Source organism: Marmota flaviventris, chromosome 1, assembly GCF_047511675.1.
Source record: "Marmota flaviventris isolate mMarFla1 chromosome 1, mMarFla1.hap1, whole genome shotgun sequence".
Taxonomy (NCBI): Eukaryota; Metazoa; Chordata; class Mammalia; order Rodentia; family Sciuridae; genus Marmota; species Marmota flaviventris.
The window spans coordinates 74,409,131-74,553,309 of record NC_092498.1 but is presented as its reverse complement, the minus strand read 5'-3'; the positions used below and the strand labels follow the sequence as shown (position 1 = coordinate 74,553,309).

Genomic DNA, 144,179 nt, shown 5'->3' with positions numbered 1-144,179 from the left:
TGTAGCAGAGGGAAACAGCCTACGTGATGATCAGAAAGCAGAGAGAGAGGTCTCCACTTGCCAGATACAAATATGTACCCCAAAGCCATGCCCCCAATGCCACACTTCCTCTAGCCACACCCCACCTGTCTTCAGTCACCATTCAATTAATCCCATCAGGTGATTAATTCACTGATCGGCTTTCATAACCCAATCATTTCTTCTCTGAACCTTCTTGCATTGCCTCACATGTAAGCTTTGAAGGGACACCTTATATCCAAACCATAGCAAATGAAAAGTATGGGGACATTTGTGTCATATTGACAAGGTAGATGACTTACATAAATAAAAACACCAGAAAATGAGCCATACTTAAAACTTGTGAAAACAGACACTTAAGTGTGAATTTGTACATCATTGCCAGGTACAAAGGGACAGAACACAAGGAATTTGTCAACATCCATTTTGGGAAGAACTGTGTTAGAAACAAAATATTAGACAGTGATTGTCTTCAAAGAGTTTACAGTTTAGAGAGACAACTCTACACCTATCTTATAATTCACTGAGTGCTAGAAGAGAGCAATGGTTATTGCTGAAAACTTAGGAAAGGAACACAGTCTATTCTAAGGCAATAGTTAGGAGATCTCTGGGGAAGTTGGTGCCTGGGCTCAACATAAAAAGGGTTGTTCAGAATGAAGGCAAAGTTGGGGTGAAATTTAGACAGAAAGTTTGCAAAGGCATTGAGGTGTGTGCTGCATAAAAAGAAATGAAACTAAGAAATTTGAACTAACAGATGAGGAAAGCCAGGACCAAATCAAGCACAGGACTCTTCTGCAAAGCCTAGTAGTTTAAAGTTTATCATGAATGCTCCAAGAGGTCAGGTAACTGTGGAACTTTGGACCAGACTTGGCTGCCTACAATCATACTTGCTTTAAACAGCACAGAGGAAACTGGAGCTAACATTTAAACAAATCAGAAAAAAAAATCATAAAATCCAGTTTCTTTCCTGAAAATGAAAAAAAAAAAATTGATGCATAGAGTACTTAGGTTGGCATAATAGCTTAGGAGGCACAGACAGAATTTCAACATAGACATACTGGCTACAGAGTTCCTAGATATATGATCATGACTTTATGATCAAGATAATGTAGGATTTAGAATGTGAGTGTAGATCAGTGGTAGAGAATGTCAAGGGCCTGGGTTTGAACTCTAGCATCACAAGAAGGAAAGAAAGAAGAAAGGAAGGAAGGAAGGAAGGAAGGAAGGAAGGAAGGAAGGAAGGAAGGAAGGAAGGAAGGAAGGAAGGAAGGAAGGAAGGAAGGAGAAAAGGAGAGAAGAAAAAAGAAAAGGCAATCTAGGATTTGAAGCACATGGCATGGGATGTCTAAGTGACAGCCTGTCAAAGAGAAGTTAATGTCTATGATGTGACAAATATCAGAAAAATTTACACTTGCCTTTTTGTTCTGTGAGTTATGACCAGATACAATTAAATTTGGAAGAGGTAGGAAAGGATATTGTATGCTAAGGGGTTTTTTAAAAGATTTTTGAACACAACTTCTGTTTGTCTTGTGCAAAGATACTGCCTAATTCTCATCACAAAATAGATGTCATAATGTCAATAGAATGGATGTAAGGTGTTCTAATCAAATGCACCTCCTCTCTGTGTGTTACCCTCACATACCAAATGGTCTATAAAGACCAACTTAGTGAATGAATGATGATACTGATATCTTTGGAATAAAATTCTACAAGGATGATGTAGGTAGCAAGTCCATCAGAGTGGCAATAAAACTTTGGAATGCCTTGGAAAATAATCTATTTCCTTAATTTTTGTTTATGTCATTTTTCAAGATTCAGGAAATCATACTTCTTGTTCCCTTTTCATTTTAAAAACACACCATATTTATATTTGAAGATAAGAAAATTCATATATGCAGAACTTTTAAAAGGAAAAATTATTACTCTTCTTACAATCAAGGGATAACCACTATTAAAATTTCTATGTATTTCCTTCAAGATATGTGTGTTTGTGAACATTTTAAAATTATATTCACATGCACATGAAAATGTTGGCAAGTTGAATAAACAGAATTGAGTCACAATTGCTATCATCATTCTAAATGGTTGCAGAACATTCTATTAGATGATTCTGCCATAACTGATCATATATATCCTCAACGGTTACCGGTTTAGTCAGGCCTAATTTTTCTGTGTTCGAAAATATGCTAAATTTCTACACATCCATGTCTTCACATTTCTCCATTGCTTTTCAAGATATGAATTCTCACAACTTTTTCTTTCATTCCTGCTGCAGTTAGAATCTGGAATGTCCCCCCAAGGCCCACGAGTTAAAAGATTTCTCCACAGAGTGGTGCTACTTGGAGGTTGTGGAACCTTTAAGCGGTAAAGCCTAGTGATAGTCATTAGGTCACTGGAGGCATTTCCTAGAAGCAGAGAGTGGAGTGATAGCCCCATCTTCTTCCATCTCTTTTGGCTCCTTGAGGTGAGAAGCTTTGCTCCAGCACATAATCTTGCCACAAAGCATGTGCTGACACAGGCCTTGAGCAACAGGACCAATTGACTGTGGACGGAAGCTTCCCAAGCTGTGAGCCAAAATAAACCTTTCTTATTTTAAAATTGATTTACTTCAGGTTATTTGTGACAATAATGGGAAACTAACACAAGTCTCTTTATGTGCATTTTCACTTTTTTGATACATGCTGTCAAAATCTTTGATCAAATTTTCAACCAGATGATATTCAATATCATCATATTTAGTCTATTCAAACCTATTTTTTAAAAGGTAATATGATAAAGGAACTATTGATGTATGATTTCCCAAATACCAAATATTTAATTATGTTCCCTATTAATCAGCAGCTACATCATCACATTCTAGTTATTATGTACATATTAAATTCTATTTTTATATTTACTTTTTCTTTCCAATTATGTGTTTATTAATCTTATGCATATACAACATTTTATTCATTAATAGTGATATAAAATATATTTCAAATTATATCTCAAATACTCTTCTTTTGATGAAACTTTGGGACATTTTCTTATTTGCTCATTTATCTGAGAAAATTTTAATTGGGCAAGGTGCAGTGGCCCACGTCACTAATCCTAGAAACTCAGGAAGCTAAGGTAGGAGGATCACAATATTGAGGCCAGCCTTGGCAACTTAGTGAGACCTTGCCTCAAAATTTAAAGTAAATGTATCTCAGTGATAAAGCTCTCCTGGATTCAATTTCCAGTACAAAAATATTTTTTAAAAAAAGAAAAGAATAAAAGAAAAGCCTAAAAATTTGAATGGGATGTTTAGAGAAATCGTGGTAAATTTATAGAGACACTTGGAATAACTTGACATCACTTCAGTATTGATATTCTCATGTTTTCCCTTCAAATATGCAAAGTTATTTTATAAAAGACACCAATTTTATAGTTTTTTGATATATGTTCCATCCATTTGTATTTGGTATTGTATTGTTATTAGAAATATAGTCCTTTTATATTCAAACTATTTTTTGATTATATGTAAAACTGTTACTGATTTAGATGTATCATTGTCTACTTACATTTACACATTCTTTTAATCTATTTCAGTGGACTTTTGCTTTGATTTTCCAATAAATTAACATATTTTGGCATTCTGTCCTTAGTCTTCCATTATTATAAAAATCAACTACCAAGCTGTTCTTACATTATTAGGCAATCAAAAAGTATGCACTACTGGGCATGGTGGTGCACAACTGTAATCCCAGCTGCTAAGAAGGCTGAGGCAGGAGGATCAAAAGTTCAAAGCCAACTTCAGCAACTTAGCTAGGCCCTGTCTCAAAAAGGGGGATGGGGGTGGGTGGAGATGTGTTGAAATGCCCCTGGGTTCAATGCCTGTTTAAAAAGAAAAATAATAATAATAATAATTCTACCAAAATGTAAATCAGAGAACATATGTGGATAGGACCTGATGGGTTAAATGTATCTTCTGAAAGCAAAAAATTTTAACACTACAATGAGCAAGAATTTAAATAATTTTTTTTAACTCTTTTTTTTTTATTTATTTTTTATTGGTTGTTCAAAACATTATAAAGCTCTTGACATATCATATTTCATACATTAGATTCAAGTTGGTTATGAACTCCCAATTTTACCCCAAATACAGATTGCAGAATCACATCGGTTACACATCCACATTTTTACATAATGCAATTTTCAAACATCTGTTCTTTGTCATGTCCCAAACTTTCTGCTCATGGTAGCAAGTAGGCTTTTTATTTTTCTCTAGTTCTTTCTGACTTACTAAGTTCCTTGAAGATATAAAATACACAGCAAGCTGGATATAAATGGAAAGAAAAGCAGAGAAATCAGTGCTCACTGATCAGTGCCCACACAGAGTTTAGCATGGTATCTGGGAAATATTTGATTCTGAATAAACTTCAAATAAAAGTTTAACTGTGAATAAACTCCAAAGGCCTGGAAAAAGAATAAGAACTTAACATTGACTTGAACTACTAACTACAATATTAAAAGAAACTTTTCCAAACACTGTGATCTCACTTCTGGGAGCAAAGGGAAAATGTGACTACATGAAAGAACACTGCTTATAAGAAAGTAACTAAAAACGCAGTATCCACTTAATGTGATGACACACTGCCACCACTTTTTCCTCAGTTGTCATATTCAAGAATAAAGGAAATCATAATGAATAGCTGTTGGATTCAAAACTGGAGAATTATAAGTGATCTCAAATGTTACTCCAACTCATGGAAATCTTGTGTATTTTTTCCTTAAGATTGGAGTGTGATATCTATTAATTTTCTGTTTTTAAGCCTGTTTCTCAATGGAATAGATGTTAATTCTGACTGAACTTTGACTATAACCCATAAATATATTTTACCTCATTTTTTTCTGAAGGAAACATAAACTACTACTGTTTCCTGTATCATAAGTAATGTAGGTAAATGAGTGCCTTTTGATACAAAAAAAAATTGCACTAGTTTGAGGCAAGAGACAGTTGAAAAGAATAAAATTAAATCTGACTTTTATCATGTTTTATTGTGGGCCATTCCTTAGACAATTAATGCTTAGGCTTCAAGATCACAATTTTATTTTGAGATGTCAATTTTGAGACAGGGAGAAAAAAAAAAATGTTCAAGGCAATGATAATGTCCCACTTTAAAGTTCTTATGTTTTTGCTTAAATGGTTATAATAACACATGCTGTAGAAATTTTCTATATTTATTTTGGAATTACTGCTATGTGCATATGTATTATTCTTGGTAGGATGGGCATCTTCATATCTAGGGCATCCCACTATGATGTCTGATTATGTTCCAGCTGGTCTTTCTCTACTTAGGAATGAAATTTTTACTGGAGTAAATTTAATCAGGCAATCTTGTTAAATGTGGCACTGATCCCAATCAGTTGAAACTTTTGAAAAGGGAAAGAACAAGAGGAGAGACAAAAGTTAGTTTTTAATATCATGAATTTCTCCAATGTGCGTTCTGAAGTTGGATAATCTTTGGTTCATATCCTGAATTTGTCCCTTCCTAGTTCTATGATTTCAAAGTTTTGCTTCATCCTTCCAATTCTTGATTTTCAGTAAGTTGGAAAATAATACTAATAGACACATCTTAGGCTTACTATGAGGACAAAATGAGAAAATGTGTGTATGCATACATTTAACCAATTATCTGGCAAAAGGGAAGTGGGCAACAAATATTTTCTTTTATTATTACTTTTATGTTCCCTAACAAGTGTTGAAGAGTGATTTGCAGACTTTTACTTGAGGTTCATATTAATATATAGATTCATGGATCTCTCATAATACCTATTGCTTCAAGATTTGTAAGGTTGCACCCCAGAAATCTGTATTTCATGAGAAAATTCTTATGCATATAAAAATTGCAAGACTGTTACCCAAATACTTATTTTTAAAAAATTATTTGGTACTGGGGATTTAAACACAGGGTGCTTTACCACTGAGCTACACTCCTGGTCTTTCTAATTATTTGAGACAAGTCCTCACTAAATTTTGTGATCCTCCTGTCTCAGCCTCCTAAATTACTGGGATTACAAGTGTGCATCATGGCACCTGGCTTGAATTTCATTTTTACAATGCTGTGTTTCTTATAATATAGGAATAGTATAAAGCTTCTTTTGTAAAGGTTTCATATTATCTTATCAAAATGCTATCTTTCTGAAGAAAATAAATGTACATTGCTGTGGTTTCTGTTTAAAATGCCCAGGGCCTGCTGGGGAAATGCTGGGGAGTGATATGAGCCAAATTATATTGTTATATTGTGTGCATGTCATTATATACAAGTATAATGCACTAATAAAAAAATGTGGAAAATAAATTAAATGTCCAGGGCCACTTTCAGGCAAATCTGCTTCCATTCTAGAATTGTCTTCTCTGGAATTTCACTTTCCTCCCCATTTCCCCACCAGCAACCCCCAACACTACCAATTAGAGCTTTCTAAAACATTCATTGGATACTCTTCTTTGGAATCATTCTGTACATGAAAAGTTCTGTACTCCTGAAAATAAAAACCAAAATCCTCAACAAATATGATACGTAACCTCTCTTTTCAGCCATATCTACATCTGATCCTGATGTAGAGTACTATACTACAACAGAAAAGCTCAACATTGTAAGTAATCCACTGTGCCATGTTTCCATGCCCTTCCTGTCAACAAATGACCTTAAACTTCTTCCTGTTGAAATCATGTTCACTAAAATCCAACTCATAAGCCATGTCCTCCCAAGAGCATTTCTTAATCTCTGCAGCTGAAGGAGATTATCCTTTCAAAGTTCTTAGTTTGTAATATTCTAATGACAATTTTTCTTTTTCTGTATTGAGATGCCCCCTTTTAGATATTTAATTTCATATAGCAAAGAACACATCTCCTCTGCCTTTTATGATCCCCACAGTGGCATAATTCTGGATTCAAGATGTCTTAAAATAACCACTCAATGAATAATGGTAGTAATATGTAATTTACCATAATGGTTCTCTAAAGACACTCAACTTATACTTATCTTCTTGTACTTTCAGTTATTTTTGAAATTAAAAAGGCATTTTTGCATTATTGAATGTATATGTATTTTAAAATTCACCCTACCTAATACTATCAATATAGTTGAAAACCTGAGAACCACAGTGACTTGACCAGATCAAACAATTAAGACTGGCACTGAAGCCGGTGCCATGGCACACACCAGAAGCTGGTGAGGCTGAGGCAGGAGGATCAAGAGCTCAAAGCCAGGCTCAGCAACTCAGTGGGGCTCTAAGCAACTTAGCAATACCTTATCTCTAAATAAATTATAAAAAGGACTGGGGATGTGGCTCTGTAGTTAAGTACTCCTGGATTTAATCCCCAGTAACAAAAAATAAATAAAAATAAAAATAAAAAAGACTGGCATTGAGTTCAGAAGTATGTTGGATTAATTCCCTGTTGAAATGATTTATACATTTATTTCATCATCAATTAGTGTACTTATTTTTTCTTTTGTGAAAGTTTGCAACAATGCTATGTAATCAACAATCACAGTTACAGTGGTGTGCAAGAAGCATCTACCCTAAAGCTTAGGAGACAGGTTAACTGTGGTTCATCTGAACAATGTTGGGTTCTTCTTCAGGTTGCGGCTCAGAGGACTTAGCTACAGACAAAGGCAAAGTTAGGTTTTATTCACATGTGTTGCTTCTAGGGGCCAAAATAAAATTGTACTAACTACCTTAGGCCTGCTTTTCTCTTAGCCTACCATTAGACATTCTAAGAATAGAATGAACTGTTTCATTACCCTCTATGTCCAATTTCATTGGCCAAAGGAAATAATTGCAAAACCTCCATTATTACTTCTAGTGGAAGGAGTTCCAAAGTTGGCACAGTCTGGCTGGGCACAAATGCAGCAGTCTGGCTGGGCACACAATCACGAGCCACCACACAGCTTGTAGATTCAAACAGCAACTCTTTATTCCAGAAATCACACCAGCCGTCTACAATCACGTTCTGGGGAAATCCACGTTCTCTGCCCAAATTCACCTCCACTGGGCTTCTATCTCCCAAAATATACTGTCTGAATCCCGTGAGAACTCAAGGGGAACTCAGGCAGCAGGATACGCCCTATTCCCAGGAGGAATAATCTTAAACCTGGAACGCCCTAAACCCAATTATCCTAAACCGGGAACACCCTAATCCGCCCTGGTCCTTGAGCAAGGTCACCTACATTCAATGTCACTGCAAAATGTCCTATTTCCACGAGTCCTTCCACTAAGCAACATGGGGTATGCTGGCAAGGAAATTGTCATACCTACTTGGCTAATGGCTCCCAGCACAAAGTCTCACAGCAAAGCACATGGAAGCATCAGAAAGATGTGATGACTTGAGAATAAGATCTACCTACCTCATGTGTATCTACAGTTACTTTCTACTCTGCATATATCTATATAATATCTGAAAATGAACATAATATTTCAAAACAGTTTATTTTTAAAATTAAAATCATAAGTATTCCTCATTATAACAAGTGCAATTTATAAGAGAGTAAGGGAAATTAAACCTATAGAAATATATATTCCAATGTACCCATTATAAAAGTGACAAATACATACAGACAGTTTTGATTTCATATTTGACAAAATGTATGTATAACTGGTTATACTAACTATTCTTTACTACCCATAGTTGTCATAGTGTGAGACATTACAAAAATTTCTTTCACAGCAGAAATTGAAATGAGTAAAATTATGTTTAAAATATTAATGATTTGGGTTTTGTTTCCTGCTTGTACCAAACAGAAGAATGAAAAGTTGTGATTTTTAGTCTAGTGATAGAATTCACAAGAAAATTGCTTAAGTTTTAAATTTTTAAGTCACCTTGTTTGACTCCAATAAATGTTACCAAAAATTTTAGACTCAAATACATCCTTCCTTAGAGAAGACTTCACAGAGCACATTTATATAAATACATTCAAATATATTTTGCACATTTCCATGTGAAAATGACCATTAAACAAAATACTCAACATTTAATAATTTTAGCAAATCATTGCCTTCTTGCAGGATTGCTTTTAACCTAAGCAAAGGCTTATATAAAAATACATTGATGGGCCATATTGTAAAGGAGATTTTACTTTAGAAAGCTTGCCATTTTTATCATGATACTTAACATAATCTATAATTATGCAGTTAGCCATACTTTTTGTTGATAATACTGAAATAGTCGAATTCTTAAATTTCTTTCAAGCCCTTTTGATAAAAAACATGAAACAGCATTAAAACAAAGTAATGTGGAGAACTTAGAGCTCTAGTAACTGTTTCATAAGTCCTCCCCACCTTGGAGATTAACATGAAATTGAGCCAGAAACAGTGGCACAAGCCTGTAATCACAGCAACTCTGGAGGCTGAGACAGGAGGATGGCAAGTTTGAGGCAAACATGAATTAATTAGAGAGGCCCTCAGCAATTTAGTGAGACCCTGTTTCAAAATGAAAAGTATGAAAGCATGCCTGTAGTCTCAGCTAATGGGAAGGCTAAGGCAAAAGGCTAACTTGAGTCCAGGAGTTCAAACCAGCCTAGATGACATCACAAGACCCAGTACCAAAAAATGAACAAAAGAAAACAAATATTCATGATGTATATGAAGGGATGATTGATTGAGATATTTATTTGTGTTTTGTTTTTCCTGCTATGAAAGGCTAAGAAAGAAATAAAACTCTATTCTTACATCTATCTTTTCTTCCTTTCTCATTCTAAAAAGCAGCCAGCATTTCTGCTCCTTTTTTTTTAACCTGAAGATGAATACCCTTTCCTGGTTTTGTTTTCAAAAGCCTCAGCTTATTAAGAGGTTATGCTGGAGTTTGAAAAGAGAAGCAGAGAAATGAGAAAAGTGCAGGGGGAGGAAAGCATCAAAGAAGAAAGAGAAGACTAACTAGGGAGAAGACGGATATCTCCTGGGCCATCGAGGCCCCATTCTTATTGAAACATCAAAGTATGGAAGAACTTGGGGAGGTTGGTTCACTACATGGACCTTTTAGGAAGACCAATCTTGAAAGACTTAGCAAACATTCTTTTGACTGACATTTTCTTCCTTCTAGAGGAAAAGGATTTGTATATTGAGCATGTCACTACAGTCCCAATTGACTGAGGCACAGAGAGCTTCTCGAGTTTTCCAGTCATCCTGTGGAATTACTGAGTTCTTATGCACAAATCCCTAGACAGGTGAATGGATGTTGCCAAAATGACCCAAATTGGCTGTCTTACCAGCCAAGGAAGATGAAGCTTAGTGCCAGTTTTAGATTTGATTTAATGACATAAAGATAAAATGAATTTTTGTGTGTGTGTTTGTGTGTTCCAATAAAATTTTACTTGGGAACTGTGAAATTTAAATTTCATGTATTTTTGTTTTTTAAATTTTTTTCTTTCCACATTTTATTGATGCATTATAATTGTACATGATCGAATCATAATTGCTGCATATTCATACATGTACACAATATAACAATATAATTTCACCATTGTCACTCTCCAACACTTCCTCTCTCCCTCCCCTTCTCACATCCCCTGAGTCCTTTCCTCTAAAATACTGAGATAAATTGAAGATATTTCTTGTTTTGAATTTAGGAAATAAAAATTATAATGGCCGAGAGTATTGAGAAAAAAAATAATATCCTTCTAAAATGCACTAAGACTGAAAGTAGCTCAGTAGTAGAGCACATGTTAACAGATAAGAGGTCCTGGGTTCAATTCTCAACACAACACAGATTTAAAAAAAAAAAGAATCACTATAAATGTAATAGTCGTCTTTCCTCTGGAAAACAAAAGGCAAAGTTCCAACTATATGTAGTATGTCAAATAAACATGTTTCAATAAAATTGAAATAAAGTTGTAGTTTGTTAGAATGGCTTGTTCTATAGGTTAAAATCCTCCATAATACTTCAAAGCATAGAAAAAATGTGAAGCTCTCAAATTTATTTGTAAAAAACCAAGAATGAAACCTGAAATTTAAAAAGAATGGAATATTCTTTAGGACTTGTTGGTGTATCTCACCTCTACCCAATTTAGTGAACTAACAAAAAAAAAAAAAAAATGGGACAAAGGAAACATTATCATCTTGTTTTATGTGTGAGTTGCCCTCCATATGGTTTGTTTCAAAGAAAATCCACACTCAAATACTCTTTTATATAAACATTTTCAACAAGAATGTAACATCAAAAATACAAATAGTAAAAAATGCAGGAGAGGTCAGGTGCAATGGTACATGCCTGCAATCCCAGCGACTAAGGGGATGATGCAGGAGAATAACAACTTCCGAGACCAGCCTCAACAATTTAATGAGACCCTCAGCAATTTAAGAAGACCCTGTCCTAAAATTTAAAAAATTAAAAAGCACTGGGGATGTAATTCAGTTGTAAACCATCCCTGGCTCAATCCCGGGCACCAAATAAATAAATGCTAGCGAGAATGCAGAGAAGAGAACACTTATACACTGCTGGTGGGTTTGGAAGTTAGTACAACCACTATCAAAATCAATATGGAGGTTCCTCAAAAGACTAGAAATGGAACCATCATGTGACCCAGCTGAACCACTCCTTGGTATTTATCCTAATGAATTAAAATCAACATACTATAGTGATATGTGTGTACCCATGTTTATGGCAGCACAATTCACAACAGCCAAATTAAGAAACCAGTCTAGGTGACTATTAACAAATGAATGGATAAAAATAATGTGGTGTATTTATGCAATGGAATTTTATTCAGTCATAAAGAAGAATGAAATTATGTCATTTGCAGGAAAATGGATGGAACTTGAAAACATTGCATTAAACAAAATAAGCCAAAGTCAGAAAATCAATATGTTTTCTCTCATATGTGGAAGTTAAAGAGAAAAAAGGAAGAAAAAAAGGGGGACTCACATGGAAATAGAATGGAAACCAGTAGAGAAAGTGAATAAGGGGGAGGGTAAAGGAAAAGGAAAGGGAAGGTACTTGGGAATGAAATTGACTAAATAGTATTTTTTTCTATTGTGTGCATGTACAAGTATGAAGCAGGGAACTCCACTATTATGCAAAATTAAAATGCATGAATTTAAGAAATGAAAAATAGAAAATATTTTTCTGTTTAAACTAACAAGCATGGATGTCCAATGATGATGGAATATGGAACTATAAAGGGTGAGATTTGAAAATGTTTTAGGCAATAACAGTGTCATTTTTGAAATAAGTATCCTCCTTTAGCATATGTATTGTATTTAATTCACTAAAGGTAAGAAAAGTGTATTTGTTTTATTTATGATTTTCTTAAATAAATGCCCTGTTCTAGAGGCATGTACTAGACACATGCCAACTGCTAAGCAAGACCCAGAATGTCAAAATGCCAGCATCTTTTCAATTTAAGTTCAGAAACATTGCTGGAAATCAGTCTAATCAATGGAAAGTCAAAATATGCATACATATTTTTTTCACATTTGCTTTGATCAATAGGAATCATTTGTAATACTTTAATAAGATTAAAATGAAGTTATTCACTTAAACTCCAAGTATGTGGACTTAATCACATGGTTTTAGGACAGAAACAAAAATAGAGATGAGTAGAAATTTCTTTTTTATAGTTAAGCAAACTCAAGCGTAGTCATGATAGAAATTTTGAAAAGTTTTGGAGTGGGCTATGTCAAGTCCAGAACACAGAGAATCTTATGCCATTCATCTTCATTTGAAAAAAATAGAGACAGACATATTAATTAATTCTCTCAGTATATTTCTGACTACACTTTGTATTAACTGAAAGGGCAAAAATATTTGGTCAATAAAGCAAGTTTTCTCCCACTTCCCAAAGAAAAATTACAAATAACTAACACAAACTAGATAATATCTATTATGATACTTATTTCACTGTCTTTTTGAAGTGTCTAGGAAATTTTTACATCTAAACACTAAAAAAAAATTATATCTTTGCTTTCCTTGACTGCCAGAAAATATGCCAGTCAAACTTTTAATGAGAACACAGATTATTTTATGAATATATTTTCTGTCTCCCCCTTTATGTGTTTAAAAGATGTACTTATATTATATAGACATGGACTTACCCTAAAGTGCTCTCCCTTTTAATTCTTGTCTTAAAATTTCAACTCTTTCCTTTATAGACTCCCTGTGCCCAGAAATTATGCCCATATATATGACTTTAGTCAGGAAGCAAATTCTTTGTTATAGTTGAAAGCTGCCTCCTGGTAATATCAACACCTATTTATTAAATTCTACATATTGTATCCATTTTACCAAACAGGAAGGGAACATTCCTTTTCTTCATAATTCTTCCATTAAATATATGCCATTTCATTAAATGAGAGACTTTTTGAACCCAAGCTAACCATGAGAATGAGATTATGAATATGAAATATATATATATATATACATATACATATATATACATATATATATATATATATATATATATATGTATATATATACATTCTCTCTTTTCATTCTTAAAAGTGGGAGACAATAGAAGGGAATAGGAAAGAATCTGGATGCATCCAGTGGTTCTGCCCTTAGAAAGAGACATATGGGACTCCGTACTTCATGGGCTCCACATATCATACCCACAGAAATACAAAGACACAACGTTTTAATGCTTACTGGGTTTTGCATTTTATTTTTTTCAGTGTTGTTGTTTTGTAAAAAGTTTGGATACATAAGGTTTCTGGAAAATCTGATTCCCTGTTGGGTACATGAGGATTACAAGAGGGAGAGTTAGAAGAGGTTGGATGTCATCAGGCCAGAGGACCAGAGTGGCAGTATGGATTGTGGGGAGGACAGGAACAAAATTTCTGCCCTGTAAAACAGAATGGCAGGGTATGTTGGAACTAGACAATACTCAATCTCCCAAGGGAGAGAATCCTGACTGGCTTCCTGGGATAACTACTGTGCTCCTTCCCTGCTTTTTCCTAGGTGGGTCTACTTTCAGTAAGTGATTTATCTGTCTGAAGATCCAAAGAGGGGAGAGAAATAAAGTGAGAGGAGGGAAATGGGAATCTGCACACCCCACAGCTTGAGAACCTGGACTGAGACAGTCACTGTCCTGGGTCGAACCTCAGCCACCCCCTGCCCTTCTCTGAGTGGCAAAGGCTCCAGCTCACAGGCCACAGTACCCAACTTCTCTAATCGCTTGCACTTGGATCTGGTTTGGGATGAACACTTTTGCCAGGCTATGGGCTTTTGCTTAAATTTACAATTTTTGTGTTCACTAGAAGTACTGTCTATGGGTCTTCACTTGTACTTTTGCCTCAGGCCATGAAAATATTAAGAATTTGGGGGCTAGGGATGTGGCTCAAGTGGTGGTGCGCTCGCCTGGCATGCGCAGGGCCCTGGGTTTGATCCTCAATGCCACATAAAGAATAAATAAATAAATAAATAAATAAATAAATAAATAAATAAAGATATTGTGTCCACATAAAACTAAAAAATAAATATTTTTTTTTAAAAAAGAATTTGGCTTATTTTTAAAAGTCATTTTAGCCATTCTGGGTAATAGTTGTTCATCTAAGATTCTCCTTGATTCAAAGGGACATTTGCATAAAGGCTCTCATAAATGCAAGAGTGCTATTTTTTTTTAAATTGGTTTAATTATTTTCAACCAAGGGTTCCTTAAACTTTCAAATTTTTTGGCAACTTTTTATTTTGTTTGTATTTTCCAGATAAATCCCCTAATGTCCTTCCCTCAAGACACACTTTGGGAAAGTGTCCTGTTTATTGTGTAAGCAGAGTTGTTCAGAAAACACATTGGAAAGTGTTTGAAATCACTACGCCATTATCCATCAGTGTTTCCCTTTGCTGGCTCTTCACTTTGAATCCTCTTTTTAGCATCTCCTCTGCTGCAAAACAGGTCACTAGTGCTGCTATGGCAGTTTTGTTCCAAAGATTCAGTGAGAAGGTTTGTGCAGTGTATGATTTACCAACTACACAGTCTATCACAAACCAGAACTTTAGTAAGTGTCTTTTTCCAGTTTTCCCTCTACTCCCCATATTTTGCAAATGAACAATTAAAAGTCAAGACAGAAAATTCTTTTTTAAAAAAAGAAGTTTCTCCTATCCAAACTTTTATGAATTCCTAATGGTCCACTTTACTTGTCATGGGCTAGTGGGCTACTTGTTAATTCCATGACTACTGAAATATAATTTTATATGAAGCTAATTGAAAGCAGATCAATTTTTAGAACAAATGTCCTTGAAAATGTCCTTTAATTTTCATTTAATTTGAACAGATTCGTTTGCAGTCCTTACTTATTCATGCAAAATTCACATTGACATCACTTAGTTCTAAACCAAATTAGGTAATATAAGTTATGAAAGCAGAATCACTGAAGAATAAGAATATTGTGTTTATATCATCTTTCTACAACCTAAATGTAAAACTGAAGAGAGACTAGAGGTGTGGCTGAATGGTAAAATGCTTAGCATATCAAACCCCATGCCCTAGGTTTTATCGCTAGCACCACAAAAATAAATTTAAAAAATAAAAAATAAATAAATAAATAAATGATAGAACTGGAGGAGATGGAGTGGTCTCAATGTAAAACCAAATGGGATCAAAAGGTTGCAATGAGCTGGGCATGGTGGTGCATGCTTGTCATCCCAGTGGCTGGGGAGGCTAAGGCAGCCTCAGCAACTTAGTGAGGCCCTAAGCAATTCAGAGAGACCCTGTCTCTAAATAAAATATTTTTTAAAGGGGAGGGAGATGTGACTCTATTGTTAAGCTCTCCTGGGATCAGTCTCTGGTACCAAAAAAAAAAAAAAAAAAAAAGTCTTGCCATGAACTTAAGCGAAAGCACAAATGAAGCAAAACAAATTGTATGCTTTTTTCATGGATAGTCTGTAACAGGACTTATAGGGTAAAGTAATATTTTCCATCTTACCTTGAGCAAGCTAAATCCTATGATGAAAATAAAACAGATTAATATGCTAGAGAGTGTCTGATTTAGGATTGTTAAGGAACAAAATTTTACCAAATTGAGTTTTAAAAATTTAACTATTTTTTTAATTGTTGATTTATGAACCAGGCTCAATCCAGACTATAAAGTAGAAAGGAGTTCCAATGAGATAAAGCAAATGGGTGAATTTTACTGGCAGAAACAATAAAAGAGAGATGAAGAAAGGAATAACTGGCAGATGTAAGAAATATAGGAATGTAAGGAATATTTTGTTGAATTAGTGGCATTTGGTTATCTTTTATCTCCCAGTTTCTTGGAAGGTCAGATCTTACAAATAAACAATTGAATTTTCTTTGCTGATGTGGAATCTTAGTGCAAATGACACCATTTTGCTTCTGTTGCATTTTCTTTTTCAGGGGAACCTGAGCCGGGTCATGGAAGAGCCCTCTGAAGAGGTGTTTTGCTGTTTTGTGTCTCTACTCTTAGTTTATGATCTTGCCTTGGTGGGGAATGCTCTTTAACTATGCATTCCTAATTTAACAATATCTGCATGTGGATAATGATGAATGCCCAATGAAATTTCAGATGAGGAAATAAGTTTAAACATCAGCATAACGAATTTAGTTTTAACTGAACAAGTCTTCAGCTTAAGATGTCAAATCCTTACATGATCCTGTACCTTAAAGTTCTGGATTACCTTTGCTTTAGCAGATTTAAAAATAAAGTTTGTATTAATTCTATCAACAAATAGTCATTGGATGGCTTCTACTAGGCAACCATTCTATTATGTGATGGGAATATAATTACTAACAAGATAGAGTCCCTCTGTCTTGGAATTTTAGGTCTAATAGTAGAAGTAGTTTTGTATAAATAAAGACAGCAAATATATTTATTCAATCTGTGATGGATTAGACATGTTGAAAAGAATAAAAGGTCTTGCAGCCAGTTCCCAAGATGGCTACCTATGATCTAGTCCCCTAGTCTTCATCCCTTCTGTTACCCTACTCTTATGATGTAGAAAGGTCGATCTGTGTCATCAATAGCATATGACAGAAGCTATGTAGGTCCTTTCCAAGAGAAGATTGTGAAAGGCTGTGGCCTCCATCTTCGACTTTCTCTTTGGACTTACACTGGGGAGGCCATGTGGTTAGCAACATTATAGAGGAACCCACATGTCAAGAACCTGAGGTATATGGCCAAGGGTCAACAAGAAACTGAGACCTGACAAATACCACAAGTGCACTTGGAAGCAGATATTCCAGCTGCAGATGGCTCACCCCCTTCTCAATAGCTTGATGCTTAGCTCAAGAGAAACTGTAAGCCAGAAACACCAAACTTCTGGTGTTCCAGGATTAAGGTGTTCCAGGATTCTTCAGTCACATAAACTAGTAAGTGCAGATTGATTTAAGCTGCTAAATTTTGGGATACTTTGTAATTCAGTGATAGATGACTAACAAAGGTCTTTCAATGCAGATATAACCTAGAGTGTTTTGACCAGTGACCAGATATTGAAGGCTTAAGTAAGAATTGGCAAGATCAAGAATTGGCAAGATCTTTTAAAGTATGGCTCTGTGTGTTGGAAAATAAAAGTAGTTATGTCATTGATAACGAACTAGATGAGCTATTGATGTGTCTTCCTGTTAGAAGGTTGAATTATCTGAATCCGAGCACTCTTATTACCCATTATGTCAGGAATGAGTCAAATGACAAGAGCTATTTATAATAAATGTCATGGCCTTTTCCTCTATTTTAACTGATAACACTTATTAGTTTAAGAATTCTGAGTAGATTTCAGTAGGAATGGGTGTGACAACTAGTGCCTGTATAGAAAAGAATATCTTTGTTTTGGCTCTAAATGCAAAGATTATTTTTAGGTCCCATCAATACACATACTGCAAGCAGTGAAATTCTGCGTTTTGGATGCCTTTTTGATAATGCTGCCTTTCTTATTGACTCAAATGATGTCAAAAGTGTCACATGCGAACCTTTCCTAAGAACGTTTAGACCCCCATTGATAAATAATTGATAAAAAATTACTTCTGGGTGGACCATATTGCTCCCGAATATATTTGACAAACCAATGAGGATTGATGTTATTTGACACATTGAAGGAGGGAATAATTTCAGTTTACAATCTAGTGGATCAAGAACAAAATGCTGGGTTTTATTTAGAATGTGTCAAACAGATATAAAGGAGATTTGTAGCTTTCTTTGATGTGCTCACATGAAATGCCTGTAGTCAAACGGCTATTTTTAAACTTGAGAAGAAATTCAGGACAAAAGGAACATTTTAAATATAAAAGGGAATTCAAGAAGATCACAAAGAAGTGAAATCACTATTACAAAGTTCAAAGACACATTGTTCTTCAAATACCAAGAAGCTGACTTAAATATCATTGGTGACCCTTATTCAGAGGAGACTTTCTAGGGTTTAAGGAAGTGATGGACACAAGGCCATTCTTTTTGCCCCCTTTTAGAAACTGCTTGGTTTTGGACTACTATTATGTTTTACTTTCTTGAGACGAAGTTTCCTGTTGTGCTAGACTTTTGAACTCAGTAAGGAGATCTTAACTGCAAGATAATGGGTATGCTGTGACAGGCATCAAGTCAGCTGACCACCATAGAATAGGGAGAGGACTCTGATGTGTCAACCTCATGTCTGAGCAGCAGACAATCCCTTGTCTGCATTGGCACCTATATGGATAGGAAGCCAGGAAATTGTTTTAATCGTGGGCAGGGCATCAGGCCTGTGTCAAGAACAGTCCTGAAAGCCATATAAAATGTTGCATGGATAGATCTCAATGGCTTCAGACAAATGCAGGCTGACCTAGAAAGGAGATATCTACTGTCATATGCTATAGAGAAGTTCTAAATGCATAAGAGTGGCAACTTTTATGGAGTACCAACTCGGCTAGACAGTTCACATTAATTAGTTCATTTCTTCCTGGCAGCAATTTTGGAAAAAAGGCTTTATATCCATTATACAGGTATGGAAATTGACACTCAAAGAGATGAAATAATCTGACCTGTGTGAGAGCCAGAATACAAACCCATGATTGTCCTATGCCATTTCTCATTCCACCACCACACAATGTTGTTTTTTTTTTTCAACACAATCATCGATTAAAAATATGAAAATTGGGGGATTTATTTTATAAGGAGTTGCAAGAACATGTAGTATAAAAACTGCATTTAATAAATAAAAAAGAAAGAGATTACATTAATACAAGCTATGATTCTGAATTACATACTTCAGATATTTTGCTGTGATATGTAAATATCACAGCCTCAGAAATCACAAAGAATATGTTTCTGTGCCAAAAAAGGAAGAAAATTCAGAAATTAATAAACCTATACATTACAGAAATATATTTAGTTCCATGTAACTTTTTAACATTTTTTCAATAATAATTTAAACAGAAAAATATTTTCTTTTAATTTTCTAGCTTTATTGAAGTATGAATAACAAATAAAATTGTTTAATTATAATGAAATGATTCGATATATATGTACATTGTGAAATAATCATTACAATTAAACTAACATTCACCACTTAGTTACCTTTTATGTGTTGGGGTGGGCAGTGAGAGCACTTACCTGTTCTCAGGAACAAGAACAGATTTTTATCTAAAAGTTGTTTGTACTCAGATTTTTCTAGTCTTTTTATTTCAGTAATTGTGTGTGTGTGTGTGTGTGTTTTGTTTGCTTTCAGAGCAATCTCTGCCACACAGTGCTTAGGTTGATAGTTAAAATTTGTTTATATTTTAAAGGAAGACAGTTTATAAGCTTCCTGTCCATTCATTTATTAATTCATCTGACAACATACACAAACACCTTCTATGTGCTTGTGACTAAAAACACAGGATTCCATGGAATTTATTAAATGGAAAGAAATAATAAACATCTACACAGAATACAGAGCAATGAACAAATACCAGCTTTGAGATCCCATAGTGAGTTTCCCTAAGTCTAATTTGGGGTTGAGAACTGGGAAAACATATTTATTCCAGGAGGAACTCACAGGGCAGGTACTTTGAGGAGTCAGTCTGAAAATATTATTCCTCCTAATGTTTAATATACATAAAATGTTAACTTTATTCTTAGTGTTTTAAATCATTCTAAATCAAATTATAATTCAAGAAGATAAAATTATTTTTCTATAATGGACTTTTGCAATTATTTTTTTTGTCTTATTACTAACCTGCCTTTTACATTTGAAAAAACATTGTAAACACATTGCCATTTCTCATTGATGTCCATAGAACAAGAAGTGGTGATTGGTGAAAGTCTATTGATATTTTACTGTTTAAAGTTACCAATTTAGCATAACCAATTAGAAAAAAAACATACGAATATATATATCGTTTATATAAATTGACACACACCCATGTTTATATATACTATTTGTTTTTTTAAGAACAGTTGTATGATACTGAATATTCCCTTTTCAAAGGATTCATGCTTTTGTCCTTATTAGTTATTTCAAACTTTATCTTTCAAAGATAATACCCACTGCCACCTATTCTGTAAGAATTTCTGTTGCTTTGCAACTCGAACTCTAATTTAAACTATTAATTTGTTCTTCCATTAGGTGGATTTTTTTAAAGTATGCCTATGATACTTGCATTGTAACAATCCATTTCAAGTACTAGAAGAAATATTTATTTATCTTTTATTTCCTACCTCCAACCAGACCTACTAGTGGTAACTATAACTTTTAATGAAAGATGGATGGATATCTTTCCATGTCATTCTTTTTGGTGATAAAATTAAATAAAAAACATTTATAGGTAAATATAGTATCCATAAAAAGAAATTCAGTGTAGGTGTAATCATTCTTAGTGATGATATTGTCCCGGAATGCTGAATATTGGTTCTTAGAGGGATGGATCTTAGGTATCACAGTGGTCTTCGACTCTCCAAGAATATAAGATATAAACAGGTGCACATTATAATTGCATTATTAAAATGTAATGGGAAGAAAGCAAATAGGAATAAAAGTAAATGTTGAAACAAATTTCTTAGGGGACAGTAAAGAAAAAAGTTTGAGAATATATATATCGTTTATATAAATTGACACACACCCATGTTTATATATACTATTTGTTTTTTTTTTCTTTTTTAAGAACAGTTGTATGATACTGAATATTCTTTTTCCTGCTTTTTTTTTCCCAGTTAATATGATACACCAAATGTAAGTTGTGGATGGCACATGTAGATCATTACAGAAGTCAGATAGTAGCATAAACAAGACAAGCAAACATTGAGGAAGAGTGAGGACCATGGTAAAATTGAGGAGTGCATATTTCTTTAAATGAATCATCAGCTCTTCTAAATCAACTCCTGCAGATGGTTGCCATGTGAGAATTGGGGCCCAGTGTTATATTCCCTGATTTCCCCAGCAATACTGGAAGGCTGGATTTTTTTGTGTAATCTGAATTTTAAACTTTAAATATGAATTCTCCATGAATATCAACAGTATATGGGTCAAGCAAAACATGTTTGTACTAGTAAACATTGCAGGCCTCTCAAGATTCTCCAAGGAATCTCTGCTGAGAGATCAATTGCAGAAAAATTTGCATCAGAAATTCAGTGTGACTTGTTTTTTGCACCCCAGGTCAATCCTGCTGAGTTAGAAATCCTCTGCATCCACTTAGGAATTTGTTTTTTGTTTGTTTTTTTTTTTTTGTTGTTGTTGTTGTTGTTTGTACTAGTGATTGAACCCATGGGCACTTTACCACTGAGCTGCATTCCCAGCTCTTTTTATTATTTAGTTTGAGGAATCTAATTTTTTAAATATAGTGTTTCTTATGTTATCTCAAGTTTGTGAACCAAAGAACTAGCATACCATAATTGGCACATAACCATAATTGAATTCCAAAGATTGAGAATACCAACCTTTGTTAAAATATTTTTTTCATTGATGGATATTAAATTGCTTCTAGATTTTTCTTTCTATAAATACTTCATTATATCCTAATGTATCACTGTTTGAATATTTGTGGTACAACAAATCAGGATTATTGGATCTAATTATAGGGTCTAATAGATATTATACATTTCAGGATCTAGTACATATTATAAACTTACTTTTGAAAGATAGAAAAAATAAAAACATTCACATTTCAACCAGAATATATGTGAGAACCTTCATCCTAATATTCATACTTCTGTATATTTGAAACACTCCCAACTTGAGATGATAAAAATGTTCTTTATTTTTAAAATATCTGTTGTCCTCACTTCCAATGAAGAATTTTTTTTTTATCATATGTTCATAAGTTACTTATATTTTCTCTACTTGAGGGAGTTTACAGATAGAATGGGAAAATGAATATCTTCTACAATGACTTTCTTTGATACTTTTACCTTCTTCCTAGGCTCCACCCTCCTCCCAAATTCCTGCTTCCTTTCCCACAGAGAGCCTATTAAAGCCACTGATAATCTGTCACCATTCTGTTAGAACTCTTTTTCCATTGGAATTATTTTTAAGTGTTCATTTCTTTGCCAGTTTTGCTACTTAGTAGTCTATTTTTTTTCCCTTATCTGTTTGATATAGCCCTGTGTAAACTAGGCTATCAAAAATTTGCATATACTATATATAGTATTTTATAAAACAAATTATTAAAGTACTAGTTTACTTAATCTAATTTTGAGAAAATTCCATTTTAATCATATTAACCCTTTTAAACAGCACTATTTTAGTTTGCTTCTTAAACTGCTTTAAGTAATTCACTTTAACTACACGCATTTTCAGTATAATGCCATAAGTTAACTGCAGAAAAGCCACTAATGAATATTACTTTACTTCACGAAATAACAGCAAAGGAACTATAAAGACTTAAATAACTTTATACACAAACTATTTAAAAGTTTTAGAACTTTCTAAACTAAAAAATGGACTTTTTTGAGGGGGAGGTACTTTCAAGAGTTCTTATTTTAAAACCCAAATGGGATTTCAAAATACAAGTAAATAAATGTCAAAGCTTCTTGGCCTCTGCTCTGCCATTCTATGTCTGAAACCCTGCCAAAATGAAATTTTCCATTCAAGAAGGACTGGCATTTACTAAGCTGATTTTTAAAAGACATTCTCAAAAGTAGTGGAAACTTTGTGCAACTTTTGACATTCTTCTCTTGTGGATAGAACAGCTGCCTCTGTGGACATTTTCCACCACTGTAACATTTTCTAAAAAAGTTTCAGTCTTTCCAATGTCTGGCCATTAGGTCTGTTGTTCCACCCCTCCACCCAACCCCTGGTCGGGTACCCAGCATAGAAGATAAACAGCCCCCAGGCCAGAAAGTAGTGTTTCACTGTTTCAAGGCGCAGAAATGATGACAGAATATATCTCACTAAGTATCAAAGTAGAAAAAGAGAAAAGAAAGTGGGAGAGAGAACCGGCAGGGTTCAACCTTTCTCTCTGAAGGGGAGGACATTTATCTCAACAGGCTCTACTGTTTAAAACAGAGCTGTAGAGAGATGGTTGCTTATTCACATGAGAACTTCATTTTTCAGTTATTGGAAAGTCATATAGTTAACAGATATGAGTCCTTTAAAAAAAAATTCAAAAGGGAAAATATGGAGTCTCTGCAAAACGTAGTAAAATTAGAGGCTCAGTGCGCCGCTCCAACTGCCCCCCCACCCTAGGGATGGAGAAGGGGCGCGGGAGCGCCCGGCCTGTGAAAGAGTGATGAAGTTACCCCGGCCTGGGAAGGAGTGATGGAGTTTGGAAATGGAAACTAGAACTATCATGAAAACCTCCAATATTCCTAAAACAAGCTTTAAAAAATTGTCACTGTGAAATAAATCAAAGGTAGAAATGAAAATTACGGGGCGTTAAGTGAGCAAACGGAAATCTTTCTGTAACCGATCTGTTGGCACTTTTAACACACCTTTTGAAGCAACAAGCTAGTTACTAGTCATTCCTTAAAGCTTTCTCCCCATTCTCAATTCTCTTCCTTCTCTTTTGCAGCGCACCTCGGAATTATTCCCGTGTGAGCATTCCTTTAATTTCGAACCTTTTTTTTTCTGTTCTTATTGCTCCCAGATCCAAAGCGCCTCTTCCTGATCTAGTATTTGATTCACTGATGCGACTTAGAGGAGGTGGCAAGGCATTAAAAAAAAAAAAAAAAAGTTTTGCGGTTTGGGAAACTTAGGCCTTTGTTGTGTCATTTCCCCTGCCCCTCCACGCCCCCAACCACGTGACCCAGAAAGGCCGGAATTTTGTGAATGAAGCCGAAAGGTGGCTGAGGGGGCGGGATGGACTCCGCCCCCTTCCCTATGTCGGCCAATCTCCGAACGGAGCGCTGCGGGGTCAGCAACAAACAACAATGGGCTGGGAATTTACGGTTCGTTATTGGCTGCAGGAGAAGCTCGCGGGGGCTCTGAACTAAAGCTCCACCCTCTCCCGGTTACCCTGGATACCCGTCTGGGTCCGGCGGCAGAGGTCTTCAGAAACTTGCTCTGCTTACAAGGTCTTGCTTATCCTGGGAATGCATAGTGGCAGGACACCCTTCTTATCGTCCCTTCTAGTAGTTGCACCCTGAGAAAGCACCCGAGAGCCTCGCTATTCCAACCTCCGGGCCCAGGCTGTTCCCGGGATCCCTTCTTTGCAGGGGTTAAAATACAGTTCCCGCTCAAAATGCTTCTAGATAACAGCGCTGTGAACTCTATTTTCAGCGAGTGCACGGTGTGTATCCTTGCTGTTCATCGCTATTAGTTATTTCCCCAGCAATAAGTGCTGAGTTTTGTTTGTTGGTTTTGACATAGATATTGTCCCTCCTCCATGGGTCCTTGGTTGAGTCTTCGGCGCTCACACTCCATTTTAATACGTCTCCAAAGGTTCTATTTAAGGAAGGGAACTTTCAAATAGAAATTGAGAACCGCAGCACGTTTCCTAGTAGGCAAAACGGCTGCAGGAAACTTCTTTTGGTCACTAGCTCTGGCCGCTACCAGATTCACAAATGAATTTCGTCACCATTCAGTTCCCGGTTCTTTCCCCTTGGCCTCCTACTTCCCCTGTTGGACCAGGGCTTCCAAAGAGACATTTCAGTCCTTCAAGTCCTATAGGAGAGTCAGGGAAAGTGACTTCAGAGATGCAGTTCTCACTTAACGTCCTAGTTATTGTCCTTGTAACTCGAGCTCTCTCACCACTCGCCCCCAACTCCCGGCTCTGTCTGTTTAAAAGCTGGAGAGGAAGTGAAAGCGTCAAGTACAGTAAGTGACACCCTCCGCCTCCATGTATACATAACAAAAGCTCAGGAAACAAGCAAGTCCTTAGGATATCCAAACCACCCCATCCCCTCCCAGTTCCTCCCCACCCCCACAGTGGACTTGAAGTGCCTTTTCCCAAAGTACACGTAGGAACAAATGTTATATTTATGTATTTCCTCACCCAGATTTGCAATGTAGTTCTCCCTCCCAGAATTACAACCTCTCCTAATAAACAATTCCTCGATTTTATACCCAGATGTTTTCCTCAAAGATTCTTTATTTTTTTCTGTCCCATGAGCTTATTTTAGTTAGATTGGGTCTTTTAAAAAAAATGGTTCGATAAGCAATGATGAAGGTTAGTGTTGAAAAACGAGAACAGAACTTGGGCCAAAAGCTTGGTGGGAATGAGGCTAGACTGCGAGGTGGGATCCTTGTCAGGTCAAGAGTAGAAGGGTTGGAGATCTTGGAGGGGAGTGCGAGGAGGAAGCAGGGGCTTTGTGGATCGCTTTTCTGAGTATATACCTGAACCTCAACAACAATGTTTAAGGAAATCAGCCCAACAGTAGACCAAACACACCAGTATAGAGAACTGGCGATTCGGTACACATGGTTTCAGTATCCCCGGGCGCCTTAACAATAAGCAGCGAGTTAGGAAGGAAGTCGATTTTCTCCATGGCTTTTCCAGGGTGCGGACCCTGCGCCTGCGGACATAGAACTCGTTTGGGCAGAGGGGCACCAGAGACCCGCGGGAAGGGGCAGCAAGTCTCCTGATTGACAGCCCGAAATCTGATCTTGTGAAAGAGACGTGGAGCCAATGGGAGGCAGCGATCCATCAGTTTGGATTGGAGGCCCCTGGAGGAGAAGTAGAGGAAAAACCACCGAATTGAGCTCTGTCAGAGTCGCTTTCGGCTTGCAAGGGGAAGTGCTGGGCAATAATTAATGTTTTTATTAAATTTGGAGGGAATTTTTTGCAGCCGTTCGCCCAGCGTGGCCTTCAGGTGGGTCTTTCCAACAACTTTTTATGTCTCTCCAGATAATTGCATGGTTGTGGGTTGCAAAAACTATCCTTATGAAAGAGGTGTCTCCGTCTCTTTAGTCCCGTTAGGTGCAAAGCAAGTCTCGCTGATCGCCATTGCTAGTTTTGCACACGTTTGCGAATCAGAGCTGCCCGGGGTACACCGACCGCGCAGGGAAACATCGAGAGTGTAAATAAATACATCGCCTCTTGTTCGGATTTTTGCTACTACCGAAAATATGTAAATTGTGAACTCTCTGGGCTCTCTTTGGATCCAGGTGAAGGAGGCGGTGTAGGGGAGGGTTATTTTTGTGAATGGGACTGTCGGAGGGTAATTAGCTATGCAAATTCAAAAGCTTCATTCATGAATTTTTTTTTTTTAAGCCTAAAAGCCATCTTGTTCCCCTCTAGGTTGATAGAAGTCCAGATCCCGAGGAAATCTCCAGCTAAATGCTCAAAATATAAAATACTGGGCTAATATTTGCGAAGAGCAGCAGAATGGATGGATTTTATGACCAGCAAGTGCCTTACATGGTCACCAATGTGAGTGATCAGTTCGAAAGTTGCTGTTTATAAACTTGACTCCGACGGGGGGTGGGGAGAGAGAGAATGAGAAGGGAGGGGGCAGGGGGTTGGGATTGCAGATACTTTATCTGCTTTGTTGCCACTGTAGGGCGACTGTGCTTCTAGAAGCCCAATCTTCAAAATGAGCTTACCTTTCAGTGATTTGGATAAGGCATATTTTTATTTTTAAGACTCCTTTTTCTGATTAAAGTGCCCAAGATGAGTGGAAGAGGAGATGGAGGGCAGCAGCAGCTGCTGCACTCAAAGTTTGTGGCTGGGTTTGTCTGCCACATTGAAAAGAATGAAGTTGAGACAAATGCTGACACTTTTTGTTTACATGGGTTTTTGTTTTTTTGTTATTTTTTCTCATTTTTTTTCTTTCTTTTCACTTCTCCACTCTTTTTGCTTTTTGGGGGGAGGGACTATGTGAGAGAGAGGATATAATTCACTGTATTTTAATCTAGTATTGATCCAGCCTAGAAACAATGTTAAGTGTTATAATTTAGTGTTCGATGCTGAGATACCCAGAATATGTATGACTGATAAACAGTGTTAGGATCGGCGGTGGGAAGCAACTCTCCATGCCTATTGAATCCTCAGCATAAGCTTTCACTGTCAAATAAAGGCAGAAACTGAATGTTAGAATTGATCCTGTGAACTTTTATTTTTTTCTATTCAAAGAGAGGATCCAATAGACTTATGTTATATATGCATGAATTTTTTTGTGTGACATTTGAGGTTTACATTCTTTTAAAGGATTTTATCTTTCCCTTTGTAGAGTCAGCGTGGGAGAAATTGTAACGAGAAACCAACAAATGTCAGGAAAAGAAAATTCATTAACAGAGATCTGGCTCATGATTCAGAAGGTGAGGTTTGATTTTGAGCTGAATCCTCCCTCTTTACCTACACTCCACTCTCATAAACAAGGGGAGCACTTCATTCTTACCTTAAAAATAATAAACTTTGAAATTACTGAATTTAACTAAGACCTTACTTGGAAGAGTTTACATTATATGATGGTTTGCCCAGGGAAATATTTTATGGTCCTGTCACAAACTAGTAAAAGAAGGAAATAAAAACTTAACAATGACATTTTTCTTTTAATCATTGTTTTGTGTTTGCTTTTGTCCATATGGCATATAACTAATTCCATACTCTAAGATAACAGTTTAAATATATCCAACACAGTAGGAAAAAGTAAGCAGTTATAATACTGCTTATGTTTTTCTTTCAGCTTTATTATAAGTTAAACAATAAAAAGATTGTTTGATTTCCCATCTACTTTAAACTAAACTAATACACCATTATCAAAAATCTTCATGGGTGAGTTTGATGACTACATTGTGAAGTCATCACATCTTGTTAATAGGCCTTAAAGTGTTCACTGAATCATACTTAAGGCCTAATTAATAATTACAATACTATTTAGGAAATTAGGTTGCAGATTCTTTTTATGAACTGTTGGTAGGAGGTCAACGTATTATAAATTATTTTAGCCATATGTATGCATTCATATTGAACTGAAGATACTTAGATTTATTTAACAGAGTACAGACTGCAACTTAATTAGGTATTAAGTTGAATTCTGAAACTTCCTCAAATCTTCATACTTATTGAGTATCCCTTTCTCTCCCCAATATGACAGGATATGCAGTTTTGAACTTGATAATAAACTGGTTCTAGGGGATTATCAGTCTCTGACTTTTATAAACCTATTAATGTAGAAATTTTTCTTTAAAAACTAGTACGTAAAGTTGTACCTTTTACTTTTGAGGCACTAAACCTGTAAACTGTACTTTGAGAATTACCACAAGTTCTGTTAACATCTTGTATAAAAGATTCAGAAGACAGACAAAAAATGCCAGTCTTTCCAATCTTTTCCCTACTCCTGTTTTAGCCAGAGTTGAGTATATTTAAGGAAGGTTTTTGTGACTAGAACACCTTCACCTCAGTCTTTTTGTGAATTCTAACATGTGATTTTTGGTTTCGCTGAGCTACTTACTTATTAAGCTATTTGTTAAATTAAATGGTGGGGGGGGGAGGGAGAGGAGATTGACTATTATTTAGTAGATTAAAGAATTTCTTAAAGTGTTGTTTAATAGGCATCAAAAGTAGGCAGGGTGATTGAGATAGTTAAGCTAAATAAATCCTATTTTCTTCTATCCATTCCTTTTCCCTCAATTAAATTCATATTTAATGCCAATTTCATGACAAACATTTTTATTTAACGAAGTCTAAAGATTTGCAAATCTTATTTTTATGTCTTTGACTTGTTTTTTAGAACTCTTTCAAGATCTAAGTCAATTACAGGAAACATGGCTTGCAGAAGGTAAGGCAAAAAAAAAAAAAAAATTGCTTAAAAGGGGAGAAAAGCAACTCTAGAAGGGGGAAAAAAAGTCCTGAACTTGCTGTCTTAATGTTCAGCCCAATTAATTGAGCTCTAAAAGAGCCACCTCATGTGTCATGCATACATTAGAGCCTCTGATGAGTTTGTCTTTGGGGACTCTGGGGCTGTGCTACCCAGTGTCATCACAAATTACCAGGAGAAATTGCTTCCAGCTCACAATCACATCTGCTTTTGGCAAGAACTAATGCACCAAGACTTCAAGTTCTAAGCCTCTGTTCAGATTTTAATTGCAATTGATCAGGTTTATATTATTGTACCTCGAGAGACCTCCTAGAGCCAGAACCCGGCTGGCTTGCTGTTTCCTTTAGAGCAGCGCATATCATTATTTGGTGTTCTGGTGGAGGACTTTTCTGATGGCAGAAATTAGTTTCTCTGGGTTCATCAGGACGGGATGCTTCAAGATTTAAGTGCAAGTGTCTTCTTTCCACCTTGCTCACAACACAGAACATTAGGTGTGTATCCAATACTTAGGAAATCTTGGGGTTTAAAATCAACCATTGGGAGATATGAGATTTTAAAAATGTTTTGTGTGTATTACTGTGTATGTGATATTTATTGAAATTGACCTTTGCTATTTTGTCACTTTTATTAGGATTTACTTAATATTTAGCAAGGAGATATTTAAAGGCATTTTGGATTATTTTTTGATAAAGTTTAATGGTGTAATCTATTATATATTTATTGTGTGCAACTTTATTTAAAGAAACAATGAGGCATTGCATTAGTAGCTTTATACTTCTTCAGAAATGTCTGATATTGAGGGATTTTTGTTGGCAACTATGATTTGAAATTTTCTTTTTGGATTTGATATGATCAAGGTGAAATATTAATTTTGTGATTTGTTTTGTGGGAAACAGAAAATTATAGATATTTAAATGCTGAGTATAAACTGTGTTCTGTGTTCACATTCTATGGGAAATATGTCATTTTTGGAAAAGATTTTTAAGATGGTTAACCGGAAAGAGGGTCTCTGAATGGAACCCAAGTGCTCTTGTGGCTATTTTAAGGCAGACTGATGTGTTTCATCCGGTGGTCTTGTATGCATTTGACCAAGTTGCTGTTAGCATGTAAAATAAGTTTCTTTGTTTTGCTGATATTCTAGTTTTCCAAAGAGCTTTTGCAGTCTTTATGAATCTTTTAAGTTAAATGGCTTTCCTAGTAGTCCTTTGAAAGAATGATTGTATTTGTATGTTAATGAAAGGTAAGTATTAATGAAAGTTTCCGTTATACTTAAAGGTCATTTTGCTTGTCCCTCTAAATGAAACTTATTGTAATACATTACTTATTATTGCAATGTAAGACATACATTCTAACATTACTTTTTATGAAAAATTTGCAGAGATTCTTGTGTTAACTTTCAGCTATTAGTTTTGAAAAGTTGAAGACTGAAAGGACATTATATATATGAGGGAATTTATTCACTTATCCAAAATAACTTAAAGTATTTCTTTTAATTGTTGTGGAAGGTTTATTGGTTTTTAAGATGTTTAAATCTGATTGATTCCAAGTCAGTGCACTTGCTGGCAGATTTTGAATGTGCATAGCAACTCTGTTCCTGGAATTTTAAAATGTGGAACTGACAGACTCTTAGCATTTTATAATCAGTTTCAGTACATTTTTTTTTACTTTTGACTTGTTTGTGTCTTATAGCTCAGATAAGTGATTTGAATAATTTATTTGAACTTACTTTTAAAAACTGTACAAAATATTCTTATTCATGATTGTTAACATACCTATAAAAGATTTAGCTTATATTAAATAAATCTAGAAAATTACTAATGTATTGGTTGGAACATAGATTTTTTTTCTTAGAAAAAACTCATAAGCTTAATTAAATTCAGGAATTACTCAGGTGTGCTACAATTTACAAACTGGATAAGATTGCATTTTAGAATAATTTAAACATTTTCAAAATAATTTATATTAATTTAACAAGCCATGATGTAAGCAAAAAGTTGATAATGTAATTTAAAAAAAATCTAATAGTGAAAAAGTTTTTACTATTACTTTCTCTTCTTAGTAATTAAATATATTATTTTGCATTAATATTTTAACTGTACTAACCCAGATCTTGAACAATATTAGCTAAGAAGTGATGGCCAAATTACCTTGGTTTATTTATAGCTAGATTTATCCATTTAATCTCTTTCTGGATATCTAGAAATTAACATTGCTCCACTGGTACACTACAAACGATTTATATATTTCTTTTCAAAATGCTCCATAGCCAAGAAAATGACCATGAATTTTAAGGCATCTTGACCCTAAAAAAAAAAAAAAAAAAAAAAAAAAAAAAAAATTGGCAACTAATCAAATTTTTCCCATGAGTTAGAATCCCACTGGGAAGTTAAACAGTCTAAAAATCTTATTAGACATGAGAATCAAGTTAGTTGTAATGTGTCATATGATTATCACGTTTTTAAAAAATTATCAAAGTCCCTAAATCTTTGAGAAATAATATATATATAACTTGCTTAATTTTTTTTCTGTAAAAATTTTTACATATTAGACCAAGTGCAATACATGGATTAGACATGAGTAAATTATTATGAATTATAAAATGTGTTTTATCTCTAAGAGGAAACTGGGAAAGGTAAGGCAGTTCTATTGAGGATTTTAATGCAACTAGTATTTTCAATTCAAAATATTCTTTCATTTACCCCCATATTTGATTCCAATGAAGTGATGTAAAATATGTTTTTTTTAAGAATACTAATATCAATATCACTTTCTAAGCACTAGCAATGCAGTTTAAAGTTTTTTAATATGTATATCACAAGTTAAAATATTCATCTTATTCTGAAGAAAATTAAAATGCTAGTGTTTTCAATGACCATAGCAGCAGTTAAAACAAAAACAAAAACAAAAAAGAAAACTCAGAGATTATGCCTATTTTAAATTTTGCTACAGATGCTTCATGTTGTACTTTCACCATGTACAATCCTTTATTGATTCTTTGTCTTTTGAATTAGATTGATATCGACAAGAAGGCAATTGCCATTATTTGATCCCATGAAATAATGAGTTCAAATATCAATCCTGTCAACATCATGGATAACATCTTGTACTTAACCTATTTGGAGTGCTGTAGTGTCTAGTGTCCTAAAAAGTCCTACTTAAAATGGAACCTCTTGTGTATGAGGGACAGAAATAGAAGGATGGAAAAACTGAGTGAAGAAAGGGTTATATTCTTCTAAACTGAAGTTTATCACAGCTTATCTACTAAAACAAATTAAAGAAAAATAATAAATTTCAGTAAATATCTGATGTAAATGCATAGCTGCTTTTGACTTATTTTGTGTGAGTCTAAGAGTCTTGAGGTTCCATTTCATCAGTAATATTGAGGAAGAAGTCAACAGGGGTTCACCGCTTTCCGGGTAAAATGTTTTTCAATGGTGTAGTAAGTCAAGTTTCATGCAGCTGTCATACTTTCAAAGTTTTGTTTCCAAGAACAACCTTTCTATTCCAAAGTTTATTGTTACTTCATGAAAATAAGTTTTTTTTTTTTTTTTTCTTTTGCCTTGATGTGACCTTCCAGTAATTGTCAGGCTATCTTAAAAGTAGAGATGTCATTACTTTCCCCTCAATTGCTTTTAAGACTGAAGCTAAATTTATATTCAAAGTCATTTTATGATGTTTCTTAGTTAAATAATATGTGCTATTTTTATTGTTTAAATATTCTACTTTTTAAAAACACGATATTAGATATGTGCTTTTTTCTTTTTTGCCTGTGTTGCAAAGAAAGGAATAAAACTTCAAAAATGACATTATTTTATGTGATTCACACAAAACAGGAATCAAGAACTATGCATTAAAAATATTCATACAATTTCTTAGAAATTGATGTGGAGGTGTTGTTAGGGTGGCTGTCACCCCTTTATTTGTTGTAACAGGATATACTATAATATAGAAAAGACTTCTCATTTAGACTTGATTTAAAGATAGCAGGTAGAATAAATTTATTTTACTTCTAAATGTTCATGGAAAATATGTAAATGGTTTTCATTTATGGGCTGTTTACAAAAAGAAAGATTTCTTTTTCCTTTTTTTTAAATAGAAAAATAGTATTTGTTAACGGAGTGTAATTTTTTCCAGGGGATCCTAATAAATGTTAATATTAATAAATGTTAATATTGCTGAACTTTTCTAGTTCAGTTACAAGAAATTTGTAATTTCTTGCATTTCAGAGAAAAACTTTATTCCCTTTGATTTATGTACAATTTTGCAATAAAATGATAATAATAATACTGTCAGACTTCTGTGGCATTAGAGAAAATTTGGGGCTGCAAATAACTAGTTGGCTCTGAGCTTCACTTAAGTTTTCAAGTCACTGCAGATCAATTTCGTTAGAAATTGAAGCTGATTTGAGGTTCAAGACAAGTAAAAAAAAACTTACTCTTGTTTTTTCCAGAACATATATCAATAATATACTAAAGGTGTTTGGGTCATGTGGAAATGGCCTGCTTTTTTTGTTTGTTACATGTGTTTATATTTCTGCATTAATTAATGCTTTTACATTGGAACAATCATTTTAATGTTAGAACCGGATGTGGTATAAAACTAGGCTTAGTGAACTGATGATTATTTTGTTCCATGGCCCGAAGCAGCTTCAATTTAGGATTAAAAGGAATTCACAGCGCAAAGGTTGATTTTCTTGTTGTTTTACTTTTACTTAAAATAAAGTACAATTTCTTTGAAAAAATTTGTTTCTAACCCTTTGATTCAAAGTGAAATGCTACCAAGTTCAGCAATTATCTGCTATATTTTTAGGTTAATCAACTTGAATAATAAGCCAGTAAAATAAGATATTTTTTTGAATGGTTTTTCTTTTCATTTCTTTTCTTCTTTCCTTCCTCTGACACTCCCTTCTTTTCCTCTTTCTTTTCTTCCTCAGTTTTGTACATTTCTGTTTCCCTGTAAAGCATGATAGGTTAAATATATGTGTGTATGTATAAAGTTGTCATTTATTTAAATGTGTTTCTTAATGGATCTGAGCTCTATTTGAGACAGAGCAATAAAATTGGTATGTTTATATTTCAAGTTCAAGTTTACTTGCTTTAGCTCTCTGGAAGGGTGTGACATGAAAAGCTTGTGGTTGGGCCACATGGCTCATGCTGGACTGTGTTTTTGTGAATGGAGGCAGAACTCCAGTCCTGCCTGCTTGTCTTGAGGAATTGCTGAGGAGATCAGCTGTCTCATTCACAGCAGAAAGAATGACTCATACATCTTCCGCCTTGTTTGGCTCCAGGTCATTGTTACAGTGGATAGAACTGGTTTTAATTAAATATTAACCCCTTTTATACTTGACATTTGCTTTATTTGTAATTTTTCTGCTTTTTTCCATAGCTTTAAAAGAAAACCCAACAGGCACCTAGTTTTATGAGAATATGGGGGAGGGGGAGGGTTACTTACTTGCCTATGACCTTGAAAAAAATTTAAATGCTAACTTTTTTTTTTTAAGTAGTGAATATTATTTTATATAAGAGTTAAAAATAGGCATAAAGTAAAGGCAAGCTATATTTATAATTGTCCATCCTCAATGTAATGTTAGTTAGGGAGGATATTAAAGTTAAAATTGAGCATTGATGACTTTCTGACATTTAGGTGGTCATTAATATTTTTATGAAGTTCTCTCCCACAATCTGTATTGTGATGTAGTAAAAAGAGAGAAAAGTTAAAGAACAACTTTGGATAATAATCTGGGTAAAGCAAGTAGCTGAGAGTGCAGATATTACCCTTTTAAAGCCCAGACCCTGGACTTGATGGCAACTTGTCTTAATGTTAATGAACTGATAGAGCTGCTCCAGCTATTACCAATAAAATCTACATGCTTAATCTCCTTGAAAGCCTTTTATTGGTCTTTTGATATATATATTTTCTTTTTCTCCTTTCTTCCTCTTTCCCTTTCTCTTTAATCACATAGTGCAGAGAAACATTTTTATTCCCCTAAGGTGTAGCTTATAATACTAGACACCCTTAGGTTGGTCTGTATTGTTAATTTTCAACTTTGTAGTTGGAATGGCTTGTAACAAATTTCCAGGCAGCTGTAGTTTGCTCTTTCACAAAATTCTCGTGAATTAAAGAAAAAAGGAAATGTCTGATACCAGTGTGGCAATACTTTGTCATATTTTCCTTGCCCAGATCCAACTTGTGTTTTTAGTTAACTGCTTTCCTTTTACTCCAACTTGAAATTAGAGGTCTACTTAAGCCTTTGTCTATTTAAGTAGCATGCTGCTTCATTTGGTCTATTCAGTTTCTTAAGATTAGCTTCTGTGAAAATGTGAGTCATATGTTTTTTGTTAAAATTCTGTAATATGTTCAAGCCTAAGTGTGAAGTATTTATTCAGTATGTAAAGAAGTTAGAACAGAAATAGCAGTTCTTATTCTTACTCTTTTTACGAATTGTTAGTATGTAGCTATTTTTTGTGTATCTGTGAAGTGCAGCTACTGGATTCTTTTGCCCTTGTGCCTTGCCTTCTTCCCCCTACACGTGTCCCAATACTTACCACACACCACATCAGGCATTTTGCTGCTGCTGCTCTTGCAATTATTGTGTATGGAGTTCTGACTTGGTCTTATGATACTAAGGAAAAAAAAAAAAAAGAAATTAGCCTTCAGGACATTCATACCAGCATATTCAGTTACAAATATACTTTTGTTACTCACCAGCTATTTTTAACTATTCCTGTAAAGGGATATTACATTTTTATTAGATTCTTATAAACGTGGATTTTTAAAAAGCACAGTAATTGCTGTGGTTGATAATTTTGCACCTCAGTTGTTATATCTATTTAGTTAAGTAAAAAGGAAAATCAAAGCATGTGACATCAGGGGAAAATGTGCAGGATTTCATTGTTTACTTGCTGTTATTGGTTGAGTATTTATTTAAAACTCTTGCTTTTTTTTTTTTGGTGTGAAGACTTATTATAAAGTATAGTACACTACATTCATAATTTATAAATCTATGAGACAAGTCAAACTTCCAGTAATGTCAAAAATATGTTGTTAATAGCTAACACAATGCTAATGTACAAAATTTAGGGTTTTTTTGTTTTGTTTTGTTTTGTTTGTTTAAAAAATTTTTTTGTCTCCACTAGAATTCATTAGAAATTAATACATGAGTAACTGGGCATGTAATGATTGTAGTACTTTTCGATTGTGATTTGAAGGAAGAGAGTAGATAGCGGAGGATTGGAAATAAAAAAATGTGTATCTGGAGTCGGGTAGAGACTTTTATATAATTCTAACAAAAACCTGTATATTATTGCTCTATACTGATGAGTAAAATGACATTTAAAGAGGCTAAATAACTTACCTAAAGTTACATAGTTAGCAAGTCAGAGCTATGAGTTGAAGTTTGCCTGACTTTCAAGCTGTTACATAATAATAATAGATACTGGTGGAAAGTGAAGAGAAAACTTTCCCTTCAACTAGTATAGGCTAATCAAATAGGCATCAGTAGAAACTTGCAGAAGTTCATAATTTGTTTGGTTTTGTTTGGTGGCAGGGGATGGTGTGACTTTAATAAGGTAAAGTATTGGTGTGTAAGAGTTTTTGGAAAAACAATTGAAATGTCAAATCACATATACTTCACAAATGGGCGAGCCTCATTAGACTGTGATGTTCTTTATAATATAACATAGATTTATTCAGACAAATATTTATTTAAAGAGAATACTATTAGATAGGCTGAGAAAAACAAACTTTAAAAAGAATACCAGTTTACAAACTAAGAAAAACAAACTTTAATTCTATGAATGGTAGATTTCTTTTTTATATAGGATATTTAATATGAAATTCCACTTTGTACAGATTTGTCTTAACCCATTCAATTATTAGCCTGAGACATTTTTAGCAGAGACTGATTATTTATTTTAATTAGCATTCCCATCCAGAATAAGCTCATTCTAAAAAATTAATTGATGTCTGTTTTAATATGATTTAATGAGATAAAAAAGTTTCAGTATTGTATAAGACTATACCAGCTAATCAGATCCTCGATAAAGTTAATTAGTATGATACTTTATTATGTGTTTACCAAATTAAAAGTAACCTAACTTCTGTTTGTGTAGTTTCTGTATGTGAGAGTCTGTATATTTGTGCAAACTCATTTTAGTAATATTCTGTCAGTTTGAAATAGGTTATTTCTATGCCTAAATCAATTGTGATAAAAACAATTTAGTAGTGAAAAAGTTGAATTTGTTTTGATTGTTGCCGAATGCATTAAGTCCTTGCTATTCAGTATTTTTTCTTTACTTGAAATAGGAAAGTCATTTGACATTAGAACTGAAGAAACAGTGATATTATTTTTATTAATGCTGCATAGATGCCAGGAAAATATTTTGCATGAAAAGATGGCATTTGTTTTATTATTTTAAATTATTATTATGACTGTAATCATCAAAATATATTACTTTTGTTAAATGTGACTCAAATTAATGATTTTTCTTTCATTTTTAAAACTTAATAGCAACCTCTTGTCAAATTTAGGGCAAACATTTTGAGGTACTGGAGATTGAACCAGGGGTGATCTACTGCTGAGTTACATCTCCAGCCCTTTTCTAAAAATTTTAATTTCATTTTATTTATTTATTTATTTTTGTTTTGAGACAGAGTCTCACTTATTTGGCCAGGTGGGCCTCAAACTTATGATTCTCCTACCTCAGCCTCTGGAGTTCCTGGGTTTACAGGCGTGTACCACTGAGCCATTTTTAATTATGCCAGTCTAATTTGTAAGAGATGGAACATATCAAAAGCAGTAGTTTGTACACGTGCAGAGGGATGTGTGAGATACCTGTGTATGATTTAAAAGAATCGTGTGGCTCATTTTGATGGGCAGCTTAAGCACTGGCCATGGGTGAACTGAAATATTTTTTGCTCCACTCTTGCAAAATGAAACCCTGCAGGAAATAGAAATCCTAGAGCTTCTTTTATTTTTATTTTTTGTCTCTTTTATTTCCATCTGGCAGGGTGAAATTCCGAGGGACTACACCTGCCACTGTCATATTTCTGACATATTTATGTTTCCTCGTTGATATCAATGATCCCTTCTGTTTCTCCTTCGAAGTAGCGCTGTCAATACCATTTTAAATAGGAGCTTATTGGCAAATAATAATAGGTTTGATCTTAGCCTAAAAAGACCGTGTTTGACAGATCTGAGTTGACATTCCTTATGCCTTGGCAGTTTTTCTCTTAATTTTTTTTTTTTTTCCTTCTTCCGCAGCTCAGGTACCTGACAATGATGAGCAGTTTGTGCCAGACTATCAGGCTGAAAGTTGTAAGTATAGTATGACTCATCTCTTGTATGTTTCATTGTCTGTCTTGTTTCCTTCTTTCATTCTTTCTTTTGGGGTTGGTTTGCGCTTCTAGTATCTGGTCTTGTATTATACCAGTGTCTTTTTAAGCTTACAGTCACTAGGTGATTTTATTTGTCAGGTTGTGACATCAGCACAATCAATGTATGATCTGAGCAAAACTTCGGCCAGCGAGGACAACTGATTTGTTTAAATGTTCTGTTCTTCATATTTTGTACTTGTCTTTGGAGAGGAAACAGAGTGTGATCCATGAATGTGCAAGTGTTTACTTCCATTTGGCCAGTATGTTCACCAGGAAAAGTCTGGATGCTGAGGGGAGGCAGTTGGAGTTAAAATGCATATGAGATTAGTTATTGTATAGCTTACAAAAGATTCTGGACCAAACATTCATTGCATTCATAAATTGTCACCTGCTTTGATTTAATTTTTAGTCTGAAATTTTCTGCTTCCTGTTTGCAGGCACACAAATGGAAGCAGCCATTGGTTTCTCTCAGGGTCCTTTCAGGGTTCCTTTTCCTGAACCTTACTCCAGGGCCCAACTGTCAGAGAAAGCATGAGGAGTGATTCATGGGGTGCTTGCCCTCCCTTAATTGCAGAGTGAGCATTTTGCCTGTACTAACATAGTTGCCTTAGGGTTTACTGCTAAAATTTATGCTTTGCCAGTCTACCAACTAACTGAACCTATTGACCTTAGAAGCAAGTTTTACAGTAGTTTCCCCTTTTCTGTGAGGGGATATGATCTAATGTATTCTGTGGCTGCCTGAAACTACAGATAGAACTGAACCGTGTACTGTGGTGTTTTTGTTTCTATGTGTACATACCTATGATAAAGCTTAATTTATAAATTAGGCACAAGTAAGACATTTGGAAAAATAGACTAATTAAAAGAATATATTAGAGAGAAAGGTATTTTTAAATTATACATTATTTCTGGAATTTTCTATTTAATATTTTTGAACTGTGGTAGATAGTAGATAAATAAAACTGTAGAAAGTGAAACTATGTATAAGGGGAATGATTGTAAATGCCATCTTGATTGTGAAACTGGCCTAATGCATTTTTATTCTGTCCGTGCCATTTAGGGCTATAACTTGTTTTATTTTTTGAGATCATATTAGCTGAAGCAATGTCAACAGTAATATTAGAATACCTTACAATCAAACTCATTTTTACATCTTAGTATCACAAACACATTACTTCAAGTAACAGATATTTGCTGGAAGTGTTTTCAAATTTTATGTTTATTATCCTAAATTTCCCAGGTGTAGAGGGTTGTGGGAAACTTCTTTTGGATTTTCTTTCATGTTGCCTATTTTGGGTCAGCTTGATCAAAAAGCATATTATGGTAAAATATGTGTAACATAACATCGATCATTTTAACCTTTTTTAAAGTGTACAATTCAGGGCCATTAAGTACATTCACATTGTGCTACCATCACCAATATTCATTTCCCCGACTTTTCCATTAGCCCAAAGAGAAACTTTACTCATAGAACAATCACCTCCCATTTTTCTATCTCTCCAGCCCCTGGTAACCATTGTTCTATCAGCTTTATTTTTGATATGAGAAGAGAATTTTGCATTCAGTTTGATCTGAATGCGGGTATTTGTCATATGCTTTCAAGAAACATATTCAGCAATGATATAGTCCCGAATGAGAGACCCTTCAAAACATGTGCAGAAGGCTGGTGGCCAAGGACAACAGCCAAGCAAGGTATCCCCTTACTGATGAAAGTGGGGGAAGGCAATGGTTATTATTTCTAACATTTTGCTTTCTGTGGGGAACTTGAATTCTTCTCTCTAAAAGCTAAATCTGTCATCTGAGTCAAGGAATTAATCTCATTGAATCATTTCACATTTGAAGAAATTGGTAACAATTCCAATACAATACCAAATGTCAGGGTAAAATAAACTACCTAGAGGTAATTTTTACTCCTTTTCTTGTTTGACCTATTTTCAGCTTTTCTCATTCGTGAGCATTTTGTTCCCTTGAACTCTCTTCTCTTGGTCAAAGTAGTGTGATATATTTTTTTTCTTTCTCTTTTTCCTCCTTTGATCACTCTTCACTCCTCATATCTTTCTTCTCTCTTCTTTGTGCATTTGGTCTTTCCCTGGGGTTCTGTCCCCAAACATTTTCTCTTCTACTGTATCACAGTGCTGTCCCATGGAATGTCTGCTGTTGATGGAAATTACATCTGTGCCACCGAGTGTACAGTAACCACTAACCACATTGGCCATTGAGCACATGCAATGTGGCTAATGGAACCAAAGAACTCAAGTTTTAATCTTAGCTAACTTTGATCAATTTTAGACGTGTAGCTTATTGGTTACTGTCCTGGTCAGTATAGTCCCCCCAAATGATGTCTGCCACATTGTTATTTCCAGCCTGGGTGTCCCTTCTTCAGCTACTGGACATCTTCACCTCATCCACCACTAGGGTCCCTTCAAACTAGAAAAAGGGAACACCTCTGGACTCACCCCTCCGTTCTCGGCTTATGGTGGTCTAAAACACCATTTACACACCAACCCTGGTCTTTACTAGGGTGCTCAGCAAGTCCACTGTTGAAATCATCATTTTTCCTGAGCAGCATTTCTCATTCTTGTTTCCTTTAAGTTGATGGCATTATTCTCCAAGGTGAAAAATCTGTGATTTCAATTCGGTTGCCTCAAGCCCTTACCATCCAAGATTGCTAACCAAATTATTGATTCTTCCTTTCAAACACATCTTAATTCCACCGTCTCTACTCCATCCCTGTTTCCTTGCTTTAGTTCACACCCACATTTGGCTTTGACTGAACTTCTGAATCAGTCTTTTTTTTTTAATTGTTTTTTTTGCTTCTGCTTTTTTTTTTTTTTTTTCCTCCTGCCCTTTGCAGTGACATTAGCACACAGCTATCTGGCCTTGTTAATTTTCTCTTTAAACTCCCAGCAGGACAAAGTCCTAATTCTTTGATTGTACAGAAAATTGTTGTATAACCCAGGCCCTGGTTACCTTTTTAGTTTTGACCCTTGCTACTCTAGCACCCCTGTCCCTTTTCATTCTCAGCACTTTAATCCCAATTTTTCAATCCTCCAAGCAGAATATTCCATTTCATGCCTCATTTTGCTTTGAAAGTTTTCACTTCCACTTTGCAAGCTGACGATTCTCCTATATCGTACTCCATGTAAACTTGACCTTGCTGAAGCCTGCCTCAGTATTTTCTTGCTACCCACACTCTGCAGAGTTCCCAGGATTATACATCATTTTGTATCTTGGATTATGTATTAGAAATTGTTAGATACATGTCTGCCTTCCATAAGAGTGAACTCCTTAAGGATTGGGAGATGACAGATTCAACATGCCCTACATGTTATAGAAGCAAAGTAAGAAAAACTGTCATTGTAATCATGATTAGCTTCTTAGAGCTTATTTCCTCTCTAGTATTTTCGGAGTTTTCATTATTTTCTTAAGGAAGAAACATGTAATTGTGTCTAAAACAATATATATATATATAGTTTCAATCTAGGAAACTTGCTGAAACTATGAAAGTTTAAGTTTTTTTAGATTAATATTTTACTTTAATGAATATCAACAAATTAACTAACATGGCTTTGGGATATGAGAATAAGAGGTACTTCTAATAACAAAATTAGAAACCAGAAATAGTCCATAATAAAGTTGAAGCGTATTTTATTTCATGTTTCTAATGACATAAAAAAAAACCAAAAAACTTGTTCATATGAGGCTGACAGCTAATTTCAGTCCTCACTAAGGAGAAAACAAGAGGAAAATGGTTTGAAGAGGAATAGCATTTGGAATAGATTGTAAGGAGGATTTCTGAATGGTGAAGCTTATGAAATACTAGAACTGGGAGTTAGATGGTCTTCGAAATGCCTTTTATAAATGCTTGGTTGATGTCTCTCTGTAGATGCTTAGTGGGTCAGAGGGATCCTATCTCTCAGCAGCTTTGGAGGCTGAGGCAGGGAGGATTGAGAGTTCAAAACCAGCCAGCCTCAGTAAAATTGAGGTACTAAGCAACTCAGTGAGATCCTGTCTCTATATTAAGTACAAAATAGGGCTGGGGATGTGGCTTAGAGGTCGAGTGCCCCTGAGTTCAATGCTTGGTACCAAAAAAACCCAACCCAAACCAAAACAAAACAACTTCATCCCTGCTGTGTGCCCCTCTATAAAGCGTATGGTGCTACTTTTTCAAATGTAAATAATTGAATTTCCTTATATACCTTAATGAAATAAAATGCTTCTATTTTCATTTATTGCTTTAGTCTTTTAGTAATTGAAGGCTAGCCAGATTAACAGCCATATTCTATTCAGTTAAGAACATGCATTTGATTGTAACATGTTTGAATATATGTGGAAGAGTAGTGAAGAGAACATTCAAAAATTGTGAAAAGGAAATTAAACCTTAACACTGGGGAATTTTCTAATAATCTTTCTGAGTATTCCTTGTTTTCTAATATATCAGTTAGAAATTTGAAATCCAGTCATGTTATACTATAGCTTACTAAATTTTGAAGATGCTAAATTTTGAAACAAGTATAGAAATTAGAAATAAATAAATCAAACAACTTCTTACAAGTGCATGTCAGAAAACAAATAACATGATTTGAATACATTTATTTGTTTGTGTTTTAGCAATACATTCTTTTTAGGTAACTCTGTTGGTACACATTGAATTACTTTAGTATACACTTTAGTCTGGAAAAAATGGAAGTGTATCTCTTTAGAGTGGAGAACTCCTGCCCAAAGTGGTGATGTACATCTACAGTCCCAGCAACTTTGAGGCAGAAGGATTTTATGGCCAGTCTGGGCAACTTAGCAAGACCTTGTCTCAAAATAAAGAAAACAAAAAGCACTGGGCATGTAGCTCAGTGGTAGAGCAGCCCTGAATTCAATTCTCAGTACTGAATGGATAAATAAACAAATAAATAACAGAAAGGAGAACTCAGGGTATTGAAAACATAGATGAGCCTTATCTTTCTGATGTAGATGCAAATTGTACATAAACTGAAACTTTTATAAATCATGCTTTAAAATTTTACCTTAATAATTTTATATTTTAAATTACATGTTTTAAATTTACTTACATCACTAGCCTTCACATCTAATTTTCATTTTATTCATTACAAAGTTAAGTAGTGTTTTTATTATAACTACTTCATTTCTCTTTGGTTACATTAGTTCATTTCAGTCTTTACAGTGATAGCAGTAAATGAAAATAGAAGCTTCTTATTTCATTGAGGTATGTAAGGAAATTCAATTATCACAGGATAGATGGATATTCACCTTTATATTTCATAGTCTTCCAGAGCACTCCCAGGAGGATAGCCAGGGTTATACAAAATTCCCAAGAGATCCTTGTCCATCTCCCCTTTCTCTTAACTAACGCTAGAGAAGACATTCTAGAATGCAAGTCTATTGCAGTGATGATATTAAAGGAATAATAACCTTGACTCTTATTAACATACTTACAAAAGTAACTATTTTCAAACTTTTATACTTAATATTTTTAATAAAATACTAGTGTGGCTTCTAAAAATAATCAGGACAAACCAGTGTGTGGGAATTCAACTGATTAAATATATAGCAACAGTTTCTTCAAGTAAGTGAAAGTCTTAGGTACACTTTGTTTTCTTAGGATTTTTTTTTTTTTTTTTTTAGAATGGCACTTTGACTATTGAAAATATCACAATTGATTACAATTATAAATCTTCTGTTTTTTGTGGTTTTTGTTGGTGGTGCTGGGGATGGAGCTCAGGGCTTTGCCCAGGCTAAGCACATGCTCTAACACTGAGCTACACCCACAGTCCTTCAAATCTGCTTCTTACAAAACTAAAGTCAGATACGTCTATGAAGTCCCTGACTGAATAGTTTGTTTTATGTTAACATTTGCTCAGCATTGGAAAGTTCCATTAATTATTTGTGTTTCTTAATTTTTTGCTGACCTACTAGGCTTCATCTTTCTTCATTTTGTTACTTTCTGCACATTCAGCAAATGCTTTATAAAAGTTGGCTTTTTATTATAGTTTTGAAATCTTTCTTGTCCGATTAAATTTTTGGATACGATTGGCTAAGGAAGACTTTGTTATCTTTTTTCACTCCTCTGACTACTTTTATTGTAGAAGAGTATCACGCTCAAAAAGGAATGGTGTTTTCTGAGATCTGTCTATCTATCTATCTATCTATCTATCTATCTATCTATCTATCTATCTATCTATTTTCTGGACTGGGAGTTGAACTCAGGCATTGTGCATGCTAGGAAAGTGTTCCACCACTGAATTTTTTTTTTTTTTGAAAGATAGGGTCTCATTAAATTGTCTAGGCTGGACTAGAGCTTGTGATCCTTGTTCTTTAGCTTCCTGTGTAGCGGGGATTATAGGTATGCATCATCCCATGCCCAGCTACATTTCTGAGGTTTGAGACTATGGGTTTGTTACTGTGTTCAATTTTTTAAAAAAATTTAAATTTTGCAGGACAATTAAATTTGTTACTGAAGTGGAATTCAAGCTAATCATTTGAAGGTTAAATTGTCCCATCCTTCCTCACTTGAGGTAATTTGCTTGAGACCTTAGTAACAGTTAGTTCTGGAAAAGTTTATTCCTTTCTGTATTTTTTGTTGTTGTTGTTGTTGTTGTTATTGATAGCTCCCCCCACCCCTTTTTTTCTTTCTTACAGTTAGGATATTTTATTAGGGCAATATACCAATATACTTATAGAGTTGGGAATACACACACACACATACACACACGAAGTCATTCCTTTATCCTACAACTCTGCTCTTCTTTGTAGAACAAAAATTTATTTTTCCCTTTTACTTGTACCATGTTTTAAATAACATGCTGGTACTCTAACTTCTAAATTCATCAGTTTTAAATTTTATTTGTTGCCCTATTAAAGTAGCATTTTGTATAGGTTTTAATTATTTGACTGACAGTAATCTGCTGTGCAGTTCTACTCGAGTCCAGTAATCTTATTCACACCTGGCCATGAATAAGAATCATTTGGGAAGCTTCTCCAAATACAGCATAGTATTTCTTACCCTGTGAGAGTTTGACACTGTAGATCTGGAACTGGGTCCTGAATCTCTGAGAAACTGATAGATGATTATGATGCAGGCTTTCTTTGGAACCTGAGGTTGGTCACTGTGCCCACCCTGTTATTTACTTAATTGCAGAATAATAAAGGTGGAAGTGTCAAAGCTGATGGACCCTGTTATGCATACAGCTATACAATTTATAATATAACAGATGCAATCAGCTTCTGAAAATTTTACGTAAGAAATATATTGTCATTTTATTTTCAAATATACTAAAGAATTAAAAATGAAATCTACATAAAAATTAAAATTTTAAAGCTTCTTATTGTTTTGCTGTCTTTGCTATAATCATGCATATTTTCTAATTCTGAAGACTATTTTCTAGTTATTTTCTCTTACTTTTAAATTTGAGAATCATTCCTGATTGTAACTCACTGTCATACTGGAGCAAATTCTGATTTTTAAGCCTTACTAGTAAATTATAAAATTTCCAATAGTGATTAGAGGGGAACCAGGGCACTGGTGGCCCATCCTGCTCAGTTTTTCTGGTAGGGATTCTTATCATTAGATAGTCTATTTTTCCACTGGTGCAGATGTGCCCTGTGTCTGTCACAGTTTAGAACTTAGTAACCACTGTTTCAGGAGGGCAGAAATTTTAGTTTGGTGTGTGTTAGTTTCACAAGGAATGCACTTTTCAAATCGGTCATCTTCTGGCAATCCATCAGATCCGATACAAGAAACAAAATCTCAATGGCACACTGAGGACATTTCCTTAACCTTTAACTTAACTAAAAGTTGACAGAACTAAATCATCTCTTAGACACAGCACATCACATTATGATTCTATGTTTCTTTTTCCACATTCAAGTAGAAAAGGTAAAATCTAAATATGATTGTGTGCATATTTGAAATTAAAAGTGGACCTTAGGAAAAAACATAATTAATGGGAGAATAATGTGCAGGTAGAAGCTATTAAGAAAGACTGTATACTTACTGCAGAAAATTGCCTCAATCTTAATTTTAATAAAATATTCGGTGGTTGATAGTTTTAGATATATTTTTTGTTTTACCTTTTTTTTTTTTTTGTACTAGGAATTGAAGCCAGGGGTCCTTTAGCACTAAACTACATTCTTAGCCCTTTTTATTTTTTATTTTTGAGACAGAGTTTTATTAAATTGCTGAGGCTGGCCTCAAACTTGTGATTCTCCTATTCTCCTGCCTCAGCCTCCTGAGTCACTGGGATTATAGTTGGGCATCACCTTACCCAGTACCGGTTCATTCTTGTTAAGATAGATAGGTCAGACATAATTCCAAGGTTTAATCTAAAAAACAAAGCAAAATTAAAAACTCTGTAAAACTGAGGCTTACTATTCACCATAGCTAAATGCTAAAAACATATATCTCAAACCAAGTCTTTAGCATTTTCCTCCTAGATTCTTTATTCTTAGTTTTGCCCTTCATGTAACAACATATCTTTTAAATTGACTTCTAAAACATGCTCAAAGGAAGTATGTCAACAAATATTTTCCACTCAACCATGCCTATAATTAGTAACAAATTATTTTGAGAAAAGTAATCTGTGTCATCTTTTTTTGAAGTTCACTCAATATTAAATAAGTATCTTCTTTCTTTCATTTGTTCTTTATGGTTGCTTAACCACTTACCCACATCTCAGTCCTTTTTTAAAAAAAAAAAAACAAAAAAACTTTTATTTAAGAGACAGGATCTTGTTAAGATGCTTAGGATCTTGTTAAGTTGCTGAGGCTGGCTTTGAACTTGTGATCCTTCTGCATCAGCCTCCTCCGGAACCACTGGGATTATAGGCATGTACCACCACTCCTCCCATATAAGTATATTCTTATGCAGGGATTGGCTCTTCAGGGGGTACAAGCCAAACAATATTTTTTTTGGAAAACCTATGTAAAGAATAGGGTGGAAAATAATTTACAGAAGAAAATTTTGTAGTGGGGCTGGGGCTATAGTTCAGTGGCAAAGTGCTTGCTTTGCATGTGTGAGGCACTGGGTTCGATCCTCAGCACCACATAAAAATTAATAAAGATATTGTAGGTCCATTTACAACTAAAAAAAAATTAAAAAAGAAAAATTTGTAGGCTTTGTTCTAATATTTTAAATATATAGAAATACACAAATATTCTGTGATGTGTATAAAAGCAAACACAATATTTACTAGTATTGGAAAATAATATCAGTCATGAAAATAATTGTATTTTTGGGACATGATTTCATAGATTTTATAAATTCTATTAAATCAGATTTAATGAGGAAATAATATGAGCTAAACTAATACATGTGGACCTTTATGTCATAATTGTATATTAAGTGTTTGCTTTTTGTGGGTTTTTATTTATAGCCTTATTTTTTCCATTTTTCCTTTTATAATGATAAACATCTACTTAAAATTCACAATGCATATTTGCTTTTGTCTGTTTATTGAATTTTCTTCTAATGAGAGTTTCTGCTGTGTGTCACTAAGTAAAAATGTTGGTTTGATACTGTTTGCTTTTTAAAAATCTAATGAATTATATGCCAACAAGCTCTACTTGCATCTGACTGTAGCTGAGAGTGATGGTAACTGAAGAGCTCAATTATTGGCATTATATCAGGAATGGATAGATTAAAAATCTGGTTATACAATGTCTAATTAAGCTTTCAATAAATAAGAAATATTTCTGTGAAATGATTTTATATGCAATTTTTGAATATTATTTAAATCTAGTGTTTAACAAAAAAGGTTTTTTTTTACTGTGGGTACAACATTAAGCTATCTGTTTCATAGTTACTCCTATTTATTGGCTTTATAATTCTGTTATAAGTGATTTTGAAATTCTGTAGAAAGGTTCAGTTGTGATGATCTCTTTATTTATCTCTTATATTAGGGATATATTATATCACCTTTCTGTTAGCAAAATTGGAATAATTGTATTGTTATAAATGAAATCCATATCCATAATCATAAAATTAATTTTATGATTTCAAGTATGAATAATAAATTTATTTAACAATAAATTGTTAAAATAGAATAATTCTTACCTTATGAGATTTCAGCTTAACATTTATTTATTAAGTACATGTGTCTACACAATTGTGTCTATACGGATGACTGATAGGTTTACAAAACTCTACAAGTTTTTTTATTCAACAAATATATTTTGAGTTCCTATCATGTGTCTGGCTTTGTTCTATTCAGCAAATGACACAGTGGTGAAGTAACAGCAACAACAACAAAGAAAAAAACCCACACAAAAATCATCTGCTATCACAGAGCATATGTTCTGTATCTGATATAGGAAGTTATATTCATCCCAAGATAGGTGTTGTGAACTTGTATGGGGGACAGTGTCTTTTCATAACCATTGTGTATTCAGACTCTGATTCATTAAATTCTGCAGAAAATGAGCTTAGATTTTGTTTCTTTCATATTAAGTTTACTTCTAAAAATGAACTCTGCCCAAAGGTGTGGCTTTTGTGGCCCACTGAATGGCCTTCATACCTATTTGGCTTATGCCAAATTTCTGTGATGAGGGAATAAGCAAATTATCTTATATAACTTTTTAAAAATCACATACTATAGTTTGTTATTAAGGTTGTTTTTTGTTTGTTTGTTTGTTTGGTTGGTTTTTTGTGGTGCTGGGAATCTAACCAAGGCCTTTCACATGCTAGTCATGCAATTTATCACGATGCCACACTCCCAGCCCCATGTATTTAATGTTCACTACTATTATTACTACATGGAGAGTATTGTCCAACTCTATTACTCTACTACAAATCTGTTCTCTAAGATTCAGTTCTAATGTCACTTATTTTTTTGGAGAGGGGGGTACTGGGGATTGAACTCAGGGGCATTCAACCACTGAGCCACATCCCAGTCTTATTTTGTATTTTATGTAGAAGCAGGATCTCACTGAGTTGCTTAGCTCCTCGACATTGCTGAGGCTGGCGTTGAAATTGAGACCCTCTTGTTTCAGCCTCTCGAGCTGCTGGGATTACAGGCAAGCACCACCACACCCGGCCATCATTTATTCTTTGATTCTCTTAGTCAAATTTAGTGACCTCTATGTGCCAATAAATGTACATCCAACTTTACTCTTGTTTCATGAGCTTGCAGAGGGACGGATCATGTACTGCTTATCTTTATCTGGTTCACATTTAGGAATTCACTGGATATTGAATTGAACTGAGTAAATAACTTCTTGGGTATTTAGCATTTTAAAAAACATTAATGTACAGAGTTGTTTGAGATTTAATGCAAATATCTGCTTTGATTTTTTTTTCTCCCTGTTTCATTTTTCTTTGAGGGATAATGGGAATATGTTTACACTCATGTAACATTAGAGCTAGACCTCAGTTATTAGATAAGGGCTCGCTAATAAATATTATTTGATACTCCTCTCTCACAATATATTTCTCAGTAATCTCTATTTAGCACAAATACTCTGAAATAACTTGATATTGTTCTCAATTTATATAAAGGGAAATTCTGGGCATAAAATAATCAAATAACAAAGTCATGTGGAGATGGAAGTTGCACAGCTTGGTTGAACTGTCCCCAGCTTGGTTGCTTGGTCTGTGGGGATATTCTTCTTTCCCTGACAGCCAGTACTCAGACCATTTAACAAATTTTCAAAACTGCTTCTACACTGAAAAAGTATAAACAAAAACAAAAAGGACATGGTTGGGGCTGGGGATGTGGCTCAGTTGCAGAAGGATTGTCTAGCATGTGTGAGGCATTGGGTTGAATCCCAAGCAGCACAACAAAACAACAAAAAGAATTATAAAAAGTACATAGTTAACAAAGAATGATCTCCATGCAGGACATTGATGATACTTGAAAAATCAAGGCATGATAGATTAAGAGAGACCAGGAGAACCTTCTTGTAGAAATTTTTCCCAGGATAAATATTCTGTGAACTCATATGGGCTTATAGCTGTGGGAAAACAAGTTGGGACAACTTGGTATTTGGGAGAGTCTCTATTTGTTATCTGGGCTACAGTGCTTGCATTTCTCTGCCTCATGGATTTTCTCTTGTTTATTCAGAATTTGAGAGATGTTTCTGATGATACATCTTGTCTACACACAGGTTTTTGATTTTTCAAATATTTCAGCCTTGACACATTTTCCTTGCTGGGGAGAAGAAGCATTTGGGCAATGGTGGCAGTAGAAACAGCAGCTGAGGTTTTTAGAAATAGTGCTGGTAGTACTGGTTGCATTCATGGAATTTTCAGTGTAATTGTGAATAGAAACCCCAAGCTGCAGTTTGGGAAGAGATATTATAAATGAATGATGTCAACATTTTAAACTTTAAGATGAAATACAGAAATCCAAAATGGCTGTTGGTCTTTATATGTTTTCTTTTTTTTCCATCTGGTTTTAAAAGAAGAAAGAGTGTATGACCTTAGTTACGTGTTGGGAAAAATAGCAAATAAAACAATGAACCAAGTGAACATCACTTATTAGTGATGTTTTCTTTATCAAATCCTCTATTTGTGATACTGGAATAAGACCACATTTATCACCCATTTTTGTTTTTTTTAAAAAGATACTTTTAAAATCTGCTACTCACATGCACAAAAACGTAAATGTTGGATGAAAGGATGAATTCGGTTCAATATCTCTTTTGTTTATCCACTTCATTAATTTTAGCGTGTCTACACATAATTTTTAGTTGATTGTTATTTAGATTTTTCACATTAATTATGATCAAGGTCTATAAACCCACACAAAACTGAGTGCATTTTTATTATAAATACATATCCCCCTTTCTCTATTTTTCACCTTGACTTTTCAACACTGACATTTAGTCCTAAAGCACAGGATGCCCTTCTTGGAATTCTTTCCAGCTGCAAAGTTGCCAGCAAAAGTTCTGTCAAACACTATCAAGGCCACAGGACTGGGTTAAGAATGGCTCATTCCTAGCAAGATGTATGGCTAGTATTGAAGTAAACCCCTCAGTAGTGTTAGCTTTTCCTTTGAAATGGCATTCATGCTGTGAAATGAACTTTTACCACTGTTTGAGGTTGTTTTTCTCTATTCTGATGGACACAACAGCCTTATTATGTTGATTTGATTTGACTCTCCAGTCTTTGGCACCAGGGCCAGAATGTCAGGTGATGCAGAGGTCTTAAACTCACAGGTCTGCAGTGATAGCCAAGTAACTGGAGGTCAGTGCTCTATTTTTCTTGATTTTTTTTTTCCTTCCCAAGAATGTTCCCATTCTTGTTTCTTTCCAGGATAATCAAACCCTATTTCCTTTTTTTTTTTGAGAATTCAACTTTCATTCACGGTTTTATTGCAGATTAAAGGCTGGTACATTAGAAGGTTATCAGCTAATCAATAACTGTCAGTCCCATCTTGTGATAAAGCTATCCCATTGATCAAAGAGGAAATTTAGGCCCTTAGTTTTTAAGTGGCAGTTTCTTAAGGTTTAGATAATGTGCTTATGGAATACATGATCCTGTCCTTTTGTGTATAGAGGCAGACATACGAATTTATGTGTTTATGTAATGTATTCATAAACTAAACTACCTTTATAAAGGGCTCCATCTGAATTTTATGCCAAATAGTGTATTCTCACTGTTCTTAAAATTTTGGTCAAATGTATTTATTAGAATCTCCACCACCTTCATATATGTACACATACACACACATACACACTTGTACACACACAGCCTTTTTCTGTTTAAGTCTGGTATTAACATACCTCCTAAACTCCTAATGTAAATTTCAGTGATTATACATGTAGCAAAATACACATGAATCTTATGATTACAAAATTGAAAATAATATGCTTTTATTCCATATTATTATGTAGTCAAGTTGAATAAGACTTTTATTAAGATTTAGCAAGTTTCTTTTGGCAAAATGCATCTTGTCCTTTTAGTTGAATTCCTACCATGGCTTTCTCAAAATGAAAACCAAGTTAAGCCAATACACATTCACAGTGCCAGGCATTGTGCTAGGTGCTAGGAACTGAAAAATAAATGTAATACTAGCAGCAACACTAATCTCTGATATTTGTTTAGCATTCTAGAGTTCAGAGACCATTTTTATATCCCATATCTCATTTGCTTCTCAAAACAACCCTGGATTGTATGGAGAATGGACAAGGTCCATACCACTTTGGTGTAACTCCCGAGTCTCCTAGGTCGCACATGCCAGAACCAGGACTCATCTGGTAACATTGTCTTTTGTCTGCTTTCCAGCAAATTGTGCTAATCATGGCTTTTAGTGACTTGCTATGACTATACAAGTGAGTAAATATATATAAGTATTTTTGCTACATGTATATATACATATATAAATTTATATGCTTGTATAATGCAGTAAAAAATGGAAAACAAATTTTTTTATTACTTACAGGGCTCTTCTAATTTATAACATAGTGTACAATACAATACATAAATAAAGCAAAGGTGAAGTAGGCAGGATCCTAATTTCCTTATTATTCTATGAAAATCTTCATCCTCTTGCTTTGAATTATAGAAATGTAGTTAAGTCCTATGTATACATAGGTCTTGAGCTTCAGGAATCCTGAATGTTTGCTTAACAAAATAATCTCCCTAAAATGAATTTCTGAATTTTGGTTTGGACAATGTATATCTCTGGACAGTGGTGTAATTAGGCCAAAAACATTTGCTAAAACTTGCGAAAATTAATTTAACATCACATTTGAACATCACATTTTGCTTTATTACTACTTGAAAAAAAAGAAAAACTGTTTGTACTATTTATAGTTTCCATGTTGTAGACACTAAAGCCATGTACTATAAACAGGACAAGCATTATCCAGGGAACTGAGAAGAGTACATCACATAAGAGCAGAACATTAGTCGTTTGAGTTCAGATCTGTGCTGTTTACTAGGATGTATGACCTCATACAAGCATCTTAAGATCACTGGGCCTCAGTTCCTCCTACATAAAAAGGGCATAATGATATTACCTTCTCCTATTTGACCTAATTAGTAAATGAGTATGTATCTGACTAAGTGTTTGTGTAACACTGCATATGTTTTTATGAAATATATATATATATATATATATATATATATATATATATATATATATATTCTCTCTATAAATTATAGGATATGCAGTATTTAAAAATACACTATTCAGGGCTGAGGTAGCTCATCAGTAGAGCAATTGCCTCACACATGTGAGGCACTGTGTTTGATCCTCTGCACCACATAAAAATAAATAAACAAAATAAAGGTATTGTGTCCATGTACAACTAAAAATAATTAATGAAAAACCATTCATATTATATCACAAGTACCTTTTATCTGATCAGTTTACCTTTTTATATTATATATTAGTTTTGTTTCTATGCCAGGAATTGTATCTATATCTATGAACCTATAGGCCAAGTCTACACATATTATAAAATAGTAACAAAAATAACTGCACATTTTTTTGTTGATTTTGTTATGTAGTTGAGGGCATATCTATTATGATATATTGTCAGCAGAACAGGCTTAGAAATGTTATTGGTTCAAACCTACTGACACTTTGACCATAGGCATTCACAAATAGAAAGTTCAGGTAGAAACGTAATGAGACTTGGAATACAGGCCCAGTGATAGGTTCAGTTAGCATCTTCTATTTGAGATTATGGGTTATTAATTCTGGTTGATCAAGGACACGTTAATTTGTGGGTCTAGCAAAATTGCTTGCATCTTCAGTGTTTTTGTTGGTTTTGAAGTTGATGTATTCATTGAAAGGGAAAAAAGTGTTGATTTTTCAATTAAGATGCAACCTTTACAATGCAAAGCAATAATAATTATAGTGTTCATTCAGCCTGAAGAAAAAATTTCACTAGTTAAATAGCAATAATCAAGATGAGAACTACATTAGAAGGGTGCTAATTTTATGATCATCTCTACTTAAATAATAAAAATGAATCCACAGGACCCTTGCTGTAACTCTACTTGCAGTGAAGTGATATTAGGCTTTATATGTGGCCCTCCTTAAGCCCATATTAAAAGTAATTACTGCTTAAATTGTGGATGACCAAAGACCATCCTTAGAAAATAGCTCTTCCTCAATAAATCATTTGTTAAGTAGTAGTCAGCTCCTACAGGACCAGACATATTTGACCCGAAGTATTTCACAAGCATTAGTGTAATCATCATTTGTAACAGATTCTTGTATTTTCCAATTTCACGGAAAATCAAAAACAATAAGAAAATAACTTATAATTGAAATTTCTTCAACTGGATTCTGTCTGCTAAATATAAGAAAAAAAGAATCCAGTTTTTCCCCATTCCCCAAAGGGAATTTTTAGCATCAGAGAATTATTTAGCATTGCAGTAAAAAGTATAGCTGTAAGCTTAGGAGGCAAAATGTGATTCTGGAGTCCAGCATGTCCAGGTTCAAATCTTGGTTTTATAATTCACCACTTTTTTGATTTGGAGCTCATTACTTTTTTGGGCTTTGTGAGCAAAAGGTAAAAGTAAATGGGTTGATGTAATGAGTAAAGGACATAATTTTTGTCAAAATTTTAACACATAGGTTGGTATTGTATAACTCAATAGTTCTGTAGAAGTAAGAAAATACCAATATGTATTTAATTTAGGTATCTTTTTGACCCCAGAGGATTTTATAAGCCACATTAAGAGTAATGAATATTCAGAATAGTAATATGGATAGTATGGTTGAAAGAATTTGAGACAATTGTATTTAATCGACCTAGCAATAAAAGAGTTTGGTTTGTGATGTTATTCTTGCTACCACACACTGGTAGGATAGCTTCCCTAGATAGATATTATTGCTCATTACAGATCTGCTTCCATTCCACTGTGCTTCCCTACCCACTCAAGACAGGAAGCACAGCAGACGCAGCAGCATATACACTGCAGATTTGTAGCAGACCCTGCTCCTTTTTCAAATTGTGTGTCAGTTGTCTATGTACAGAACTACCAAATATTATATCTGTGTTTCCCAATTAAACAACAACAAAATGGTTCTAGAGAACCATTTGTTCTAGAGAGTAAACTATATATTCAAAATACAGTTTTAATTAGAGAGTCATTCCATTGTAGAATTTATATGGTTGACTTCCATAGTTATAATGCCAAGATAAAGAAAAGTAAATATTTAAGTATTTATTTATATGGAATATAATTCTCCAACATTAAAATATGTAACAAGAACAACAACAACATGATTTCTGCCTTCAGAAAGCATAATGACAAGTTTGGAGGAAGAAGGGAGACACAGGTTAGAAGCAGTTAAGATACAGTGGATGGGGAGTTAATGTAGCAGCTGGAGCTTGGCTACTTTCCAGTTGAGGGACCTTGTTGAGTCCCTGAATCTCTCAGTATTTCATTCTTCATTTTCCAAAGGGGATTGGATCAGGAAGAATACCATGTATGTGTAATAAAGAAAGTCAAAACATTCATAATTATTAACACGATTGCTATTATATCAACATATAGGCAGTACTATCTGACTACAGATTAGTTTTATAGACACTAAATTCTATAGTTTCTTTTTTGGAGAGATCAATACAAATTGAAATAGTTTTGAAAGGCCTCATGGAAACAATGAAACATGACCTGGAATTAGAAACTCAGTCTCATGAAATATTAGCAATGATATAGACCTATAGCCTCCCCACCGACTGGGTAATGATAGTTAGTAATTACATAGTGCTTGTTGTGTGTTATGTCCTCTTCTAAGACATATTTGGGGTTCATTGAAATAAAAAATGGGCCAACCTGGAAATTTTTCAGGGTGAATTTAGATGTCACATTACTGTGGCAGAGAAAATAGAGAAAAAAGATAAAAAAGCCCAAGTGGTCTCATATTTTTTTTTTTTAAAGTATTTTAGCAGCTTGGGTGCCATGGCTCATGCCTATAATTCCAGCAGCTCCAGAGGCTGAGGCAGAGGATCACGAATTCAAAGTCAATCTCAGCAACTTTGTGGGGCTCAAAGCAACTCAGTTAGACTCTGTCTCTAAATAAAACATAAAAAAGTGCTGGGGATATGGTTCAGTGGTTAAGTGCTCTGGGTTCAATCCCTGGTACCAAAAAAAAAAAAAGTATTTTAGCATATAGGTGCACTTGCATTTAACCACATTTAAAACAGATATTAAAGAATGAACTAAATTTTATAATTATATCAGTAGAATCTAATGTGATAATTCAGTGAAATAGGCACTGGCTAAGAATTTATGCACTATCCTAAGGGAAGAGGAGAATCCAGCTTTATCTGACTTTTAACTTTTATCCCTATGCACACCCTCAATTTACAAAGTGCCTATTTACTTCAAAGGGGTGAGGAGGAGAATGCAAACCAGGCCTATTATGTTTGTGATCATACGATTGTTTTGCAGGTGGTACCCATGTGTTTTTCCAAAGCTCATCTTTTCTATTTGTACACTTGGAAGGAGAGCAGAGCGCTCTTTCATCTTCATATTTTTCTAGTTTCTTGGAACTATCAATTACAAAGAGCACTGTATAAATCTTCTTTGTCTGTTTAAGTGCTAATATAAGCTGCTGAATCTATCAGGCGGTTACAGTATTTGATGCACCTAATAGCCACCTTACACCTGGAGTTACAGGAGATACATTGGCAGGACTCTGCTCTAAAGAATTAGATTATAATTCAGAAAATAAAAGAGGAATATTAAAAAAAAATCCATTCAACATACAACTCTCCTACATTGCACTGTGTTGGTAAACAACAGGGCTGTTTGTTGTCATTGTCTATCATCCTCTTTGATCAGTAAATTTCAGAAAAATGACTGTTCCTCTAATTAATCTGTGATCTATAACAGGCATTATAAAATCTATTTATTCAAATGAACTAATATCTGAGAGTCTCAAAAGGTTAAATTTAAATAGATGCTTCAGATTGACATAGAAGTAAATGATATTTTGGCAATTTAAAAGAATGTAGTTGTATATTAGACTGCTTCAGTGTTTAGATGTGCCACCTTATTTAAGAAGAGAGATTTACTTATAACTGGATTTCCTTTATAATCACATCTTAAGATTTCTCAAGGATTAGTAGCTAATAAGTGAAATTTGTGTAAGAATAAAATCAAATGCAGAAGTTATTTTTTAGCTAGTCTTCTGTATATTACGAATAACATAAAAACTTGCATTATGCAGGGATTAGTATGATTTGATTTGTACTTTGATGTTAACACTAAACACTCTGCCCAAGATAGAAGTAAAAAGATTTGTAATGTTAAAATATTATTGCCTCTGTGCTGCGAGTTTCCATTTCCAATAACACCTGTACATCACTGCTACCTAGTTCTGTATTACATTTTATGTTTAATGTGGTAATCTAATCTCTTCTTATTTGCAGTTAGCAAGTCAAAGTAAAAAATATACATTGGAATGTTGCCATGACACTGTTTCTGTGGAGCCAAACTTAGTAGCAGGTGAGATGTGTTGGTTCCCATTAGATAGGACTTGGTTCCCCTGAAGGATCAGAGGATCTCTTATGGAGTTGTCCTGTGGCACAACCTAAAGGTGTGGCGTATAGGTAATAGTGAGGTTCTAGAGTTGATTAAAAAAAAAACAAAAAGCAGTAGGAATGCTTTGAACCTACCAAATGGGAAGTTACATCAATAACTGTATAAAGTGTAATAAAATTTAAGTAATAATTTTCTGTACATTTAAAAAGCCCTTCTGGATTACTATTAATAGTATTAAAATTAAGAACATTTCTTAGGTTCCAAGTATATGCATTAATGAATAGCCATATATTACTCCATTATATATTTTCAGCTATTCTAATAATTGCAAATCACTAGATCCTATCAACTAAATCAAATAATATTATAAATTTGTCTAGATATGTCATAAATTGCCTGCAGGATATTGAAGTCAGATATAACAAATTTTATCTCCATGATTGCTTTTCAATAATTGCTGTTTCTAAAGATTGTAAAGGCAGATAAGAATAATACCTTAAACTCCTTGTGAAATACTGTAATAAGACCTTGTTCATTTGTGATTCATGAACTCCCAACTGGGTAACAGTGTGTTCTTGTAGAAAAAAAAATGAGTGTGTAAAAGAAACCACAAATATTAGATCCAAAAATATTAATATAAATCTAAAATTCTTCATCCCAATGTTAGTTTTCTTGGGGTTATATCCGGTAGCCATTGAAATGTGATCTGTGTCATCACTGACTATTTACATTTTGTTCCTCCAATACTTAAAAGAAAAATTAGGATTTTTTTTTTCTTTTTTGTGGTGCTGAGAATTGAACCCAGGGCCTTGTGCATATGAGGCAAGCACTCTACCGATATAAGTCCATGTGTGTTTTCTCTTGTTTATGTCATGGTCAAGTTTATGTCTTGCTGGGAATCTTTGTTAACATTGGGCTTGTTTGCTTCCTGTTTTGTGGGTGGAGGCTGGGCTTGTCAATAGAGACTTAAGGTTTATTATTCTGGCACCACTCATGCTGTAGGTGTTAATATTTATCATTAAGAAATGACAAAAAGGCTGGGTGTAGTGGTGCACATCTATAATCCCAGAGACTGAGGCAGGAGAATTGCAAGTTCAAAGCCAGCCTGAGCAACTTAGCAAGGTCCTAAGCAACTCAGTGAGACCTTGTCTCAAAATAAAAAATAAAAAGGGTTGAGGATGTGGCTCAGTAGTTAAGCATCCCTGAGTTCAATCCCTGGTGCCCCCCGCCCCCCCAACCCCCACAAAAAGAAAATGGACAAAGGGCTTGATAGACAGGGAAAAAGTACCTTCCCCTTCACTCTTTGCTTTTATGTTTCATACATCTCCCTTTCCTTTTGGGCAATTATTAATCTAGTAGAGTTAAATGAAGAGTATGGATGAAATACTTTAAGGTAAACATCGTTCTGTGAAGAGTGGTGATTCCTCATGGAAATTGCTCTAATATACACTGAATTAAATATTACAAGGCAGTTTTAAAGGATATTTCCCAAATTTATTTTGGGATATAAATTATAAAAAATAGTACCAAATGAGTAGTTGGTTTAAATAAAATGTGTTTGCAGGAATTGCCCCAGCTAGCATTAACAGCTATAACAATTGAGGCCAGGTGACAAATCATTTCTTTTTAAGAAGGTGTTTATTGTCAGGAAAATTGCAAAGTTTCCTTTGTAATCACTCTTTGTTATTTTGGCAGCCTGTAAAGTTTTATTGGCATTTACAGAAAGGTACTTTTTTTTGGGCTCTAGCCAGCTGGCTTTCTTTTTCAGGCAAACTTTCCTAGCTCTGGTATTGAGAATATATTTTCAGCTTTGATTGTCTACCAATGGGGTCCTTTTGAACAAGGAGCCAAGTGGCTAATGTCTGGATTGATCTCATTCTTGTCTTCAGGAGGGTGACATCAAATGCTGCAGGTGTACTTCAACCATTTGAGTGTTGCTTCATACTTACCAGCATATCATTTTGGTGCTAAAATGGTCAATTTAAGACGATGCAAATTACAGGCTCCTTTCACATCCAGACTCAAAGAAAAGCATGTGAAATTGTGAATCAAAAGTGAGGACTTGATAACTCCAAAGAAAATGGAATTTTTTCCAGTAGCAAAGGGTCACCAAATTTACATCAAAAGATTGTTTCTAGGGGATAAATATTAAAAGAAGTAATATATAAACATTTGAAGAACTAAAACAATAGCATAATTTTGCTACACTTGTGAGTGTGGTATACGGATTTGGAATTTCAGGAGGTCTTCTCTCAATAAAGGCCATAAACCTTATGCCTTACTTCTGGGTTTATAGGAAGACTTGTCCAGATCATATTAATGCATGTAGATTAATTATAAAATTAGAATTATACTGCTCTAGTTTTTAAGACTACAGTAATGAATTTATTTAAGCAAGTACTTGCATCACTAATTACTTATTTCATTGACTTTAAAATACTGCTGGAGGAAATGGTTATATTTTATTTTATAAAAAATGTTTATTTGACTACTTGTTCTTAAATGACTAAAATTTACAAATCTTAGAAACTGCTTTTTAGTACTTATTACTTCAAGTGTTGACAGGCATATTAGTATTTGGCAGCGGTCTGTGGCAATGCAATATTATCTTAATTCTGTTTTGCATATTAGTATGGCCCATAGTTAAAGTAATTAATGTAAAAATTTTGTTTGGAGCTTCTGTGTTTGCGATTTAATTAAAAAGGAACATTGAAGATCACATTATTCTTACTTTTAGGTAAGATCTCTTTAGATGCAACTATATTCATCAATTGTGATGTGTCTATGTTCTGCTTACTTTTTTTGGAGCATTGAATTCTGTAGAACATATTTACCACATTTTTTTTTCTGAACTGTTGGTTAGAGAAATGTACAGGTCATCTACAGAAGGCAGCACTCGGGGATTTGTTCTGGAATGGTAGATGAGGCAGGGGATGCAGGATAGAAGGAAGCCCACCTTTCACATGTTCTTCTGTGGTAAGAATCCATCTTCTGGCCAGTCAGAAGCCAGGACAGAGCCCTGTTGGTGTCTGGATATTCCACAGGCCCATCTGTCATAGCATTCCTCAGAACCTCTTTGTGCCGGACTCAGAAACACTGGGAAGTATTGGGATCTTCCAGCTCCAACCAAGCTAGGAATGCTCTTCCAGCCCCACCCCAGCAGATACTACATACTCTTTTCCAAATACCCGTTATCCATTATTTGGAAGAAGTTACCAGGTAGAGAAGTAATCCTTATTTTTGAAACTATGCAAGCCTTAAAAAGTATATATATCAAGACAAAGACAATTTCAGTAGAAGAGGTCTTTTCCATGTTCATAAAGGTCATAATTAGGAAATTTATTAAGCAGAGCAATGTTTGAAAGGTGCAGATTTGGATGGGTATCTTGATTCAGGGACTTCATTTCAGTTTATTAGATCTGTTTCTCAAATAGCTGCAGCTTGTTCAGTTTTGTTCCTGCCAGTTGGATATGAAGTACTGTATGTTTGGGCTCACTGTACAGAATTTGTTTCCAAAAAAAATGTGTCGTGCTGCTTTCCATCTACTGGACCAGTAGGGGTAGGAAGATCTGATCTGAAGCCAATGCAAAATGCAAAATCTATCGGATTTGGATTGTTCGTACATTAGGCCTTCCTTTGCCTGTTCTTACCCTTTTCCAGATGGAAGAACCAGTTTCCTCCCAGGGCACTTTTTCCTGGCAATTAGACTGAGAAGATGAGGATCATTTAGTACCACTACTGCTGAAGTGCCATTATATTAAGTTTAGACTTTAAAATTTAGAGGGATAGAATCAACACATTTGATCTCTTTGTTTTTCAATTAATGATGCTTTTAAAATTAGGAATGTAACTTTCTGTCTTTTGATTCTGCCTTTTGTTTTATTAATATAATAACATCTTACTTTCCCACATCAACTGGAAAGTAGGTGGTCCATGTAATCGAGTTTAAAGGAGACTCGAAACACCTTTTAGAGCATCCAGTGTTTTAAAATGTCAACCACATTGCCGCACGTCTTTCTAATGTGCATTATGCACCTTCCCTTCTTAAATAGGACATTTAACTTGAATTTATTCTTTCATGGTGATTGAGGGTCATTATCAAGTCGGTTGCTTCATAGGATGCAGTGATACTTTCAGCTTTGTGCCCATTTTACTAAACGGCTTCAGGATTTTATACCCTTGAAATTCTTGTATCAGGTCTTTGTCCTTTTCCCTTTTTCTTTTACATCAATAAGCAGGGACTTATACCTGCTTTTATTTTATTTAAAATAATTTTTATTCATATACTATAATTATATATACTAGTGGGATTTATTGTTACATATTCATCCATGCACACAATATGACAATATAATTTGGTCAGTTTCCTTCCCCAATACCTCCTCCCCCTTTCTCCCAGGCATGACGTTTTAGAATTACAAGGAAAGTTTACTGTAGAGTCTAAATGCCTTCATTTTGGAGATTAGAAACAGAAGCTCTTTCACAATTTTCTTATGGTCACACAGCTAGTTATATTTGGGGTAGGAATTAGGTAGAGATTATATGACTCCCAATGGAGTGCTTATTTTATTATATCAGGCCATACTGTTTACTTTTTTTATTTTGTCAGAATATTCTCCTCTAACATATTTCTTCTCATGTTTAATTTAATTAAATTTTTTTTTTATTTTTTTGCTAATAATGTGTAATGGACAGACTTGAAGAGAAATTGGGAACAAGATAAAAAAGTACAGGTGAGGTAAGACTGAGGTCTAGAAGGCTTATTTCTGTCATAGTCACTTTACTTTCTTGAGTCTCAGTTTAGCTTCTGTTTGAGGAAGTATTTGGATCAACAATAGTAAATACAAACATTTTCTGAAGACTGACCACTTCTTGTGAGGTACTGTTCTTCTTTCTCATGTGTGTTACCTTATTTAATTCTCCCACAAAGCCCTCGAGGAAGGTCTGCATCCTCATATCACAGAGGAGGAAACTGTTGCATAGAAGTTACCAGGTTTCCCAGAGGCCTTTTAGCTAGCGAGTGGTAAAGGCAAGAGTCAGTCTCCTTGTCTTAGCCACTCTGCCATCTGCTTCTGGGCAACCTATGTGTTCTTACTCAGCTGTAACACCTGCTGGTTCTGGGTTTGAATAATAATAACTCTAACATCTCGCATTATGAAGTACTCACTACATACCTTACATGTAGTGCTCCATGAAGCAGGTGCTATGTCATCACATTTAAGTGATAAGGAAACAAGCACAGAGAGGCTCAGTGGCTAGCCCAGAGCTCAGCTACTGGATGAAGGGGTAAGACTTAAAACCAGGCAGATATTAGTGTGTGCCAGCTTTGTTATTGTCTGAGGATGTAAGCCATAAGTGTAACATGAGTTTCATAATATTTATGATTAGAGGCGAGGTGTGTGTGAGGAAAAGAAGAGACACTGTGTGCACAGGTGCATGTTAATGACTTCTTAGCTCTGTGTTAGGTAAGGGGTAAGATACTCAGAAGCTAAGAAGACAAATGAGTGCAGTGAGTTTAGTGCAAATGATACTGGGAGTAGAGCCTTGGGGACAGTGGAGAACATGGCAAGTAGGAAAACCCAGGTCCTGGTCAAAGGGGCAGCTGATAATGGGCTCATTCAATTGCTGACCTCTTTCAAACTGGAAAGTGGATTAGTGTTGCTGAATATTGTGTGTGTGTGTGTGTGTGTGTGTGGTGTGTGTGTGTATGTGTGTGTTTTCTGGAGAAGCTATTAGTTTGATTTTAAAACCAGAAAAATATTTTGAAGCAGCATTTTGAATGATCACAACTAGTTGAAGTTATTTGGAACCACTCTGTGAATCAAAAAAAAAAAAAAAAAAGTTACAACCTCTGATTTAAATCATTAGGATCTCGATGGTGGAAAAGTGACTTTTAGATAAGTGAGAGTTGACCACATCTTGGTGCCTCCACTATTCTTTGAAGAGATGAAGGACAGACAGAAACTCAGAACACATCCACTTTATTCTGTTAAGATGTTATAATGGTACTCTGCAATGGAGAGTGGAATTCAAAGTCTGCTTTTGAGAAATAGCCGCCTCATGAGGCTGTGCCATCATCAGCGGGCTGCATTCTGCAGACTACAAGGAATCCTGGCTTCTCATTCTGTTTTACCTTCAGTTTCCAAGTCCTTAGACATCTCATGTCAGATGGGAGCGTGAAGACCAGGGTCACCTTCAGGACTTTATCCATATCTCCTCGTCTATTTTCTATCTGTATTTTATATGTAGTCAAAACAACATGAGGGGGTGAACTAAGTGTGCAATCTCTTTAAAAGCTTTTGTGTTGTCTTTCTTTAGCTGTTCTACTTCAAGAATCTTATTTAAGAAAAAATAAAAATCAACTTGCTGTGCTAGGGTCTAAATTTCTGTCTCAGAAATATTATAGGTGAATATATTTCCAGATGCTGCGAATAATGGAAAATCATGAAAACTCGAATCAGGGTCCCTGTCCTTAAATGTGTTTCAGTTTGCATTTTGATAGCGGTTTAGAAATGTTATTGCTTGTTTTGTCACAGACATAATTCACATCTTTCTTCAGGCACTGTAAACAAGAGAAATGGTTTAATGGCCCCATAAAGGCACTCTGCTGATAGCTGAGATTAGGCTCTTTAGTAATGGATGTTGGTGTGCCCGTGTGAGTGGTGTGTGTACATAGTGGAGAAGGGCGGGCTTGGAAGAGGTGAATGTACTGGGAACGAATCTTTGAGAGGCTCAGATGCAGCTCAAGTGGCCTCTGCTTTTCTCTGTGTCTTAAAAGACGAATTTATAGAGCATGTGACACCATTGTCTTTATTTGTACACAAGCCTTCCCCTTTGCTTCTGGAATTTAACTGAGCACTAATTGAGGTCATTGCCATCCATTTATCACCTGAAATGGAAGTGATATTAACTTAAAGTGAATGCTTTTCATCTACTGAGTGTATTCCTAACTACATATATTTGTATAAAAGGCTGCATGCATTTTTCATGCCATATTTGTATCTGGTCTTAAATAATCTAATTTATGTACACCATTTACTTTTTTTCACTTTTACAGAGTTTTTTTTTTTCCATCACTGTTATAGCCAAGTGATTTTTTTTTTTTTAAATCTCCAAGCATTTTAGTGTCCACAGCATGATTTGTTTTGACTTTTTCAGTTATATTTTCCAGACAGGTATAAAAAATTCTCCATGTTATAAGTCACCCTGGTCTAAGTAAATAAATGCTTTGAAATTTCTCGAGGCTCATAAATTTATAGTGTTTTAGAGTCTCAATTTTGTGTCATTTTCCATTAGCTAGTTTGTGTATGTCCCTATAAATTGACTATGCCCATTGCACACTTTGGGTTTTGAGAGTTAGAGTAAACAAAGTGTTAGATTAAAATTAAGTGTCCTTTGTTGACCGGTTTAGTTGTATCCTATCACTAGCAGGTTCTGTGGTTCCACTCAGTCTCTTTTATGTGTTTTTTTTTTCCCCTCCATTCCTTTTTCATTATATACCATATTCTGGAACAAGCATCAGAAAATGGTTCTCTGTAGAGGTGATAAATCTTTTAGGCTTTGTGGGCTCTATGGTTGCTTTCAGGACTACTCTTTTCAGCCACTGTACCTTACCAGGAGCCCTGGACTACATACACCCCGAGGAATGGTTGGGAGAGTGTCCTTCTAAAAGTTCATTTCAAAAACAGCTGGGAGGCTGAAGGTAGCCCATGGGTCATAATTGTCCATCCCCTATTCCAGAACACCATATAGCAGACTGTGCTAAAATAGTATATATATATTTTAACAGACCAGAAATCTCAGCAGCGAGATATGAAGCCTCCCAAGTCTAGCCTCAAGACTCTGTATTACTAGTGAGGTTTCCTCCGAGAAGGGATTCAAAGACAGGGTTCTGTTTAGAGAAGAATTAAAAACGTCATGTGTTTCTTTTCCCAGTGTAATTGTTTTATATGCACAGAAATTGGTACTCTAATTTCCTTTTAGGATAAGAGTTAAGGAGGAAAGCAGAGGGAAAGGTCAACCAAGACATCTTGCCACCATATTTTCATTAGCTGTCCATATATAGAAGGAGACCTTTCCTTCCCTTGTGACATTTTGGTTATCAGGGTGTAGGGGAAGATTTAGATGTTGGATAGCAATATTTTTTCTTCAGTGGAATACAAGTAGTGTGAATTTTTAAATGTCTTTGGTCACAGTAATAAATTGAATAAGGCAGAATGCCTAAAAGCAAGCATGAATGCTCTGAGAAGAGTTTCTGCTTAGAGAGGAGTGCCAAGAATATGTTTGTAAGGTCATGGATACAGATGTCTGTATCACACACATGCATTAATCAAACTTAGAGAATATGGTACTGGGTAGTATATTTACTAAGGAATTTTTTAAATGCTTAAGTCAAGTTTGAAATAGACCCCATGGAACTCTTGTGGGTAAGGACTGTGTTTTACTCTTTGTCTTCATTCCATATCTGGAACATAGTAGATGAATTAATTAGTGAATTAATTATTGAAGGAGTGAATGAATAAAGAAACATCTAAAATAATGTTATAGTGGTGCTCATGCATGAAAGGAATTCTAAATATGTATATAAATAAATTTGAATTATATGTTGAAAGGTTTAATATTTGCAGCCAAAAGCCCAGGGCTCTAATACTTTCCCTGTTATAATTTAGTTTTAGGTCTTTAATTAGACATGATGCTTAACTTCATTAGGCTTGTATTAATCAGCTTTCTGTGCCTATGACAAAATACATGACAAAATCACCTTAAAAGGAGGGAAGTTTATTTTGGCTAATGTTTTCAGAGTTTTTAGTCCACGGTTGCTTGACCTGTCATTTTGGGCCTATTGTGCACAGTTTGACATGGTGGTTAATGCCACCATCACGGTGGCCAAGAAGCAAAAGAGGGAAAGAGGAGGGATCCAGATTCACTGTCCCCTTCAAGGGCACACCCCCCCGACTTGTCTTCGACGAGGCCCCACTTCCTAAAGGTGTCACCACCTCTCATTGTCGCCATAGGCTGGCAACTATGCCTTCAACACCTGGACATTTGGGGAACATTTGCGATCCAAACTATAGCAATGTCTCTTTAAATAATCTGCACAATGGGAATTATAATAAGTGTTCTTGTCTTGGATGACAAGAATAAAGTATGAGACAGTTCTTTGAAAATTGTAAAATATATAAATTTGGTTTTTTAAAGTATTATAGCATTATTCTAATAGGAATCTAAACTCAACTGCAATTTATTATTAATACCTGAAGTTAAACATATTATCTTTCTTCTTCTTCTTCTTCTTTTTCTTCTTCTTCTTCTTCTTCTTCTTTTTTTTCCCCATGGTGCTGGGGATCGAACACAGGGCCTTGTGCATGCAAGGCAAGCACTCTTCCACTGATCTATATCCCCAGCCCTATCTTTCTTAATGTAACAAGTTATCATCACCTTGACCATAGAGGTATAAATAGAGACTTCATTCATTTATTTTCACTATTCATTTTCTGAACAAACATTTGCTGAGAAGTTGTAAAATAAACACGATGTGCTTTCAATTTAAGAATATAAATAATGCCTCAGTGTCACAAATGTTTAGGAGATTATTCTCCTTGAGCAAATTTTAAATGTGCTTTCTCCATCTATATTTCAAGTATTCAAATGTGATTTTATATTGTATCTACATTCAACCAAGAATGTGTTTATACTCTAGCATTGCTGGTTGTGGAAAGCTAAGGGCATCTCTGTGCTTCAGTGGAATCATGACATGATTGTGCCTCCTTTCTAAAATCTAGGTGGAACAAAGTGGAAGCAAAATGATGTCTCATAGTTCATAGTTCAAAAATGAAAGCAATTACTAATTTAATAAACATTTAACGATGAATACCATGACCCTGAGTAAACTTTTGAATTAAGAAGTGGTTACGTTTATTTTGGAAGTGCATATTTTTAAGTCCTGGTATTTTTGATCTCTTAAATTTAACCATTAAAAGAACTCAGTCATCATTATTCAGCCTTAAGATGTGGTTTTAAAGGTCAGGCTTCCATCAAAGACAAAAATGCAAGAAACATCTCTTGAGTTTTCTCTCTCCCTCTCTTCCCAAAGATCGGATTGTCTGGAGGAGTTGTGGATCATAAAAGTTTGCATGAGAAATGTGTCTTAGGAATGCCTGAGAAACACTGTAGATTTCAAAGATAAATTATGAACTGTCTGAAGTCAGGGATAAAGATATAATATCATTTTGAACTATCATCTCTTTGTAAATGAAATGAAGGAGTTAACTCACTTGATTTGATAGACTTGAAGAAGGAGAGATTCACTTTAATTAAAACTACAAACAATACAGATGCCTGTAGCTCTCTGTTCCAGACCCAGTGAGGACGGGACTGTAAGTGAAATGAAATGTACCTCGCAGCCTCGGCAGCAGGCTGGAGCCGTGTTCAGCACAAGTAATTTAATTAGTGTTGATCATGACTCCAGATGATGGTGATTTGATAAGGAATAATTTAGTACTTAACAGCCTTTTACATGCACCAACTCCATGTGGGAAGGTAAAGCAAATTGCACAAAATGAATGTGCTGCTTTCACTTGTGCCTGTGCCAATGAGCTGGAAAACCGCCTGTTAGCAGACGCTCAGGCTCTCAGCCCTGTGATGAAATACCCAACATGTTTCCAACCCAGCCCTCTCGGTGGGAGTCTCTAGACTACCCTTATTTCAGGATAAATAAGAGAAGTCATTTTTGTGACCTAGCATCTCCAGGAAGCAGGAAAATAAAGTAGCCCAAGATTCTCATGTAGAAAGTTGAAGATCTTCAGCGTGGCTTCCTTTTCCCCTCACATGCAGCAGCTAAGAACAACAACAAAAAAACAAACCAAAAAGCGAACAAAAATATCCTCACCAACTCAGATTCATGGGATTACTTAATTGGCTTATGATCAGAAAAAGCAAAATCAGTTTTGGGGGCCAATGATGATTTTAAGAGGCCCATATACATCAAATATGCTATGAAGAGGAAGAGTCCTCAACTTCTGGAGTTGTAGAACTTATGCGGATCCTTGAGTGTTGGCATCTAAGACAAAAAGATGTTCGACATTTTTAAAACTATTTTCAAGTGCTAGACCTGTGCCAATGAGCTGGATACAGCATACACTTCATCCAGATGTTGCCAAGCATCATGACAGATTCAGAATTTGTCCAATTATGAGGAGAATCACCTAGAAATTTTTTATAACATACAAAATCCTGTTCCATTCAGCCTTGGTGAATCAGAATTTCTGCAAGTGGTGTACTAGTCTGCTGGGGCTGCCATAACAAAGTACCACCTGCAGGATGGCTTAAAAAGAAAAAAAAAAATGTCTCAGAGTTCTAGAGGCTAGAAGTCAGAGACAAAGTGTCAAGCAGGGTTCTAAGTGCTGGGAGGGCATCTGTACCATGCCTCTCCACTGGTTGGCTGGCAGTCTTACATTCCTTGGCTTGCAGAAGCATCACCTTGACCTCTGCCTTCATTTTTGTTTGATATTCTCTCTCTGCATGTCTCTATATCCACATTTGCACTTTTTTTGTCACATTGGATTAGAGCCCATCTTAGTGACTTCATCTTAATTTAACTAGTTTTCCAAATAAGTTCGCATAGTAATCAACAGAAGGAAATTATTTTTCTCTCCGTTTTATCTGTTTTTGAAATTTATATACTCCTGTGCTTGTTTTCTTCTACTCAACTTCATGCCTGGGAGACCATATTTTTTGGATGCATTGGTAGGTAGTTTGTCCCTTTTTATTTCTGTATAATATTTATTATATTGTATGATTATGGCATGGTTGATTTATCCATTCTCTCACCAATGGATATTTTTCAGCTTTTGCTATCATGAGTAAGGCTTCAAAACTTTCTTACATGTGTCTTTTGGTGAACATATGCACTCTTTTTTTTGGATCCCAGGGTAGATATTGCCAAAGTTTTCTAAAGTGGTTATACCGATTCATATTCTCAGCAGCATGTATAAAATTTCCCATTGCTTTATGTCATCCACAAAATTTGCTAATGTCAATCTTTTACAGCTTAGCCATTTGAATGGGTTTGTAGTGACAGCTTAATGTGGCTTATTTGCAATTTACTGATGAGTAAAGATTTTGAATACATTTTCATTTTTCTCATTGTTTTTGTGGGCTTTTATTTGTTGTACATTTTTCTGTTTTGCCATTTGGATATTTTCTTTTATAAACTGCCTGTTCAAGTCCTTTGTTTATCTTAATAGGTAAATTGTCAAATATCATTGGTTTGTAGCAATTATATTAAACATGAATTCTTTGTTAGATCTTTCTATTGCAAATACCTTGTAGCTTGTGTCTTACTTTGCATTGTTCTCATGATGACTTTTGATGAAGAGAAGTTCATAATTTTAGTGAAGCCTGATTTGTTGATAGTCTTCTTTTATGGTCAGTGTTTTTTAAATCCCATTCACTAGTCCTTCTGAACCTCATGGCTCCACATACTTTAAAAATATATGAAATGTAACAGTCTCTGATGTATCTGATATTTTGATTAAGATGGTGAACCTTGAATCCTACTATAGTCATCAGCGCCTGAGTTCTTACCGATTTTTATTCGTAAAAAGTAGTTCTGAGATCTCAGGTATAATATGATTTTTTACTTCTCTGAATGCAAGTTGAGTTTCTTATTTGTTACTACTTTTTTTTTTCCCTTAGGGAAATGTAAAATGAATAATTAGGATACAGAGAGCTAAAACATGAAAATATACATTTTGTTGTATATGTTCAAAGAAGTAATAAATAGTTGAAAAATATTTGACAAAAAAGCAACAAATACAGTTTAATGTACTACAAATGTTGCATCATACAGTATTTTTCTAAGAAGTAGCATGCACATATACATTACCCATATACAGAGGAGACAGAATTTTCTTATAGAATACTATAAATATTTGGCAGTTTTTTAAAATATATATATTGGAAACTTTTGTAGTAGATATTTAGGACTTAAATAAATGTAAAGAGAACATGGTGAACCCCCATGTTCCCATCATTCCGCTTTTCACATTTATCAACCTTTTCCTAATTTTATTATTTTCATACATGAATTTTTTCTGGGGCATTTTAAAGGTTGCAGACACCTTATTGTTTTATCTGAAAACACTTTGTTAATCTTTAATGTTAAAATATTTTTGGACAACTATTACATTATTATCTCAACCAGCGAAACTAACAACAATATCTTGAATTGTCTAATATCCAGTCTATATTCAATTGCCCTGTTTATTTCAGAGTTATTATTTTTAAGTTTTTAAAATCAGAATACAAACAAGTCTTCATAATTGATTTTTGAGATTTTTAATCCTCTTTTATCTGAAGTTAACAAATTATGATTTTTTTTCAACTATTGAAGATTGAGCCCTAGGCTTCATGAATGAAAGCATGCACTCAATCACTGAGCTGTATTCCAGCCCCTAAATTATAACTTTCTGGTTTTGTGAAACACCTTGGCAAATGGAGATAGATAAAATTTCTTCCCCCCCCCAGCCCCATTTCTTTTCTCTCTACCTTGAATAGTCATATTTAGCATGTGTTTGCACATACAGCACATTAAGAAAATATGTTGAAGCAGAACACCCAGTATAATTAAGTTTCCTTAGATAATGAATTTGAGTAAAATTTGCTTAGTTGGTAAATTTGTTTCCTAGGGTGTTTTGGATCTCAGGTACCATTGAACACTCATCAAAACTGTGTTCACATACAAATGCACAGTGTTCGTTTCCTGAAACTTGATAGTTTTTGAAATCCAATTCTTATATTAAAAATTAGTTTTTCAAATTGAAGCTAATTATTATAATGGAATAATCAGAACTGAACTGTAAATCACGCTGTTTCTCTTGACATTGTCTTGCTTTATAAAATTCATACTTAACGTTTTGTGTTTTAATTGCAGTTTTATAGAAATTACAATAATTTCCAGTGACTAAAGCAGACAAAAATATAACTTAATGACCAAGAATGAACTGAACACTGTAATGAAAGTTTAATAAGCATTATTGAAGGGAAAATGCCTCCAATTCATCAATAGTAATTGTTTAATAGAATGACAATCAAACTATGACAAAAAAATTCAGATTTAGATCCAGAGAAAACTCATGATACTTTGGGCAAAAAAAAACTCAGCATCTTTAAGTCTAATAGTAATTTATCAGCTAAGCCAATTATAAGTGATTTGATTTACTTTCAAGTGAGAAAATTTAGGCTTATATTTTGCTACAGTATAACAGCATAAAAGGAGTATACAGAGATTCTTCAGAATCTTTCTGCCCCTGAAATTCATCAAATGTAATTTTTCTAAATATATGTAAGTTAATAAGAATTATTAATGACATGTTAAATGAGAGAAGCCAAAGAGATTAATATACTTAATTCCTAACTTCATTTAACTTTTGTGGATTTTTTTGTTTTGTTTTCTAGTGGCTTTTCATGGCCTACCACTGAAAATCAAGAAAGAACCCCACAGTCCATGTTCAGAACTCAGCTCTGCCTGCAGTCAAGAACAGCCCTTTAAATTCAGCTATGGAGAAAAGTGCCTGTACAATGTCAGGTAAAGCAACCAAGTTTATGCATAGGAAAGTGGTTCTTATTGAAGCAAATTGTCTAGAATAATATAAAATCTCAAGTCACATTTTTTGAGTTATATCTTAAGCATGGAACAAGCTAATTAGGTGGTGCATTTAGCAGAACTCTAAAGAACCCTTTACCATACAATCACACACTTTCAAGAAACATTTTAAAGCAATCATTTTCATCCAAATCGTTAGTTGCTTTTCTCTATAGTGATGCATCTTGGGTTTGTAAAGAGGGTCTTGTTTGGCACAAGCAGCTTTTGAAAGTTCCCATTAGAATGAATGCATTATGCACTTTAGATGGGAAGTTTGTAGAAAAAAAATGAAACATTTGGCAAGTCAGAGCAGTACATTAGTTATCTGACAGGCTTTGCAGATGATCTATACAATGCATTCATGGACAATTGCAATAAAACTAGAATTTCATAAGGCTTAGTAGAGGCTATTATCTATTAAAAAGCCAGTTGTTCTTCTGATGGTAATAAAGGGTGGTGCAGTAAAAGTACATTGTTCATTTGTTAGAAAATTTGATAACATATATGTTCATTAAAAACTCTTAACAGTCAATTGCGTGCTTTTATTTTCATATTGGCCTCTAATTGCATAAAGAAAAAGTTGGCTCTGTCTATTGAATATTGCTTACAATCACATTAGAAACTTTGTTCTTAAAATAAGTTGGTTTGGAAACTTATAATAAAAATATTTCCAAACGTTTATACTGTTTTATAAGAACATCATTTTAACCTCATAATTCATTATGAAACAAAGGGTCTTCTGTTTCTTCATACATTTAAGACATATTCTCTTTGTATCCAAGATATATAATACTTGGATACTTAGATTTATACCATCTCACAGCAGCTGATCAGCAGCAGCTCTGATATTTCATTACTATTTATTCTTGAAAATAAATATCTTTTATATCTGCTTTTCTAAGAGGTTTGCCAGAGCCTGAAATTACGGGTCAGCTCAGTTGAAACTCCAAAGCTTTTATAAAAAGATCTCTTGGAGTGGGTATGAAAACATACTGAGTTCAGTATAAGACAATATTGATCAGTCAGAGTTTATAGTTTAATATTATTTTTAATGTTTACTCCATAAGGTGCTGTGTGTCCACAGCATAGCTATTTAAAATATTAAAGAATTTCCAATCAATGAAGCTGTTAGATGTAGAGTTGTCATTGCATTTCAGCATTGATCAGAACTGTGATTGAAATCACTGCTGTTCTGTTTGACATATCTTGTATCCATAAATAAACAGTAGAGGAATTGTGTGAGTATTTTAAGGCTTTTGGGGGGACCAGTAGCTCTCCAGTGATATAAGGTATATGGAATAAATTTGTGTTCATTGGGGGAGGGATAATATCTCAAGATAGAAAATGTGTCATTTGTTTTTTGTTTTTTTTTTCATGGAAATGAATCGGGGAACCATTTTATAACAGTGACTTTTATTCATAAATATTAGTAAAGAACAGGTAGAACCAGCAGGGTGTGGTGGCACATGCCTGTAATCCCAGTGTCTCCAAATGAGGAGACAGGAGGATCATGAGTTCAAAGCCAGCCTCAGTTACAGTGAACATGTAACTCATTAAGACCCTGCCTCTTACAAAATACAAAATAGGGCTGGGGATGTGGCTCAGTGGTTGAATGTCCCTGAGTTCAATCCCTGGTACCCCCCACCTGCCAAAGAAAGAACAGGTAGAACCAAACCCAAGTTTTTGGGTTTTTTTGTTTGTTTGTTTTATATTGTAAGTACAGTGGACTTTACTTTAAAGCTAGAGCAGACATTTGTAGCCTACAATACTTCTGAATTTTTGCACTTGGATATAATTCTTCATATCGATGGAAGAATAATAAATTATTACATGTCAGCTATTTTATAGATTACAAAAATTGGTTAAATATATTCCTGAAAGCCACATATAGGAAAGCAACTTAAATTCATAATATAAAATCAAGCTTACTCATTTTATTCTCTTATAATTATGAGTGGAAGTTAGACTACAATGCGAATTACTATTATTATTCCTATTATTTTTCTTAATAGTATTATTTTATACTTATTCTTATATTCCAAGAAATTTTGAAATTATCAGAGACATTTTAATTTATCTTATTAATATTTATTATCCCATCTGAGGAAGTTAATGGCATGGATCATTTATTTAATATATAAAAAATTAAAAAGGCAAAAGCATTGCCTAAATTTCCACCACAAATAAAGGCAGAGCAAATATAGTCTCCATTATATTATATTAAGCTGATATTATTTCTTGTTTAAAATGTAACATGGATGAAGAATTATACTTTCAGAACTATTTAATGATTTAGAAAAGATCTATCAAATTTATTCGAAGGGATGGGCATGGAGGTGCGTGCCTGTAATCCCATCTGTTCTGGAGGCTGAGGCAGGAGAATTGTGAGTTCAAAGCCAGCCTCAGCAATTTAGTGAAGCCTAAGCAATTCAGTGAGATCTTGTCTCTAAATAAAATATAAAAAAGGGAGGTGGGGATGTGGCTTAGTGGTTAAGCACCCCTGGGTTTAATCCTTGATACTAACAACAAACAAATAAGCAAACAATCAAAGAATAGGTGGAAATAGTACTGCTGCTTTTATTAATAGTGATTTTTTTAAATACTAAACTGTCTATATATGTATATAAAATACACATGTATTTATGCCATTATAAGATTTTGTATTATCCTATTTTCTGTTTAAGGGTGTGATGATTTTGAAGTTTACATGGTCTGACATTAAAAACAATGAAAAAATAATAGCTTATTATGACTAACATATAAAATATTTTTTCTTCCTTGGATTAGAAACATTTTTTTTTTAAAATTGTTCCAAAGAAACAAATGTTCTGTTTTCTTTTGTTCCCTGGGTAGTGCCTATGATCAGAAGCCACAAGTGGGAATGAGGCCCTCCAACCCCCCCACACCATCCAGTACTCCAGTGTCCCCACTACATCATGCATCTCCAAACTCAACTCACACTCCGAAACCTGACCGGGCCTTCCCAGCTCACCTCCCTCCATCGCAATCCATACCAGATAGCAGCTACCCTATGGACCACAGGTAAACTGCAGATACCATTTTTTTTTTTTTTTTTTAAATCTTCTTAGCATTCCTGGAGGAAATTCCTGTTACCAAATCTGAGGACCTATAGTAGTTTTAAGGTGAGCATATTAATTTTGCACATCTGTGCAAAATATATTTAGAAAGAGCTGCTCTATCTATACTTACAAATAATTTTTAAAGAAGGTCATTTATAAACATTCCTTTTATAAACATTTAAATTGGTTGCAAAAATGGAAAATTAATCTATATACTGACATTTGAACATTTTCCTTTTGCTTTGCTTGAATTAAATTGCTTCACTTAAACTTTAAATCAGATCATCCTATTTCTATGAGCATATGTGTGTACTTGTTCTGTAAAGTTAGGAGACTAATTTTAGTAGGTGGCTTATGGAATTAGGTTCTTTACCTTAGATTGAATGGTTTAGCTATACATAGTTTTGCATAATATAACTTACTTGGTTAAAAGCATTTACCTTCCTTCCTAAGTGATGAATATTTAATGTCAGCAGACCCATGACCCTGCACACGGAGAATAAACAAAGAGACAGAGGCTTACAAAGGAACAAGGAAAGAACCCGAGTGTGGAACTAGGGAGAAAGCTATAGTGGGCAATTCTTGACTCCTAGTGATGAAAAAAATCATGTTTAAATAAAACATTGGAAGACTTTTGAGGTTTTGAGATATAGCCTTAATATGCTTAAAATACAGGTCGGTTATATGTTCCAAACCTCCTCCTCTCTTCTCTGTTGTACTTAAATATAACCACTGGTGTCCTGGCACCAGTAGACTGCATGGGAGTAAAAGAAAGACCTTATCTATAGCATTTGCTGAGTAGATGATGTGGCTGCTGCCTGATGGCTGACTCTGAGCTAACACTGTGAGAGTCCTGAGTGTTGAGGTGGAAAGAGATGTGCAACAGCCAACAGCATACCATTATACGGTATTTTTCTTTTTCTTTCTTTCTTTTTTTTTTTAACAATTATGAGCATTTATAATATGTAAGGACTGTGCTAAGTTTTTCAAAAGCATCATCTCATTTTTCTTATTCACATTCAGCAGCTATGACCTTGGAGCATAGTTAATAGTGAAATGTAGTAAAATCAATAGGGAGTAATGAGTTTTGAGTTTCTCTTGCCTTTGTTTGAATATGTCTTTTAAATGTGCTGTTGTATAATCAAATTCTTAATAATAACTGTTTAACAATTGGCACAAAAAATTCCTAAACATTTATCGATAAGCCAGAGCTGTAACTGGCTCTGATACACCACTGTAAAAATAACTCAGCCAAAGGAATCCCCTAGATCAGCAGAGGAGAGCAGAACATGTGCCATAGGCAACTTTCTGTGTATAAAAGAACAGTTGAATCTCTCCTTTATAGCTTATTCTTTTTGATATAAAGGAATATGGGGATAATATTATTTCCAGGGTGAAAATAAGCCACATATTCTATACCTCTACTTCCATCACTAAGTCCCTTGTGTGTTATTACTGAATGCTTCCTATCATCTTCTCACTCTGTGGACTTGAGACTTTGTTAGAACAAAACGGTATGTGCATCTGTGTAAACAGTTTTGTAAATACAGATGAAAGAATGCTTATTGCAGGGTGGGCCATTAAACAGATGCACATTGTGTAGGGCTAAAAGGAAAAAGGGTCTGAACCACAAAAAAGCAACTTTTGTCCACTTCTGGTGACTTCCCAGAGTTCTCAATAACCAAGTCCCTCACACTTCAAACGGGAGCCAGAATTTCAGAGTATTATGTTTGCCCTTAGTGAAGACTAGTCATTTCTTAGGAAGATGACTGCTGAATAAGCAGTGTGGCTGTTTTTAGGTGACCTAACTTGAAATGCTTTCGCCAAATCCATTTTAATTTCACAACTTGAGGTCATATATTTGAGACTGAGAACAGCCGGCCGGAACTACAGAGGGAAGCTCAGGGTCTTTTCCCGCTGCCCCCAACTGAGTTTTGAGGACAGGACCAGCTGGCCAATCCCAGGAAAATCTCTGAAGCCTTATGTTTCTGAGGAGGATTTCTTAGAGGGCTCTGGCCAACAAATGACAGTCCCTTAATTATAAATGGCAAATTTGCTCTGGGAACAGATCCTTTCCCCAGATAGCCCCCTCCAGCCAGGCACCCCACCTCACTCTGGGATTGCTTTATGGCCAATTGGCCGGCACTCGGCTTCCTTTCCTCAGCCTCCCTCCACTCCTCGGGCCAGCCCTTTGGCACTTTTTCCTGAACCCACTGTGCAAGAGCCCTGTCTCTGTTTCTCAGCATTCCCCACCACTTACACCCTGCTTTTCTTTATCCAGGAGTTCATCAGCATGCTCTCCTTACCCATTAACTTTCTTCCAGAAGCTTCTTCAATAACTTTTCCTTTACCATTGGTCAGTGGATCATGAGATAGGCACCAAAAGCACACACAGCCGCCTAAGGACTTTGGAGGTTTGATACATACATAGTTCCCAGCTAGGACCCACTGGAATCAGGTCAACTTGTAGGAACAAATGGCTTGATTCCCCACAAAGCTTTCAGCACAAGCATTATTAACTTCCTTTTAAGGCTTCACAAGCGAGCAAGTTCTTATTTTATCTTCAAGTTACAATTTTCTGATTCACTCCTTGACAGTTCCTAATGATAATTTCTGTTTCTTTTTTTGGCTAATGAAATAAGCAAGAGAAGGGAAATGAATGCAGTGCCAGTCAGCCTAACTGTTTTGCAGTATCCGAGTTTCTAAGTTTATTTTCTGCAGGTGTAGGTGGAATTTCAGTGCTTTCCATGGCAGCCAGTGAGCCTAGCGTTAAAGATGGAGTGTTCTTAGAAATTCTAAAGCAATTATTTTGCCATTCTTTAGCTTTCACCTTATTTTCATTTAACATTACCGAAATTAAATGCTAACTTTCCAAATTAAAGTCTTAGGAATGCTTTTAGTTGAAGGGGGGCGGTTAATGGGCTTATATTTGCTCATAGATATGTTTTATAGGTTATTTTTAAGCACTCCTGGGGCATTTTTAGAGCACTTTTAAATCTTTAATTAATCCACAGCTTTGTGGTGGGTCAATGATATTATGGATGAGAAACATGGAACAGAACAATTATGTGATCAGCCAATCGTTACACAGTGTAACCAAGAATGAAAGGAGCACAGAACTCATTTTCAGCCTTCTGCCAAGGCCTCAGGACATTCAGAGGACCTTTCAGTCCGACTTGCTCCAAATCTGCTCATTGCATGTTATCTACATCTTTGGTGGTTGGCTGTATATTTATGCTTATTTTTATCAAACTGACAGCCTATTTGAAGCAAATTGGAAGCTGGTATGTTCTGTGTTGCTATTTGACAGGAAAAAAAAAGTGGTCTCTTAAAAAACGGGTTGGATTTAACTCCTCATGATGCCAAGTTTTATTTCTTACTAGAACATACTGTTAGCTAGGACATTGTTGAAGAATTAAAAATCCTAGTGATTTAAGAAGGGAATCATTGCTATCTTGCTTCCTCAAAAACTGTTGATCACAGAAGGAGAATGAATAATTAGGTTTTTGTTTAGTTTGATAACGGTTAAAAGACTGAAGATTCAGTCTGAGAAAGACTCTGTTCTTCATGCTTTTTCATATATATATATATATATATATATATATATATATATATATACACACACATAGATAGATAGATAGATATGTGAAAACCTTTTCCTGTGGAAGGTATGTAAATGATCCAATTGACTTAATATTGGGCATTTTAGCAGTTAGTATCCAGATTTACTCAAAATAGTTCACTGTTCTCTTCTCTACTCAAAATACACCTTTAAATTGAAAATATACCAAAACTATGCTATAAGGGATAAATTAGAAGGTGAAAACAAGTCATTGTATAATTAGAAGTCATAGGAAGAGAAATCTAGTGTGCATTAAATGTTTACACTTCAGTTAGTAGGTAATATGTTCATTCACTAAGCAGATAAAAATTCTACTGGTATTTTAAAGAATATTCGGTATTACCACCTTATCTGAAACATACTCTTTCATTCCCCAGATTTCGCCGCCAGCTTTCTGAACCCTGTAATTCCTTTCCTCCTTTGCCGACAATGCCAAGGGAAGGACGTCCTATGTACCAACGCCAGATGTCTGAGCCAAACATCCCCTTCCCACCACAGGGCTTTAAGCAGGAGTACCATGACCCAGTATATGAACATAACACCATGGTTGGAGGTGCCGCCAGCCAAAGCTTCCCCCCTCCTCTGATGATTAAACAGGAACCCAGAGACTTTGCATATGATTCAGGTAGGCCTGTGCTTTGATGGAATTACACGTAAATCATCTTTTTACTTCCCTTGTCGATTTGTTTATTATTGTTGTCAAACTGGATGGCTCCTGGTCATTTTTAAATGGGTTCTTTCTGGTTTTATCCCTTATTCGAAACTTCCTCTTCATGTGAAGGGTTGGACTATCAAACCATTTTGGCATGAGCAGATGGTCAAAATAGTGTCTGGAAATTAAATCAGTTCAAAGAAAAATGCGATTTATAAAATTATGCATACTCTGAGTCCCAAGAGAGTAACATTGAATTATTATTGATTCTATTTTTTTCCTATTTTGTTACTACAGTGCTATTTAAAAACAGTGTTCCCATAAAGCAGTACTCTTCTGTACTGGGCATTTATTGTTTATAACTTAAAATTTTATTGGTGTTGAAGACTCCAAGGGTCCATAAGTAAGAATTCTTAGAGATTAGGACAGGAATAGCAAAACACAGATTTATGTTTCATTTATGGAGTTTAGCTTTGTCTTAGTGAGTTAGAAAGTACTAAAAAGTGTAGTCTGTCAAGGAAGGAGAGGGTCTTTCTGAAACTAGAAAGGCTTAAGATCTATTTCAAATGTTAATATCAATTTGCTAACATTCAATCTAGAGACTTTAGAAAAAGTACTAAATTCATCTCTTAATTTGCTGCAGTATTTTTTTCATTTATCAATACTTCAAGAAACTCTTCATGGAAAATACATAAATTAGCCCAAATAATCATTCCAAAGAATTTGTATATCATAGCATTTAAAAAGTTTTTTGTGTGTTCTAGAAATGATTTTTATAAATATTTATATGTATAATACCAAAAAAGTAATGTTGAAACTCCTTTCTTGATTCTGTGATTTTCTCCTTATATATCATCTTGTTTTTATATTACATACACAATTATATGTTGCATAGTATTGAGCATTTATCACTATTTTTGAGGAGATATAAATGAAATGAAAAAGAAATTTAAGGATTCTAATGAGAATAAAAATAAAAGAGCTGGTACTGAAATAGTCAATTCCATTATTTGTGGACCATACATCTTATCTCGTGGACTTCACTGTGTGACCTTCAGAAGTACAGAATCTGTAACTCATAAGCTTTAAAAGCACAACCCATCATCACATTTTAAAGGTCCATAGGGCATTCTTCTAAGTGTTTCATATATATTGCAAAAGACTTTTAAACTTCTTGTTTAAATTGAGAAACTATCAAGTTATGCTATTTTCTCCCCTTTTAGCTATATTTAAATTTATATTTACCACCTTTGAATTCTAATTTCAATGTTGCCAATAGAATTCAGTTTTGTTTTATTTGAAGGGTTAAATGGTAAAGATGGAATTTTTGGATATGATTTAAAAGAAATGTTGTAACAGTATCACCAGTGTCTATGAAAAATTTAATCTTTCAGTATCACAATATATATTTTAACCACCAAATTGCTGTCTGAAATTGATACCTCTGTTTATATATTGCAATCAAAAAGTATGAACTAGATAACTTGTTTTGTTGTCATTAGTTTTTTTCACCTTTGCTGAGAGCATATAGAATAACTTAGGAAATCTAATATATTTATCCCTGAGTACCTGCTTGCTTTCTTTAGCTATTGGTGTTGAACACACAGCACATTAGGAAATATTTTACATATTCTAAGTCAGTTAACTCAGCATATATGATCCAAAGGTTATCCTTTGAGAAGGCCTCTTGGATCCTTTATTGCCTAATTCAGTATACCATAAATGTTGTAACAATAAAAGATGCCTTGTAAGGGTAAAGATGGCATAATTGTGCTCTAATAAAGCCTGACATTAATTATGACATGGGAAATGGAAGGTCTATTAGTTATAATTATAATTACAGGAACGCAAAATCAAGTACTGAATATTTAAGATAAAAAATTCTAAATATTATGTTACTAGAGTAGACATTTTTCCTCAGGACATGAGAAAAATACTTGGACCAGAAGACAGAGAAGAGATAAAAAAAATAGATATTTAAGAAGCCAATTTGGTGAGCTAGTACAGTGTGATCATAATAATATCTTGATATTGTATTAAAACTTCCTATACAATGTATCTACTAATGTTGCTTTCCTTCCCTCTTCTAGCTCAGTAGTGCTTCATAAAGCAGTGCATAGGGTTTTTGTTTGTTGTTGGACTTTTCCAAATGCAACATGATCTTTTTTGTTTTAATTTGATTTTTTTGCTCTATTGTCAAGTGACCACATAAAGAGTTACATGTGTCAAGTGATTCATTTGGAGTGGTTTATGCAGAGTCCATATACCGTGTCTCATTTCGTAATGTCTTGGGTATTCACCCATTTTCATATCCATGTGGTTTTGCAGGCTCAGAGTGCCCAATGAAGCAGATATTTTAAATACTTATGACAATATATTAAAGTTGTATGTGTTAATTGGTTGGCATTATGTATTATTTCATTTACTTTAATTTTTTGATAGCTTAGGGTGATGTTTGAGGCAGTTGTTGGCACATGAAATAAAATTTTGATTGTAAGAAAATATTAGCATATAATGTTCATATACTTTGATCAGGTAATTTACTTTCAGGAATTTATGCTGGAAATAGCGAGGGATATCCGATGAATATTTGAGAGAGACAGACAAAAAGAGAGTGAAATATTTCAAGTATAGAGTGGGTGAATGGTAAAATAAGTTAAGGCTACAACAAAAGAAATATTACACAGCCATTAGAAGTCATGTTTTTAAAATATTTAATAAAATGAGGCTCTTGAGTTAATAAAAACAAGCAAGGCACATGAGTTGCAAAATAAGGCTCAATACAGAAATACTGGGTGATGATGACAGGTGATTTGTATCTTTTGATTATTTACGAAGTTCTTTCCTCTTCATTGCTCTCCTATTCAGACAGAATAAGCCTTTATTACTTTTCTGTTTTAAATCATCTCACTTAGAGTTGAAGAAGTATTCAAATTTTAATCATATTATTCTTATAAGTGAAAAGATGGCATTATATAGACTCATATGTTGCAAACCTAAATGACTCTTCTATTAGTCTGGGTCCAGGACCACCTTAGAGGAAGAAAGGAAAATTAATATGATGCTTGGTGGGGTTCATGTTCATCTGCCCACAGTGCTTGTGATCCCACCATTAGTATATATATTAATAATATATTAGCATATATATTAATATATAGTTATAATTAGTATATATTAATAATATACGCTTGGGGTATATTAAGAATCTTAACCTAGGAGTTGGTTGGAGGGGTAATATATTAATATGTTATTTTGGCCTTGAAGTCTATTCTATTGCTCCCATTAGTTTAAAAGATTCTTTTCAGCGAGGTGGTGGGAACAGTGTGATCAAAGAGTTGGGAACGAAGAGGGTGAAAAAAGAAATTTAGGGGCAAGAGGAAAGTTGCTGAAGTAAGAAGATGGGGAAAGTTAAGCTTATGTAGAAGAAGAAATAGAAGACTTCAGGGGCAAACCTACATATCTACTGCAGAAAATGTTTTTACATTTTTAATTGTTTTTATAGGGTCACTCCTGCTGCTCTGAATTAGGCCTTTTGATTGGAGGCACAATACTTACTGGTGGCAAATGTTCGACCTGTTTTAATTGGAAAAATTGATGCAAATAGATGTTTGCTAGAATTACAAATAACTTTATATCCATTAAAGCTCTTGGAGAAAACCTACTTTATATTCCCTCTCCACACCCAGGTTTTACAGATAAAATTGCAGAGGCTCATTCAAGTTAAGTAACTTACATTCAGTAATATAGATATACCCTGAAGTGGCCCAAATCCATGAAAAAAAATTTCTGATTCTTAGTTTAGTGCACAATTCATGGTTTCTCTTTCTATGTAGTTTTTCAAAATAAGGGGAATATTTTAGTTTGTTACATACATTATTGATCATTTATCTCAATCTGGACTTTTTTTTTTTTTTTTTTTTTAATTCTTAAAGGCTCTCTACATGATCCACAAATAAAGACACCTGCTTTAACACCATAAAGCGATGATGCCTTTTCCACTTTGGGAAGAAGTATATTTCATATTAGATGGTTCCCAAATTTTACTCTTATTGTTAAGTATTTACTGCTTCGAGGAGGCAGGCAAATTCATAGTCTCAAATTATATAAGTGATTAAGATGCCTACTACTTTTATTTTTTAAATGTACCACAAACATTGTTAAGAATCGAGAGTATCAAAGAAGTGGCCTTTTGTAAAAATTCTTCTGTAAAAGGGTGAATAATAATTATTTAAAAGATACAAATTAATGGTCCACCTAGCTGTAATTCTTTGTGTGAACACTGGTTTATCTGGGTCTTCTTTCTGAAACTGACTCTTTCTTTCTTAAAATACTTGATAGCTTGATGACTTAGAACAGTGGGTTTCAAACTGCTGTCAGCTGGATCCACTTTTGACAAGTAAGCTTATGAGATACTCCAGTATCTAAAACAGATGTAAGGAAAGTTGTTTGGGAAGAACAGTGTGTGCCTTTTTCATTCTTCATTTTAGCTCCATCCATTATTCAGCAAGTATCCCAGAGACATCTTGATCACTTTAGGACTTTAACAAAGGCCAGCAGAAAAACTTTTAAATTTAAAAAATTATTATCTCTTCTAAGCTTGTAGAAAAATTATGTGTAGGCAGAGAAAGGATGATGTAAATACTAAAGAGAAATAAGTCCTAAAAAAATTAACCCCATTTTAAATATGTTAAAACTGGAATAAGTATAACTTTCATCTGTCAGAACTGACAGATATATCTGGTGTTCCCAGGGGCTTGAGCTGGCACTTTAATGAAGAGATTTAAATGCTCCTGGATTTCTGAAATGGCAAAAGAGGAAGATTTTTATATTGTAGATGTTATTCTGTTTTGCTGTGTTGGTGGATACTCATCCTAATCAAATAGTAGAGGAAATAGTGAAGTCATTCTTAACGATGCCTCTAGTAAACACTGCTTGGGCTTCCCCTTACAGAGTTTATAATATGGTCATGCAGTTAGAGTTATAAGATGAAATCGTTAACAGGAGGAATAATGTGCTCATTTTCTGCATTTGTATACAAATATAAATAGATAGTGCTTCATATCTTTGGAGATGATTTGCCAGAACCTCAATCCACTGACTAAACTTGCAAAAAACTTTTTAAAAAATAACAATTCAGAGTTCAAAATCGCAGTATGCTTTATCTTTAAATTGTTACTGTTGCATTTGTTACTCTAATAGGGTAGCAATAGCTCAGAAATAACTGTTACTTTAAAAAAACAATTTCTTATTATTTATAAACAGAATATATATTCTAGGGAAATTGACTCTCTACATATTTGCTACTAAATTTACTTACATCCTTTCCGAACAATTGGGACACATATAAACAGCCTAAAATATTGTCCCAGAAACACACAGAATGCAGTGATTATAAAAGAAGTTGTTTTAAAAAATGCAAGTAAAGTTAGATGGGACACAGGATGTAGGAAGTAAAGATAACAGATATTTCTCCTGAACATCCCAGGCATCATAAACTAGCAATCTTTATTATTTCCAAAATGGAAGGCCTATCATCCATAATTTCCCCTTCTTGAACATTCACATATGACTTACAATCCAGTGATTTCATATTGAAGAAATTATTTTTTCCTATTTTAGTGATTTTTAAAACCAAATCATGGTTGCATTCTTTTTAGATAAAGTGGGGAAGGAAGTGGGACAGTATTTTCTGCTCATATTCCCTAAGAGGGATGGGAAAGTCCCGGGTTCTTTCCAATGTTTATCTTCTCTTTTGTGCAAAGACAAATCTATCACAAGAACTGCCTTGTTCTTATAGGTAAAAGGGAAGGCCTAAAATTATAAAAAAACACAGTATCTAGAACTCTTAACACCTCAAACTACTCCAAATATTGCTCCTTGACTTATGATGGATTGCATCCTGCTAAACTCAACATAAGTTGAAAATATTTTAAGTCCATAATGCATTGTAAGTCACTAATGCAACATAGCTGAACAATGGTACACTCTAGAGTATAGGCTATTTACCCTTGAGATTGTGTGGCTGATTGGTAGCTGTGGCTTGATGCCATTCCCTAGCATCTTGAGAGAGTATCATACCACATTTCTCTAATAGAAATGATTGAAATTATAAAGTTGAACCATCATATGTTGGGGACTATCTATGCTTTAGCATAAACACTGCTCCCACTGCTCCAACCAATCTATTATGGATATTACATCCAGCCCCTAATAATTACAAGATTGTCCATGTATTAATGGTCATCCAATTTTAAACATATTGAATAATGGAGCTTATACAGCATATTAAAGTGTTTTAAAATATGCAATATTACATTTGCAAATATTCAGATTCATGCTGTCATTTTTATTTACATATCTTTGAACCATCTTAAAAAGTAATTCCTAAAGGAATACTGAATAGTTCTTAAAGCCTTGAGGAAAATCTGTTAATTAGTAATTACTAATTTAGTGAATGTTCACTCTTCAGTAGTTGTTTGTTCTGTTTTGTTCTTTGAGGTAGGTTATAAACTCTCTTTTCACATTCTTGTATCAGGTATTTCAATTTGAGCTCTGAGATATGACCATAACTTTATTGTTTTACTTGACAAATGTTATAAATTCAGAGTAAAATATTAAATTTTCATAATATCATATTAGATAAATCTTTATGGGCTTAAAACAAATGAGGGGGCCACTTCCTTGTTTCTCTTTTTTGCTTCTATGAGCATAGCAAAACTTCCTTGATCATTTGTTGAGGGATTCACAGAGGCACTGTGGACTGCAACTGTTTTCCCATGTGACTTCAGGTCACTAGAAGATGGAAATGTTTTCTTTACTCCAGAGTTAAATCCCAACTTAAAGATGGCTGATAAAAGCCATTATATATTTAATTAACACTGTTCAGTCTAAGACTGACTTTTCATAAATCATTCCCATAATTGCTCATTTGTAACTTATTTTACTCCCTAAAAACTTTATTTTCAAGCATTAACATCTTTAGTAATTTCCAGTACAGTGATGGTTATGGTTCCATGAACTTTGGCTTTTTGTACCTGGTATGTAACACTCCCAAAGGCTGAGCCTTGGCCTTATTCCATTACAAAGCATCATTTGCTTAAGGCTACATTTTCTCCTGAAACACACCAGCTTATTTTTTACCTTCTAACTCTGAAACTATTGCTTAGAGAAATTCAAGTGGAGAAACACTTGGGAATTTTAAAGAATGAGCTATTGATCCTTTAGAAAATGTTGACATCCTATCTATTTTTCCAACATCCAAAGATAATTTTCTTTTACTCAGCCAGTGATTTGTGGACTAGTAGATCACTTAATCTCTGATATTTTTAGGTGCTTCAATTGTGAAAAGTGACAGTGAATCTTTCTGTCTTTCTAATTAATTTTGTTATTATAAAAGAGGTCATGGGTTGGCCCCCGGATTTGACTTTGCTTTTTATTGCTTGGCATGTCTTATTCATAGGAGTTTTTTGTTTGTTTGTTTGTTTCTGAGTTAAAATTGCAAATCTCCCAAACCAGTACTCCAGTCTACTATATCAGTTTTTCTAAGAAATGCTTAAATATGCTCTAAATCTACAGTTACAGTAAGTGGCATTGGCTAGTGATTTGATTTGAGAATTGAGAGTACGATCTGGATTTACTCTTTATGCATTAACACAGGTCAAATGGACAGGGACTGCATTTTAAGTCAGTAATGGAAGGCTGTAGGCTGTCTTAAACCAATCATATCAGTTTTACCCATGACTGATTGATCCCTAGGGGCAGAGCCCTGTAAGCATTCCTCCTACATGAATGGACTCTATAGAGCCTGGAGTTTCATTCATAAAATGGAGACTGAAAGGAAACACACACATGCACACACGCAGGCGTGCACACACACAGTCTCACTCCCTGGAATGTCCATTTATACAGAGCTGAGGGTGTAGTGTTCCATCAGCTGCTGCTTTTGCTAGTTGACTGGGAGTGAAGATTAATGCCCATTGGTCTTGCTTGCTTGTAACCTGATACCATTATGGCCTTGCCATTCCTAATGTATAGTGAATGAGAAGACAACATTCTTAAATCAGAAACATAAACAGGAACTGGTGGGTCTGAATTCCATTCAAATATGTCATTTCAGTCCCACTCTGTTTGTCTAACTTGAATATTTCAGGCAGGAAAGGGGGAAGGGAAGGATAATCTACTTGTTAGTTGTACTAGCTTGGAAAAAGGGAATTAGAAGAGGGTGGAGTATACTTTTATAGCTCGTAATTTATAGTTTCTTTTTAAACAAAACAACCAGGACACTTAGGCCTAGAATTGCTTACTGCCAGTGGGTGAAATGAGCACACAACAGTTTTTATAAGCAGGAGTGAGGTTTGAAATTAAATGAGACAGTTTAAGGATGCATGCTTGGATATTTCTATTTATGTGGGTTTCATGAATGTGAACAAAAAAGGGAAGAAAATGCAATTTAAAAAAACACATATCATATTTTTTGATATGTGTTTTTAGGTTTAGAATATTGTTATGAAATGTTTTATGCTTCAATACTTAAGTGAGTTAATTATTTCGTAGGTAATAGGATGAGGGAGTTATTTTATTTCACAAGATGTTTCCATCTAGGATTTGAATAACTTGAAATAATTTTTAAGGACTCTTTCTCAGGTTCAATAGATGCTTATTGTTTTCTGTCTGTACATGTATGCATGTGGTATATATGAACTTCCCATTTAATTATTTCTAATGCATTCTGGAAATTTTTACAAGGGTGGGTAATTCAAAGAGCAACATGAAAAGAATCATAAAGCAAAACAAAATTGAAAGAATGGCAAGCATGTTTCATTGTGATTTATTTAATTCTTCTCTGTGACTTAGGGAAGTATTTTTGAACTCTTCTTTCTGGTGACCTTTCTGTTTAACGTACTGGTCTCTACAGTTATTGCTTCATCTGTGTGATCTGTTTTTTATTTATTCTTTGCATTGAAAAGTAAAACCACCCACTTTGTATGACACTGAAAATGTACTAAATCCTGAGCTTGACATCTATTTACTATTTGTGTCATATGGAGCATGTCCTCAATTTCCTTATTTATAAAAAGGGGTTAATAATTCACATCTCTTAGTGTTTTCATAGGCTTAAATGTGGTTATGTTTGTAAAGTGTCTGGCACATATTAGGGGTTCAGGAAACAACAAAGAAATTTTTTTGGCATGAATTTATCTTGACTTCTACGGATTTTTTGAAAAGTAATGGCCCTTTAATAAGATGCCATTATTATTTCTTTTTTGCTTTACTTTTTTTTTTAGTTGTAGATAAATACAATACCTTTATTTTACTTATTTTTATGTGGTGCTGAAGATTGAACCCAGTGCCTCATACCTGCTGGGCAAGTGCTCTACAAGTGAGCCACAACTCCAGCCCTCTCTATTATTATTTCTAATAATTAAAAATGCACATTCATGTCTAGAGGATAAAACAAAGCAAGAAAGATTTTCTTATGCAGAAGCACTCATGTAGTGTAAGTTCAGATAGAAACTGTTCTGTTCTACTGTTTCTGACAGGAAAACAGCTGTCCTGAACTTACTGGTTGTATTCATGTTCAAAGCAAACAGAATAAATTATCTGGATGTTGTAGGGATTCAAGGAGAAATGAAACCCAGAGGACAAAGCTTACCATGATGTGTTTGTTGCTAATTGTGTGGATTCTAACAGGTGACAACTGGGGACTGAATCTCGAATTAAATCCTCCATGACTTCATAATATTTTTGTGATCCATTGTGACCACAAATGGCATCCTCCCTTATGTTTTCTTTTAAGCTTCTGTTAATTGTCAGAGTATGGTAAGACCTAATAATTACCAAGTCAAAATATACTTGTGTTTCCTATCACTTCAATGTCATTTTAAACTCCATCTTATTCAAACCATCACAGGCTTGTAAAACCTGTACATTTCTGAGCCTAGTAAACCAGATAAATCAATCTGTTTGTATCTGCTCCTTATTTGTATGGGAAATTTGTGATTTCATAGGTACAATTCTATACTGTTATTTGATGCTATTCAGCCTTTATGTTTCAAAAACATCTGAATTTGTTTAGCTACATTATGTACTTCTCCTTCCTTCATTTTACAAACACTATCATGGGCAAGTAAAGTCTAACATTGTTCTCTGCCTTCAAAGTCTATTAGGAATAGATTTAATGCACCTAGGCTGTGGTGGAGAAATAGCTCTGCAGATTTTATATTTTCTGTATTCACAGTTCACTGAAAACCCTAAAGAGAAAGATCTCATCTAAGTTTGAGTGAGGTAATACCAAATTCATCACTCCCTTCTTAAAATCATGTCTATCTCCCCCTGCCTTCTTCAAGATGGAGATATTTTGTTCACAGAGTTTTGTGACTGGTCACAAATAGGTCTCAGAAAACCTGAATGTTATTTTGAAGTTAATTACTTTTAGGTTTGTTCTACAACAGAGTGGTGTAAAATACAGAATGGATATAAAAAATTCTTTGCCATTAGCATCCCTTTTCGGAAACATTATAAAATAAGAGCTTTCTTGATTGATTATACCAAATCTAAATTGGCACATGTGAAAGCAGAAGAAACTTGTAGTGAGGATGTTTCTGCATTTGCGTTTTATCATATCTTCATAAGCTTGGTGTTACTTATGCAGAAAACTTTAAGGTTTTATATGTGATCTGTGAGAGTACCAGGAAAATAACAAACAGTATGTACAAAGTTGAAGAGAGAAAATATTGATAAGATAATGTCATAATATTCACATTTGTTGAGTGAGATTAGTATCATTAGTTTTTTTTTAATTAATGTTTCTTGAGATAATAGATATATTTTTGGCAGTTTGTTGAACAATAAAAAACAAAGCTTGTTTACTCGTCTAGGTATGTATAGAACACACACAAACCTGTAAACACACTTTTTAAAATCAAGTACACGACAATTTCAAAGGTATGTTTTACATAACACATTTTGGTTCTTGATATTTAATGTGTCAAATTGTCTTCAAACATCAATATGCAGTGAACCAGTTTTTGTGGACTGGATTTTGTCACATAACTCTACAAGGAGTCAGTCGAGTGTATAATCAATCTATCTTTGCAGTGTACACTTGCACAAAAGCAAAACCACAGTAAAATACAACGTTGAACTTCTATTTTCTGGGATTTCTCATTTACTTTAGGAAATTTAAAATCTTAAGTTATACACAGATTATTGCTACAGGAATTTAATGAGAAGCATCACATGAAAGGTAGTTGTTTTCTTCCCTGTTCAGAGTTTATGATACAAATAATCCCATTTTTGCACCTGTTTTATAACAAAGAGATTTCAGTAACCTGTGTAGATCTTTTCTTTCTGCTGTGTCCTGATGTAGCTTTTAGAAACTTTAGGCAAACGATGCCCTGAAGGGGAATTTTCATTTTGTACAACTGGGCAGCAAATATGCAAATCAGAGGAGTGCCCAGCAGTATTACATGTGCAAATTTACAACTGCACGTTGTGGTCAAAGCTTGGGTAAGGCTTCCCAGATCGGTATTATGTTTACCAGCACAGCTTTAAAATGCAAGTCAAGAGACAGAGAAAGCAACTTTTTTTTTTTTTTTAAGGTTCTTGCCTGCATGTCTTAATTTGAACAAAAATGACTTTAATAATATTACTGAAAGTGAAGTCTAACCAAATCTGGTAGTTTGGAGTGTTCATTTATGTTAATTCTTTTTAAACTGTACCTACATTAACCAGTACATTAAAATGATGGCAGTGCTTCACTGCTTTGAATTTTTGGAGCATATTAGATCAGCTTTCATCACCATGAACTCATCTGTAACAAATTGTAGGCAGTTTAATTTCTGCAAGCTGATTTGGTCAGTACTAATGTCATGTTATAGAGCTCTTTGATCCACCAGTTTCTAACTAACTAAAAAGCCTTACATTTATTTTTCATAATTTATAAATAGAATGTAAAACTTTTTGAACCAATATTATTTAAGAACAAACATTAAGGGCTAATATTGTAAAAAAGAAATTTAAAAGATATATACTCAGGTGTTTAAAAAAAATCTAATGCAGATTTGGAGGTTTACTGTATAAATCATAAATTTATTATGAATTCTAAATCAGCATATTTTAGTGTCAAAGATTGATAGATTTGTACAGAATATTTAGGAATAACTTTAAAAAACCACACAAATCAAGCATCTTATATGATTTAAGAACAATATTCAGTCAGATGTGGTGCTGCATGCATGAAATCCCAGCTAACTGAGAGGCTGAGGCTGGAAGATCACAAGTTTGAGGCCAAACCATGCAACTTAGTGAGAACCTGTTCAAAATAGATAGTAGAAAAGGCTGGGGATGTTCAGTGGTAGAGCATCCCTGGGTTCAAATACTGTGAAGACAAATATATAAATATATATATTTGCACATCAAATTTGGATAAAAACTTAGATACAAAATTATTTGGATGTAAAATTATTCTTAGTTTTAAGTGCTATTCTTTATTCTGTGTGGCTACTTGTGAGGATCACTTAAAACAGGTTCTGTTGTTAATAATAAGTTCCATGTGTCAAATTCCTACTGTGTGCAGATACTGTGGGAAGTGTTGTACCTGATTTACCCCTCGGGGTCTTTCAAAAAACTAATATCAATATTAGTATTCTCATTTTACAGTTGAGGAGATTGTGAGTTGATGATGTCAAATAACTAACAAAATGCCATATACTGCCCTGAAATGTCAGATACGAGATTCAGAATCATATGTGTTAGATGACAAAGTGCTTATTTGGAATCACTGTGCTATACTAGTGATCTTAAAATTATAATCCAGAGAGCTAAGCATGGTAGCATACCTCTGTAATCCCAGCAGTTTGGGAGGCTGAGGCAGGAGGATTGTGAGTTTAAAAGATAACCTCAGCAATTTAGGAGGCCCTAAACAACTTAGCGAGACCCTATTTCCAAACAAAATACAAAAAAGCTCTGTGAACGTAGCTCAGTGTTAAGCATCCATGGATTTGACCCCAGTACCAAAAAAAAAAAAAAAAAACCAAGAATGCACAATAGGACAGTGCAAATATGCTGTCATCTTAACATTTTGTATAGGTTAAACCACAGCTTATTATTATTATTGTTAAATTTTTCAAGTTTTATTTCATGAAAAAACAGAAGTGAATATATATGCAGTGCCTCCATTCCCTACCACAAAACGTTTGCCTTTGAAGTGGCCGCTTAGCTAGTTTGAATCTTAGTTGAGCATTTAGCAAAAGTTAAAATATAATGCCAAACTTCGTCAGTTGGATTTTTTATTAGATAAGGTAGAAATGAAAGCAGCAGGCAATTTAATTAGCAGTAATTTTTCTGGGCAAGTCATTACTTTGATGAACTTCAGAGCAATGTTTATGGCTCCTAATTAACCATGTTAGTCATTTGATTGAATAATCACTTTGGAAATGTTTCTACAATTTGATTAGAGTCTGACCCACTCTGATAGTCATAAATTAACTGATATCACTTTAGGATAACATGACTTTAGTTACTTTATGGGAATAAGCCTCTTAGCCATATTTTTTCAGGCTTCTCTGGACCATAAAAAGGATACCGATTTAAGGATAGACTGGATTTAAACAACGCTAGCCAAGTGTCTCAATTTTAAGAGCTAGATGTTAATTTCATTTACCCTAGGGTGTAATAGCCAGTAGGAGGAATTGGTAAAAACACAATTATATTCTCATACATGTATTTCCTAAATTGTTATTCATTGCTTTTTTTTTTTTTTTTTAGAATTTAGATCATAAAATAGGCCTTTGGAAATATAATTATATTGGCTTGAGCCTTATTATATGATTATCAGTTTATTATGAATTTAAATGAGTATATTTTCAATATCATAGATGAATTGTTAGAATTTTTGAAGACTCTTAATAGAGTAAAAATACAGTGGAGAACAAATCAGCTAATTCAACAGATACATGAGTGTTACAGTGAAATTCAGCATCTTATCTTTGATGTCATAATCCTTTCCCAGGATTATGTTAGTTTGTGTTATATTAGAACACTTTTATAAGGTGTGCGTCAGCTTTGAATAGCAGATTTCTCAATAATGTTGCATTTTCTCTCTTCCTTCTTTTCTCCCCCTGTGGGAACTCAAGACTGTATTTAGTCACACTTACTGTAATAGAATTTAGCCTATGTATTTTCCTCTAGCCACCTCCAGAGTCAACCAGCTGTTTTTACAGCCGTGTTCCAGGTGTGCAGCAGTCAGTAAAAGTATTTTGTGGCAGGGTGTCAACATTGGTACAACAAAATGCTTGCCTCGGAGCAGCTGTGGAGCTGATGGCTGTCATTAACACTGTCCCTTCCAGCCCAGCTGCTGCCAGCGACCTTATGCCTGGTAATAAATCAGAATAACACGAAAAATTAATTTGAAGTGTCATTGTTTTTAAAAAGTTGGGATAAAATGGATTGCTCCACTATTTAGCAACACAAAAGATCAACTATATTACTACCCTGTTATACATGCTGATGTCTGGACACAGGGTTAACTCTGCCTTGTGTAGAGTGAGAATTATATGCTCTATAACACTTTATAAAAAGAAAGCATATTATAATGAAATATTTGATAATGAATTTTATAGTATTTTCAACTTGAAAGATATTAATTCCTTCATACATTTAAATGTTGTTAGTATTATGGATTGCCATTATGATGTTTTTTATTTAAACCATGTTAGATAAAATTTTTTTCCATGAGCAAAATCCCTCATTGTGGTTGACATTCATCAGTAGACACCCCCCTCATCATCCATCAGTAGACAAAGTTTTTTAAATATGTCGAATTTAAAAAATGGAACATTCCAGATCCCCCTGGGGTCAGAAAATAGTGCTATCTATTGTAACCAACTTGGTGTATAGCTGGATGGTTATGAAGAGATAAGGGCCTTTGGGTTCCAATTCCTTTAAATGTTTATCATTACTTTTTCAGGGGTCATCTATTTATCACAAGTGATGGCAAAGAAGACTTTTTGTGTCAAGTAGTGCATTTTTATATGCATTTTTAAGCTTATTTTTGTACATGTTGTTAAGAAAACTTTAGTAATGCATACAGACATACAGAAGATAGAAATTATCTGAACACATGTTTATACTTTCCTGCAGAACTTGTAGTTGCTATACACTGGGTTGGGCATAGGTTTGTTGGAACTAAAACATGTAAAAATTTGGTGAATTCCTCTTTAAGAAGAAGAAAGTAAAATGGCAAATCCAAAATGAAGTACAGGACCTCAAAAGGGACTCTTACAAAAGTGGAAGGTCCTGAGGTTCACTGCTTCACCATTGATCTACCTCTCTTTATGTGAGTGAACATCTATATTCAGAATCAAGGAACTTGGGGGAAGCTGTAATTGATTTCAGGAATCACCAGACCCAACTCTTTGCTTTATAGAAATATAGACACAAACTAGTCACAGTGGTACACACCTGTAATCCCAGAAGCTCAGGAGGCTGAGGCAGGAGAATCATGAGTTCAAAGCCAGCCTCAGCAACTGAGAGAAACCCTGTCTCTAAATAAAATAGAAAATGGGCTGGCGATGTGACTTAGCAGTTAAGCACCCCTGGGTTCAATCCCTTGTAAGAGGGAGGGAAGACGGAGGAAGGAGGGAGGGAAGGAAGAAAAAAGGAAGGAAGGAAGGAAACATAGACACAAAATGGTTTGTAAAAATTTATGCAGCTTAATTAATAGTAAGAGAATGACTTGAATTTTAATCCATTGTCTCTAATGTATACTTATTTCCTTTCTCCCATTTCTAAACTATTAGACAATTTAAATTTGGAGCCATCATTATGATCCAGGTGTACCCATTATTCAAGTTTATTTTCTCAGGAATTAAATGCCATAGTCATGTAGGCAAAGCTTCACATTTAGGATAATACGTATTTGCTATGAAGTTGCTCTATCTCTGTTTTTAGATTCTTAGTGGCTTTTAGTTTGACCTATATTCTTAAGATGAAAAAGCCAGTCAATAGCAATAGCAGTCACCTTAAAAGTTTTAAGAAATTTAACTGTTTTATTTTATCATACTTATTTCTACCTTGTGTTCATGAAATAAACTATGGGCAAACCATTTGTTGATTTCTGCTTTGCATATAGGCAGCCAGGAGATACATAAATTTATTATATAAGTATCCCCAAAACATAACTCAGGATACTATTTGAAGAACATTATTACCTTCATTTGGAGATGCTGTTAAAACTGAACTTGATCAAGGTTGATTTTGGTAAACTTCAAATTTATGAGCCTGTTCCAGAGAATCAGTGTTCACCATGATATACTCATTCTTCTGTTTTGTTTGTGGGCCCCACTGGAAATGTTGACCACGGGTTGACAGGTTCTTCTCATGGGGACTTGTGCCAGTTTCTGTAACTTTCTGTTTGTCTGCACCCTGTCCACTGACAGCAGTGTCCTTTCAGCTTCACACCCAGCTTTGACCAATGCTGCTTCCTCTTTCAGAAGTGCCTAGCTGCCACTCCATTTACATGAGGCAAGAAGGCTTCCTGGCTCATCCCAGCAGAACAGAAGGTAAGTCCTTACATACTTGAAATTCTGTGTTAATATTGTTAAAAATAATTGGACATTCCAAATATGGGATCATTTAATGAACCATTGATATGCTTATAGAAAACTCGTTCATGCTCCCTAAACCATTATTTTAAAACTTTATATTTTTAAAGTAAAAGGAAGATTTTTCGGGTCATGATACCTTGTGTTTGGTTGTTAACGTGAGTCATGTACATAGAAACAGCTGAAAAGTGCATTTCTGTGTTCATTTTTTGCAACAACCACATTCTTTTGAGTTAGAACTTCTGCTTTATAGATCAGCTCACCTTACTGCACTTGCAGTCTACTGAAATGATCTTTGAGTAATATTCAGGTTTGCATTTACAGACTTAAGTCACGGGTCTGTTTCTTGATAAAACATGTAGTTTTAACGATCCTGGATTTTACATAGTTGGACAAGTAATTGTTAAGAATGGGATTTCACATAAGAGGCCTAGAGGAGTTTTTATTGCAGCTGTATTTTGTGGTAACCACGGTGGGAAAGTTTTGCTCTAACAGACTTTGACATCTGCAAAGTAGTAGATAAAAGTGATTCCATCTGGCTATCATCCCCACTAAAGGATTTCTGGAAATATGTGAATAGTTCTTGACCTAAACACTGTTTCTTCAGTAAAACCTAGATGCATCCTTTTACATGAGATCTATTATTGGTTATTTTACTTGGATGATATTAATGGAGGTTTAAAGGATAGAATAAAATGGTAAATCCAAAATATTTGAGACCCAATTTTGCACAAATGCAATGTCATTATCATTGCTGATATTACTAGTATGTAACAACCAAAGAGATTAATACACTTGAGAAAAAAAACTATAAACTATGTGAAATTTCTTTTCTTCTTTTTAAATTTTTATTTATTTATTTGTTTATTTGTGTGTGTATGTGTGTACTGGGATTGAACCCAGGGACAATTTATTACAGAGCTGCATCACCTAGTTCTTTTTACTTTTAATCTTGAGACATGGATCTTGCTAAATTGCCGAGACTGGCCTGGAACTTGCAATCCTCCTATCTCAGTCTCCTCAGTCTTTGGGATTACAGGCCTGAGCCACCATGTACCACCATGCCCAGCTGAAATTTGTTCCTGGTAATTAAAGACAACAACAGTTGGATTAAGAACCACAGTCAAGAATATTTGGAAGAGAAAAAATGATTATGGAAAGCTGGAATTTATTTTGCAATTTCTCTGTAGACTAAGTTATGTTACAGAAAAAAAAAAAAGAAAGAAAGAAAGTCCCCCCAACTATCTTGGCTATTAAAGATGAGATTACCTACCTAGATACTTGTTCACAAGAAAGTAGGATTGTGAAATAATATGTTCCAGAACAACAGAGTAATAATGCAAAGTAAATGCCAGTAATTCACTTTGATTTCACTCTCTTCTTATTGAATAAGGAAACTAAAGGAAACTAAAAATGACTTGATACATTATAAATCCTAGGTTTGCCAATATTTGGGTGACAATTAACTTACATGTGACCATGAGCTAGGCATCATTCTAAACTTGTATACCTTAAATCATATAATCCTCACAACAACTCTATAAGGTGGTAGATAGATGGTATTACTGTATTTCCGTTATATAGAGTGGAATCTGAGTCAAAGAATCTAAATAAATTTGTCCAGGGTCACAGAGCCGAAAAGTCATAGAATCATTTTCTACCACAATTTTTTGTGCTAATGATTATATTTTAAAGTGCTAACCAGCTCAATTTGTATCATGAATAAATGTCTCCCATTTCCCCCCACAGGGTGTATGTTTGAAAAGGGTCCCAGGCAGTTTTATGATGACACCTGTGTTGTGCCAGAGAAATTTGATGGTAGGTTTTTCACTGTGCTTCAAATTTTGATTTTTTTGCGAGAGGGATTGAAGAGATCACCCATCCCTCTTCTGAAAATAGTTAACATCACTACTTAAAGATTTCTATGCACTTCATTTATCATGTACTCAATTCTAATTAAACATAACTTACTACAAATTCTCTCTTTCTTCTACTCATTAAGAACCATTTTTTTTTCTTTTTTCTATGAGGGAGTCCATTTTTGGAGATATAGCCAGCGAGCATCATGCTTGCCGAGTTTGTATAGAGTAAGAAGGTTCTTTCCATTGCCCTACTGAGCACATTTAGCTTGTTATTTGAGATTTATTGAAAGCTGATCCTGTAATTAACCAAGCAAGGCAGAAAGCATGCTACTGTGGATGCACTGAGAACTTAATGCAAACCCTCCTCTCTTTTTTTGTTCATGAAAAGATGCATTATGGAAGACAGAAACAACATAACTGCCCATTTAGTTAGTGATTGTTAGCTCCCCCTCCCCATTTTTTTTTTCCAAGGAAGATGCACATTACTAATGTAGCATTGCTTTGTAATTGCTTAAAAGGGAGTTAGGAAAGCATCTTTTTAAAAATCACTCACTGCTGCAATGGAAAGGTCTCAGATATTATAAGAAAGTGTCAAGTTAGATAGAATCTTCTTTTCTTGACAAGGTGGCAAAAGTCGGCATTTATGAGGAAGCTTGGGTAAACAGTGAACAGTTAATTCATTTAGTGGTTCTTCAGAGTGGTCTCCATATTTCCTGCTTTGATTGTTAAACAGGAAACGAGCAGGGGCCCTCTGATTAGCTGATTGCACAAACTTTGGGGATCATGGCTATAATGACTTGGGAGCTCTCAGAGTTTTTAATTGTCATTATTTAAACAGCAAAGTACATGCTCAGATTGCTTTTCAATCTCTAATTAGTTACTTGAAGTCTATGTTCCCGAGCTTTTGCTATTCATTCTTTTGTACCATTCAGAAGGGATGGTGAGTCTTGGGAAAATACACTTCCTTTGCCTCCTTTTAATTGTTAGATTTATTCCAAAGTCACTTTGGGGGTCACTTTTTTGGCTTCATTCTGTAATAGATACTTTAAGCCTCCTTTCATATGTGAGAACTGGCTATTTAACACCATTAGAAGAACATCACAATTCTTAACATATAGCCTTTTCTTTCAGGTGAAGCTTAAAGCTTTTACTTGTAGGAATGACCTTTGTCAGTTTCTTTTGTTTGTGGTGAGCTTCATATTTTAAGTCATGTTAAAATTAGTAAGAACACATGAGGAGGAAAACTATTTTAAAGCTATGGACAAGATTATGTTATAGTTTTATAGGCCCAAATTACACTGATGTTTAGGGAATTGGCTGTTTTGATTATTGATTCCCTTTGACTTTTAAATATTCTTCAATTTTATGCTAAGAAAACATTGTTGAAAGATAGTATTTGCCATGTAATGGAGAACAAGAAGAAAGAAAAACAAGGGATTATTTTTTCATTGTTCATGGTCAGTGCATTCAGTCACATTTATAGGCAGAAGTGCTATAGAAACAATAAAAATGTCAGTGTTTCACTCTATGTGCATAATTGTTTAGTTACCCTGATGAAAAAATTTTATAAGTCTCAGAAGAAAAAACTAAGATAAATAAAACTGTCTTTGAAGCCAATATAAAGATACACTCCTGTATTATATAGTTTAGAACAAAACAACATAATGATTTTTTAGCAATTAGGGACTGAATAACTTTGTAATTTGGTGTGCAATTCTTTTAAGAGTTATATTTCTCTCCAAAGACCCCCCCCAAAAAAAAAAAATAGAAAGCTTATGATGGTCTGTTTTAAAATTCACGCTAGTGTCAATAGATCCACTTGAGTGTATCCTGTCTGAATTGTTTCTTTAGTGGAGAAGAAAACTTCATTCATTAACAATGATATACTCATTTGACTGTACACACTCAGTCCCCAATGTGATCAATTCCACATATTTTGAGACAATTGACTGGAGATATCAGTAAATAATCAATGGTTGTGACACTAGGTATTTTGCTTTGTTAAGCCAAGATAAATGACCAGATTTATAGCAGAAGCATTACAATGCTAAATAACCTTTATTGTTATTTACTAGATTTTTATACTATATATGAATGCCAAATGAATCTAAAATAAACAAATCTTCTTGCTTAAAAGTAGCTTTTTTTCCACAGAAATATCTGATGTGCATATTTTTAAATTGGCAAATTCATATGAATGAAATACAAATAAGAGTTAAAGAAATATGAGAGAGAATTTTTATTTGTTGCCAGGTAAGAAAGTGATAATTTCTCTATGAAGGTATATGAAGGTGTGGAAGAAAGATGGTATGATGATAATATAGTATGCTACGAATTACCCAGGAGATTTTTCTAATTTATATAAAGTGCACATTACTTAACTCAGAGTTTATGATTATATTACATTTGCTTTGAAATATGTGCATTAAAATTTTCAATAGTTTATCATGCATAGGTCAATAAGGTATTTGCAAATTATAGTTTGCACAATTTAATTTGTACAAATAAAATGCCCTAAGCTTAAAATTGATTACTCCCTCTTCATCGTTGCTTAGAGAAGTGAGTAATATCATTAACAAAGAAGCAAATAAAGGTACTATGGTAATTATTATTGTTGTTGTTACTATATTTGCTTGTAGTGCTGGGGAACAAACCCAGGGCTGCATACAAGTTTGCTAGGCAAACTTTCTATGGCTGAAATACATCCCAGTCCCTTATATCATGGTTTTTAGAGAAATCAATGAAAAAAAAAAGTTATACAAAACTTTTGTAAGCAAATGACATCCATGGATTTTTTTCTGCACCTTTTTACAATATTTTTGACGTGAATATATTACATATAGTTCTCTGTAAGTTTGTACAGATTGCAGATTTAGTCAACCATTTAACTATTTTAAATCTTTATTTAAGGGTAACATTATATTTCACAAAGTTGCTGTGTTTAGCCATTTTCTTCATTGGTTTAATAAAAAGTTTACATAAATAGCATAATATTGATGCTAATGATGAACCTTTAAAATTTTTAATTTAGGGGATATCAAACAAGAGCCAGGAATGTATCGGGAAGGACCCACGTACCAACGGCGAGGATCACTTCAGCTCTGGCAGTTTTTGGTAGCTCTTCTGGACGACCCTTCAAATTCTCATTTCATTGCCTGGACTGGTAGAGGCATGGAATTTAAGCTGATTGAGCCTGAAGAGGTTGGTTTAGTAAATTTTATTTAGGAGAATAAGATGTGCTATGATGTAAAGGAGCTGATATATTTGATTAATATGCTAAACATATAGTTTTAAAACTCTGGCTACCTTTTGAATTAGACAGTGGGACAAAAAAGAATAATGTCAACATTTAAAACTACTAATTTATTCTATAATCTTTCCATTGTAATACTGTCCTACAGAATGTTGAAGAAAATCAAACAGAACACCATTAGCATGGCTCTTTATTCAGGAAGGCCAAACTGGAGAAGTCTCTAAAAGAGCATTTAATTTGGGGAAGGAGGTAGGAGGTTTCATGGTCCTTAGGAAAGAAGGGAGATGTCTGCTGAGGCGCAACTAATTTTGTAGATAGAGGAATTGTTCTTTTGAATTAGCAGTCATTATTTGGATAATCTGGATTTTATCAAGAGGTTTGGAGAGGAGCATTTAAGGACCAAAGTCATGCGTAAGGCGGAGGTGAAGAACAGCTAGGGGGCGGGGAGAGACATCCAATGCCACAGTATACAGTGGAAAATTCACAGACTTAAGAGTGTTTTACAAGACACAGGCTTGGTAGAGACATTGTTTCCTTTTGAATGTTAGTGATATCTGTTTCAAGTCATCTGGACTGTGTAGACTCCATTGGAAAGTAGGGATAAACTTTAAAATATTGCTATAGTATACAAGGGATTATTAAAATGAGACATTCTGGATAGAGATAATATACATATATGGAACACACTTTCAACCAAGTATTCAACTGTCTCTCAATCCTGCCTCCTTACCTTGCAATGCACACACAAATCAAGTATTTTCATAAAGAATCACAAATGAAGTAATTCCATGAAGAGCTCCTAAAATTAAAATTTTCTTTCCCCCAGGACTTAGTTTAGGTATAAGTCTACTGTAGTTACTATAGCATAATCCATCGATAACACTTTGGACCTCTGGGGAAAGGTGACTGACTATTCAATGAAATTTTTGTTTTATTAAAATGCTTTCTCTATTATTTTAAAAATTGACTTTAGTTAATATCAGCCAAGAAAACCATGGGAGATTTTTGGCTGACATGCCTATGACTGATTATATTGGCTACTGAATCTAAACACCTCAGCAAAGCTGAAAAATTTAGTAAGAGTTGAAAATTTTTGGAACCCAAAGTGATTTGTTTCGTAGACACTGGATATCCACAACCTGGCTACTGGGCCCATATATCTTAAATGTTCTGGGTTTATTAACTGATATATTGAACATAATCAAATAATATGCCCTCTTTTGATGTTCAGAAGACAAAATTACATAACTTATTAAGAGATGATTTATTGCAAGAGTATATTTTAAAAACTATGAAATAAGAGGAGCTCATTAGTACGATTGTATCCTCTGATTTACATCAACACACCAGTTGTACTAGAGGTTCGATTTTTGCAGTATCTCCCTTGCCTCACACCAAACACACACACACACACACACACACACACACACACACAGAGAGGGGGGGGGGTGCAGTAGCAGAAACTGAAAATGCCCCTTATTTAGAGTGGGATAAGTGTTTGGGTGTTTAAATTTTGTAGTCTGTCTAAAGCTCAATTTGGCTGTCAAAGAAAATTAGTTTTTCTGTAGATGTACTTAAATTATGTAAGTGAAAGAACCACAAAAATGTGAAGCAGTAACAAATTGAGACTAGAAATGCTTAACAAAGTAATTTGAAAGCCCTTTAACATGATGGGAGAGTGTGTTCTTCTCTTCATGGAAGATGCTAATAATCACTGTAAGACTTGATTCATGCAGCAACTGAGCATATACAACAGGGATTTGTAGTAGTTAAACAGTTATTTCCCTCCACCTGTGATTAAAATAAACTGAGCAGAAATAGGACTTTTTATTTTTGTCATGTATTTGTTAAGATAAGGGACATTGCTGAATTATGTCAGTAATTCTTGATCCACTCAGAAGCAAAACATTCTGCAAGTGATTAAGTTCTTTATATAACAACTATTGACCTTTCTGATGTTTGAGTTTGAATAAGTGGTAGATATGACCAGATGACCATTAAGTTCCATCAAATTCTGAGGTTCTATGTTTTTTTTTAACACAGAGAAGGAATATAGTTACATCTGTTATGTACTATAAACCGACATTTCAACAACTTTTCTGTAGCAGACTCATAAAGTTAAAAAAGGACTGGGTAATTCAGAGCCAGTAGACCATTTACAAATGGTAACTAACTCAACGGGAATTGTGCAATAAGTACTGAATATTTCCTAAGGCTTTTGTTCAAAATGAAGTGAATCTCATTTCTGATTGCTGCATTGCTTACTGTTGGAATTGCTTCCATCAGGCAATGACTGTGATGCCTTGTTAAAATTTCTTCTTTGTAACAGGTTTCTGAAATTTCTTTAGCCTGTGTGGCCCATAGTTCCCCTCTGCCCTTACATGGCAGCTCTGTGTACATGTCTGCACAACTCAGGAAAGGTGTCTCCCAAACTATTGACTTGTGGCTTCTGTTTTCTTTACATTTCATCTAGATCTGTGCTGATTATCTGCACAGATAACTTCAGCAAATTCATAATCTTTAATATCTCTTTTTGAGATATTTGAGATAGTATTTTCAAGTTAATCAGTAATCCTAGAGAAATGTTCCAGGAAAAAGTATTGCAATAATTATTAGTAAGGCATCTATGAGACTCAATGTCAAAGTCTTTTTATAATAGTCAAGATTGTTGAGCACCAGGATGTCTGATAGCTGGGACCCCATTGTGATTTCCATGTATATATACAGGCAGGTCTTTTAAAAAAAGTTAACTAATACTTGTTCTATTACATTATCCTGTTTAATTTGTGGAAAAATAAGGAGGAATGCCGTTGTGCCACAGTTTGCTCTCCCCACTAACACCCTAAGTTTCTATTTGAATGAGTGTTATAAGGAAGTCTTGAAAGTGTTGCCTCCACTCTCCCACTCCATGCTGACAATTGTGCCTTAGCTTCAGGTGGTGCTGGATACCATGCATGGCACTGGAAGGTCACAGGTAGAGACTGAGTGGACTTCCTTAGCTTATGGGTGGTCTACCTGGCCTGGGAATTTTTTGTGTTTTCTGTTAATTTTAAGCTTCTTTCTTGTCTGAATCTCATAGGCTTATTTTTTTTTTTTTTGCCTCATTCTCCTAAGCTTTGTGAAGAAATGTCACTAAAACAAGTCTAAGAATGCCTTGTAGTTTTCTTAAATATGGACTGGTACCCACAGTGATGAGAATTACTAGGTCTCATAAGAATCAAACTCTGTAAAGATGGAATACTCTTTTGTGGTATTACGAAAATCATATTTATCTCCCCAGAGATCTCCAGAATGTCCTCTTAAACTTTGTTGTGGATATTTTATTTTCCAGGTGAATCCTGGTGAGGTTTTAGAAAAGAATCATTTATAAATGAATAATTATTCCTCAATTGTTCTTTAATTTAAAGGGATAAGCATTTATTTTCACATCTCCTCAAAGTTTGCATGCTGTTCAGCTGCCATGTCTATTAAAGATTCACTGATGTCTATTGTGAAGTTTTTAAAAGATATTTTATTTAGAAAATACTTTCATTTCTTAACACCACTTTTCCCCACACCATTTCAGTATTGCTCAGAACCTTAACATTAAAATAAAGTTTATTTCTGGAAAACTAAGATATATCTGCCACTATTATTGGCAGCTTGGGTATGTAATCTTGTCCCTGTGATATCATGTCTCTCTACCCTGAAAAAGTATATTGATTCATGTGGCTAAAGTACATCTTCATTGAGAGCATACAAACAGCAGAGAGAAAAATAGCAAGGATGGGTATTTAAAAAAAAAAAAAAGAAAAATAAACCCTGGAAAAGATTGTTGCTAATGAAGTGGAGACAGACAGAATGATCTCTTAGAAAAGCTATTTTAGTATATATGACGTAGCAACAACTCGGAATTTCATGGAAATGAAGGAACACACTAACCCTGTTAGATAATGCTCTCTTGGGGTTGCCTAGGTTTGCATGGCAGCTGCAGTTTTTGCTCAGACTAATAAAAGTGGAAATGAATGAGAACACTTTAGCTGGGGAAGGGAAAGCAGGCTACACAGTATTCTGTATAAGGCCTCCGCTCGCCCAGCCTAGTAGTAAGGTTAGGGAGGTGTGTACATTGAGAAAGGAGGTGTGTTTTTAAAGCTCTTTGAAGAATTCTGCCAAAGTCACATGTTCAAAAGCTCTCAGAAATTTTAGTAAACAATAAAGCGAACATTCTGCTTTAAAGATATTTGTTTGTGGACTCATGCATGATGACCTTTTCCACTTCCTTCTTATTTTTAGCATCCAACTATGTATGAATGCTTTATTCTCTTGTTTGGTTTTGGATGCAATTTTATTATGATGCTGCTTCAGGCAATAAAAATTATTTGTAGTTCAGTTTATTAATTTGTATATTTCTCCTTCTGCTATATACATTGCCCGCTTGTTTATTCTTTTACATAGAGTTAAGCAGGATATCTCTTTTTCTTTGGTTTATCATAATTTCAATAAAACACCTTTACAAAGAAATCCTTAAAGCAGCTTTTAATCTATAGTTTGGTTTGAAAAACTAAGAAAGAAAAAAAAATAGTGTATCTCAGAATGGAAAACTTGCCTCATTTTGGTGAATTGCAGTCTGTTCGTTCTGTTGTAAACACATTCCCTTATTTCCATTTAATTTTGTATCCAAAACAATAGTGACAAAGAATTCTATTGTGATGTTTCAGAATGATCACTGCATGCCTGGTTTAAAAAGCAAACCAGGGCACAGGAAATTCAGATCACGATAGCTTTTGCTACTTGTATCTTTGATTTGAACAAGTTTGGGTGGGTTTAGAAGTAGTTAATTACCTAATTTTTGTGAACCTTTGCTAATCCTTAACACTATAATGTAATTTTGTTCTGGTGGCAGGTGGCCCGGCGTTGGGGCATTCAGAAAAACAGGCCAGCTATGAACTATGATAAACTTAGCCGCTCACTTCGCTATTATTATGAGAAGGGAATCATGCAAAAGGTGAGCAGCTAATACAGCATTAAAATTCATTGAAATGTTGCACATTAATCTGCATGTCATACTTTAAAAGCCACATATCATTGCATTGCTGAACCAAGGTTTTCACTCATTCTAACAAATGCTTAGCTCTTGGTTTTGGTATTCTAAGCCTTTCTGTTTATAAATTCATGGACATTACAGACAAATGTGTAATAATATTATATATAAAGTAGTAGGCTTTCTGGAAGTGTCCACTTTCCTACACAGAGTAAAAAGAAAAGTTATATCGGTATTGATGCTGCATCTGTAACTCTCCAGAAGAAGTTGTTATTCTGCAGCTTTCTCCACAAATTTGTGTTTTTGAAATGTTTGTTTATAAATTCCAATGCAAATAAAGATTCTTAGGCTAATGAATTCTTTCTTTTGTTCTCTTTTTTTTAAATGTTCTGATTCTTAAACATTCAGATATTTCTTATACTCATTAGGAAAAATACTTTTTCTTCTGGCTGATATCTTGCCTGGCTTTGTCACCTAATAACTTATTATGCTAAACTACTTATTCTCGGTCTTATTTGGTTGGTAGAACAAAGTTTAATATATGTCGTTTTATCCCAAATGAGCTTCCTTTAATATTTGAAAGTAACTTAAAAAATGCAGTAGAGATAAGTGAATCATACAATAAAATATAAAATCTTTGAAGGAAGCAATGAATAAAGATTAAACATTCAGATATTTGTTATGATGTCCTTCTGCCTTGTATTTGTATTCAAATCTAATTGCCTTGTTGATGATTTATTCATTGTGGACATTTCAGTTTTACAATTTATTCTTTGTTTATTTGGGAGACAAACATAGTTACATGTTATAGATTGTGGCATATTTTTATGGCATCATAGTTGTGCCAAGAAAAACTGGCAGTCGCTGCATAAAACTTAATAGAGGGCAGTAGGACTATTGAGTTTTCTGGAACACAGGGAATTGGTGCTCTGGAATTTGCCAGCTCAGAAGTTAGAACTTTTAAAATCCTTATAAGATAAAGTTGAATTGGATTTTCAATTGCTCCCTATTTCCTGAATCTTACCTTCAAAATATGTGACTGTTTGCTGTCTCCACACCCCCCACCCCGCCTCCATTCTCAGTTTGTAACCCTATCCTTTCACATACATCTTATTCTTCATTTTCATTCCCCTCCTCTTCATATGGGAGCTCATTACTAGTCCATCACAGTTTCCCTGGGCAGCACTACAAAGTAGTGAAGGAAAGTGCAGGCACATTTAGGTTTCAATGCTAGGGTCACTTTCTTGAACAGATTCTTTTACTAAACGGTGATGTTCTTACATCATTAAAGTTGTCATGATTATTAAATAAAAATTACTTGAGATACTTTGCATGGCACCTGGCATAATTAAAGTCTCTATAAAATGATAGATGCCTAGCCTAGCGTACATCCGGAAGTCATGTTAAGCCAAGGCATGTGTGGTTTGTCTAGACCATTAAGAGCTTTCTCAGCTAAAATTATTATAAGACCCATAATTGTACCTTTGGTTTTAAACACAGTATTTGTATTAGCTTTCCATGTCGATGAAAAATACCTGAGATAATTCACCTTATAAAGCCAAAAGTTTTATGGTGGCTCACAGTTTTAGAGGTTTCAATCCATGATCAATTAGCCCTCTGGCTTTGGGTTTATGGCAAGGCAGCATATCATGGTATAGGAAACCTGCTCACCTCATAGCCAGGAAGCAAAAGAGAGAAAGAGAAGAGACTAGGGTCTCACTACTCCTTTAAGACAGGCCCCAGTGTTCTAAAGAACTTTCACTGGGCTGCACCTCTTGAAGTTGCCACCACCTCCAGTAGCAACATGTGTGGGACCAAACTTTACCACATAGATCATTGGAGAACACTTAAGATCCAGACTATTACAGTGGTAGATAGAGATCTACAGAATGTTGTACCTGATCTTAAATATTCTCAAATATGCTTAAACTTATTACTAGTAGGACCACTACTGATTCCCATTTATTTGTTGTCTTATTCCATGTCCTCTTATTTTAATAAGTTAATAAGGCAACATGCTATCACATAATGATATAGATCCTGAATTATACCAGTAAAAATGTCATTGTTCCTCATATTTGCCCTTGGTAGGCTATAACTGCCAATGGAAACTATTTACCACTAATTTATAAGTTAATTTAGGAAAGTAAAATGCTAATTATGACAGACCTTTTGAGGTGTTTCTTATGACTTAAAGAATGGCAGGATGCTCAATAGCTCAATGCAAAAAATGCATTATATTCATGGCTAGCACAATGAGGACACTTACAAGTTTAATTGTGGAATTTATCCCTCCTCCTCGTGCCTATATAGCCATTCTGTGTCTGGCTGTTCCTAGACACACCTGTACTCCAGTGCATCACTCACATTCTTTCTAGAATGTTCTGCCCTTCCCTTTTTAACTTATGCACCATTCTGTTGGTTAAGTCAATTCTAGTATAGTCATTCAGAGGAAAACTATGCCATCCTTTTTATTTTTTTTTAAAGATGTAGAATTACATACTTCAATATGTAGGGGAAATATTTACATGACCATATTTGTTCATTGACAAAACTGTCAATGAATTGACAGTGGGCATTATGTAGAGTACACACATACAACACACACACACACAAACAAACAAATTAAAAGGCAGAAAATAAAATAAAAATAACCAATGGGTCTAAACATGAAAAAAAATTTAAAATTAAAACTGGTAATTAATTTCAGTAGTTATGAAAGAAAGAAGAAATGGTGTAGTAGTGCTCCTTGTACCTAGACAATAGGAGTGCTCTATTTCAAAATTTAGAAATGCCCTAGAAAAATATATACCAACATTTTAAACAGTGATTATATTCTGGATGATATAATTAGGAAGCTTTTTTTTCCCTTGATCTGTCATTTCTAATTCAGTAACCAATAACTCTGAATTACTTTTGAAATTTCAAAAGCTAAAACATAATTCAAATATTTAACCTTTGAAAGTACAGCTTAACAAAGATGCCTCCTTTGTTTTCATCTGATTCATTTGCCCACAAAATCCCTGTTTTTCCTCTCTCAGTGTTGTAATTTGGGGACACTTAATGTACAGCCCTTTTCACATTGTGATTATATTACTAATAATGGAAGACATCACTTTCATTGTTTGGATGTCAGCTCTTGTTCTAAACTCAGCATCACTTAATATAGTTCAATAAATACAGTAGTCAACCTAAAAATGTTTATTCAAAATAAATAAAGAAATAAAGAAAAGAAACAGGAGGAAACAGTGAGTAAAGACAAGGTCCTTAAGAGATTTTATAATCTTGATTGCATGTTATCCATTTAAATTCCCTGTGGTGAAACCTTTTTCATTTATCACATCACTTCTAATTATAGCCAGTATCAACATGTTGAAAAAAAAAAAAGCAAATATACCTAAATATATACCTTCTTTCTCTGAAGCCCCAAACAAAATAAAACAGGTTATAAAACACTCAGAGGTATGCAGGCCATATACTTTTTTTTTTCCTTTTCCCCTGCAAATACTTTGATCAATGGAGGGGGAAGAAAAGGAAAACTTGAATTTAATATTTCAGGTTGTTTCTGGTATTTTCTACTCATTTTTTATGATCATTTCACCAGTTCACCTTTAAGAAATTAATTTTCTTTACATAAAACAGGAAAGTAAATAATTATGTGAGGCTTCTGTTTTCAATGCACTGTGCAAGAGACTTTCCTCTCAGTCCCCCAGTGTCTTTCCAAGGAGCCATTCCTGTTTCCATTTCACAAGGCAGGGAACTGAGGAGGGAGTTAAGCAACATGTCCAGATTCATAAACACTACTAAGTCCTGGCTCTTTTTAAACTCAGGCATATTCAGATTATTTGAATTTGCTAAAGTGGTTCCTCTTATTTAAATTTGGGGCAAAAAAAAAGTTCTGAAACGGAATTTGGAGGAGCAAGACTTTGGCAGTTGTTCTTTTTCCCCAAAACTTATACAGATAGTTTAGAAACCGTGAACACACTGTTCCCCTACACCACAAATGCAATAGTAATGTCTTTTTTGACACAGGGGAGCACAAAGACATTGAGAAATTTTCAGCTTTCTGAAATTATGAGCTACACACACACAAACACACACACACACACATACACACAAAACCAAAGTGAAATCAAAGAACTATGAGTGTGCACCCCTGCCCTGGTGTTGAATATGTCAGCACTATTTTTTAGTGGGAGCCATATTTGTCTCCTTCGATTGCTTATAATTTTCTACAGAAGCATTACTCTTCCAAATTTAAGTTTGAGGTATGTCATTCCCTACACATTACGGTATGTCTCTTTTATTTCAGGCAGTTGTCACATTTCTTTTTCTCATTTCCTCTGTATGCGTTGTATATTTTAGATTCCTTTCACTTTTTTACACCTCTTGCTTCAATTTGACACTTTACACACATCCTTAAGTTCCATCTAATGTATCTTCCCTTCATTTTTAAAAATGTGATGTACCCACGATAATGCTGTCCTCTTGATTCATCTTTCATTTAAATAAGGCTATGTATCTTTGCTTTTTTAGATGAGAATACACAACACAAAGCAGGAGGTGGGGGATATTAGGAATAAAATCCATTTTTCTTTTAAACTTTCAAGGCTTAGTTTTTCCATTGTTTCCAAAATGGAATATTGAGAGGAGACACCATACCTTAAAGATATAAATTTTTACAAATGTATATGTTGCCTTCAAATGAAATAAAAAATTTTCCAATGTGAAATGCTTGCATGAGATCATTGTTTTTAAAAAATAACAACATAACTTTGCTTTTATATTAAAACAAGTAAACTGTTGAAATTCGTAGCTATAACTGAATGGATTAACTATTACTCAGTCATCATTTTGTATTTTCCTTGATTGAATCACAATTTATTGTAAAAATGAAGAATTTTTTTTTTTAACTTTGTGTGTATACCTGCTATGTATTGGGTTGCCTTTGTTCATTCAACTTTCTCCTATAGTAAACCATTTTTTTCCCCCTTCCTTTCCCCTCCCCATCTGGGGATGGTGAGGATGGGCTTTTTTCTCCATGTTCTCATCAGGTGGCTGGAGAGAGATATGTCTACAAGTTTGTGTGTGATCCAGAAGCCCTTTTCTCCATGGCCTTTCCAGATAATCAGCGCCCACTGCTGAAGACAGACATGGAGCGTCATATCAATGAGGAGGACACGGTGCCTCTGTCTCACTTTGATGAGAGCATGGCCTACATGCCTGAAGGGGGCTGCTGCAACCCTCATCCCTACAACGAAGGCTACGTGTACTAACATGAGTGACAGTCAAGGGGGCATCCTCGTGCTTTCTCTCTTTCTGCGAGATATGGAGAATCACTGAATTCTCTTCAGTCTTTGTTTTATTTTTGTTGTTTGTATTTTATTTTTAAATAATAATACAAAAGGGGGCTTTTCCTGTTGCATTATTCTATGGTCTGCCATGGACTGCGCACTTTATTTGAGGGTGGGTGGGAGTAATCTAAACATTTATTCTGTGTAACAGGAAGGTAATGGGTGAATGGGCAGAGGGATTTGGGGATTACTTTTTACTTAGGCTTTGGGATGGGGTCCTACAGGTTTTAAGTATGAAGCTATATCGTGTCTGTCGATTTCATAATAACATAAGATAATGTTCATTTTCTCTGGATACCTATGGTACAGTTAATTTCACATTGTGTAAATATCCACTTGGAGACTATTTGCCTTTGAGCATTTTCCCCGTCATTTCTGAGGCTCTGCAGGTGTACAAAAAAACCTACTGTAAATGGCAGTTTAATTGTTAGGAATGACTGTTTTTGCACCTCTTGTAAAAAGGTATTTAGTGATTGCATTTGCCTTTTATTTTGTTTTGTTTGCTTTATATATGACTCGTAGAGGATAACCACGCAAGTGGCCAGTTCTCTCTGAAGCTGAGTAATCACCATGACTGTAAATGAGGGGCACAGTTTTGGACTCTGGCTCCAATCTGAGCCATAGGCCAGTAGCATTACACGTTATCTGGTGCCACCTTGCTCTTTAGTTACATATCATACTGTCTTTTAAGTATTTTGAAGCCTGTTTCAGTTAAATAGTGACATGTCATGGTCCTTTGGAATCTTCATTTATATGTTAAATCTGGGATCACAATGAAGCAAAAAATATCTGTCTCCTTTCTCTTCCTCCAGTACATAAATACATTATTTAATCAATAAGAATTAACTGTACTAAATCACATATTATGCTGTTCTAGTTACAGCAAGCACTCTTTAAGAAAAATATCCACTACACTAAATAGGTACTATAGTAATTTTTAGACATGGTACCCGTTGATATGCATTTAAACGTTTTACTGCTGTGTTATGTTGATAACATATATAAATATTAGATAATGCTAATGCTTCTGCTGCTGTCTTTTCTGTAATATTCTCTTTCATGCTGAATTTACTATGACCATTTATAAGCAGTACAGTTAACTACAGATAGCATTTCAGGACAAAATAGATGACTCAAACCGTTTATTGCTTAAAAATAGCTTATGCCATGCTATGCTATGAGCATCTTTTATGCACATTGACAAATGAAGAGTAAGCTTCAGCTTGCTAAGGGAAACTGTGGAAACTTTTGTAACTTTTGGTGAAATGGAAAATTACAAACTGTCAAAGAATATGAGGAAGTTTGCTGTATGACATAGTGCTGGCACTGATATTATCCATCATCTCGTTTTGGACACTCCTGTAAATGTGACTGGATTGTTTGAAAGAAGATTTAAAGATTTGAAGTTTCAAAGAGTTTGTTTTGTATTTTGTTTTGCATTTGGAGAAAATAATCGAAGGCAGGACTTGTTCCATTCACTCTGAAAGAACCATAAGTAAATGGTATCACTGAATAGCTTGTTAAGAATCAAGCAAGTGACATGAATTTTGTTCAATCCATTAATATCCTAGAAGCATTTTTTTTCAGCGTCTATAGCAAAATGTTAAAAAAATCCTATACATGAAGCCAAAATAGACCTATGAAAGCATTTCATGATAAGCACCAGAAAGACTATTTAAAGATGGTCTCTTGCTACCCATTACTACACAGATCACAGCTATTTCTCTGAATAGTTATTGGGGAACCCACATGCCAAAATCAATACTATTCACATTATTCCTACAAAAAAAATTCACTTCAACATATGTGTGTAACCTGTGATCTCAATGATTGTTCTATATACTTGTCACCTATTATTTGGCCCTTTATGGGCTAATAAATATGCCTTAAAAATAAGAAGGTTTTTTTTTTTCTCTTTTAAACCCCACTATGCTCATATGGCCATTTGCAACACTTAGGACAAAAACAGATTTAAAAATATTCAGTGGAAATTTTATTGGAAAGAAAATGGTTATATGAGACATTTGGTGAAACTGAAGAGAAAACTTAGTGGGTCATTAAAGTATCTTTTAAATGAAAATCATATTGAGGATTATTTCTTTTTCCTCTTCCTTTTTTTTTTGTTCCTTTTTTTCTTTTTATATTCTAACTCTAATCAGTCAGTGAGGAAGAATTAGCCATGAGTTATCTTAAAGGATCAAAGAAAGAAATGGCATTCATTATATAATATTTAAGGACAGACTACATATTGCTGTTTATGGTAGTGACTCACTGAACTAAATAAGTAATTGGCCAATAGAAAATATACTTCTAATACAGAAGGGTTCAAAATATTGCATTATAAACTCTTTTGGGAAATGTATCAACTTTTTTTGGTTTTTATTTTTTACTTTGGGATTTTATTCTACTTTTTGTTTGGTTGTATTTTTATGTTTTTTTTTTTTTAAATTTTCAGGTAGATTAATAAATCTGGCAGCTGATTTCTGCAAGATTCTTGTGTTTTGAATTTCTAATTGAATTGGCTATTCTAACATAGAAATTTGAAATAATGTCTTCTTTCCCCTTTGTAAGAGAAACTAAATGAAGTATCTCCACTAGTATTCACTGCCTCTTGTTGATGACATGCTAATATCCAACAGATTAACTATAAAGAATTTTATATCTCAAATAACTAATGAAAAAAATGCTTTTTCTCAATTTACATCTATTTAAATATTCTTGAAAACAAAAATACACAAAGCAGGCAATGCAGAGCATTTTTCTCAAATCACAGAAGAACCTTAGAGATCCAGTTTCCTGAAGATATTGTGTAAGTTATAGTAACTTTAGTAAATCAACACAAGACTATTCTAGTTCTGGAAGTACGAAGACTAACATTAGCCTATAGAGCTAAAACCAAGGTGTTTTAGGGCCAGTTCTTAAGCTAAGATGTCTGTAGGACTGGCTCCTTTTGGAGGCAATCCTTGTTTTCCCTACTTCTGGAGGCTGCCAGTATCTCTTGGCTCCTACCTATGTCATGTCAATCTCTATTTCACTAATCACATCCCTTCTATAGTCAAATCTTCTTCTGAAATCTTAAGGATACCTGTGATTATACTTAGATTTTACCAGCTAACTCAAGCTAATCTCCTCCATCTCAAGATCCTTATTCACATGTGTCAAGTCCCTTTTGCCAGAGAAATTATTCATAGGTTCTGGGGATTAGCATGAGGGCATGGGAGGGGACCAAGGAAACCTGTTATCCAGCCTAATATAATGAAGACCCTGCATAACAAAAATGCTAATTTATTTAATCAAGGGCAAAAAAAAGTTCTATCAAGGAATCTAAGTTTAGTATTATGAAATGTTTTCATTTACCATTAAGATACTCTGACCCTTATACTTCATAGATTTGAAAGCTTGCTATATTAAAGTTTACTATTCCACTAGTCCATCTGGTAATCACTTCAATTTATTAGATTATTCAGATCACCCCTTCACTGCAGGTAAACATTGTGTAATGAGAAAAAAGAAAGGAAGATGTGATAATAACAGTAATAGCACAGTTAATCTTTTACAAGTCAGATTATATTTTTAAAATAAATTTCTTTTACTGTTATTATGAGTAGTTATTCTATGATCTTAACATTTGCAAATGATTACTTCTTATATGGTAAGAACAACACATAGACTATGTCTCTTGTTAATTAAAGGAACAGTTGTAGAAATGTCTAACTTGTCTTTATATGACAAGGAAAAAAAATTATTGCTCGATGTTATAGCATTTGGACAGATCACAGGAGTTTCTAAATTAAGCCACTCTTACCTATTATGCAAAACATTACAGAGAAGAAGGCCATTTGAATTTTTATTGCTTTGAATCTTAAAAAGTTAAAATTAAAAAAAAAAGAAATTAGTAAGCTATTTTCCCATTGCTGTTTGGTACAAAAAGGAAGGAATTAGAGTTATTAAAAACCATACAATTTGAATAAAAATAATGTTAGGAAGAAATTTAAAGAAGACTAATGTACATATTGTGTAATTGTGATAAGAATTGCATATAAGTCAAGTTTCAGAAAGGTATTTGTGTTGGACAAAACACAAGAATTTTACCCGGATTGGTGGTGGGGGGGGGGACCCACAGGAGGTTGGGAGGGGCCACCTGGCTGCCTCCTGGGGACTTTGGAGAACTGATCTAATTTATTTAGAACTCAACTAGCAATTTTAGGGCTTGATTTTTCTTTGAAAAAGACATTTTAAAAGTTTATGGAAAAGTATAGTTTAAGAAGAAAGTTTGATTCGACTAGTGTATGGCTTTATAGAAATACTGATGATTTTAGAATGTTCAATTAAAAGTGTATATATAATAGCTTGACTTATGAATTCATATGTAAGGTAGGTTTTCTTTTTGCATATGCATAGACTCCAATATTCTTATTTGGTTCCATTCTAAAATTATATTTATGTTTCTATGGGAAATAAATTTTTTAATTCATTTGGTTGTATTAAAATTATATTTACAGTTTGAGAAAACATGCTATGAAATTCATGTAATTACAGCAAGTTAAATATGCTCAAAATTTGAATCTAAAATAAAAGTCCAGAAATGGAAAATATGGAACTGTCTTGATCACTCTGAATAGTGGCACATCTAAAACTGACAAATGTAATCTAAAGTTTAAACTGCATTCTAATGGTGTTAGATCATTTCAATAATTTATGACCAAATCATTTGAGTGATATCTTTGCACTACTTCTTTTTTTTTCTCATTCACTTTCTGGATAATTTAGATACTAGGACACATGATAAATTTTGTTTTTCCAGTTCTGTGTTCCAATTACTTAAAATATTCTTTCATTTAATCCCTTTGATAAATATATCAGGAAGAACTTTTAGGAAAAGAATTATCTAAATCACTTCAGTAAGTCCTTTAGGCCAAACACCATGGAAACATGACTTATATTACTGCTTTCATCTTTCCTGGCTTTGTCCAATGAGAAGCTGAAGCTAATGGCAATAATGAAATGTCATTGTTTTAAGATACCACGTGATCAAAGGCAAGTTCATAACTTGGACCTAGATGCTTCACTGATGTAAATCTTAATCACTAAATGTCTATTACATTGACTCACATTTTGCAGAAGCACGGGTTATTAAAATTTTTTATCAGTTTTTGAATATTCTTTATGGAAAAACCTAAAAAGGAAATCAAGCACTGCTTATTTAAATAACAGAAGCAAGGAATCATGGATTTAAGTAAAAATTTTAAATTTCTGAAAGCATTTAGAAAACAAAATGATTAAAGTACCACTCTTTTTCCTATCAGAGAAGGATACAGCTTAATAATTCCTGTGCAAAAAAAAAAAAAAAAAAAAATCTTCAGAAAGTCAAACACACTGCCTCCATAATTTGCATTACTTATTAAACATGACTTCTGAAAACAAGAATTCTCAGAAAAAATTATGATGCCTAAATGTTTCAAAGTCACATGACTCAGAAGAAACAAAAACTGTTTTATAAAGTAGACAGTAGAACTAAAAGAATAGAAATTATTTTAAAAATGCATATTAATTTTTAATATCATTTCTGCAAAGGGGGCTATGACATTCTTATATAAATTGTAAAGAACCTCTTTGTCCTATAGGAAATTTAAAATGCGAATTTAACTGGCAGCTTCGGTGAAATTAAATAGTAAAATAATGCATGTGACATTACTTTTTAAACTGCAAAATATTATTCTATTTTTAATTAACCACAGAAATATTTCTTAACTCTTAAAAATAGTCTTAAATATTTATTTTTTAAACAAAACTTCTCATTCTTTATAAAAAATTGTAAAATATACTGAACATAACATTTGCTACTTTAGTAATTTTTAAGTATACAATTCAGTGGCATTACTTACATCCACAGTGTTGTGCAATCATCACCCCTTCTTCCCCAAATGTTTAGATTTTTATTCTTAATTAAAATATTATTTAAAATACTACAGGCAATACTTAGTTGTGCATTAAACATTATACATTAGGATCAGAAATGTAAAAAATGCAATTTTATGTTTCTAATAATGTAATTGTTGTTCATTTACTAGTAGGTTGGCTTTGATTTTTATACTGTAGCTTGATAGCTTCTTTAAGAAAAAAAGATAAGTACTGTGTATAAACACTATTTCTACATAGCTCAATAATTGTGGCAAGAAAAAAAGTACATTCAAATAATTAACTTACCGGGTATTTTGGAACAACTCAACATTTTAATTTATGTTAATAAATACAAAAAGTCTCTTAAAACAAGTCACATGAAAAAAAATATTTTGTACTCATGCTTTCTTTAGTTTGAATTGACATATTTGATTAACATATCATATAGACATGAACATATTGAAGCTATAGTCTATGATTAAACTCTTTAAGACAGTGATAATTTCAGACAACATTCTTAAAGAGAAAATTCTCAAACTGAAACATATGCTGTATTCATGCTAATATTTAATTAATGTGAAATTAAGCTAACAAGATAAACGGAACCTCTCCCTACCACCTCTTCACCATATTTTTTAGCCTGAGCACTATATTAACACAGCAATTGAATATTTTTCTAACTTTCCAAAGTATTTAATATTCCTTTCAAAACCTGTCCCTTATGGTACTTAATAACATAAATTAAAGTATCTTAGTTAGAATCATTTACTATGGATTAAACTTTTGGTTCTTGATTGAAACAGTCATTCATCTGGAGAGACCAGTTTCTCTTATTTTGTGTAATTTTCCCTCAAATATGTAACACCAGGCCAAAAGAAGATGTATTCCAAATTGATAGTTCTTTGCCTTTGTTTTGCAGGTGTAAATAGTGCATACTACAAATAACCTAAAAATGGTCATTCAAATACATTTGTAACTTAGCTCTGAAATGTAGTGTCAAGAAAATTATGAAATAGAATAAACTGGAAAAAGTTTTTTCCCCAGAATTTATTGCTTGCTTATTTTCACAAAAAACTTTGATATGTACAACCCCTGAGGCATACTTCTACAACCAAAACAAAGAGAAACATGAAAATAAATAGTTAGATAATTTAGATCCTAAAAGAGAAAAAAAAATATCGTGTATTGAATCATTTACTCATATTAGAATAGACTTTGGATTAGTCATTTCAATGTACTCTTGGTCGGGAAATACATTAATTTAATACTTCAAAAGCCCCAAATGCAAATATTCTACAAATTGGTATTAAACATTGTTATAAAATCAGTTTATTATATGCGTTTTCTGGGTCCAAATTAAATGCATAAGTAGACTCTGGAAGATACAATGATTTGTAAAAAATGATTCCTTTCTTCAAACTAAAAAAGGCAGCCCACGTATATCTAAACACAATAATATATGGGGTATAACATTTAGTGCCAAATAATGTGCTTTAGACCCTGTGCAAAAGAAGTGCAACAAAGAAGTAGATTACATCTTGCTTTTGACAATGAAAGACAAGGATACTTTCATTCAAATATATGAGTGTTTAAATTCATTCACACCTATTGCTATGAAATGAAGCATTTAATTAATCACTAAGTGTAAGTGTATATAGTACCTAATGCAGCAGAGTGTGAAAATTTAAAAATGAAGCAGGGCAGGTTGCTTACTTATTAACATCTTGACTGCCTTGAACCTGAGCATCTTGATTAAATGCATTGATTAAATGCCTGCTTGCTGTGTACATGTACACACTGGGATTCCTCACTGTGCCGTGTTAGTTGTTTGTGGGTTCTAAGTGACAGGAACCGCTATTCTTGGTATGTTGCCAACAACTGGCCCTACCACTGATGCTCACAAAAAGTGATAGACATGATTCACATGATCCGTCTAACCATGGGTGATGCCAGCCCTCCATCTGCTTGTACACTGCAATGGCCATTTTATAGCATGAAGCCCAAAAGTTGGTACATGTCAGTACCCAAGGTTAGCTAGGATAGTTTTTGTTCACCTGGGATGGTCTCAGCTTACACCTATTATTCCAGAATATTATTAGCAGTGCCCACTTCTATCTCAAAGTTATGAAAAATAAATTCACTCTTTATGTGAATTCTAGATAAATAATTCTATATAAGCCTGGTAAAATACTTACCTTGGGTTGCTTTATGGAAGAACCTGTTATGATCAAATCATCACACTATCTGCCATGGATAAAATTGATCTGTACTTATTTTCTGTTCTCTGTATATGGTGGTCCTCAACAGTTATTATGAATTCTGTTTTTATATTAACACACTTTGTAATTTATCAGTCAAGGAATGACAAGAATTTATAGGAATTAGAGACATATGCATCTGGGCTTGTGTGAGGTTAAACTGAATATATTTTAAGGCTTATGAACTGTAGACATGTCCTTGTGAAAACGAATACAGCACTATTCTGCCCATTTTAATCAGAAAAGCAACTTACCAGAATGAACATGAGTAGGTGGCTTAACTGATGAAAATGACAGAACGTAGCTTAAAAACTACAATGTCCCAGAAGCAAGAAATAATCAGAGGTCTAATTTAAGTCACTGTTGTTGAAGTCATTAATTGTTAACCTTCTTCCCATTCTTGTATCTTTCCACTCAAAATTCATAGCCCCAGAGAAGAGAACACAAGGATTTTTCCCTTTTATTTGTGTTCACACCCTTTTGCTTATAAAAGGACATGGGTACTTGTCTTATAGTCTTATCAAGTTCTGAACAATGTATGAAAAGTCATCACCTAATTAGTAACTTAAAAAGAAATAAAACTATCTGCTGGATGTTCAGTGTTTCTTAAAGCCACTAGAAATACTATGATTGTACATCTTCAGAGCTGGAAATGAATTAGAATATCCTTTGTGTCCTTTCATTTTCTTCAAGAGTATTTTGATGCCTTTATGATCTTGCTAATGTGGTACATGTGCATAAAAGCAGTGATTAGTAAGAACCAGAAATATTTACCAGGTTATAAAAAAGGAATAATGATTAGAACAATGTACATATAGGTTAGGTACTACATTAGTTTTCTAAGTGGCAACAAAGCAAAAATAGTGGCTTCAACAATAGAAATATATTATTGTCTTACAATTCTAGAAATTATAAGTTCAAAATCAAGGTGTTGGCAGAAGGTGTTATTTTCTCAGGGATGGATCTGTTCCAGGCCTCTTCCCTTGATGACCATCTTGTCCCTGTCTTTTCTTACATGGTCTTCCCCCTACACAACTTTGTGTCTGACCAAATTTCCCACTTTTACAAGGAATCAGTCATATTGGAATTTGGGTCCATTGTAATAACCTCATTTTAACTTCCTCTTAAAGACCCTATTTCCAAATAAGGTCCCATTCTGAGGGACTGCAGTTTAGGACTTCTACATATCTTTTTTTAGGGAGACACATTTCAATCTCTCACAAGTACTTAAATCATGATCAGGTGAAATCAAAAGTGGAAGAATTCATAAGAATAAAATCATTGCCCTCGAGTTTTAAGTTTAAGAGAGAAATTACAACTGTATGTTTCTTATATGAGTAATATAGAGAAAGAAATCATACAGATGTAACCAAGGCACTGCCCTTTATTCTCAATGGAGATGCTTGAAACAAAATTTAATTTCACAGTCCTGTTGTCCCTTCACTAATTAACTCTTTTCCTAAAACTATGTTCTAGGAAAATGAGAATATAGGAAGTATCCATATGATAAATTTAGCAAAAATCTAATAAGAAAATGTGGAAATAATAAATGGATAAAGCAGGAACATAAAAGCACAAAAATAATACTACTATAAAGCCAGTTTGCTCTTTCTGTTCTCTGGATTGTAGGGCCTAGAAACTAAGTATGTGTCAGGAGGAAAAAAGTCTATGAATAAAAACACTATAGAGTTTACTGAGCTAAAATGAGAAGTTAGATGAGGAAATTTGCGTTGAGCACTACTTATCATTTAAGCACCATTGAGCAATAAGCAGCATGGGTTTACACAGAACAAATCATGCCAAACAAATCTGATTGCTTTTTTTTTATTGAATTACAAGATTAGTGGATGAATGCAATGTGGGAGATGTAATACATTTAGATTTTAGAAAAACATTTGATGCAGCATTTTGTGAACTCTAAAACAAATTCAAATAGTCAGGAATATTAACACGAGGGTAAGAAATGGATATTAAATGAAAGATTGCAAAGAAGAAGAAGTAATAATCAACCATGATATGCAACTTGGGAACACATCATTATAAGGTGCTACAGTGATCACAGAATTTATTCAGTCTGAATTAACATTCACACGGTTTTCCTGGGCTTGATGAAAAGAAATGGAATAAAAGACCAGGAACACCCCACATGACTCTAGACAAAGTACACAATCAATCCAGATTTAGAAAAAAAAAAAGAAAACAGGTTTAGCCTCATAGATTTTGATTGTTTTCAAAAGTATTTACTTTTATCACTGGGTCACTTCATGCTCAAATTTCTGTTGTGGACTTGTTTATCTGATCTTTTTCTGTAGCTCAGGACAAGCCAATTTTTAGTCAACACATTGGCCTGGCCTAACAGTAAAGATACATAGAGATGCTGAGTGGGCAGGTGGAAGCCTGTAATCCCAACTATTCTGGAAGCTGAGGCAGAAGGATCGCAAGTACAAAGCTAGCCTGGGCAATCTGGTGAGACCCTGTCTCAAAATAAAAGATAAAAAGTTAAAAGGATGCAGCTCAGGGATAGAAGACTGCTGGTTTCAATCCCAGGTCCCACCCACCCCCAAAAAACATCCATAAAGAAGAAGATAACACAAGTTCTGTTTGACTGCATGACTTTTTAGTGTTCAGGATTATTCAGGATACTTGGATTCCACCAGAACACGTGGGTATTTCATGTGAGATCCCACTTTCAAGGAGCAAGTTAAATATGATACCTAATTAAATGAACAGGAGGGAACAGAAATATTTCAATGAAACTCACAGTTCATTACAAACTAGGAGGTGCTGCTAAAGGCCAGTAACATTACAGCTGCACCCAGGTATAAGTGAAAAATGTGTGTATTAAATGCAAATCACTTGGGAGGAGAAATAACACCAGAGAATGCAATGAGTTGACAGAAAACAGCAACTTACTTATGAGTTTACAATGTCAGATATCACCCAAGAGATGTAACTTGATGCTTGATCTATTAGATGATGTTGGAAAAGATTCATCGATTTTGGAATATATTACTAAAGTTCCTTCTGGAAGATGGAATTTATTTTCTTTAGAAACATTTCCTTCTGGAATAACAAAAAGGTACAGAGGAAAATCAGAGCATAGCAACAAGGATGATTATGAAGTGGCAGGATCAGCGTATGATGAAAGATCAAAATATGTACAGTATTGTTAAATGAAGGGGAAAAGAGTTATAAAGTCAGTCTGCAGATGTATAACACCTGTTGGAGTTAGTAGCAAAAGAGAATAAATATTTTCAAAAGGGCAAGAAAGCATACAACTGGAAAAACTTGGAATGAATAACTTACACCTATATTAGTAACAATTAAAATCTTGTTTAGTGTGGGGAAGACACTATGTCGAGAGTAGAGCCTTCAAATATCACCCTTTCATTGAAGAACTATCTTAACAATGTACCATAATATTAGAAATGCAATGAATTTCTGAACAAGGGTTTGTCAAGAACATGAGAACATTCTTCACAAACTAATAGATCCAACAAGTTATTTGAATAAAGATTCAAATTCCAGTGCAAAGTTTTCATAAATCACTATAAACATAAATGTTGAATCTGCTAAGTTTTCACTAATGTGTGAAGGCCAGTGAACCTCCACCAGAATAATGGGCATTTGGTCTGGATAGTTCTTTCCCAGCAGGACTCTGTTGCATTGTAGGATGTATAGCATCTGTAGCTATTGGCTCTACCTGCCAGTAGATCTCTAATTAACTTTAATAGTCAAATTTCTACATATACAAACACACTCACTCACACTTCTAAGTGTCCCTTAGGTTGCCTCCTCCTCACAAAGAATTTGCTCAAAAAAATTTAAACACATTCATCAAATCAAGCCAACTAGTTAAGTTTTCCATGTTCAGTTTTATCATCACACCTACTTGGGGAACTCCACTTATGGTTGTTCAAGGGTCCAATGTCACTTCTATCAGTCAGAATATACCAAACATTGCTATGTGGCTTATAAAAACAAAGGTTGTTTTGGTCTTTCCCTACATGGTCCTTATGGGTCAGCTGCATTCTGTTCTAGCTTCCGTTCTGATATTGTAGTCTCAAGCCAGAATGTGGACAGTTGTGATAGCCTAGGATAAAGGAACATGGAACTCATCTGCTGGCCCTTAGAGCTTCTTCCTTGAAGTCACACTCTGCTCTTCATAGTGATTGGCCATAGAATATCACATAGCTGTGTTTGAGTTCAGTGAGTGGGAATATGTAATTTTTTCTAGGTAGGATAATATATGTAAACAAACTACCCATGTCCCTTAATACTCCTTTTGAATTTCAAGGCAAGGAACACTGGAGTTCATCTTGAATTTCCCTAGTAGAGACAGCACCTTAAAATGAGGTCATGATCATTACAATAATATTCAGACAAGAAATTTAAGATAATGTTAATTGAACTGTTTCACATATGGCCACACAGAATTTTCTAGAGATAAGAGGGTCAAAATCACCCCCACACATGTCATTACCTCTTACTCTCACTGAGAAATTTATTCAATTGTGTTTATTAAAATACACAATTCTTAATTGCTTCAACATTGAATATGGTGTGGATATAACAAATAAAAGGAAGTCAAAGCACCTTCAAAGGAACTCACAGACTAGTAGGGAAGAAAGACATGGAGGCCATTGACTATAATTCAATGTGGGGGATTTTGTATTATAAATATATAATGAATATTTGAGTTCAGTTATGACAGCAGTTAATCTTGTTTGAATGTGAATATGGAGACATCATTAGAGATGAGTTGATATATGACCTAAGTATAAGAATTTGATGGACAATTTCAGGTGGTTCATGGGGACAGGCAGGTTAGAGGAGGTGGGGGTTGGGGTATATGGAATGATCCAAATCTTCTGAGAATTTTTTTATAGTCTGTGTATCCAATCTCCCAATTCCAAAACTGACAACAGAAAAACTAGAGCCATGCACATTCTGTTCGAGCTTCCACCATAATGCTAATGTACCTTAAGCTATATGAACACCACTGCTACTTTTCATTTAATTCATTTAAATAACTAGGGCTGGGCACTTTCACATTAGAATCACTTGGAATTTTTTTTCTCACATATATAGCTATTCCTGAGTTTCAGTATCAGTCCTTGAGTGAGGTTCAGGAATCAGAATCCCAAACAATTCTATAACAGATGATCCATTGACCTCACTGATGGAAATTGAGGGTAATTGGAGAAAGTATACCTGGGGAATGAGGCTAGTGAAAAAGGATCAGATCAGAATTTGAATATCCTTTGATGGCAAGGTAAGGAGAGAGATTATATTTGTTATGGTTTGGCTGTGAGACTGTGTGAGACAATGCAAGAAGGTTTGGAGGAGAAATGATTAGCCTTAACCTAACCAGTGAATTATGTCTTGGTAAGATTAACTGAGTGGGAACTGGAGGCAGGTGGGGTGTGGCTGGAGGAGGTAGTTCATTGGGGGCATGGCTATGGGGTATATATTTTGTATCTGGAGAGTGGAGTCTTTCTTTCTGCATTCTGATTATCATGTGAACTGCTTTCCTCTGCCACACTCTCTGCCATGATGTTCTGTCTTGCCTGGTGCCCAGAGGAATGGAGAAGGCTGTCTGTGGATTGAGACCTCTGAAACCACGAGTCCTCAAATAAACTTTTCCTCCTCTACAGTTGTGCTTGTTGGGTCTTTAAATCACAGCAGCGAAAAAGCTGAGTAAAACAGAAATACAGTTTTTAGGCCAAATCATTGGCATTAGGATATAGTAGCATGAGTCTTCAAGTGGTTCTTAGGAACACTACAGTGGAAAAATAACCTATTTGGTATTTGTCAACTTTTCCTTTGCATTTGTTTTTGAGATGGAGTCTTGCTGTATTGCCCAGGCTGGCCTTGAACTCACAGTTCTCCTGCCCAGTCTCCCAAGGAGAAGGGATTATAGGTGTGCACACACCGTGCCTGGTTAGAATGTTATTTGGGACTAAATATTTTTTAAAACTGCAAAATCACTTGTGGTGATTGTTGAGAGATTTGGGATAGAATATACAATATGAATATTCAAAAGGGGTCCACAACAGCAATTCAATGTAAACCAGATAAGGGTGAACTCTGATCTGGTGTCATTCCAACAGGAACAGGAGTGGATGGGGGCTGAACAAAGAATGGCTTAGTCCAACAGGATCAACTGGCCAAGGCTCATCAGAAAGGTAAACAGGAACCAGTAGAATAGAAAAGATCACAACAGGACCTAAAGTTTGACTATAGCCAGAATCAACAGTGGTAAGCAGGTAGGCATATTACACCCAGGAAAACTAGAAGAAATGTTCTTGCCATGAATCAGATATTTCAAAATGGACAAGGCAATTTCTTCTCTGCACAGAGAGGGCATGTTGAAATTAAAAGAGTTTTAGCATTTATAGAAATTTCAGTTCTAGGATGATTTTTATGGGATTTAGAGACAATGCTTTTGGTAGCATGATTACTTTCTCTGTGTCTAAGAGGCTTCCAGGTTTTGCCTGGTCTTGCCTTTTGGGTCACTACTGCATCCTTACTTTGAGTTCTTTCACTCTAGTGGTATCCTTGTTTCTAGCCTTACTTGCTGCTTTCCCCTGATCTCTTTGAAGCCTATGGTTTCAGTTACCACTTATTCTGATGTGTTTTAAAATTCTAAATTCCCATCCCAGTTCCAAATCCTACTCTCAAACATACTGCTAGACATCTCAAACTGGATAGTCCATAAGTCCCTCAAATTTTAATGTTTCCAAAACAGAACTCAGCAAATATCTTACAACACTTTCTTTGTTCTATAGTGATGATGCCCTACTTCAGTCTATAGTCACCCCTCTCTCTTCCTGTAGCAACCCGCCCTTCCCACATACAGAAATTTGGGGGTGGCATCTTAGACTATGTTTTATCCTACAATTTTGTTAGTTACTGGGAGCCAATTTGCAAAATTCTTTGTGTCATCCTTTCATTGCCCTTCTTACTGCTGTTGATCTACTTTAGGTCCATATCATATCTTGCTCTCTGAGAGTACCTTCACACAAGCCTCCTTACCTGCAGTTTTGCTCCCCTCTCATCTGTTTCCCATAATTGCAAACAGAGATTTTTTCTAAGTTGGACACTTAGTCCTATTATTCCACTGCTTAAAACAACTTTTCAGTGGCTATCATTATAAAAAGCCAGATCAAATTCTTTAGAATATTATTCAAAGCCCTTTGTATTTGATCTATGCTATCCTTCTAGAGGCATTTACGTTATTACTCTATCTCACACACACACACACTCCCTTCTTCCCTCCAGAACATGTTGTGTTTTCCTGAATGCCCACTATTCCCCCTAATACATCTATGCTTTTGTTCATGTTTTTCCTTGCCACAGTCTGGCTGGGCACAAAATCACCAGGAGGTCATGAGCCACTTGTAGGTTCAAACAGGAACTACTTTATTGCCCAAACCCCACAGGAACTCTCTAAAACTCCGCGAGAACCCACCGGGAACTCAAAAGCAGCGGGCACCCGAGGTAGCAGGAGCCGCCTTATTGCCGGACAGCAGAGGTTTATATACACAACTGAATACCCAGCTTGTCTCAATCCAGCATCATCCAGTTACAGCAATCAGCCACTATCTTAATAATTATACACAGCTTAACTTAATTATCATCATCTTAATGGCTCGCTGGCGTCACCTCCCAACCACTCCTTCTGGCAAAATGCCAGGCGCCATCCCGACTTGGCTGTGGCTCTCAACATTTCCTCTGTCTACAACTCTTCCAACTTCATCCTCTAATTCCTTCTCATCTTTCAAGAATTTTCCCTCACACTTTGGATTTTCAGACGAAAGCCACAGGATAAAAACTGTGTGCTAGTATTAAAAAAAGTTCATCACACTATTATAATCACGAAGTCAAATATTTTATCTTATTTCATTATATAATTGAACATTCTCCTTAATGAGAGGAAATTCTGAATTTTTCTTAACTGGACATATGAAAATGAAAAGATTGTTTATTTCAGATCATAGCAAATGGATATGGCTTGGAAGCAATCTGATATGACAAATGGTTTTTCTTCCAAGGTAATCTCATACATCACTCAGTATTAGTCACATACTAGCTACAGAATTAGAAACAGTGGCCCTCAGAGATAACCAGTCATCAGGGACTAATAAATGAGCTTTACTTAACTATCCAAATATCAGTATGTCTGCTTATGGAATTTTGGAATTTCTAAATCAAAGTTGATTCTTTTTTGCATCCAGTTCAATGTCTATAGCACAAATCAGTGTGAGTATAAAGACTTTAATTGAAAACTTCTCATGCCCAACATTTCTTTGGGATAAAGAACTATGCTGGACTACTGAGGGCAGAGTGATTCACTTCTTCATCAACAAAAATTTACTCATATGCTAGGAATGTTCTAACATTTGTAAAATATTAGTTTAAAAAAGACAAAAATGTATGCCTCATGGATCTCAATTCTAATAGAAAGAGAAAATACATAATAAAGGTCACAGTCAAGATATACAGTATGTTAGAAAGTGTTGGGTCCTATGAAAAAAGTAAGAACAGACAGGGGTTTTGGAGTGTGTGTGTGTGTGTGAGGGGCGGGGGCGGAGAGAGAAATAGTAGTAGGAATAGAGTAGGCCTCATGGAGAAAGTGACATCCAAGAAAATACTGAAAACAAGCAAGTGAATTAACTAGGCAGATGGGTAGATGGGAGATTTTCCAGGCACAGGAAATAATCAATGAGAAAATGCCAAGGTGGTGAGTGCCTGCCCTATTCAAGGTCATTAAGAAGGTCATCATAACTGGCATGAAAGTTGGGAACAGTAGTAAGACATGAAAAACTGGAAGAATGTAGTTGCCAGCAATTGAGATGCTGAGTGGAGAAGACTAGGACTTTGGTTTCAGATATGTTATGTTTGAGGCATCCACCAGACTTCCAGTGGAAGTACAACCCATTGTTGGCTAGAATGTGCAACATTTATAGGTGAATAGGATAACAATTTGGACCTGTGGGAGGGTCTGATAATTTCATAAGAAACAGTTTGTACAACGATATTAGCACTCAGGGGCAGGATTTGGCATCATGAAATATAAACTTGATTTCTTAATGGGTAGAGTTGTGTTAAGCTTGATTTTATAACACTACATATTGATGCATTGGACTTAACAAAATCAACTGATTTAAACAAATTCAAACAAAGTCAGTTTGTTGGTACAGGTAACTGGAAAAGTTAAGAATAAACAAAAGTTTCAGATATAATTTGGTTGTGACTACCAGATCTGCAGTTCTCCCAGCTGATCTCTGTGTGTCAGCTCCATCCTTGAGTTGAGTTCCTCATGGTGATGAAATGGATCTTGATGTTCAAGGTCTCAAAGTCATGCACTAGACTATCCAAATAATAATAATAATAATAATAATAATAATAATAACTCTTCATTTCATCCAAATCTCCAAATAAAAATCTGTGGCTTTATCTTGAATAGACCAACTTTGGTGACATGCCCTGCTATAAGCAAATCACAGAGGGTAATGGAATTACTCTTACTTATTTACTCCAATTATCACCCATTCTTAGAACTTGGGAAGATTAATTCTAAGCAAATCATTGAGTTGTAAAACTCGGGGGAAGTATGGAAGTACAGTGAATACTGTGAAGATAACTGTAATATCTACTACTTTATATACAAATTAGAATGTGGATACATAACTATTTACTTAAGATAGACCTGTGTCATTTGAAAACATGTTTACTCTCACTGTAGATATAGTCCACTGCTCCTACAATTTTAGTATAAATTTAAAATCATGCCTAATCTCTCATCCAGTTGCATCTTCCAAAGACCAAGCTTACCCTTCTACCTTATAGGACATATCCATTAATTGTATCCCTTGACTAGAACAAATTCTAGAATAACATTGTCACCTTTTTACCTATGTGTTCCTTATGCTGTTTATACTATTAAACACCTTTTTCTCTCTGTTCAGTACAGCATAATATTTAAGAGCATAGACTTGAAGTCAGGCAGATCTGGGCTCAGAGTTTGATTCTAACAGTGTATAAATTTACTTAAATGATTGCATTTTTTGAGCCTTGATTTCTTCATCTGTAAAATATAATTAACAGTTGCTTGTATTATAGAGGAAAGTGAAGATTAATAAAGAAAAACTACCTAAGTGGATTAACATGTAACATCTAGAGAGCAAGGATCAGTAAGTGATAACTGTTGCTATTATTATTTTAATTAAATTTAAATAGTTGTTACTTTGTTGCTTTCTCTATCTCCTGGAGCTAATACTTTCCCAGGTTTAAAAAACAAAATTACTGTTTCATATACTCTGAGTTTAACAATTATTTTACTGTGTTCTTTTTTAGATATACATTAAAGTCGACTGTTTTTTGACATATTATACATACATGGAGTAAAACTTATTTTAATTAGGATGCCATTTGTATGGTTGTATATGATTTGGAGCTTCACTGGTCATGTATTCCTATATGAACATAGGAAGGTTCTGTTTGATTCATTCTACTGACTTTTCTATTCCCTTTACCCCTCCTTTCCCTTCATTCTCCTTTGTCTAATCCAGTGAAATTCTATTCTACTCCCCTTATTGTGTGTCAGCATCCATATATCAGAAAGAACATTCAGCCTTTGGGTTTTTTGGGGGGAGGTAGTGGGGGTGGAGGTTGGCTTATTTCACTTAGGTTGATATTCTCCAGTTCCATTCATTTACTGACAAGTGCCATAATTTCATTTTTCTTTATAGCTGAGCAATATTCCATTGTGTATATAGAACACGTTTTCTTTATTCATTCATCTGTTAAAGAGCATCTAGGTTGGTTCCATAGCTTAGCTATTGTGAATTGAGTAGCTATAAACATTGATGTGGTTATGTCACTGTAGCATGCTGATTTTAAGTCCTTTGGATATAAACTGAGGAATGGGATAACTGGGTAAAATAGCGGTTCCATTCCAAGTTTACTGAGGAATCTCCATACTGCTTTCCAGAGTGGTTGCATCAATTTGCAGTCCCACCAGCAATGTCTGAGTGAACCTTTTCCCCTACATCCTCCCCAACATTTTTTGTTACTTGTGTTCTTGATATTTGCCATGCTGACTGGAGTGAGATGAAATCTCAGAGTAGTTTCAATTTTCATTTCCCTAATTGCTAGTGATGTTGAACTTTTTTTCATATATTTGTTGACAGATCATACTTCTTTGATGAAGCTTTTTAATTTGAATCCATCCCAAATATTGATTCTTGTGTTGCTTTAGAAGCCTTAGTGAGGAAGTTGGTTCCTAAGTAGACATGATGGAAGTTTGGGCCTACATGTTCTTCTAGTAGGCACAGGGTCTCTGGTTTAATGCCTAGGTCCTTGATCCATTTTGAGTTGAGCTTTGGGCAGGGTGAGAGATAGGGGTTTAATTTCATTTTGCTGCATATGGATTTCCAGTTTTCTCAGCATCATTTGTTGAAAAGGCTATCTTTTCCCAGTGTATGTTTATGGCACCTTTGTCTAGGAGAGATACTAGACAAATGTGGGTTTGTCTCTGTATCTTCTATTCTGTTTCATTGGTCTGCACTTCGGTTTTGTGGCAATACCATGCCATTTTTGTTACTATCATTCTGTAGTATAATTTAAGGTCAGGTATTGTGATGCCTCCTGTTTCACTTTTCTCTCTAAGAATTGCTTTGACTCTTCTAGGCCTCTTGTTTTTCCAAATGAATTTCACGACTAACAGATGTTTTCGTTGCTTTCTATCATTTGACCAAAATACACAAGAGCAATTTAGAGGAGAAAAGTTTTATTTGGGGTTCATAATTTCCAGAAGTCTCATTCCACAGACAGCCAACTCTTTGGCTCTTGGCCCAAGGTGAGCTAGCACAACATGGTTGGTGAAACTGGTGAAGGAAATCTGCTTGCCCATGGTGAGGTCAGAAAGCAGAGACAAGGAATGAAGATAGTTACTGCTCAGTTATTCAAACTGGGATGGACTGATAAGGTTATCCTCTCACAGTACAATACAGGAGACTTTTTAGCACACTTAATATCCAAACCATAGTATTTTACCCTTGGTGCCCAAAAGTTCATTTCCATTTTACAATGCAAAACACATTTGGCTCATCTTCAAGTGCCACAGTCTTAACAACTTCAGCATCTCCCAAAAGTCTAGTCCAAGTCTAAAGTCTCCTCTGAGACTCAAGGCAAACTCTTGGATGTGAATCCTATAAAAATCAAAAGTAAGTTTCTTATATCAAATATATTGTGACATGAAGTAAGTATTTCCATTCCAAAAAGGGAGGAATGGGAGCACAGAGAGAAGGGATGGAACAAAAACAAGACTGAAACCCAGCTGGGCAAACAGGTTCCATAACTCTGTGTACAGCATCTAGGACACAGAACTGTGAGAAGTTATTTCCAAAGGGCTTGAACACTCCTGGTCTTTTGGCCTTGCCAACTCTATTGTACAAGGCCTCACTTTTAGCCTGGCTCTTCTCTTCAGAGCTGGCAGCTTTTCTTGGCAGACAGTTCATGTTGATAGCATCTTTTAATTCTTGAGGTCTCCATTCCAGCTGTAGTTTCACATTTATATCTTCATGCATTGCCTTCCCAGGGGCAGCCTGCAGTTACTCTGACCCTGCTATACTTTATCTAGCCTCCCAGGTATTCTTTTGAAATCTTGGTGGAATCCTCCATGAAACATTAACTTTAGCATTGTGCATTCCTCTAGAACCAGCACCATAGATGATGTCAAGGTCTACTGCCTAGTAGGCCCCTGGAATCATGGCAGCAGTAGCCTCTGAGTGCCTGGATGGCTTAGCATGGTGAAATAACTTCTTAGGCCCCCTGTGCAAATATGGTGTCCCCATGATCTCTTCCCAAAGGAATTGTCCCTTCTACATCCTGAATCCTGCAGTGGGTGTAGTCCTGCAAACTCCTGAGATCCCCTGAAGGCATTTTCTTATTGTCTCTGAGTTAGCATCTCTTTAGGGGTTTCATTCACTTCACCAACACTTCTTCCTTGGCTCAAGCTTTATATGCCCTTCTCTGGCAAAATGACAAGTTTTAAAAATTCTTTATCTCTGTTTCCTTCTTCTGTTTCTCACAGAAAACATCGCTAAAAGCTGCCAGCAATAATCCACGTCACTGCCTGAATGCTATGCTCCCTTGAAATTCCCTCCATTAGATTAGTTTAGTCCATCACTTTAAATTCAGTGTCCTATGAAGTCTCGGCACAAGTGCAAAACCTTTAAATTCAGCATCATACAAAATCTCTGAACATGAGCAAAATGTGGCCAAGTTCTTTGCCAGACTACACCCCGAGTGACCTCTATTCCAATTCCCAAGAGAGTTCTTCTTTCTCTCTGAAACCTCATGGGCACAGTCTGCCTTCCCATCACTATTCTGATCTTCTGAGCTCCCACCAGAACCATCCATTAAGCTCCACTTACAACATTCTAAAGCTTTTCTGGCTTGCATCTCTAAACTTTTCAAAAATTGGTACTGCAAACCTACTTCAAAGGCTTCTGAACCATATGGTCAAGTTAGTCACAGCAATGACTCCACTTGTCGGTACCAATCTCTGTTTTAGTTAACTTTTTGTCACTGTGACTAAAATACCCAACAAAACCAATTTAGAGTAAGGAAAGCTTAATTGGGGATTATGGTTTCAGAGGTCTCAGCCCATAGACATCTGACACCATGACTCTGGGCCCAGGATGAGGAAGTGCACCATAGGGGAGGGGCCCAGGGAAACAAAGCTGTTCAGCTCATGACAGGGTTAGAAAGCAGAGTGTTTGTTGGTGGATGGGGAGGGACTACAGGGAATATGCACCCTTCTGGGGTGCCGTAGTCTGGCTGGGCACAATCAGGAGCCACTTGTCAAAAGAAACTAACTTTATTTTTAGAACCACACACGCCAAACAAAACAGCTCCTCAGGAAAAACCCTCAGAGCCCCAACTGCCACCACCGGCTTCCCACTAGCCTCTCCCTCAACCACAAGCCTCACCACCTCCCCCCATCCTCCTGCTCTTGAGGCCCATTGGCGGGGTCGTGTGGGCGGAGCCAAAAACGTCCCCCAATGAGCAGCTCCATGGTATGAAAGGGCAGGGAAACAGCCCAATGAGCATCACTGCAGAGGAGCCAATCAGCTAGATGTTGCTGGGGCCGCTGTGAGCCAATCATCAGCTGGCAGCTGGAAGTTTGCTGGCAGCTGGAAGTTTGCTGGGGCCCCTTCGGCTGTGGCTCTCAACACTGGGGCACATCAGTTGGGATGTACCTTCTCCATCCATGACCCACCTGTTAGCCCATTGAGACTGGCTGGATTTGTTAGCTTATAGCCCTCACAATCTAATAACTTTACCTCTGAACCTTCCTGCATTAACAGGAGCTTTGGGAGGACACCTCATATTTAACCATAACAGCAGATAGGTCATAGTCACTGCTTTAGTAGTGCAATTTATTGAAGTTTCACCATCCCTGTTGTATCTTGTTATTTTGGTAGGATTATGGCATGTGGATGACCCATGTGTTTGTCTTTCTGGAGATCCTATGGTACACTGTAGCAGTTGTGGCACCAGAAACCCATTTACCCTTTTGTCCTTCCCAATGCTGTCCTTGAGCCTCTTCCTTTACTTTCCTGAATAGCCACACATCTACTGATATAAGAAAGGAATAAAGCCTATTTAATTGCTACATTGCAAACAGATATACAAAGTGCCATGGATATCTATGAGGTACAATTAACTATGTTGATATCTAATCTAGTTTACTTACAATTAATATTTTTATTCTAAATTGTTAACTAAAACTATAAGTATTATTCCTTCTTTCCTCTACATTATTCTTCTGAAAATTACCTTATAGTTCTCTTTGATTTTTGCTTTTTATATATCTTGATTGTCAATCCTTATATTTTTCATTTTGCTACTCAGATTTCAGTTCTATGTTTCCTCTTTTCAGTGTCCCATGTCTTTTTTTTTTTAACCCCTTGTCCTAGGTAGACATGGATTATCAAGAACATCACTAGTTTGCCAAGCATTCTGGTTTCCCACTCAGAACTTCAGATGCAGTCAGAGATACACCAGACAGCTTTCATTAAATTTTGAGCTCCGACAAAAATCTATAGAAGAGTCTGTCCTAGGCTTCTTACATCCTAACAGGCTCTTTGTTGTGTTATCTCCTGCATAATAGTGAAATCTGCAAAATTTAAAAAAGCAAGCAAACAACCCATATAGGAAGAATATAAAATTTTAACAATGTTAAAATGAGCTCAGCTACTGTACCCAGAAAACTATTTATTGAACCTGGTAAAGGAAGGGCATGTTTTGTTGCTTTAGGAAAAATGTTATTAAAACTCACTTGGCATAAAACTGTCAAAAACAAGCCTATTGATTAGTGGAGACAAATTTCTAATTCTTTAATATTTTTGATCAACTTTTATTAGATTTTTTCTTCTAATATACCATACAATAATGGATTAACTCCAGATATAAATTTTGTCTTTCTTCCTTTTCTCATATTAATTTTCTCAAATGGGCTCAGGTTCTGATGAATAAATGTGCCTAAAAATTTCATTAACTGTGGGCAATGGTGTGCTGGACAAATGTGTTGGTTTTGAGTTGTAACATTTCTGGGATAAATTGTTAAATTTTAAAAATTCTAGATGGAATTCAGATCCTAGTGGATCTGAAAAGATCAGTAGACAGTAGTAAACTCATTGATCAGCTTTTTTTTTTTTTTTTTTTTTTTTTTGGTACAAAGAAACCAAGGGGTGCTAAGCACTGACTTAGTTTATAAGTTTAGCTCATGAGAATTTGAATGTTTAACTAGGGGCCAACAGTATTCAAGCTGTTTGTATTATGATTCACAGGAGAAAGGCACTTTCTTGTTCTTCTTTTATAAAACTGGGATTTTTAAAAAAAAAATATGGATTATTTAGTGGGGCACATTGTGGTGCATGCCTGTAGTCTCAAGGACTCAAGAGGCTGAGGCAGGAGGATTGCAAGTTCAAAGCCAGCCTCAGCAACTTAGTGAGGCTTTAAACAACTTAGGGAGAACCAGTCACAAAATAATATATAGAAAGGGCTAGGGATGTTGGTCAGTGCTTAGCACCCCTTGGTTCCTTAGTACCCCCCCCCCCAAAAAAAAAAAGGAAGAAGAAGAAAAGGATTATTTAGTATCAATACAATAGTTTGAAAAAAAAAAAGCATGGTTTGGATAGTGTCCAAATGCCTCTCTGCATCATTTTGCTCTTCTAAATACTTGCAATATATCAAGGACTATTAGACATTTTGATAACCGTATGGGGATGTAATTAAATTGTTAAATATTTATTTAGAACATACTCTGCACCAGATCCTGGCAAGAAATTAGGGTCTCTGTTTTTGATTGGTTTACTTTCTTCCACAAACCTGTATGATTGAGTCCCACTGGGACAGGGAAGTCCTGAAGTGTAGGGCTTGGATTCAAGGCCAGCATAGTAGGTTAATGTATGCATATTCATTAAGTTCATCATAAACCCTGGGAAATTTAGTTATGACTTTGTGCTACTACTCCTCCACGATCTGGTAACACTAAATCTCCAAAGGAGGCATTGTTATGGTTTAGATGTGGTGTCCCCCAAAAGCTCAAGGTGGGTGGATATTATGAGACATAATGCAAGGAGGTTTGAAGGAGAAATGTTTGGTTATAGCCTTAATGTAATCAGTGAATTATGCCCTGATGGGGATTAACTGAGTGATAACTAAGTGGTAGGGTATAGCTGGAGGAGGTGGGAATTGGGGGGTGACTTTGGGGTATATATTTATATCTGGTGAGTGGAGTCTCTCTTTGCTTTCTGATCATCATGTGATCTATTTCCCTCTGCCACAGTCTTCTACCATGATGTCCTGCTTCACCTTGAGCCCTGAGGAATGGAGCCTGCTGTCTATGGATTGAAACTTCTGAAACCATGAGCCCTTAAATAAACTTTTTCTCCTCTATAGTTTTTCTGATCTGGTCTTTTAGTTACAGCAGTGAAAAAGCTGACTAAAACAGGTGTTTTTCTAGGTTGGGCATTACCTGGTCCTTGAATGGCTCCAGGATTGAGCATATATTCATTTTTAACAAACATTTATAGATTTTTCATCTGTACCATGCACTGTGCTAGAAGACTAAAATACCAAGCTGAATAAGACTGATTCTTTGTTTTCAGAGTTTATATGTTAGGAGAGACACCTTACTTGTTATATAAATAAATAACTGTAAATCACTGATATATAGATATAACACTAAAAGTTGAGTGAATAACTTTGCTATGACAGTTAGAAATGTGGAAGGTGATGGTTATCATTATACAAAATACATGTATGAAGATGTGAATTTGGTGTCAACATACCTTATATACAAACAGAGATATGATAAATTGTGGTATAAAGGTGTATTAAGAATTGTAATGCAAAAAAGAGAGTTCATGTATAATGGCATAATTTGGTGTGAATATACTTTATATACAGAGTTATGAAAAATCTGCTGTGAATGGATAATTATGAATGTAATGCATTCCACTATTGTCATGTATGTAAGAAATAAATTTAAAAAAGTAGAAAATACATAAGCTGATCATGGAGTCATAAATAGAACTCACCTGGAAATGAAAGAACATGATCAAAAACATGGACATTTGAAACAAATGAAAATTGACTCATTTGCTAAGAAAGTAACTGAGTTGGCTGTGCAAAGTTATTGCACTCAACTCTAAAATTTTAAAAGGTAGAAACTATGACTAATGCATTTTAAGAAATATGGTAAAAATTCAGATGTTTGTGGTGTTTCTGGGTATAATATTGGAAAAGGTTGCAGTTTTAATAACTAATAAAATTTGCCAGATGGGCTACTGATGCTGATTTTATTCAGAATCATGGGAGTCTGTAACATGAATCATAAATATCACCAAGAACGAAATTAATAAGATCAAAAAGTGGATCAACTTTCACAAATTAGGAAATCAAATCCAGTTAGGTGGTAGTTCCTGGATGATTCTCCAGGTGGCCTTAAGCGAACCCAGTTCTCTCTACTTTTTCACTTGTAGTTCTCAGTAACTATAGAATATGTGGAAGTGCATCATCTTTAGATAGGAAGAAACTGGTTGCCATAGCCACACTCTGTTTCAGTCTCCTTCACTGGCCCCCTCAAAGAGGTTGTCCTCCAGTGCTTTAGCCTAGCAAATGCTGCAACCTGAAGTGTAAAACTTAGTGTGGCTACTCCCTGGGGTTCCTCATCTGCAGTGCAGTTGGAACATGTGCAGATGAGACTCCATTCTCCTTGGGCAGCTTTTCCTGGCATCTTGGAACTGGCTCACAAAGAATGCTATTGTCCCTTGCTGACTATCCATAAGTAATAAACTCTTCTTGTCAATTGTGGGTGGGACATTCTGAATCACCAGGCTCAGTCAGACTAGTAACCAGTGCACAGTGAACCTACTTCACAGTGGTGGTTGGAGCTTGAAAGGTGGGGTGTTGGAAGCCATCCATGGGCTGTGTATGTGAGCATGGGCATTAGAGCTATATGAGGGGACAGGTCTGGCATTGCACGCTGATTGGGCTGTGTGACACAAGTGTGCCTCTCCTCTTGCTCTGCCTGTGATCCCACACAGCACCTGAGATGGGTGTGATTTGACAAGATGTTAATCAATCTGCTGACCACAAGATATCACAAAGCAAGACTCCACCTTTGAAATATTATCCCCTGCCTTATTTGGATAGAATATTCTATCAAATTTCTTTTCCCTATAAATAAAGGCATTCCGGGTGCACTCACTCTTTCTTGCCTTCCAGTGTGGAAGAGGACCACTGAGGTTGCAGAGCCATCCCACAATTGATCTGAGAAACTCATGTCTGTGTGTGGCATGATTTCTTCACAGATTTCTTAGTTTAATGTAGCAGCCAGCTCTTTTGAACCCAGCTCATCTTGTCAGCGCAGGTCAATTGTGAGAGTGGGGTGTGACTGAAGAGATAGCAAGCCCATTGATCTTGACACTGACCTGTCCAACTGGAGAAAATCATGGATACCTAATGCCTGTGTCATTTTAAAAAATGTAGGATGGACAGCATGCCTTTATTTTATTTACTTATTTTTGTATGCGGTGCTAAGGATTGAACCCGGTGCCTCATCCATGCTAGGCAAGCATTCTGCCACTGAGCCCCAGTCATTCTCAAATCCATTGATTTGAGAATCAATGGATAGACAGTGTTAGAAATTAGCTCCTTGGAAAATACACCTGAAGAATATGAGTAGAATGAACAGCAGAGTTACACAGTTAAATTTACCGTGACTTTTTTCTTGAACTTATTTGCCACATTCACCTTAGGGTAGTCAGCACATGTATCCAATCAATGTCAGATGATGGGACATATTAAAATACATAGTCATCTTTACTGGCAGTGGTATAAGATATATCAAAACTTTGCCTATGGGTTGGAGGAAATGGAATGAAAGAATTGTGTTCTCTGTTATACCTCTGTATTTAGACTGGATAGCAAGAGGGTTAAAGAGGAGCTGACCAATAGAAATGGGTTAGAGAAGAGGAATATAGAATGCACTGCAAAAAAGGGTCTAGTTTTTCCACTGAGCTTGGGTGGAATCCTTGGTGATAAGCAGGGAGGCTGAATGTGGTGAAGCTCTGAACCTGTCAATTGGCTGAGAAAGCTCTTCTTATAATATTCCTTTTACTGAAGGTTATTAATACATACATTATGTCTGTGCTAATTTTGACCCCCAAAGATAGAAAACAAACAAACAAACAAATCTATGCATTTCATGTACTTTGTCTGCAGTTTCACTCAAGAATTTTTATGGTTCTTGCATTTGGCTTTCTTTTCCTTTTGAGTCCAGAAAAAGCAATCCTATCTAGTCTCAATTTTTACTACCTAACCTGGAAGTAATTCTGGAGTATCCAACTCATAACTGAACCTATTGACCTAGACAAATTGTGTGCCCTTTTGTGTTTTTAAGTATTGTTGCACAGAATGATTTAAATGTTATGTAATAATGAATTGTGTGGATGTTCTACAATTTATTATACCAGTTTTCCAGTGTTGCAGATATTTACTTCTGGGTTTGGGTTTGGTTTTATTCCCCCCACCCCCAGTGTTATCATAAATTAAGAATTGATTAATCTATGTACTTTTGTCTTATAGTTTCTTTAGTTAAATTCATGGAAGTGAGAGTGCTGGGTCACAGGATGATCTGCTGTGCCATTATTTTAACTTTTGCTGAAGTTTAATCAAGCAGTAGGTGAATCATGTCAAGGTCATTTTAGAGAACATAACAAAGCTATCTCCCTGCATAAAAGGTAACCATGCAAAAACAAATCAATGAAATCTTTTCAGTTAAGGTAAGTGACTGGGGAAGTTCAGAGAGGTTATTGAATATTAAAGTAATTGACTTATTTCTAACTACAGGGAGATGTAAATAGAACCTGGGCTTAGGAGAAGCATTGGTAAAGGCCTGGGAACATTGTCTTTTTCTACATCTAAAGGAAAAATAATTGTTCTTAGTTTGAATAACCTTTCATATTCGAGAATTGTAGAATCCCAAAGTACATGCAGACTAAGCATAACTATTGGCATCAGAAGGGTTGTAGACAGTGGTGGTTATGGCCAGAGAAAAGGGGGACACCATCTGAATGTTTAGATCTAATGGCAGCTGCACAGAGAAGGAAAAAGGAAATATTAGAGGGCAGTAAGAGGATAGACTGTCCATCAAAGACACAGAAATTAGTCTACTTAGGTAAATGGGTGTACAATGTGGAGGACCAAAGTGAGTATGGAAAGAACAAAGTAAATTACATATTCAACTTTTATAGCTTGATTAGATACATTGTAGAATATCTCCTGCTCTGCCCCCAAGTCTTCCTCAAGGAGATCTGGTGAAGAGCCAGCCAAAGAGTTTCCAACTGTTTGCAAACTTCTTTGGATCTGAGGCTCATGGGTTTCTAAACTGTCCCCTAAAAGAATTAACATATTACTCTTTGGATTACCTTTTTTATAGCTGCCACTTCTTCCTATTTTCTGCCTAAACGATGCCCTCTCTCTACTTGAAGGAACATGTCATTTTAGCTGTCTTAGTAAGCTAAAGCAAATGAACAAAAATGAACAAAAGTATAGTTAGTTGCTATTATTATTATTACTATTATTATTATTGTTATCTGGATTTTTGTCTGTTTTGTTTTGTGTTGGAAATAACACACTTAGATAGCTGGAGTTTTCTATATCCTTGGTGGAAACAGTTGTGGTTGAGTTTGGAAAGTTTTTTATTTAAAAATCAATTATTTAAAAATCAAAAGTTTTAAATTGCTGTAATTTTCAAAATGAAGTAAAGGAGATAAATTATGTCTTCAATTGATAGCATAATCAAACAGAGGAAATGTAACTCCTCTTCGGTGTGCATGTGGTGCTGGGATTTGAACCTGGAGTATTGCACGCACTATTAAGAGCTATACCACAGAGTTACACCTCAGCCCCTGAAATGGGACTTTTACAACAGTTACTTGACTTTGAATCTCTAGTGCACTATACCTAATCTCAAAAAAAAAAAAAAAACACCAATATTTTAAAATATACTTAAGTATATTGTTTGTGGTAATAGTAATATTATTATTTTAACATTGTCTTATGTGTAAAGCAAATCAGTAATTATGTGATCTTCTCTTACCTTCAAAATCCTTAAGAACTAAGATTCTTATCATATGCTAAAAAAGATACAGATGAGGACAAAAGAGTTTAAATAAAACTCCTATGGTCCTCATGTACAATGTGTACTTTACTTTAAAAACAAAACAAACAACTTAGTTTTCTCTGGGAAAAATGGATAATAGCAACAACATCCCCAGTAAATGACTGTGATCATTTCCAATTGAAAGGAACCAGATCTATTTGGAGATATAATGAGTCAGCTCTTTGTGGGATGCAAAATAAGAGCTTAGAACATCTTTTTGTATAAATATCAAGAAAATTATCAAATATAAGATATACCAATCAGACTCCAGAACTAATTCAAAGAGGTTTCCACTGTCCAAGTTTGAGAATCTGAGCATCACAAATGGTAATGACAATGAATTGAATGTATGTTAAATATGTTTAATTCATCTACATCTCCAGCCCTATGAGCTCATTTTTGAACAGGCTTTTTGAGATGTATCCACATATTATGATTCATTCACTTGAAGGGTACTTTTAAATAGTTTTTTTTCTTTTTCCCTTAATATTTATTTTGAAAATGTTCAGTCTTACAAAAGAAGTTGGAAGACTCTTTAATGAATAGGCACATGCCCTTCATTTAGAAACACCATTTCCACATTAAATTTTTTCTCTTTCTCAAAGTCCTTTCCTGGATATATTTTTAATGAACCATTTGAAATAAGTTTCAGACATTCTGACATGTCAATTAAATAGTTTTAAATAAATTCACAGATTGCAACTATCGTAATAGTCAATTTTACATTTTATCACCTCAAAAAGAAAACCTGTCTCTACCATGTCCAGCCTTAAATAATCACTATTCTCTGTCTTGATAGATTTCTCTTCTTTGGACATTTGCTGTGTATAGAATTGTATAACATATGGTTCCTGTGACAGGTTTCTTTCACTTAGCAGAATGTATTCAAGTTTCATCCATGTTGTATCATGTATCTGTACTCATTCCTATGTATGGCCAAATACTATTTCATTGTATGGATATACCACATATATTTATCCAATCATTAGTAGATGAATATTGGGTTGTTTCTACATTTTGACTACTATTATGAATAATACTACTATAAACATTTATATACAAGGCTTGATGTGAAAATCTGTTTCATTTATTTTAGATGTATAATTAGGAATATACTCTCTGGGTCATATGGTAGCTTTATTTTTAATAATTTGATTATTATTAATAGACAATTTTTCAAAGTATCTGCACCATTTTACATTTCCATCAATCATGTGCAATGATTTTAATTTCTCCACATCATTGGCAATGCTTGTTATTATCTGATTTTGATTCTAGTCTTCTCCATGGTTATGAAGTATTATCTAGTTTTAATTTGCATTTCTCTAAACACTAATGATGTCAAACATATTTTTGTTCCTTGACTAATTGTGATAATTTTTCCTTGAAAAAACGTTTATTCAGATTTTTGCACATTTTTAAAATTTTTTTGCACATTTTTTAAATTGGCTGTTTTTCTATTATTGAGATGTAAGAGTTCCTTATATATTCACAATAAAATTGCTTTATCAGAAATAAAGTTTGCAAATATTTTCTCCCTTTCTTTAAATTATCTTTTATTTTCTTAGTGATGATTTTTCAAATACAAAGGTCTTGAATTTTAATAAAGTCCAGTTTATCTATATTTTCTTTCATTGTTTGTGCTTTTTTATAATACTTCAGAATTCTTTACCAAATACAAAGTCACAAAGATTTATCCCAATGTTTTTTATTTATCATTTTATTGATCATATCATTAGAACTATTAATCCACTTAGAGTTAATTTGTGTATGTAGTATGATGTAGTTATTATTTTCTATATGGATACCAGTTTTCTTTGCTCTATTTTTTTTAAAAAGAAGTTTTTTCCTCTTTGATGGTTTGGCAACTTTGTTGTAAAGCTGACCACACATATATGAGTCCGTGGAGTCTTAGGAATATAAACACACATAAATGAAAACATTAAAGAAGGAAAAAACAAAATACAAAAAAGTTAACTTGCCACCAGTAAAAAACATTGTAATAATAGCTCATAACTTTAAAAAATATTTGATAATGGAAAAAAACCCACTCATTTGTCTTGACTTTTCCATATTGAGCAATTCATGAGAAAACATTTAACCTCATAAAAGTATTAAACTAGTAAATAATAAAAATATAACAGAATTAGAATATCAGAATTTTGCAATCCATAATTATTTTAGTCAGCTTTTTTTGTTGTGGTGACCAAAAGGCCTGACAAAAACAATTTTAGAGGAGAAAAAATTTATTTGGGGCTTATGGTTTCAGAG

General features: G+C 34.7%; 1 protein-coding gene across 3 annotated transcripts; it reads left to right on the top strand.

Moving 5' to 3' along the window:
• Nucleotides 1-26,010: 26,010 nt before the first annotated feature.
• Etv1 (ETS variant transcription factor 1) lies at nt 26,011-115,435 on the top strand. 3 transcript variants are annotated; one of them, XM_027932689.3, is made up of 14 exons: nt 26,011-26,121; nt 26,220-26,416; nt 26,550-26,681; nt 27,481-27,568; nt 28,984-29,031; nt 38,333-38,386; nt 72,365-72,494; nt 75,405-75,593; nt 79,631-79,878; nt 96,399-96,467; nt 98,259-98,327; nt 101,403-101,572; nt 106,507-106,608; nt 111,699-115,435. In XM_027932689.3, the coding sequence occupies exons 3-14, from the start codon at nt 26,637-26,639 to the stop codon at nt 111,918-111,920; spliced, it is 1,434 nt and encodes a 477-aa protein (XP_027788490.1). In that variant the 5' UTR covers nt 26,011-26,121; nt 26,220-26,416; nt 26,550-26,636; the 3' UTR covers nt 111,921-115,435. The 3 variants fall into 3 exon arrangements, with proteins under 3 accessions (XP_027788490.1, XP_027788491.1, XP_027788489.1); XM_027932690.2 differs by lacking the exon at nt 26,220-26,416; XM_027932688.2 differs by lacking the exons at nt 26,011-26,121; nt 26,220-26,416; nt 26,550-26,681 and adding an exon at nt 26,809-27,008.
• Nucleotides 115,436-144,179: the final 28,744 nt, after the last annotated feature.

Coding starts and splice junctions, on each gene's coding strand:
- Etv1 (XM_027932688.2), top strand. CDS start 26,922: ATGAGTGGAAGAGGAGATGGAGGGCAGCAGCAGCTGCTGCACTCAAAG. Junction 75,594..79,630: donor AGCTACCCTATGGACCACAG/GTAAACTGCAGA, acceptor TTCATTCCCCAG/ATTTCGCCGCCAGCTTTCTG. Junction 79,879..96,398: donor AGACTTTGCATATGATTCAG/GTAGGCCTGTGC, acceptor TTCCTCTTTCAG/AAGTGCCTAGCTGCCACTCC.